General features: G+C 41.2%; 5 protein-coding genes and 1 long non-coding RNA gene across 7 annotated transcripts; 2 read left to right on the forward strand and 4 right to left on the reverse strand.

Annotated features, from left to right (window-relative positions):
- Positions 1-10,747: 10,747 nt before the first annotated feature.
- Positions 10,748-45,844, reverse strand: fam49al (family with sequence similarity 49 member A, like). Of its 2 annotated transcripts, none has more exons than XM_069680872.1 (12): positions 45,489-45,844; positions 29,480-31,094; positions 25,982-26,061; positions 22,485-22,606; positions 20,387-20,492; positions 17,017-17,153; positions 16,813-16,890; positions 16,441-16,557; positions 14,615-14,694; positions 14,071-14,197; positions 12,769-12,839; positions 10,748-12,671 (listed from the first exon to the last, which is right to left on the reverse strand). In XM_069680872.1, the coding sequence occupies exons 3-12, from the start codon at positions 26,052-26,054 to the stop codon at positions 12,608-12,610; spliced, it is 975 nt and encodes a 324-aa protein (XP_069536973.1). In that variant the 5' UTR covers positions 26,055-26,061; positions 29,480-31,094; positions 45,489-45,844; the 3' UTR covers positions 10,748-12,607. The 2 variants fall into 2 exon arrangements, with proteins under 2 accessions (XP_069536973.1, XP_069536974.1); XM_069680873.1 differs by lacking the exon at positions 25,982-26,061 and adding an exon at positions 27,097-27,176 and having other exon boundaries at positions 31,004-31,094; positions 45,489-45,843.
- Positions 34,333-69,455, forward strand: LOC138608315 (uncharacterized). The gene is made up of 3 exons (XR_011309430.1): positions 34,333-34,551; positions 49,745-49,879; positions 69,154-69,455. It is a non-coding gene; the product is annotated as an uncharacterized lncRNA (long non-coding RNA).
- txnl4a (thioredoxin-like 4A) lies at positions 61,910-63,761 on the reverse strand. Its single transcript, XM_069681677.1, has 4 exons — positions 63,651-63,761; positions 63,220-63,399; positions 62,521-62,624; positions 61,910-62,345 (listed from the first exon to the last, which is right to left on the reverse strand). The coding sequence occupies exons 2-4, from the start codon at positions 63,370-63,372 to the stop codon at positions 62,174-62,176; spliced, it is 429 nt and encodes a 142-aa protein (XP_069537778.1). The 5' UTR covers positions 63,373-63,399; positions 63,651-63,761; the 3' UTR covers positions 61,910-62,173.
- LOC138608314 (E3 ubiquitin-protein ligase ZNRF2-like) lies at positions 64,823-71,481 on the reverse strand. The gene is made up of 4 exons (XM_069680874.1): positions 70,751-71,481; positions 69,146-69,241; positions 67,172-67,277; positions 64,823-65,841 (listed from the first exon to the last, which is right to left on the reverse strand). Exons 1-4 carry the CDS (start codon positions 71,076-71,078, stop codon positions 65,784-65,786), a joined length of 588 nt encoding a protein of 195 aa, XP_069536975.1. The 5' UTR covers positions 71,079-71,481; the 3' UTR covers positions 64,823-65,783.
- Positions 71,482-72,281: 800 nt separating this feature from the next.
- Positions 72,282-81,607, reverse strand: mturn (maturin, neural progenitor differentiation regulator homolog (Xenopus)). The gene is made up of 3 exons (XM_069681425.1): positions 81,172-81,607; positions 76,372-76,494; positions 72,282-73,821 (listed from the first exon to the last, which is right to left on the reverse strand). Exons 1-3 carry the CDS (start codon positions 81,328-81,330, stop codon positions 73,714-73,716), a joined length of 390 nt encoding a protein of 129 aa, XP_069537526.1. The 5' UTR covers positions 81,331-81,607; the 3' UTR covers positions 72,282-73,713.
- Positions 81,608-83,161: 1,554 nt separating this feature from the next.
- On the forward strand, positions 83,162-97,562 carry sh3bp5a (SH3-domain binding protein 5a (BTK-associated)). Its single transcript, XM_069681424.1, has 9 exons — positions 83,162-83,457; positions 83,924-83,986; positions 86,652-86,780; positions 91,721-91,885; positions 91,970-92,100; positions 92,363-92,405; positions 93,290-93,506; positions 93,611-93,991; positions 95,779-97,562. The coding sequence occupies exons 1-9, from the start codon at positions 83,374-83,376 to the stop codon at positions 95,952-95,954; spliced, it is 1,389 nt and encodes a 462-aa protein (XP_069537525.1). The 5' UTR covers positions 83,162-83,373; the 3' UTR covers positions 95,955-97,562.
- Positions 97,563-103,486: the final 5,924 nt, after the last annotated feature.

Raw genomic sequence — 103,486 nt, forward strand, 5'->3', positions numbered from 1 at the left:
CAACACACACAAACCCAAACGATGCTGCCGCTATGGCTTCAAATAAAAGCTCTCTGCTTTCTTAAGTATTTTATTTGATGAATGCTGCTTCTTGAGCAGCCTTGGCGCTCTCCTGTATCTGTAATGTGTGTGTGTGTTTACATGTAAGCCGCATCAGTCAGTGTGCTGCATAATAATTCAACCAGTTTGAGCGCTCCGTTTCTGTCTCTCCCTCTCTCTGTCCTGTCCTGCCCTATAGCAGCGCAGTAGCTGTGAACATGCACAGAGCACACACTGTCCTATACATGAGGCCCTCTGTGGGGGAACTGCAGGCTTGCTTATGTAACTTGCGCTGCAGCCTATAGATGCATGTTGTCTGTGTCTGGCATGCCTGCAGTGGAATTAAGGCCACCGCACTGTTACTGCATGTACCGGATCCAGTGTTTGCTGAAAATCAATACACATGGCTAGACGTCAGTTTTTCTAAGAATCGTTTTAACATTGACTTGTGAGATATAACCTTGTCTGTATCATGATAAATACATGATATGATGATGTTTGTGTGATTAAGTGATGGAAGAATAAGTCAAACAGGATGTACTTCAATGTAGATAATCTATAAATTGTTTAAGACTGTGAAAAACAAACACAAAGTGATTGATGTTAGCCTAGCTTAACTTTGTGTTGAGTGCTAATTAGCAGCATGCTAGCAAGCTAACAGGCTTAACTTATATGTTTTACATGGAAAACATTATACTTAAACATCCATTCATCCATCCATTGTATATACCGCTTATCCTATACAGGGTTGCGGGGAGCGGCTGGAGCCTATCCCAGCTGTTATTGAACGAGAGGCGGGGTACACCCTGGACTGATCACCAGTCAATCACAGGGCTGACAGACAACTTTTCATGCTCACACTCGCACCTACGGCCAATTTAGAGTCGGAAATTAACCTGACGAGTATGTCTTAGGACCAGCATGCACAGGGAGAACATGCAAACTCCACACAGAAAGGCCCACTTCGTCCGAACCTCAGTTTCGTTCTCTTTCGCGGCACCTATGGTGATAAACGGTAATTGCAGGAGCACACTTTCCAGATATCCAAACAGTGTTTTTCATGCGTGACGTCCACGGTTGGCTCCGGTTGTAACTTATGATTTTCCTCACTGACTGTCGCTTTCCTTTTTAGACTGTTTGCCTTCATCGAGCCTCAAATTTCTTTTTATTTATTTTTGAAGTTGCATCTGTAGTCATCGATCTTTTCTTTGTTTGTTCAGCCATAGTAGATTACTGTTTACTTGCAACACTTGCAGAGACTGGAAAAGCAGCCGCTTAGCTCCGCCTACCCTCTCTGACAGACCAACCACTGCTGGGTGATGGAAAATGCGTCACTAACTGGGCACCGCTTGTTATTTTTTCCGCGAAAGACACCCAGTCCATAATACTGAAAATGCAAAGGCTTTCATCAGTGGGCCATAGGCTCAATCACCATTGTATCACCTCGTTGGGCGATAGATTGTGACTAAACATTTATTGAAATGAAAATCTTCGAGATTATTACTTTAATAAAACATATTTAGTTACAACCCTTGCATGATTATTGACATTCAGTGAGGTTGGCTTGTTCGCAACAGCTTAGCTTGACTGAAATCATGGAGAAAAGCCGGACTTTGTCCAAGTCCAGCAAAAACCACAACAAACACCTTGAATTAACTTCTTAGTTTCATCTGTACAAAATGACATTTAAAAATGAAGCTAGTTAAAAAATTTGCTAGCTGCCCTCCCTACGTTTTCACAGTATGTTAGGCTAATTAGCCTCATAACTGTGCAGTTCTGAGAGTGATGTTTATCTTTTCATCTCAGCAAGAAAGCAAAGTTTATCCCCAAAATTCTGAACTATTCCTTTAAGAAGATCCATTCAATACTGGTTGTCTGAAAAAAATGTGCATATGTAACATTTTTATCCAATGAAACTGAAATTATATATTTTTTTCCCTTGAATTTTCCCGGTTTGTCTTCTTATAATGCTAAACAGTCTGTTGTTAGGCCTCTCCCCCTCAGAGCTCTGCTGTAGTAGTGTGTCATCCAGTGACTGTGCGTCTAGGTAATTTGAAGTCCACTTAATCCTAATCTCTAATCCCATTTGACTAAACATTCTCTGCCATCTGGCTCTGGCGAGACAAGAAAACACACTCGCACGCACCTACACACAGGCAGACAGACATGCAAGCAGCTAATCAGATAGAGCAGCAGCTGTAGTCAAAGACACTGTTGACTTGACTACACAATTATTTATGAGAAATATTCTCTCTGCTGATGCTGAGTGTGAGCGTGTTTATAGATAATACAGAAGGCCACGTTTTCGGCAGTGGCAGCATAGACACCACACGGTGCTGTAATCTCAGAGTGGAGGTTTTAGGAATGTGAAGGACTCCGTTAAGAATGTAAAACTTTTTTTTGTTTCTGTAGACAAGACAGAAAAGCAGAGCAAAAGGTCAACTATCAGTCTGCCAGCTGTTGTGTGCATGAATTTATTTAAGCTTTATTTTGAGCACAGAGTATACAGAGTGTTCCTATTTGTTCCCTTTAACATTGTTTTCTCATTTACAGCCTTTTAAAAGATTATGTGTGTGTCCGTGCATGCAAGCTTCCTCTGTTCAGGGTCAGTGTTTTGCTGTCTGAGACGAGAACAAAGACAATTTAAAACTTAGGTGTTGCATAACCCAGTGTGAAACACAACACTGTCAGGTGTGACTCAATCAGATAGGAGAGCATTGTGTTTTTCCTGTGTGTGTGCACATGTGCAAGGTCTGCCTTTTTCGCATGTTTCATATTAGCAATATAATCAAAAACACACACCACAACCGCTTTATTTTCTGTTCTGGTTGTGTGTTTGTGTGTAATAGCTGTGTATTTGTACCTTTATTCATTATAGATTACACACACACACACGTGGACAGAGGTGCACAGTGAGGGATGAGTGTTTTAATCCAGGCCAGAAACAATGTTTTACAGTGTGTAAATGAGATCTGATGTATGCATCCAGAGCCAAGTGCAGACCATCATTTATTGATGTGTGTGTGTGTGCGCGTATGAGTGAGTGTGTGTGCCTATAGGGATGAGCGAGGTTCAGTGAGTTTATGCAGCTCCCTGTCTCTCTTTTTGTCACGCTGTCTGGCTCCTGTAGTGGCCGCCGTATACGACAGAAGAAGGACCAGAAGAGGAAAAGATGTGATTAGATGTGAAAAGCCTCTAAGGAAAGTGTCATAGGTGCAGTGTATGCATGGATTCATATAGTCTGTCTGTCTTTCTCTGTGTCTCTCCCTCTCTCCCTCTCTCTCTCTGCTGCATATTTCCTGCCTGGTTATGTAATGCGGGGGCCGCTCTGTACTTTTTTCCCCTTCTTCTTCTTCCCTCCCCAATCCAGTGCATGACATGCCTTCCTGTTTTTCCAGCAACCCAGTGAACTCTTTTCCCAGGGCAACACTTGGGAGGGCACACACACCCACAACACAAACACACACACGCACACACACACACAGAAACACGCACATAACACATACTGTTGACATGTATTGTAAGTATGTGCTTATTTTAGACAAAGCTGCTTACCCTTGATGCATTGTGTCTGGTGGGCTACATAAATGTCATTGTCTGACTCCTACGACACTTCTACTTAGTCATGTGTGGGTGTGTGTGTGTCTCTCTCACATCCGCCTTCATATCACAACAAACCTCCTCTTCCATCTTCCTGTCCATTTCATCTTTCATTTATCTGTCTGTCCAGTTGTTTTCACCTTTGCTCTCGGGCAGGAAATGGGAGTGCCAGCCTATAAAGGACCAACAATGCAGACCGACTGCCTGTTGTGTGTGTGTGCCTGTGCGCGTGCGCGTGTGTGTGCACAGGGAGCAATGTACTCTCTGCAGTGTACTGTACGTGAGACAAAGAGGGTGTGTGTGTGTGTGTGTGTCTGGGTTTCTCCATTGTCAGTGGCTTAAGCGCTGGAGCCGGCTTTTTCCCGCCAGTGCGGCGTTTTGTGGGCGGGGTTTTGGCAGCACTCAGCAGCAACAAAGAGCCAGAGCTTCCCGCCCGATATGCTAATAGGCTCAGAGTGGGCGGGGCAGGGAGCCTCCCCTACTGCAGTGTTAACGCTTTCACTGCTGGGGTGGAAGTCAACGAAGTGCAGGCAGCTGGTGTGTGCTCCTCTTTATTCTTCTGTCCTGGAAGACCTGGGTTTAGGGTCAAAGTATGATTTAGGTTGGGCTAAGATTAAAGAGGTAACATTTCACCAAATTTGACCGTAAAGTACACATTTTGTTCACATTTCGATCGTTTATTTTGTAAGTTATTATGCAAAATAATTATGTACTTCATCCATGGCTATATTAACCCTCTAGGGGCCCTATAGACCTTATCTAAAATGAGCAGATAGAACACTCTCTTTGCACTACTCACGGTGTTCCTATATTGGCATACATGGTCTCAGATTTGCTCTGTGGTAATTTGATTAGAATTTGATTTTCACCATGTAAGCACAATACAGGAATACATATTTTACCCCTGTTTTAGATAGGGTCTAATGTAAAAAAAAAAAAAAAAAAAAAAAAAAAGGCAGAACCCCTGATCAAACCCCGGTTCAAACCCTGGCTTGGGCAAAGTTGGCCTTTCTGTGCGGAGTTTGCATGTTCCCTCCGGGGTCTCCGGCTTCCTCCCACAGTCCAAGGACATGCTTGTAAGGTTAATTGGTGACTCTAAATTGCCCATAGGTGTGGGTGTGAATGCGAAAGGTTGTCTGTCTTTATGTGTCAGCCCTGTGATTGACTGGCGAACAGTCCAGGGTCTACCCCGCCTTTCGCCCAATGACGGCTGAGATAGGCTCCAGCCCCCCCCCCCCCCGCGACCCTGAACAGGATAAACGGTATAGATAACGGATGTATGGATGGAGTTATGGTTAAGATAACTAAGATAATTTTTTCCAGAGTTGTAGTTAACTCTTGGGGTTTTTAGGGGGTTCTGGACGAATCTCCATTTTGCCCTGTTGGTAGTCGAGTGACTGAAGAGGTGCACAGTCAAAAGTCAAAAGAAAGGCAACTTTAGAAAGCTACTGCCAGTAATGTCTTGTTTCCTTCTGCAAGATGTTTTTGAAACTGTCTACCTTCTCCATTTCCATAATGCTCCGCACTGTGGGACAATATCCTCAGCAACAGCATTCTTTAAAATTGCTCTCCTCTTGTCACTTTTCTGGAGTGAAGGCTCGCTTGTACTTCAGATTTTTGGCACACTTGCAGTTTAATTGAGACTGGTCTGCTGACCTGTTGAGAGACCCATTGTGATGAGAACAATGAGACCACATAATCATCCCATGGACGCATGTGACGTGAAGCAGCTCTAAAGCTATATTATAAGGCATCTTAAATTTAATCCATATGTAGCAAAAGACATTTGTTTGAGCTACTACTTTCTTTGTTTCAATAAATTTTGGAAGTGCGGCGAAAACTCCTACACAGAGAACAAGCCTGTGGCCGCTCACGTGAACTCGTTCTATATTTAAACTCCTTCAGCTTCATTGTGTTTTTAATACTTCACTAAAAAATCTAAAAGCTGCTGTCGGGGTTAAAGTTGGAGCTCTGCTAGCTTTTTACAGCTTTCGTAAAACAGATGTGTGCATGGCTCTCTCATGTTTTAAGCATGTCATGTAACACAGGGTAACATTAGCTAGCGTGTAGACCAATAGCAGCTGTTGTACACACACATGTGCTCACACACACATGGTCTTCACTCCATTTCAAACAAAGGGCCCTTTTACATGAAGAAGCTGTGTGCGTCAACATGCTAAGCAGCAGACATGACGGAGACTCAGGATGGCCTCTCACACCTCATACACTGTCTAATATTTCACACGTTCACCCACTTTACTATCAATATGTGTGTTTTTATATTACAAACATTATAACTGTAATTGATCTTACTTTTGCTGCAGTGTCATGTCAGTTCAGCCACGTGATGCACGACAAACATCTTAGCTATGCAGCAGCCTTCGACAGCAGACCCACAACATATGTGATAATTGATCCAAGGCAGTTATGTAATGCGCTTGAGTGATTCTGAAGCACAGTCATGCAGTTGGCTTCATGCTCTGAAAACCAGAAGTTGCATTCTCATGAGTGTATATTCATATTCATTTATATTTGAAGCTTCACCTTGTGCAGAGAATGAGGCTTTATAACTACACTATAGGAGAGGTAGTAAGTGGATCTTATAGATATTGCATTGTTGCCGTCTTGTGGAGATGGACATGTTGATCCTCCTGCACCTCAAAGACTGTCAAAGTAATAGAACCATGGTTTTTGGCATGCATCATATGTGTGTAGCCAACTGTAAAAAGGTGCCAAAATGTCGTAAATATGCACAGAATTCTTCATTTAAAATAATTAGACACCACTTGCTCTTCTTAAGCTACGCAAACACACACTCGGATGCATAAGGATGTGTTACATGCTGCTCAGAACAGCATATTTGTACAGAGCAGGTTGCGTGGAGCAGCAGTTGTAACCGTTACTAACGACACCCGGGCTGATTTACATTACAGGCTGGGGAGGGCAACGTTTGTCTTCTGATATGCATTAGTCAGAGCTGTTGTGTTCATCAGATAGGTGTGAGAGAGAGAGACAAAGAAGGAGAAAAAGAGACTGTTTATTGTTGTGTGTGCGTGGGGGGGAGTCAAAGTTCTTTGAAAGGCGGGAGGCGAAGCTAACAGAGGGAAACCACTGTTAAATGAATATCACACACAGCTTGGCTGATAAGGTGTTCCCTCCCCGGGGCAGTTAACGGTTAATAGACTGTCCGTTTGCTGCAGCCCGCGGCTTCGAGAGGGAAAGTTACAAAGCAGGAGGGGAGTTTGCTGAACATTTCAGGGGAAGTTTTTCATTATGTTCGACTGTTGGAGTGTAACTGATAAGAAAATTCCCCCACTCATGACACAACTTGATAAATAATCGTTCATGCTTTGTTCACTGCTGCTGTAGTGGTTCCACCTACATTACAATGGTCGACAATGCTGTTTAGAATTTGCGTATTTCACCTCCTCATTTCATTATGAAATATGTTGTAAATGACTTCTTTATTGAAAGGCCCAGCATGTCCCAGACTATTGAAAAGGTGTGAGCAAGGTGCAAACCTTTAAATAACTCCACTTGTCTGGCTTTTAATGAGTTTTAATGTCCCACGATGGAGGCTAAACCACCCTGACAAGAATGAAATCCAGAACACTTATATCATGTCGTTTTTGGCACAGAAGTGGAAATTTACAGTTAATTTACTGAAAGAGTGCGCTTCAGTTTGAGCGCATTTCACTTTCTGTCACTGTCTGATTAAACTTTCTGTCATTGTGTGCTTCAAATTGTCAGCTGCAAGCCAGTAAATAACCAACGTTTTTCAGGAGTAACGCAGTGTGGAATTTGAATGCGTGCCATTAGGGAAGTAAAGTGAGACATGGGTTCCTTATTTATTACATGACAGTTAGGGCACGTGGCCAGATCCAACGCTTGTGGTCCACACACACACACACACACACACACACACACACACACACACACACACACACTTTATTACTCCTTTAGATGCCATATTTGACTATCTTTCTATTTTACATCCAATTTCCCGAGTGTCCAAGGTCTCTCTCCATACAGCTGCTTCTCCCTCAGTGTTTAAGCTGCTGTTGCATTTTGCCCTATAAGATGGTACAGTATCTGCGTGCTGCTCCCTTTTCCATATATAACTTCTGACAGGCTCTCCTGTGTCCCCCTGCCCTACTTTACACCCTCCAGTACTCTCACTGTACAGTACAGCAGGACGGACCTTACAGCTGGCTCGACGTGGAGCTAATTCTTCAGTTATCTTTTAAAGCCTTTTAGCTGCCATGACTCACAGTGAACCCCAAAGATGATGCTTACATAGTGTTTTTAAGTTGTTTATTTCTCCAACATTACTGCAAATGGATGTATCACTCCAACAGATCACTTCTGGCATCACTTATTTGGTATTGCATTATAACGCCAAGTGTCAGAAGGTCCTCTAATCAGGGATGTTTATGTTTATATTTGATCCCATTAAAGCAGGTGACTCACTCTCTATTCATTCATCATAATAGGCTGGTTTTGCGGTCTTTCATAAATTGATCCTTTGATGCCCCCTTGTGGTAAGATGGGGAAGTGACTGAAGTACGTCCCAAGAGAACAGAACGCACTGTACCATCAGAGGCTTAAATAATAAGACTAAATACCACTTCACTCTTTGTGCACTCTGTGTGACATGTGAAGTGACGCCAACAGCTCTATGAGCCAAATCCTTCTATTTAAGATTACGTGACGATATTTCAAGATGTCAGGCTTTCAGGATAGAAACGAGAAATCAAGTTAAAAATGGTATTAGTCGGAGGTGCATCTTTTTTTCTTCAACAAGGTTTGATAAGCAGTTTAAAGGTTGCTGTCCTCCATATATTCTCTCTTTTTGAACACATTTAAGAGACCAGTTTCTACCTCAAATATGTAGCCACTAACCTTCATGTTGAGACTACATGTGGGATCTCCAGCCCCTGACTCACACTCTCATTTCTCACTTAACAATGAAATTATGTTTAATTCATTTTACAGTTATGAAGAACACAAGAAAGGTTCCCCACTATTCAAGTCTTTTTGCACAATACTGTGCTGCCAGGATTTCACTGAGACAGATTCAGATTGTTTTAAAAATTCCTCCTGTTCTCAACATGTATACTACTGCTGGATTACAAGCATGATATACTTCCAGTGTGTGTCTACTTCCTTGTTTTCTTTGTGCAGCTTATGATAACCCAGCACCTGCAAAACATGTGTGGCTGTTTGCAGTGTTGTGACCAAGTCGTCTTTGCTCAAGCCCCAAGTAAGTCTGAAGTCATTTGGTCAAAGTCCCAAGCAAGCCTCGAGTCATTTTTTCTTGGGCAATTCAAGTCGAGTCCTTAGTTGAGGCAAGGCAAGTCACTTTTTTCCACCCAAGATCCAGCACTCTTACCTGTAGTATCCGCTCTTTATAAAGAGAAAAGACAAGGTATTAGCAGCTCGTCTAATAATGATATTATTGGCCGATTTATATAACCTGTACTATATGACAATGAATTATATCTGTATTATCTTGGCACAGACGCAGCCATGATGATGGTCTGCTCTGAGACTGTATTGAGTAGTAACAAGTACGAGTGTTGCCATAGCGAGGAGTTTGACTGACAGCCAGTCATCCAATCATGACAATCACATACCAGGGAGCTTTTTGAGTCGTCCCATCATGACTCCCAGTTTGCGCTGCATACATACCTGATTGTTAGACAGAAACTTCACAACATTGAATAATATCATTTTATATTTAACAGCTAACATTGAAACTTCTGAACACACACAAGTCATACAAGTCATCATTTCTCAAGTCAATAGCAAGTCAACAAGTCGTTTATTTTTTGTCAAGTCAAGTCACATGTCATCAAACAGTGACTCCAAGTCCAAGTCACCAAGTCCCAAGTCCACATCTCTGGCTGTTTGTATGACTCCTGATGATATTCTCTTTACTCTTCCTATCAAGAGATCTCTCTCTAATGTGTTTCCAGTGGGAGTGATGAAGAGCAAAAGTCTTTTTGTACAAAAATGTATTTCAAATGAAATGAGGTTTCAACTGTCTTCTAAGTATATCATTTACTTTTTGTGTTTGTGTTTGTGTTTTAGAACAATAATCAATAGAAAATAATGGAGATATCCAAGTGATTGATATGCTCTTCTTAAGTCTTAAGTGTATCTACACAGTTTTGCACTCATTTTTTTGGACTATGCTCACATTAGATGTGCATTATCTCTTAATGCTCACTATGAACAAGAGGAACATGATGAAAAACATTTTCAGTGTTAATGTGAGCAACAAAGAATTGTTGTGAGATAGCCTTGAAACTTTGCTGGCATTGTGTATATACGTCTATATAACTGTTAGTTTGGTGATTATAGAGTTCAATATTGCGATATGAGGTGCAAAAAAATAAGAGTAATAAAAAAAGAGTGCATATTGGGGCGCTGGGTTAGCTCAGTTTATGGAGCAGGCGCCCCATGTACAGAGGCTGCAGTCCTCATCGCACTGATCGCAGGTTCAACCCCCCCATCTGCCAAGCATTAAGTGAGGGCATCACCCACTCTCTACTTTCCTGTCTATATTCGGCTGTCCTATAAATACAGGCTAACAACCTAAAAAAAAAGAGTGCATATTAGCTATAACCCCTGATTTCTATGTCCCTCCTGAAACCAAAATAAATCCAAAGAGAAGTTGTTGTTTTTTCAACACTAAATTAACACCATTTAATCTGAGAGGAGTTGATGGCTAGCTTGGGCTTGGAGTGAAAGCATGATCAATATACCCAGGGCTCCTTTCAATAGGTAAATTTTTTGCCTGCTTAGTGATAAAGCAGGGCTTGTTAACATAAAATATTTTTTCTTATTTAATGCAATAAATGTAGACCTTAAAGATGTGTATACTGCAAAAGTTGCGATAATGATGAAATTGTGATCTGTTGAAAGATGCCCATTAGCAGCTCAGACTAGCACGTAGTAGCGCTGTGTGACAGAACAGAAGAGCATCATTAAATATCATTGTGGGTTAAGATATCGACACAAAGTTTGAATCAGTGTTGCACTCACAGTAACCTTAATGCATAATGAGCCGCCGCTCTGCTCTACAGAGACACAACATCAGTGGTTGAATGTAATAAATGACAAGTTTATTGTTGCACAAAATGTACAAAATAACAAGCAAATGGACAGCCCCGACCCCTCCCTCTTTAGCGTCCCTCCCCGCCCTCTGGTTCATTCGCCATAATGAAGCTGAATTTCTGAAACCTATGACTACGGCAAGTCCGATGGTCCAAGCCAAACGCATGGTAATTCTGAGAGACAACACATACCCAATTTCAGCGTCACTGAACAATTAAAAATGAATAAAAACACCTTATTTACACATTTCTGTCAGAACTTTTACAACATGCCATCTATATATTTATACAGACTATGCTTGTGCACATACCCCTGTATAGAAAATATATTATAAGATCAAATTAAGTTAGACTAAGGGCTATAGACATCCAAAGTACAGCACTTCTTTTTAATCTCCTTTTTGAATCTTCTTTTATTTTTAAATCCCACTTATTCAGTTACTAAGCTCTTTAACAAGTAAAAGAAAGACCTCTAGTTGTATGTAGATGTGTTTTTCCTTGAGGACCCAAGCTGACCATGTAGATGCCTGCCGAGAAAAGCTTCACATATTTACACTGGAACACTCAGGTCTCTCCCTTAAATGCACGTGTGTAAATTTGACTTGTGTGAGTCATTAAATGTCCTTCGCTTTTCCTCACACTCATATGTACTTAAAATGATGATCAGCGATGTTAAACTAGAAGATTTATTTCCCTCAAACCCCCTCTTTTCTGTGACGATGATGTAATAAAAGCAAAAACCAATCAGCTTTGGCACTGGGTGAACGAGTAAGTGTGCTGTGGTTTCCTAGAAAGCCTTTCTTGGATCCGATTCGTCCCTGTTTGTGCACTGATAAAATCACACAGTAGCTGAAAGCTGTTTTCAGAATTTGAGATTGAACATATTAGTGCAAAAAAGGGATGATTTAACAATTGTCTGAAGATATCTAACAAGCTAGTACTGTGATATCTAAACCACATTAGCACCATGGAGGAAGAGATAGAGAGAGTGAGCGACATTGTTCAAGTAAAGCCAGACAACTCACGAGATGTTTTGTGCTGAAACATTTACAGCGTCGGGGCACACGATGGGGATGGAATCTTTTTGTGCCAAGGAAAAACTACAGATCCCATGGATGGATGGGAATTAGGGCTGAGAGTGATGAGCAATGAGGAAGAAATCAGGGCGAAAATGGAGGTATCCTAAAAAGATCACTCATGTCCTCGCCTCCTTTCCTTCAGCTGCACCGATGCAGAAGAGAAATTAAAACAGGCAGAAGCAAATCTCCGGAGTGGATCCATCACATTGCTTCATAATAAATCACCTGTAGGTGGAGATCAGTGCAGCTGAAGGAGACACGCTTAAACCCTTTTAAAGTGTGAGGGGGCAGCAGGAAGTCTCAGTCTGGGATCAGATTTGAGGGGAAAGGAGATGGCGTTGTTTCAAAGTGTGTGCAAAAATACTCGTCAGACTACTGCTGGAACATGAACCCTTTTTTTTGTACACTTTCAGTTTGCGTCGGTTCTGACCTTAAATTTTGCAATATAGCTTCCTCTTTAATCCTACGTATTTTTCATCTGCAGCTCGTGTTTCACTTGTTTTAATATATATCTATATTTTCTTTTCTGGCGTTTTTCTCTTTTCTTACTTTACAAAATGAGAGACAGAATGATGGACAGCTGACAATATATATAATTATTTTCCTCTTCTTATTCTCATCAGGTTTCTGTTCACCTGGAGATGAATTTCTTTGTTCGTTGTAAACAAACAGGTTTATCAGCCACTGGCGTTTGTTTCCTCCTCTATTTTCCTCCTCCTTCAAGTGCACTCCTTCTCTCCTCCCTCTCTCCTCCCTCTCTCCTCTTTTTCATTGCAGGAGGGCCCTGATTTGTTTGGAGGTGCTGTCATCGTTTAGATGCCGTGTCGTGTACCTGAAAAAGAGGGTGACAAAGAGAGATGTGTTGAAATCAGTATGTGCGTCACGCCTCTGTTTGTCTCTGAAACACACACATACACACACACACACACCTCAGTGCGTTCAGAAGTCCCTCCACACTGTTGGACGGCTGCTCTTTCAGCACCTTGATGCAGCCCTTCATCTGTGGGCACAAAGACAACACAGGGTGTTAGAGAAGGTCAGCAGCCTCAGACCCACCTGATCTCCTGCTGCAGCAGCAACACACACACTGAAAAACACACATTTACAAAAGCAACTGACTGTGATAGACCTATATAAATATGTTACACCTGTGGTTTCTAACTCATTTGGCTTATTATTGGATGTGAATTTCGAGCAAAAATCTTGGGTGAGCTCTCAAACCACGGAGTTAGACCATTGGCATTATTTTCTGCCACCTGTAGTCACTCGACAGTTCAGATCTTATTCAACCTTTCCCACGCAGAAAACATGTATTGATCCATCAGGTATCCTGCACTGACTGCATTATGGACATGACTGCCCATTAACCAGATTAAAAACTCAACGTAGTACCCGCTAGTTCGACTCCCGCCCTCGGCTCTTTGCCACATGTCACTCTCTTCTTCCTGTATTTCCTGTCTCTCTTCAGCTGTCCTATCTAATAACGGCAAAATGGCCAAACAATTATTAAAAGACTTGTGTACCACTATGTTATGTATTTAGGCATGTGTACTCTGCCTCCCACAAACTCGCAACACTGTTAAACCCTCCCTTTAAAGACCAGCTCTAGTCATGTTTTAAGACATAGAAAATGCTCCTCCTTCTCCATCATTAAAAATTCCCGCCCACTATGGAAATTTCCAACAGCTCCTTCGTCACGAAAACAAAACATGTCTCTGCCATTGTTTTGTGGCAACTTGTTGAAACTTAGCTAGCTTGAAATGTAGTAATTAGTAGAAGTAATATTAATGTTAGTAGTCAGTAGTGAGTTTGCAAAAATTACGACAACAGTTACAGCTGGCTTGCACACCGCCAAAGTGGTTGCCATAGGTTGCACATAATGATATGCATAGCGTCACCCCACCCATTAACGGGATTGGCTCCTAAGGTTTGTGACGTCTCAAACCTGCCAATCTGAAAACGTGTTGTTCAGCCTGTCCTTGGTACACTGCAGTTTAAAAGCAGACAGGCCCAGCCATGGAGATGACTGCTTATGTTGTCCCTGATATGTCTTGTAGTACATGAAAAACACCACATGGAGATGTTTACAAGGTTAAACACTTGATTTTCACTGGAGGGGATCTTTAAAATGTTGTTACATTGAGTACAAAAGTATACCAGCCCAAGACTTTGCTGCACGTCCTCAGGAGGCAGGACTCACAGAGATGTACAGATTATTTTAGTGTACTCACATCGATTTTGGAGGTCTTGGCAAAAGCCCCGACAGGGTGAACGTGGTCATAGAGGATGATGACTCCCACCATCACCCTCATGCAGAACAGCATGGTGTCTGTGTTGGTGAACCGACAGCGATACTCCCTGAGACACAGACAGTCATGGAGGGAAGGAGTTTCAACAAAAAGCATTCGAAAAATGTTATGTAATATCAGAGGACAGTAAGGGACATCGACAATGACTTTGCTGTTAAGCACTTTGGGTTTTGGCCTTTTATTAAGCTGCTGATGACTTTTCATTCACATAAAGACATCTATTAAACAAGTTTAAACTCTTTAAATTGAGCATGAAGGACTCTCTGGATGGTTCCCTCTATGAATTAGTCGTATTCAGTTTATTGAATTAGTGACTCAAACTTGAGAAGACCTCTTTTGTGCTCACTTTGAATGGGCCCGTTAATTAAAATCTAGGCTTTTGAACTTTGAAAGGAAGGACAAGGAGAGTAGAAGATGGATTTAGGAAGGGATGATAGAGAGAAGGGAAAGTGTGGGAAGCACTCACGGAGTCTCCAGCATTACGCGGCACACACAGGCCATGGTGCTCAGACAGTCTGTGGTGTCCTCGATGGGCAAGGTCTTATTCTGAAGGACACAGGAAAAGGCAAATGAGCACGGAAAATAACCCTCTCGGACTATAGATGACAGAATGTTTTAAATTGAAGTGAAAGTGATTGTGAAAAAGTTCCACCACAGGGTGGAGACAAAGCACACCCTCAGAGTTCAGTGAAAGTATGAGAACTGTACGCTACTTTGCTAAAGAGCAGTCATGACCAGCATGTCGTCTACATTTTGCATGAGTCTCCGAAGGATTCCTCAGACGCCTGGCTGTCTTGATGCACTGGTGTGTAAGGTTTAAAAATTACTGCTTCTTCCACTTTAAGATTGTGTTTTGACAGAGAAAGCAAGAAGAGGCGGGAAGTTTTCACGCAATGGTCCAGCGTGGGCACTTGAGGTGGAGCAGCGGTGAAGTCTACAAGAGCTTCAATTTACTAAACCCACAACTGACAAACAAGCCTGATATCAGTAACAGTTCAAAAACGGTTTTATTAATTTGCTTGTGATTTTCTTTAGCTTGAAGAGTACAAATTAATGTTTCTCACGTTATAATATAAACAGCGTGTTCTGTGATCTGTATCTTTTTAATAACAGACTGTTTGCACAAGTCTGCGTGTGGCTCTATTTGCACATGATGTCTAAACATTGACCAAGAATGGGTGAGGAGTTAATTAGAGTGTACTGTATATAGTTATTGTTGGGTTTTACTTAGTTAAAGTTTGTCTTTGCATTGTGCATATATTTCAGTAGCTGTCTATAAAGCACAATCTCTCCCAGGTTGTTTACCTTTATACAACAGTTAGTTCCAACCAAGTATTCTGATTGGATAAGAGGCCATGATTGCTGATAAAGAGTGAGTAAGTAAGCACATTTTATTTATATAGCACTTATCTCTGAGAGAAGTCACAAAGTGCTTCTTACGAATAAATATATACAAAAATAAGTACAGAGTACAATAAAAAAAAGAGTACAACATCACTGGGACTTTTCACTCTGTGTATCACTCAACCTCAGCCAGCTGTTGTGAATACTGTTAATTAACGCTACAGCAGACCGTGTATGTGTGCACTGATCAAGCTGGTACCTCTAAATCACACAGCAGACTTGTATTTTACTGGTTGATAGATTAAAACCTACAGATAAAAAAACAGCTGATCTGTGGTAACCTGTAGACACAGAGTGCAGGGTAATGTTTGGGTTGCTTAGCAACAAAAGTCCAGTTTCAGCTAAGTTGTGGAGCTAGTTGGGTAAGGGTTAGGGTTCAGTACAACATCACTCCCTCTCATGTGATATTGTTTAATTAGGCGGTGTTTGATTGTAACCACATGAATACATTTAATGAGGTACTTTAGTTAAGGACAAATCCAAAGAACTGAGCTTTATACTTTTACTCTACTACACTGAGAAGCAAATGTTGTACTTTTTCCTCACTTCATGTTTTTTGGCATCAAGTATACTTCATATATTAAAATAGCACTCCATTTTGCTGGAAATACGTACATCTTTTCAATTATGGGATGGTGTACTCCACATGCTGGTATTGCCATTTTACTTCAATAAATCATCTAAATTCTTTCTCCACCACTGACTTCAGTTCCCAAGTCATCTTCTTAGATGAAAAAGTAACTTAAAAGCTTCCTTGATTAATTTTTTGGATGCCTAAATCAAGAGTTAATTCTGGACTCCAGTTCAGTTCTGAAAGTGCACACTCTTAGTGTTCACCAAGTCTTGATATAGTAGACTTAAATATGGATCTGTTTGTTAGATATCTACCTCTGAAACAAACTTGGTAGTGGCGTTGCTCAGAGTCTTCAGCATTGGTGTCGCTTCAGCGTAGAACAGCGACATCCGATTGGCCATCTCATTGTTAACCTCGTTCTCTGCTTCCAGCTGTGAGTCGATACAAACCAGATATCACACAAGCATTAATCAGCACCCAGTCCAATAATCATGTCATTCAGTAATGATGAAGCCGATCCTGACTCTAATTTGTGTAACAAATAAATGATTGCCTGTTGTCTGTGTTAGGAGGAAACGAAGACCTCCATTTAAGCCATTATTAATTAAAGAGAGAAAGTAGAGCCCCCTGGGAGGAACATTTGATCATGTAAGCAGCACATACACATCACGTCTCAGAGGCCTCACCTGCTGGTTGTTCAGCCTGTTCCTGCTTATAGTCCTCCTGTAGTAGCTGAAGTCATTCTGAATGGCTGGATTTGTCATCTACGTGACAAGAGAAGAGGTGATTTAGGTTTTTCAAAAGGCAATTATTGTTAGATATAGATTTTTCAGTGCATTAAAGGTCAGTGTCTGAGGGCTGTAATGAAAGCAAGAATGAATTCTCTTCACCTTTAGTTCATCAAAGCTGAGCGTGAAATGAAGGATCTCAGCAAACTGTTTGGCCAGGGCCTGCTCTCTCTCCAGGTGCTGCATGGGAGCGTACGGCGGGCTGGTCAGAGCCTCCAGCAGACTGCGCAGGGCGTTCTCTGCAAACATACTTATATATTAGATATATACAGTATATAATTGCACAAGCTAGAATCTGCATGTCATACTGCTGAGTTTCCCTGCTGTATTTTTTTGTAGGTGACGTGAAGTTCATGTCGCCAGATTTGAAAACAAATGCAGCAGCAGCAGCAGGATTAAAATCTGGTTCAAACAGATAAAATCACTTAACTCCACTTCTGTCACTTCCTCACTTGATACCACAGAAAACCTGTGCACTTTAAGAAATGGACCTAGCACTTTTTAAGTACTTTATGATCCAGCCCCGGGCAGTTCAACAGACCTTTGGATCACCTCCCAGAGGAGAGGGTTCATGTCCTCACAGAGGGCCCTTCTGGCTGGGATTTCACATTTAATGTGACCATAAATGTACCATTACCGCCCTCAGGCTTTGGAGCTACACGTCTGTTAAACGTTAAATGTGGTGGCTCTTTTCCGTATGAATATTTTTAGCCGAGCTAGCAGCGCGGCTCCAGGGCTGGCAGTCATGATCTGTTAATCGATTAGTCAACCACTTTGGTCAAGACCGAAATATGTCAACAACTCAAACTTTATGGATTGGCATGAAATTTGGTAACATTCATGATCCCATCAGGACGAATTCTAATGACTTTGTTGATCTTAAAACACTCTACTCAACTTACAGTCTCATTAGGGTTGGGCTTGGAACTGACAGCGAAAAGGTCAAAATTGATGCAGCAAAACCAGAGATTTTATCTGTTTTTATTCCATGCATTCTTCTTGCCTACATCCCCCACAATGCAACTCGACAACCAACAGTTCTGTCAGAGATGTGGGTGCAAGCTGTGGTTAGATGCTAGTAGCAGCTAATATAGGCACAAGGAAATATGAGGAGCGGACTACAGAGACCTGGTAAGATTTCATTTTTTCCCCCAAATTTTTAGTGTTTGGCCTTAACTGATGGTGACTTAAGTGACATCACTTGAGGCAATTACAGCTCCCTCTGGAGCACCAAAAGGCTTTATGATCCTTTCTACTGATAGTACAGTAATACCAAGACCTGCAAACAGACTTTGATTTATAAAATCGCTAGGAGTTTATTTTTTATATTTACCTATCATCAGGTAAAAACTTCAATCTGTGCAATACTTACATAATGACTGAAAAATAACCTAGAAAACTAATGACATTCCCATCCACCTCAGCTGCACTGTGTTTGTGTTTAGTGCTAATTAGCAAGTGTAAGCAAGCTACGTATGCTGTGTAGTATGCTAATGTGAGACTCTGAACATGGTAAACATTGTAAACATGCTACATTACTTCTTGTATGCACGCTAACATTAGCATTATCATCAAAGCACTACTTGGCCTCACAGAGCCACTAGCATGGCTTTAGGCAATTAGTCTTATGTTATGTTCAGAAGACTTGTTAGAGAAGACTTGAATGAAAAAAGGTGATTTTATGAAGCTCTTTCAAAGTCTTTCTTTCTCTTTATGTGTAACTCTCTCTCTCTCTCTCTATCTCTCTCTATCTCTCATTATGAAGTGCAATACTCAGAATCACAGAGCCTGGAGCACGGCTGATGACTTTGAAGCCTTTATATGACACACTGATCTAGGCCTGGAAAGTAATTCTGACCTTTTCTAAGGTTCAGCAGATCAACAGCTCTCCTTATGCTCTCTATGACCACTGGCATTGACAGTAAATTCACCCCTACAAGACCCAATGAACATGTACTGTATGTGATACTCTATTAGAGATCTTACAGTCTGAGCCTCCTTTAGGAGTCTGTATCAGTGACCATACATTAGTCTCACGTCTGCTATTGAACCTAAGCCTTTTCAGCACTTTGCTGCCTCTCACTAATCAGACACCAGAGCTGGACCTCAGAGTCTATATGTAGTAATGCCTCAGAAGCAGTGTCCCTTGAGGCCTCATCCCTTCCTCTGCATTAAATATGCATAAGGGCCTTCTATAAATACAGCAGAGAAGTGTTTCATCTAAAGGGCCTGGCCAGAGCCCCGCTCTCCCTCCTGCTGTTAGCACAGAGCATCTTGAGCACTGATTCCCGAGGGTTTCTAGTGACAGATTGGATTGAGAGACACTGCAGCTGTTTGTTTACTGAACACGGGGCCTCTTAACCTCTTATTGCCCCGTTTGATCAAACACATTAATAAGAAAAGAGCTGGTACTAGGAGAAAAAAAACACAAGGGGCGGTGTAATTTGCACTCCCCTAGTCATTAAGATTTGATCACTTCTCTTCTTAACGAGGACGGGAAGGCAAAGTCTACCAGATATCTGTTGTACTCCTGGATACATTAGCGTTGATACATTATCATTAATTATTAGTCAGCCCTCTTTCTATGGTAAGCTGAGAACACGATGTCCATGATGATCGAAGTATTATTGGAAGGCAGAGCAGAGGCGGCAGCCAAACTCTATATCTCTGCTCATACTTCTCTCTCTCTCTCTCTCCTCTCTCTGTACTGGACGAGCATGTACCACTGTTTCCGTAGCAACGGCTGCCTGCCTGCTAGGTCAGGATGCTGCAGAGATGGCTGAGAGGACATCATAGTGTGTGTGTGTGTGTGTGTGTGTGTGTGTGTGTTGAAAAATTGTGCCGGACTGAAATTGCATGTAAAATCAGGCTGGTGGTACATGAAGTGGAGCTGTGAAGCAGCAGAGAACAAGATGAGCTTCTCCCCACTGAGAGTGATGATTACAGTCTCCCTTCAACGAGTCTGCCTCTTATTTAAAGCTCGATGAAAAATATATGTGACCAACTGTGTTGGGTTAAAATATCTGTCTTTACTGTTCATGTCGGGGTCACAATGCTTAAATGTTAACTGTCTGTCACATATAACACTCTTCACACCTCTTACATCCTGTTACTGTTGAATAGCTGTCAAAAAGCTTGTGTTTTCATGCCGGAGTATGTGAGACCAGTGTGGAGCACGTGAACACTTCAGTGCACTGCACTTTTTCTGTCACAAATAGAAAACAGAAACCAAAGACAGACATCCTCCTCTGTCTATGTGCACCATAAACCTCATCTAGTACCTTACTTCCTCTGATAGAAAACTTTCACCTACTAAGGTGAGTTGCTGTACGTTTGTTTACCATATTCAAGGCATAACTTCTTTGACAATTGGCTGACTGACAGCTCCTATTTGACCTCCAATGTTGCCACCAGAGTGTGTGTAACATCTCCTTATTTTACTCTGCAGGCTAAACGTAATAATCATGCTCACCCAGTCGGAGGGAAAACTCGTAGAAGCGCTTCAGTTTGGCCACCAGGGGGCAGACTGCGTTCCAGGCCTTCTCCTGCAGAGCGAGGTCGCCTGGGTTCTGGATGGCCTGTGGGCAGAGAACACAGGCAGAAGCACAGATGTTACTTTCTAAAAATGATTTTAAAACCTCATCGCCTCTTCTGTCCTCGCTTCCTTTAAGCAATGTTTCACTTTGGTATAACATTTTCACTTTATTTGATATTATTTTCATGATTATAGTGATTCCAGTTCAGCAATAAAGACTGTGTATCTAATGTCATTTACCAAAACCTCATTTACTTTTATTGACATGACCTTTAATATCCTCTTTAATACATATCGATGGGTTATCTTATTTGGTTATTGTAATACATGATTAGATAGTGTCAAAACAGTCAGCTCTAACAGGCATTTTCGTTTAAGGATAAAGTTTGTGTTATTATATATTTTTTTCTAGTAAATCCCATGAAAAGACTAAAGTTAACAATGCGTTAGGTTGTCTTTCAATACTTCCAAACTTCTGAGCCCCTACGCTCATCTGTGCCTATTTGAGATGTGATCAAATATATAGTTTCATTTTTTTAAAAGGGTATATTTGTAAAGCAGCTGGGCCCTGCAAGTTTAGCAAATATTACTTTACATCAACTGCCATGTTAATTGTACTGAAGGTACATATAAAGTCGCCCAGTGCTCTGGTGCGACTTATTTATATATCCTTAACAGTTTTTGTGGGTAACAATAACTTCTTTTTTGTGTGTTTTGCCTTTACTAGATAGGACAGCTATAGAGAGACAGGAAATGTCAGGAGTACAGAGTGGGGAATGACATGCACCAAATGGATCGGTAGATCGGAAGTCGAACCTGCGATCAGTGTGACTAGGACTGGCGCCTCTGTAAATGGGGCACCTGCTCTACCAGGTGAGCTAAACCATTACCCTGTAACAATAACTCAACTAACTTAATGCATGACTCATGTTGATTTAATGCACAAATTAATGCAGGATGTATCAATGAATTCATGTGGCTTACCGTTAACAAATTTTCAAGATTCTGTGATGTTAAGGAATGTTAATTCACAGTTACTTCACACATTAATTGAAAACACTTTTGTCCCCAATCCATGCTGTCTGTGAACAGACATTTGAACCTACAGAAACAGCTTCTTAAATAAACTAAATGTGACTGAAATCCAACTATTACGATGTATATCAAAAACTGTATGAAGTAACTGTAAAAGCTCATTCCTTAGCTGGCGATCTATAAAGGAATTCCTGATACTTCCTGCATAAACTCATGTACAGCATTATATCATTGTGGGTCATGCATTTGTTAAGTATTGCTCAAGTATATTAATCATACTCTTTAATGTTAATGCTTCTGACCAACAATGAAGCCTGATGTCACAGAATGTCACACATGCTATTTAATGGCTCTACAGGAAATGGTTGTTAGATCAAATCAATTTGGATTTAGGTTTTTTAATTTGATTTATTGACATTAGTAAAATATACAATATGTCCAGGCTTATCCTTTAATGCTCCTCTGATAATAAAATCCACATTCAAATGCTGGTGCCATAATCTGCCTCACAGCTCCACTGCAGGAAAGATTTAACACTGACTTAAAAAAGATCCTCTGCAGGTGTTTGTATTTAAAGAAAAAAGGAAGATCAAGCTTAAAGAAATATAAAGTGAAGTGTAAGAGTTAACATACAGCACCTCAAGGTTAGGAAGCAAGGAGAGGAAACAATTCAGCACTATTTGTTAACAGGAAGAGCAACGCCAACAGCTGAGCAATCAGCAGCAATCCTTCACACTGCAGAGGGAACTTTGCAGTCATGTGTCCCTGAGCTAAAGCTGCACCTGAACACACGCAAGACCAGCACACCAGCTTCTCTTTAACATAACATTGCCACCAAAAAGAACATACTGCATGAGATGTCTGCTTTCACACATTTCTGTCTCTACATTTACTGCTCACTTCATGTCAGAATTTCAACCTTGAATTCCACGTGAGTCCCATTTTTTTGTGGCTCAAATGTTCATCGATGTTAAACACTTATCGACTGCTTCGTGCTCACTTCTCGTATCTCCTGGCCCGCGCCGTTATAGGACTGCAGCTCTGCGAGGATCCCATGAGCCTCCTCCAGCACAGCGCTGACCTGGTTCCACACGGCTGTCTCTGCCTCCGTGGGCTGGGCATCTAGGAGGGAAGGAAGGAAAGAAATAGAGGGAAGGAGGGAAAGAGGAGGACAGGGAGAGAGAGAGAGAGGGGGGAGTGGGAAGTGAAAATGTGATGTAAGGTACGGGTAGTGATGAAAATATTGAGGGGAGGTGGACAAACAGAGGGAAGGAAAGATGGAGGAGAGGGTCAGGAAGATGGGAGGGAAGAGGAGAGAAGGAGGTTAGTGATGAAGGAAGAGCTGAAAATGTTAAATCCTAGCAGGCCAGATGAAAACCTGAGATAACTAAGGACTCTTCACGTAACTGCAGTGAAAACTACTGCAGCAATTCTCATCTAAGGTCAAAATCTGGCCAGTGAATGATCCAATTTACCCACCATAGCATTAAAACAAGAGACCTGCTGGCCACGCTCTGTCACACAGTGAGGTTTGTGTGGTCACCCAATAGAGACAGGAAGATGACACGTTAGTTTCACTTCAGGGAATTACTGGATGGGGATGTTTCAACTGATAGTTTAACATTTTGATGGTCCCTAGCTGCCATAAAAGCGCCTGGATTGCAACACTTGGACATTTCCAACTCCTGAGCTGTAATCATCTGAAGAACTGTTCATCCAGCGGAGATTTATACTGCCCTGGATAGGTGTAATTGTCCCATCAGATTGATGTAATAGTCGTATCCATCTTTTTCTCACTTTCTTTCCCCCCTCCGTGTCTATGAATGGATAGAGACATTATTTTTCGCCCCTGAGGTTTAATTGTGAGAAATGTTAAAACAAACAAGCAGCAGCAGGGAGGACAAACCTCTGGGCATGCTCGCTTTTTCTCTGTCTGCGTTTTTCACACATAAACACGGAGCAGCACACACATACTGTAAACTCAGTGTTTTTGCCGCAGGGCGCCTCCCAGTCACAGTTCTGCTTTGTTTGCCCATGTGGCGTGCTGCATGCATACAGCAGGGATTAAGTGTTTGAGGGACACTATTTAGAACAAGTTCTCTTGAGTCATTGTGTTTGGCTATCTGTTTTTAAAGCTACCCAGCTCGGTGTGACTCAGGTATAAAGTGAGGGGAGCAGTATGCCCAGCAAGCTTTTTACATGAAGTAGCACCGCTGATTATTTTTGCACCCTGAGGCATTACCTCCCTGCAGAGAAATAGTAATCATGGAATATTTGCTAACCTAGGTGCACTCTGGCTGCCATAATAAGCACAGCAAGCGTGGCTATTTTAGTGATGGCTTCTCGCTAATGAGCTCCTGCATTCCTCCATAACAAAAACATATTTCAGTACTAGTTAGCAATTTAATGGGCATTGCATATGCTCATGGCATTAAAGGAATTGTTTGCTTCCTTGCCAAACAACATGAGAAGATAGATACCATTTAATATTTATGCTAAATAGAAAGCCTTGAGCTGAGAGACAGTTAGCGTATCTTAGGTTAGCACAAGACTAGACGCAGGGGAAACCAGGTAGCAGGCTATATTTTCAAAGGTTCTTTCCTCTTACAGTGCCTGAATGGTTTTATGAAGGTTTAAGTACTGGATTTAAAAAAAAAATAAGAGCAGTGACATTGTGTTATCGATTAAAAAATCACATATAACACGTGTGGGAACTTTAGAGGTGCTTGAAGGTTGGTTTTGCGATCTTAGGACAGAGCCAAGCTGTTTCCAGTTTTTATGCTATGCTGGGCTAAGCTACCTGATTCCTGTCTGTTGCTTCAAAAGTCTTTAAAACCGTGAAAATAGAAAGAAAGTGAATAATGTCCCAAAAGTCCTTAAAGGAACCTGGGTTTCTTTCATTTAGCATATTTAGGGAACATTTTTAATTGTATTTTTGGGCACGATGACCAACCGATAATTCCAAGTGTGTGTTTAACTGTGAGATGGAAACCTCAAATTAGAAATCATCCACACTTTATTTGTCATCAGATTTGCTCCGTATCCTCCAAAGTCTTTAACACGGTATAATGATTAGCATTAAGCCATAAATCGCTTTATAAGAGCTCAGTATGGAGTTTAAACCAAACGTTGAGCCGTGTGACAGAGGTGACTGTGTCTCTGGGTTGAGAAGGAGAGCTCACAGATGGCACGGGGGGTGGGATGGGGGGGGGCACGTGTCTGAAGCTGTAATGCTCGAGTATTACTCATTCCACTTGCTTTTGAAGTAAAGTGAATCACAGGCATAATAAATGAAAGGTAAATTCAACTCGTTTGACAGCTGATGTCTCTTGCCAGCAGTGAGCTCTCCCACTTCATATATACAGAGACTAAAGGAGGAGGAGGAAGCAGCCGTTAAAGGGAAAGAGTGGATGAGGAAGGGCAGAAAATGTTGGGATACACTGCAAAATATCTCCATCTTAACAAATTATTTACTCCCATAATCAGCGTTAAATCTCGTATAGTGACCATTTTTGTTGCCAAAGATATTTTCTTTCAAGTTCAGGGTAGGCTATATGATAAAAAGTCTCAAGGAAAACCCTCTTATTGGTTTGGATTTTTAGCTAGCAGCATGGCTTTATGTTGCTAAAAAGCAAATGTTAGCAAGCATGCTAAGAACCTAAACTATAATGAGTAGCATGGTAAACATTGCTGTATATCTGCTACATCAGCATGCTAGCTTAATTGCTGTGCGCATGTTAGCATGTTGACCTTTAGCCTTTAGCCCTACAAAAACAGCCCCGAACGTGGCTTTAGACTTAACCATGCCGGCATGATGTTTTACTTGTTTTAAGAAACTACAGAAGATTTTGACACTGAGAATAAAAATAAATGACTTGTTAAGATGGACATTTCCCCATTGTAAGGTTTAGAAATACTGACTGGGAGAAAAGGGGGGACAGAGGTGGTTTATTTCCAGCCTCTTTCACAATCATTCTCTCTTTCTTTCACTTTCTTTTACACACATTATTTAGTGCAAACACACACACAAACACAGATAAGTCAGACACACAATAGGGGATGAGGAGATGAAGAGGTGGAGGGATGACGATAGACGTTTTGTTAGCCGTCATCATCCCTGAGCAACAGACTCCCACACAGGACTGGCATCCTCTGTTTACTTCTCCTCAGTTTTTGTAGCTCGGAAGCCGAGATCAAAGCATTATTGTTGTCATTTTGTTACCACGTCACCATGCTATTGTGCATCTGTCTGCCTCTAATAAGATGTGGTGTGTGTGAATAAGACCCTTTAGAAAGAAGCCAAATGACTTTCAAATGCCAGTCCCTGGAGCAGAAATCAAAAGATAAAGAGGAGGGCGAGGAGAGGAGCGGAGGAGGGGAAAAGGGCTAAATAAGGACGTAAAGATGGTCAGCTAAGATTGATGGAATGAGGAAAACAAAGCAAAGGCAACAAAGAGAAAGGGATAACTCAAAAAAATAAGAAGCGGATGGTCTCACGTTCAAAGTCAAGGAAAACTATTGGGCCATGCTCAAGTTCGGCGCAAGCCAGCACTTTCAGGAGGTTTCCCATGAGCCCCCTGGAACAGAAAGAGGGGAGAAGTCTGTGGGTGATGAGGGGATGGGTGTCGGGGTTGTGCGCTTGTACTTGTGTGTATGTGTGTGTGAGTTGCATGTGTGTGAAGGTGGAAGTGTGTCACGGCGGGGGGGGGGCTGGGTGAGAGGGGGTTGTAGGGATGGCATGGTGGAAGAATGTCCTGGGTGAAGCATGGCAACATGGACACAGAGCTTCTTTAATCCCACTCCTGTGCTGTTAGTGATAGTTTGATTCAAAAAGGAGAAGTAACTCATTATGTGTCACTTAATATCTATTCACAGAATTCCATGTAAGAATATTTAAATATAAGAATTTGTTCCTCAATTTCTGGCAAAAGTCTTAAAAAAATATAGGGGATTACATTTGTACCAAAAAGTACAGGGACAAATAGCAGAGGAAGCAAATACAGAAAATTACCAAATAAGCATTGTATTTGAATGCCTCATTTATGGTTTTATGTTAACCCTTTAATGACAACTCTGTGATAGTGGCACATTTAGTTATCGGTTGAGCACTATTGTACATATTTGTATATAATATGTAACATGTATAATAGTATTCAGAACAAAATTGAACACATTATCAAGAATATTAATAATAGATTGCATAGATTTTATAGAATATATCAGCTAAAACTGAAAAGTTATTTGAGGACTGTGTTGTATAAGATGTATCAGCACAAATGAACTCTGAAAATGTAGCTGGTTTTGATTCATACAGATGCTTGTTTGCCTGACTGTCATAACCTACGCACTATTTATTTATACCCACCCTGTTTATACCATCATTGAACAGAACAGCTTTTAGCATCAGAGAGCCCTGAGAGTGGGACTAGAGAGCGTCTGATAATGACAAACCACACCCACAACAACACTCCATCACACCACCAACAACTCAGCAGCTCAAATCCAAACATACAGTACCTCCCCCCTGACCCCACCCGGCGACCTTTGCTCCACACATGTGCACTCACATTTCAAGCACACAGACACGTGCACACACCCCGGCGCTCACTTACTTTCAAAGTCCAGGAAAAAATGTGGACAGTTCTCTAAATCCTTGCCAAGGACCTTAATGAGGTTCCCCATGGCTGGCGACCTGGACAGGAGGAAACGACAAAATACATACAGTACGCAGAACCTGGCAACCTGCATGAAAACACACAGCATGCACATGGAGAACACAGCAGGTTGAGAGCGTTTTATATTTTTTTACCCATCTGCACATTTCTAATTACCCGTGTTCTTCCTCTCCTCCTCCATCCTTCTGTCTAAGCAATACGTCCAAAGCAAAGTCCGACATCCCCCTCATAAATGACACTGATCACAGTTTGCATCCCGTACACTGCGCCTGCTGTATTCGATTAGACCGAGGCCTAAATCCAGTAGTGAATCATTTAGCTCACTCATTGGGAGTCACTATAGCTGAGCAGTGGTTATAATCCATTTACATTACTATAGTAACCTAATAAAAGGCTGCAATGCACAGGCTACTTTCTCCTAATGCCCTTCATGTACAGCAGTCCATGGATACTTTATGACAAGCTCTTTAGACTTCATACCCAAAGGCCAGATGCCAGCGCTTTATGAAGCCAATGATGCAGGCTTTATGAGATTATGCTGTAGGTCAGACAGCCACGTGTGTATGTTCATATGCAGCACCAGACTAAACAACATATGTCAGGTGTTTTAGAACATACTGTAAGACCATGATAGTGGTACCGCCTCTCTAACATTAATCGCTGTGGAGCCAAAACAAAACAGGGTTAAACCACACAACTGGGGTTTTATCCGATACCAAGGCTCCTTTCATTCTACTCTTCTCTAATGGCTGAATCAGAAGTATGTTAAAACGTATCAGGACAGCGTTAAGTGGTAAATTACTGGGATATTTTGCCAACACAGTGTGTGTGTGTGTGAGGGGAAGAAGGTTATCATTCATATATGAACACAACAGCAGCAGAGGAGTAAGGGCTGTGTGCATTAACAGGATCATATGCTGGGAATTACGTAACATGAGATGGATCTATTTATTGTCTGGCTCTTAATGATGCTATCCATACAGGACTCAGTAGTTTATTCTTAGTATTGACCCACGCTACAGCTAGCTTAAACTGACAGAACTTTGTTTAAATTTTGTACTCAGAAAGTTCACAAAGATACCAAATATGTTATGCATAAGAAAATCTAGATTTATTAAATTTAACTGATGGGTCTAAGGTTTGAATATTTCTCTCATTGTAGACACCGTATAGCTTCTATTAGAGCTGGAACAATCGCATTCAAAATATATAGATGTCACATTGTCAGAGAGCGTGAAATAAAAACCTTACAGCAACTTAAAGAGGAAATTTAAGGGATCATGGAGGGAGGGCATTGAGAGGCCACATGTGGACAGTGTATATGTAGCATAAAAAAGACACTTAAATACAAAAACCCAGTGGAATCATTCAAAAATGATTCTCAGCTGTGCAAGTATGAAAGCCTCTTCTCGATCATAGAGGGACTTTGGTAGCAGAATGTCTGCAGCTGCCAAGTTTCACTTCCTCTGCCGTACCCTCTGTGTTTATGTGCTATGTTAGCACGCAGCGGAGGCCGATCAGTTTCTCCCCTGCAAGACTAATTTATGGCCGGCATTAGCATGTTTATGAGATGCCACCGTGCTGCAAAAAAACAGGCCCGTTGTTTTTACTGTTACTCAGCAAGAACGGGTGTTGCAATGCAGCACTCAGGTACAAAAAGAGAGGGATGGAATTACACGATACAGCGATTTCTCTCCCTGATGAGTTCTTTTTCTACAGTATCGTATGTTTACTCTGCCTACAACATCTACAGGGAGGCTGAGGAAGAGAGCTTTTTGCTGAGTCACTGCTGGAACCTGTGAGCATCAGCCCAAACGTGTAAAACGCCTCCTGTCTCCTCTTGACTTTTAGACCACCTGCTCCAAGATAGCAGGACGCTATGAATAAATGAATAACAGATTCATAGCTTCAGCCTGACAAGGTGATTGCAAAGACGAAGTCAAGCTGAGTTTCAGATCGCAGCCTCGTATAAAGCAATGAAAGCTTTCTGACATGTAAAATAGGTGAGTGTGTGTGGGTGTGTTTGAGGTAGCCGCACGCCGGCCACAAACACACACACGATAACACACATACACGAGTCTGGAGCAGCATGTGGTCCATCCAGAGAGCAGCGCTCGGCTGATGGTTGCCAGGATACTGTTGGCCTGGTGATATCGTCTGCTCGTCTCAGCAGAAGATGTGGAAAAAAACGCAGCCACTTTGCTCACACACTGGGACAGTCGCTTACAACAGTGATCTGATGCATTAATCTTTAAATTCACCTTCACACCTTAGAACAATCTAGAAGTGAACCCACAGCTTCTCACACCTCTCGTCTTACCCTCTTTTCCTACGAGTATACGCCTCTTCCTTGTTCTGAAGCGTTTAGTTTCTCTGTCTTCCTCTTGTCTTCGTCCTCCCTGCTTTGTTAAATCGTTGCTGTGAGTAAATCCCAGGTTAGCACGGCTCAGGGCGATGGCTGCAGTTCCCCGCGGCACTGGTCTGTTTTTCTGATGTAAACTTCTGCTCTCGCTCTTTCTCCCTCTGCCTCTCTCTGCGTATCTCTGTCCACTTCACACTTCTCTTTTTCAGACATCTATTTAAAGGCCCTGTGGTTTTCTGTATTTGATCAGCGCTCTACATGCTACTCTTTGTTTTCTTTTAAGCGGTGTGTAGAAGAAGACACCCCTCTGCGTGAGGATGTTGGTATAAAGAACATAAGATATGTTGATGTTATTCACATTGCTGTCTTTTTCCTCTGGCACTGCCCTCCTTATGTGGGTCTTTATCTTTACAATAGGAAATTAGAAAAAAACTCTTTCTTTCTATTCGGTTCTGACGTCAGAATGGGTTCCTCAAAAAATATCCCCTCTGGCTCTCTTCTCTGCCTCACTTCTCTATTTCACCACTCTGCAGCACTCTCCCGGATCCTTCGGCCTTGTCTTGTCACAGCTCATCTCTGTCACGGTGCCATTCAGTCTCACTGGTGGCCCTTAGGTGAAAACAAATCTAAGTGGCAGAATGGGAATGGAGCAAACGCACGTTTACTTTTAAACTGCTGTACATAATGTACATTACAAAAAGCCATTGGATGTGTCATAGGCATACTGCTGAACATTAAGACATGGCATTCAGTGAATTAGGAAGTGTGTTTGGTGGCTACTGGTTTCAGTTTCCCTTACACGCAAACACACACACAATGTTTGCAGTCAGCCAGTGTGAAAGTGGAGCAAAGTGCTTCTCTTATGCAACTGTGCAGCACACAGCTCTCATCTGTAGTCCGGCAAGAGAAACCAAACCGAGGGGCTCCTTGACTCTTAATAAAGACACGACTCGGCTCCCACATGGCGTCTGAAAAGCAAACCTGGTCAAGACTGGAAGCCAAGCAGCAAAGCGAGGCCTCCCAGCTTCCTTTCAGCTCCCACTGAAAGATTCCTCCTGTTACAGCCCAGGAGCTTCATCTGTGTGGATTTAGTGAGCACAGAAACAGCTCTGCTCGACTCTGCCAAGTCTAACCTATTAACTCACCAATAATACCATCTGAACCCCCTTTCTCCATCTGTGTGTCTTTCTCTCTGCATCGTACTGCAATGATCTCTCTTTCTGTCGCACACTGGCTGACTGGGTATTCAGTGGCCTGTGAATCAAACCCATTCAGCAGCTGTACTGTATACAGCGGATGCAAATACTCTCCCAGCTATCATCCTTCCTCTCTGCCCATCAACGTTTCTTTTTACCCTGAACTGTCCGTCCGTTTCCCCCCTCTCCATCCCGCCCATATGGTGTTTCTCTGCCGTGTCCTTATTTTGAGCTTTTTTTTCTTGTTTTTCTCTACATTTTTCCACTCCTCATTTTTCATTCCTACCTTCGCTTGTGTTTATCCCTCTGTAACACTTCACTGCATCAACCAGGGCTTGTCAGCTCCACACAGTGGTTACAGCATCAGCACCCACCACCTGACAAGGAGAAAGACAGATAGACACGTAGAGAGGGAAATTAACATAAAATTCAACATCACATACCGTACAATGTCGGGAAAAGCAAGAATGTGTAAGACTTGTTTTTGGATTGAAGAAGCATGGAATAGTAAGGGCAAAGAAAACCATGAAACAGCCACAAAGGCTGAAATGATAAAAGAGGAAACATTTTGTGCTAGCTTGCCTTCACTAGCCTTGGTAAGGATATTTTAGCAAGCTAGCTTTGAAGGGAGACATTTTGATACATATTTTAACATTTTATCTATGTCAGGAAAAGCAAAAATGTCTCAGGCCCTTTTTTGGGCGGTTGAAACAAAAGAAGACTAAAAAATTAGGTGCTAGCTTGTGTTCACTAGCCTTGTAGGTCAGGATATTTTAGCTAGCTAGCTAGCATTTTTATACATATATTAACAGGCTAGTTTATCTACAATGTCAGGAAAAGCAAGACTGTCTAAGACTTATTTTGGGATTGAAGAAGCTTGGAGTAGCAAGGGCAAAGAAAACCATAAAATAGCCACAAAGGCTGAAACAATAATAGAGCAATCATTTTTGTGCTAGCTTGTCTTCACTAGCCTTGTAGGTCAGGATATTTTAGCTAGCTAGCTTTGCAGGGATGTCTTTATACACCTTAACATGCTACTTCATCTAAACATGTTATATGACTAAATCTTATACCTTCAATAACTTTTTCATTAATTGTATGCCCACTTTAGAACAGCAGAAACAAGCTTTGGCCACAACACTAGCAGATTATCCATAAAGTGGGCATGTTAGCTTACAGTTCCCTAGTCACACATGTAGCACATACAGAGCAACATTAGCAGCCATTGGAAGTTCTGTTCATGTCAAAGCATTTGCATTGAAAACTACACTATTAGAGAGTGGTAAGAATGAACAAAACAATAAAAATAAACCAAAACAACAGTTCAGTCTCTTTGGTGGCACGAAAACTGGGCTAAAACAAGCTAAAGAGCTCAGAAGCGCAAAGAGTCTGCTGAGTCAGGTGGTAATTTTCTGTGGGTTTGTTATAAGCTAACCCTTTCATGTTATTTAGTCTATGATTTGTTTCTGTCATAAGGAAAATGTATTGTAGACACTGTAAGACTCCCATGCTTTAAGCAATTATGTTTACAGCAGTTAAACTCAGTTTTAATCACATTAAGAATCAAAAGATGCATAGCTTTAATCCAAAATGATTAGTACTACTTTTCCTAAAGCTAATTCGGCTAATCTGTAAACCTGGAAGTTGCTATTTATTTTTTCCACATTTCAATATTGGACTAAGCTTAAAGTTTAAAGCTTATCTCATTTATTTGGCATCTATCACTACAGCTTTGTCGTACCCGCTGACTGGTGAAACTATTAACACAACTGCTGCCGCCCTTGCATCATCGACTCTTATCAGGAGAGAGTGCAGACAGAAGAGAGGCGGGGGCCTTTGAAGAATAGTTGCCAGGGAAACACAGCCTCTTATTCTCATGGCAACACACAGTTGGGTACTGTTCAGTGTTATCAATTAGGTGGATTGGATGAACAAATGGATGGATGGATGAAAAGACTGTACTCTCCTTAATCTCAGGAGTGGGTCGGACACCAAAGCATTGACGTTCCTACATGTGAGGGTTGTAAACTACACCGTCCACCTCTTAAATTACATGTCCTCTACCTTTCATTGGGGCTCTTATTTTGACTGTGTGTTCCCTTCAAGTAAATTGCCTAATGCTTATTGATCTCGCCTCTCAGCGAAAGGTCAGAGGTCAAGTATCGTACAGGAAGCTGAGGTCAAGAGAGGTGACGACTTGAACTAAGACACTGAGGTCAATGCGTTTGGACAAAGTTAAGGTAAATTACGCCTTTTAAATGATATACCCGAGTCTGCCTTTTCTTAGTAGGGCCTTCTAACCCCTGACCTTACCACCTGGCGAGAGACACTCACTAACTCTCTCACTTTCAAACCACAGGAAAGTAGTTGTTCAAGTAAAAGAGTATCAATAATGAAATAAGAGCTCACTAATGGATTTATCCGATCACAGTGAGAGCAGACACATAATTTTACTCCAGCTTTCAGACAGCGACTACACATTTTGATGTAGTGCTGTTTTTAATTCTGCTAATTGTTGAGTGCTTTGGTTTGCTGTTTTAGCTCTTTGCCACCTGTTTGTTTTCTCTGCTTCATCTGAACTAAACTCAAACCTCAATTTCCACCCCCGTACTCCTTAAATTAAGTTGATATATTAGAATACACTTCCATCTAAACAGAATGCTTATTAATATAGAAGAAATGGTCTTTTTGATGCTTATATGAAGGCATAAATTCAGTTAATGTGTGAATAAAGTGTTAATATTACATTTTTTGATTGAAGTATTTCAAGTCCAAACTAATCAATTGATTCCCGGAAGTCTTGTATTGCTTCTGCCACTTGCCATCATAAATCAGCGTCATCCTAATCAAATATCAGACTACTCTGCAGTCTCCAGAGGGCAGACATTGAAGGAGAGGTCTAGACATTTAGAGCGACAGTCTTTAAATAAAGTTGCTTTTTCCGCAACTTCAGCTCCAATAAGTCCCTCAGAGAGAGATGGTGAAAGAGTCGAAGGGTCTGAGAGGAAGGAGAGAAGAAAGCGAGAGATCACAAAGTCATTGTACGCAGACATCTGTGTCCAAAGTACTCAGCTCATTTTAGTTCTGCTCACTGAACAGGGCCTTCTCTAAAAAAAAACTCACTGGTGATTATTCTTTTTCTCCTCTCTCATTCTCTTTCAATGTGTCTCAACCTTTCGCCCACTCTCGACACACCCCTCTCTCCACCCCCTGTTCGCTCCATGCCCCTCTTTTATGCCGCCGCTCATTCACTCATCTTCTCACCGCACACCCTTTTGACCCCTTACTCTGTCCGCGTCTCTTTTATATCCTCCCTCTATCGTCTCCTCCTTTGTTCTCAGCTTTTTCTCCCTAAAGGTAGAGATAAGTGCAGGAGGCTGTGGTTAAATCACCAGCTCATATGTGTGAGTGGAGAGGGAGAACGGGAAAATGAAGAGGCAGAGTGAGCTAAACACCCACATAAACTCATGTAACTGTTGTGTTGTGAGCGTTTTAAGGCCGACATACAGTCCATTATATAATGTACATGCTTAGTATGCTGTGCATCGCTGGCAGGATGGGAGGAACATCATCTGCGATTGAGCATTTACCAGAGGTCAGCTTGTGGGAGGAGAGGGGAAGAGAGGAGAGAAGTGGGAAGGCTAGTAGAGGAAAGTAGAGGAAAGGAAAGAGACAAAGGATAAGAAGGAAGGAAGACGCTGAGAGAAGAGAGGAAAGAAGGGATACGAGAAGGAAAGGAAAGAAGAGGATCTGAAAGAAGGGATAAGAAAAGAAGAGAGGAAAAGAAAGACAAAAAGAGGCTATGGGAGGAGAGGAAAAGAGGGATACGAAAAGGTAAGAAGAAGCTATAAGAGGGTAGGAAGGAAAAGGACAAAAGAGTTAATGAAAGTAGGAGAAAGGAGGGATAAGAAAAGGAAAGAAAAGAAGAGTCTATGTAAGGAGAGGAAATGAGGGTGAGGACAAGGAAAGGAAAGAGGAGGCTATGGGAGGAGATGAAGGAGATATGCATTGACTAAGAGCTAGTTTCTGCCATATAATGGGAGGTGGCAGTGTCAGACCCAGCTAGACCACCGCTAAAGATTGACCAACGATGCAATGCTAGCCAATTTGCCTCAGGCCTACACACACACACACACACACACACACACACACACACACACACACACACACACTGACACACATTTACACACAATTGTAGATACTGCCGTCCTTCGCTGAGGTGATGAGGAAAGGAGAATAAAAGGGGAGAGTGGCTGAGCGTGAGAGTGAAGGATGGAGCGCCAGAGAGCAAAAGAGAGATGGAAATGGAAGGAGGAGGTTAGGATTCTTCAGCATCACCCCTCCCCCTTCACCCTCTCTCTCTCTCTCCCCAACACACACACACACACACATACACACACATGCACTGGCTGACTCTGAGTCCAGAGCAGCGCACAGCGCCTCATAAAAGGGCGATTGCAAATGAGCATTGAGAGTCTGTGCAGCGAGGCTGACAAAGAAAAAGGGGAGGATAGAGAGAGAGACATTGGAGAGAGAGAGAGAGAGAGCATGGCACGTTTAAGCTGTACTCAAATCTGTCTTCATTGTGTAACGTGCTTCAGTGTGATCATTTTTTGATTGAAATAAAGAACTGGGGCAGCAACTGAGGGATCTGAAGGCTTATATGCTCAGAGGTGGATAAAAATGAGCTCTGATGTCTCTATTGTGGAGATATTAGTCGGTTTATATGCATTAAGTGTATTTGCTCTTCTAACATATACAGTATCTTGTTTATCAAAGTGTCTAAGAGGAGACGTTCTTGGTAATATAACTCATATTCAGTGCTCTCTTTCTTGACTCCCCCACACAGATTAATATATGCCTTATATTTAATGTAGCCATTAATATTTGAGCACCAGATTTCGGCTCAGGGGCGTTTTGAATCTTGGAAAAGCAGAGTTGGAGAAAAATACAGCCTTGAATGCATTTTTAAGAGCTGCTTCCTCTCTGAGCTTCGGCTGTCGGAGGAGGGACGGGTGCAGCTCTTATCTTTATTTGTGATGTGGGATGCCAATTAGCTGCTATCAAAGCCAGCGCTATAGGCTGTTAGGGGTCTGCACACACTGGCATGGGGGCTCTTGTGTGTACGTGCATACATGTGTGTGTTACTGTTATTGCTGGGACTATTGTTGCGCACCCCCTTTCCTCGTCCTTCCCTGACCCCCTGCTATCTGTAAACAAAGACAGAAGAGATATACGTCTGTGCTGCAGACACTCATTGTCTCTGATGGACTGCTTACACACTCTTTAATATGGGTCAGCGCGGCGTGTGTATCAGCGTGTGTTTAAGGTAAATTCATTGGGATGAAAATTTAATTTAATAGAGTTGAATTTATTGTAATACAATTGAAATTGTGTGTGTGTGTGTGTGTGTGATGTGCAGATGCCTGTGTGTACATTATATTTGTGTCTGCATATTCACCAAAAATTTTATTGACTTGGTTTGCATTGTGCCGCTTTTTATTATTCAAAAGATGTGGGGTTTCTGTGTGTGTGTGTGTGTGTGTGTGTGTGTGTGTGTGTGTGTGTGTGTGTGTGTTTGTGTTTGTGTGTAAGTGTGTAAGAGTGTGTGAATGTTTTTGTGAGCGAGAGTTAAACAGAGAGCGAGTGACAAGGACTACTATAAAACAGAACATAAAAGCAGTTTGAACTCCCGGGCGTCTCACTGTCTTGTTATTCTCCTTCAACTCTCCTTCACTCCTTCACGTCATTCATTGTCCGTCTGTCTCCCTTTCTTTGTGTCTGTCTGCCTCCCTGTTCCTTTTTTATTGCTTGCATTTATCTCAGCTACTGATGTCGTCTTTAATACAATACTTCTTAGCAGGTTTTGAGACTGTAGTTCCAGCACAGTGGAAAAGTAAAGCAGAAGACAAAAATGCATACTGAAATGCTTGCTCTGCTGTTGCATGCTATTTTATCACAAGTCACAGAGGAAAAGAGCAAAGTAAGTATCCAGGTATTAAAAAAAGTTTCCTTAAAGAACCTTAAAGTAACCTTAAAATTCATAGCCTTTGAATTACTTTCCAGGTTTGGGTTAGGTTTGTTGTTTTGATCATAGCTGACTATCCCTTAGTGGAAATACAACCAATCAAATCACAGCTTTGTAGGTGGGATAAAGAATGTGTCATCTTCCTTAAGCACCAAAAAATTGGTGGCTCTAAAATTAAGTGGCAACATGCATTACTAAGGCCAACGCAGCTGTACACATTTGTAAGTTAAAGTAATAATTCTGAGGATTTTCATGTAAACAAATGTCTGTTTAGTCACTATCTATCGCCGAATGAGGTAATGCAATGGTGATTGAGCCTATGGCCCACTGATGACAGCCTTTGCATTTGCAGTATATAGTATTATTATGGACTGGGTGACCATCACCCAGCAGTGGTTGGTCTGCCAGAGAGGGTAGGCAGAGCTAAACAGCTGTTTTTCCGGTCTCTGCAAGTGTTACGGCCCCCATCCCTCAGTCTAAAAAAGGAAAGTGACCACCAGCGAGGAAAATCATGAGTTAAAACCGGAGCCAACCGTGAACGTCACACTGTCTGGATATCTGAGAAATGTGCTCCCGCAATTACCGCTTATTGCCCTAGGTGCCGCCAAAGAGAACGAAACTGAGATCAGCGAGATCATCCTATCCCTTATTGGTAAAACAACCAATGGAATCAGGGCTTTGTGGGTGGGATAAAGAATGAGTGGCATCACCTTCCCTTATTGCACAGAAGTGGTGACTGAAAAAGTAAGTGCAACGTGCATGACTAAGGCCGACTGAAACTATACAAATCTGATAGTTAACTTGAAGGATTTTCAGCTGTTAATTCTCATAGGTCTTTGGTGTGAAAAATATTAGCTTAACTGCAAGTAGCAACCAATATTGCAGCTTGCATGCTAACTATGTTAACCCTAACAGCTAATGTGAAAAAACCAAAGTATAAATACAAAGTCAAAACGGCTCTCAATGAAGTAGAGTCATTTTATTTTGTAGATAAGGGGGTATAACAGCATCCTGTGAAGTGTGGTGTGTATGTAGCACATACTGTCCACTACTACTATGTGGTGCAGAATTGGGACACAGCGTGTGTCTCATCCCTCCTGCAGCATATGACCAGAGAGAATGAATGAATGTGGTAACCTCTGACCTCAGCTTGACCTAGAATCTATTTTCAGCTCTGTGTGCTGAAGTCGCCCACCCTCTCCATACCAGGAAGAGCCAGCGTGTCCTTGACGGAAGCGATGCTCCATCACACTGTGCTGCAGTGTGTCTCACATGGCAAAGGATGCAGTGTTGCTCTACTCTCTGTCCCACTGGGAGGGGCAGAATAGCAGCAGCAGCTCTCAAATATAGGAAATTGGCTGCCATGTAAGGTATGGATTCGGGCTGACACGGAGAAAAAAGTAATTGATGGAACAGGATGAGAAGGAAGGAAAAAAAAAAAAGGTGGACTGGGACGTGTTGGTGGATCCCCGGTGTGAAAGTTTGACATCTTGGCTGGTTTTCTGGTTTATTTCTGTCCAGTGATCTATTTTTACCTCACACTCCCATCAGCTCTTTGCTGTTTGACGCAAAAAAAGATAGATACAGTAGATAAACCCTCACTAACTCAAGTTAACTAATTAGTGAGCATGTGTGTGTGTGCGTGTGTGTTCATGTGAAAAAATCTTAGTGTAAAGTCTCACAAGCCTGATCAAACATTGAACACAAGCGTGGTTGCCAGCATCCCGACGTGTCCATGACAGATCTGGCATACATGTTAACAATCACACACAGAGAGAGAGAGAGAAAACTAGAGCATCATACAAATTCCCTAGATCTATATATAAGAAGTAGACATAGCCACCCTGGGCAGCACCGTGGTGGTTCAATGGGTACTCCAGCTTCCTCCTAAAGCCGAAATTCATAAAGCTCAGGGAAATTGGCAACTCGAAAATGCCTGTATGTTTTAATGTGAGTGTGAATGGTGGCCTTTTCAGGATGTACACTGCTCCTTGCCTCATATCTGTATAATAGTGGAAGTAGCCACTTACCTAGTTTACTTGTGGACTACTTTTTGGAAGCCTCAAGTTTAAAATTTTGGCCTTCTTGTTATCGTTTTTTTGGAGCCAGAAGTGACCATATTTAGGCAAGAGTACAGCTACTAAAGTTCAGTGACCGCAATTAGCTGAGATGACACCATAGACTGTTCAAAACGCTGGATGACAGCTCCCTATAAGTGAAGCCAAAGCATATAGAGCGCCCCCTGCTGACTGGCTGCAATATAGGTCATAAAGCCAGCCTCCTCCATGTTAACAGATGGGACATGAGTCAAACTATAAAATCAAAATACTTGTCAAATACATTTTTCTCAAACATGGTTTCCATCATATAGTTATTATCATGCTGATTACATTATGCTGTCAAAAGGATGATTGACAGCTCTGTTTGACAAATACAGCTCCTGCAGCCAATCTGTTCTGTTTTACCAGAGTACAGGAGGAACAGTAAGAGGAAACGTAACTAAAACTACAGTCACTACATTCATTGAAGTTTCTATATCTGTGAATGTCTGCCAACACATGAACACATGAAGAAGGCGTGCGGGATGCCGCTCGATCTCTACTGCCCAACACTGGCTCCAGATGACATCATCATCGCAAGAAAGCAGCGCCTATCAGAGGGGCTATTTTGGCTTCAATTTCATACAATGAGAGCGGATGGAGATGCGTTGTCCATCTATATATACAGTCGTTGGGTGACACCTAGAACACAGCTAGACAGCCACCCCCTTAAATATCTACTTTCAGCCTTATTATAATTAAAACAGGTGCTTTCTCAATAAAATGAAACCCCTGTACATTTGCCAGAGGTTAAGCCAGCTGTCTTTTATGTCTGTATTTAAAAGAAACTGTCTCACTTTGGCTTTGAGGATGAGTAGTTTAATCGATATGTTTGGCAAATGTAAATCTTAGTGTTGGCTACTGTTGCTGGAGTTCAAACTTTGCTTTCAGAGTATTGTTTTTACCAGAGCTTGAGCCGCAGGCCTGTTGTGCCTGGTTACAGTTGCTAAACTATGAGTACAGAATCACTGTGCCAGCTGTGAACGGACAGCCAGCTGGAGAGAAGAGGCAGAGATATCAGAGAGTCAATGATCAGCAGCTCAAACACACTCCCCATCATGACTTGAACAAAAAATCCCCTTTTCATTCATCTCAGATAGGTAGAGTTTGCCTCTCATGTAAGTGTATTAATCGTGAGGCTCGAGAAATACCCTTAATATAAGCTGGGGCCTCTACTGAGATACCATGGCTAAGTAGATTTGCCTCTTCACTTTTTACACACTTTGCAGCAGTTTCACTTCCTGTTCTCATGCTTTGCTCTATTTAGCCTCCAATTGGCCTAAATCGCCTTCACCTACAAACTGTATTGGGCATATTGACCTCAAATATGACCAGAGGGCGGCATTTGGGCTGTTCATTGACATTAGTGGATAGCAATTGATCTGATCAACGGACAACAGGCCATATCGAGTAGGAAGTCCTCAGAGAGCAGATCTGAAGTAATCTGATCACATCCAGAGAGTCATCATTTACTCTTACATCGCTATAAAAAGACAGAGTTAGACAAGACGAGTCACGTCTGGTTAGGAGTTGACTCACAGAGGCAGGAGAGGATTCACTGTGGCCCATGTTCTTGTCTTGCTGGATGTTATATCACGCATTTCAGAGAGTTTCAGAAGGACACGCATAACAAGGATGTTAACAGATTTTAATAAGACTTTCCAGTGGTGCCATCCTACATTTAGAGTTAAGTAATGTGATCTACGAGTTATCAGATCCCGGCTCCCTTGTCATAGGAAATTAAATCTCACTTTCTCCACATCTATTTTCTCACTTATTCACTGCTTTATAGATTTTTTATAATAAAATAGTCCAACATGCATAACTTGTTGGGAAACTTTTTGATGAGTCTTAGTCATTTTAAAATAATTGAATGGAGAATCAGAGAGAAACTTGAAATTAGCCTTATTCCAGCTGGACTAGTACCTCTAAAAATTTGTAACTGTAGCACACTGTTTTATGTGATCTTAATCCAGTGCAGTTCTGTACACAGAGGTTATGTGACAATATTACTGTGGAAGGTTTGTTTTTCGTTGTTCTCTCTGTGCCTTTTTTCTGCCTCTGCTGGTCGGAAATTTCACAGGAAGGTTTTTACACCATTTGGGCGCAAACTCAGGAGACTCATCTCACTGCACAGCATGGAGACCACTTTACAAAAAGAACAAGCTCAAATCCATCAGAGGAGCAAAATCTCGATGGATGATTTAATGGATGATGGCAGCTGGCAGTGAGGAACATTTTTCTATCTTTCAACATGCTCAGAAATGATTATGTGGTAGCCTATTAACAGTAATGTACGAAGCAAATGAGTCCTTGACATCATATCTAGGGGATAATGTTGGTTAATTTTGGCAGAATATCGACAAATGCCTCGCACAAAACACAGACTTGCAGGAGGTTGTTATTCTACATTACATGAATATGAAGCTAGAGTCAGCAGGGTGCTAGCTTAGCATAAATACTTGATGTAGAAGGAAACAGTCAGTCTGACACTGTCCAAAAGAAACAGAGCTTACCTAGCAGCAACTCAAATCTCACTCATTAACACATTATATATATTTTATGTTTGTAAAAAGCTGCAACCAGCGGAAACTGCAGTAAGTTACTGTTACAGACAAATACCTAGTACACATTAGCATGCTCTAAAACCAAGTGTTGTTCTTACACTTGTTTTTGTAAAGATTAAACAATGGAGATATTACTTTTTAGTTATTAAGTATAAGAGGTTCTTGTAGCCTGAGCCAGGTTAGCTGTTGCCCCCCCTTTTTTAGAGGCTTTATGCTAAGCTAAACCAATTAGCTGCTAACTTCACGAGGTAAACAAGGGTTTACCTGGTGAAAGAGAGAATGCGCATTTCCTGTAATGCTGCATTATTTTGCATTGTTTAAATAAATTGATTTTAAAACTTTCTGCATCAGCAGCACCTCCAGTTTCTCTTTTGTCTTCCGCTCGCAGAGTATACTGACTATACTTCTGAGTGCTGTATCTGGACCCTCCCTCACCAACCTGCCCCTCTTTAACAGGATCATCTCTGATCTGAGGAGTAATCCCCGACTTCTGACAGTACTGGCTTAAAATCCATAAGATTACCAGGTGGAGGCCGGATCACAACTCAAATTCCAAACTTACAGCTACAGAACTCGTCTGATCCAACCTCTGAACTCCAGCGAAAACAAAAGGAACATCAAAAGCGTGAAGGCTCAAGTGACAGATGTTTGAATGACAGATGTGACTGCTTGGCAGATGGGTAGACCAGCCAACGAGATTAGGTGGTTTTACAATGTGGATTGTCGGGCATTTTTGAGGAAATCAGTCAGACAGACACATGGACAAACATATGGATGATGTTGTTTTTTAATTAAAGGATTCAACGCAACATGGATCCATCCACCTGTTTGTGGAGTCCTAATTCCTCACTGGAAGTGAAACTGATTAGCTTTATGAGCCATAATCCACCATTAAATCATTGTTGCTCTTTTAATGAGGGTATGTACAAGAATCAGGACATACTTTCTCTAAATGAAATCACACATAATGAGATTTTTAAGTAAAATATTTGTGTCTTGCGTCTCAGGATTTAATATGCTCTTTCCATTGCCTTATTTGTATCTATTCAGTGTCGAAATGTTTTCACACATCCCCTCCCAGGCGTGAACTGTGACATTTTACAGTAGCTGCACACATTTCCGTGTCATGTCACTCATCTGCCTTTTTCATACACTGTCAGTTTGGGTTGTGCTGCGACCTCGGCCATGTCTCGTTCAGTGGCGGCTGGAGATCATTATACATCATTACACCTGATGGGCTGTGCTGGCAGTGATTCCAAGGTGATAAATACTGAGAAAGCTGCAAACAAGACAAACATCACCCATCCTCACCTCCCTTTTCCCTTTTTTCCTCTTTTTTTTTCATTCTTTCTAACCTTACATGCCCCCATCCTGTATTCCCAGTCCCTTAACGTGCAGTACTGCAGCTCAGTGTCATCATGGGAAATGTTGTGTAGCTCTGAACTCAGGGTAATTGCAATGATAACACGAATGTTTAGCCCCTTTTACTGTATACATTATTGAGGAGAAAATACTGACTACATAATGGGATGTACAATAAGAGTAATATAAAGAGAGCTTCCTTTAACATGACACCCCCAACCCCCATTCCCGTCTTCCGCCCTGTCAAACCTGATAATCCTGACACATGCAAAGGCTTCCTAATAAGATGCTGCAGCTCATATGAACACAGGAAATAGGACACTATGACACACGGAGCATTAATCCTCTGCAAGACAGCAGGACGCAACGATTGTGCAGCGCTGGAAGACATGGCCACATGCTGCCAACACCATTTTGTATAGTGAGGCTTTTGACAGGATGAGGGTAAAGGAAGTGACAGGATGTACAGAGGTGATGGAGACTGTAGGGAGGAAATATACACAGAGGGGACAAATGAATGAGTTAATCGACAGAGAGAATGCACGAGGAGAGATACTGACGGACAGGAAAAAGAGAGGGAGGGAGGAGAAGGCGGGCACGAGACAAAGAGTGACAGCGAAGGAGCGAGCGGAGAGGAGGAAATGCAGACGGGCATGTTTCCATGGGCGCTCAGGAAAGATTTGGGGTGAGGGAATCTTGCATCATCGCAGCCGGCCAATGGGAAGGCTCGGTTAAAATGTTCAAAGGGAGTGTCCTAGCAACAGCGGAGTAAATACCACAGGAGCGACCATTCCATCATAGACTGAAAAAACACTCACACACACATAGACACACACACGCTGATTAACATACTTGTGTGCATAGGGCTAGCACATGTTAGCTGGTTCAGTGCACCTTGCTGTTTATTCATTCATGTAAATGGATTTTAATCTGCATATTTTGATTCATGACTGTACAGCTGAAAACCTGTGTATTAGTCAGTGTAAGTATAGGCATGGGAGTCATAAATTATAACCAGCATTAAACATACTGTTTGTTTTCTTTATAAATAGATACAAGTAGAAATTCTATCTGATCGGTATCACTTGAGATGATTGTGTACATATATGTAAAATATGTAGAGACATATTTACAGTTTTCAAGAAAGCGTACAATTTGGCAGTTTTTACTGTGTGTTGATACATGTAAATATGTGTATATATAACCTATATAAACCTGTATAGATATGTGCATATATACACTTACATGTTAATAAGTGCAAATGGATAGACATACCTGCATAATATGTGTGATTTATATTGGAGCAACATAAGATACTGACACTGCAACATGACCTCATTTAAACCAAATTATCTATTATTAAGTTACTGTGTTTGTGTGCGTGTGCGCGCGTGTCATAAAAGTCAACATGGCAGTACATCATCATTTAATCTACTCACGCGGATTATAAACAGAGTCAGTAGATTACAGAGGGATAGACAGGGAGCAGATCTTTCAATTACACACCTCTCCCGTCCGTTTCTCCCTCTCTCCACCCGCCCAAACACTCTCAAACACACACACACACACACACACTACTTCATCATGCTCTCTCTATCCACCTTCATATTTATCCATCACTCCATCCACAACATCCCTCTCTCACTCCTTCTCCTCCTGCCCACACAAAGACCTGCAGAGTCACACGGCAGCTCAGTGGGCAGCTTCACCATCTCTGCTCCCTCTCTCCATCTAACAACCTCGTCTACACCCTTTCTCTACAGCGGTATTTTTTGTGTCTCATTTGAAGGAACGAAACCCTCCTTAAAGAAGCCCTCATTCATTCTTCCCTCCATTCAGTTTTTTCCTCCTTCCCTCCTCCCTGTTTTCCACTCCAGTCGCATGCACCCACCCCTTCTGATCAGCATCAGTGCAATCAGGGGGCTTTTGTTTTTAGCAGAGACGTCTTAGCAGAGGCACACACACACACACCTCTAACACCTTCATCTCTGTTTAAAACGGAGCTCCTCAAACAATTCCCAATATAAAGCGTGTGTAATATGGAGCTGAAAAGGAGAGGAGGGGTTCTTGACATGCAATTTAGCCACATTGTTCACTGAACACTCCAGTGCATCAGTGTGATATATGATGCATGTGCTGTGATGGTTCTAGGTCACATATGTCCTGTGACCAAACCATCATCCATCACTAAAAAACATACACACACAGCAGACTCTGTATTCTCTGGATGCATTCCTGCTAATACACAGAGGAGGAATACATCTCTGCTGAGGTGTGTGTGTGTATGTGTGTGAGAGTGTGTCAGTGACCGTGCCGCTCTGGCTAAGCACTGCAGTGAAAGAGGACAAGCCCCAGTTGACCAGCCCCACGGGGTTTGATGTGGTCGGGCCAAATTCAATGCTCCCTCCCTGCCCCCGGGATCCTGACCCACGCTAGTCCTCCACATCCAGTCCCTCCACCCACAAGCACCCACGATCACTCTCCCACAGCCCCATCCTCTAAAAACAAGCTTCAGTGAGCCACTATCCTCAGTCTGGAGTCTAACCCACATCCATCCTCCCATCCTCAGCCTCCTCCTCCAGCTCGCAGCCTCTCCTTTAGGTGCAGGGTGGGACTGTAAGGCCCCTTCCCATCATCGCAGCTAAGCGGATGTAGCGATGCTGTGAGATAAAAAAAAAAAAAGACGTAGAGAAAGAAAGAAGAGGCTCAGCTTACCGGCTGGGCGTGCAGGAGGGGAGGATGATGCCTCTGACTCTGCTTCTTCTTCTTCTTCTTCTTCCCTTCTCTCTGGACCGAGGTGAAACACAGACGGATGCAGGGAACAAAAGAGATGGAGAAAAAAAGAGAACAAATACAGACACCAGGAGCCGGTGGCTAGTGGGAGAATGAAGCGAGAGGAAAGACGAGAGGATGCTTTAAAAAAGAGAGGGAGAAGTCCTTGTGCTGCTTTTCTATCTTCCTTGGAGAGACTCCTTTATCCTTGTGAGCCAGAGGGCTGTGGATTCACCTAAACACTGAGCACACGCACTGCCTCACGCCACGCAGCCCTCCCTCTCACTCTCTCTCACTCTCTCTCTCTTTCTGCACTAAAGACAGCAGCTGTCGGTCTATGAGAAATAGAACGCTGTGTCCCCCCTCCCTCTCGCCTTCTCCTCCTACCTCGCTCACAAAGACCCCCGCCACACACATACACACACACACACATCCAGCATGTCCTCACAACACCCTCCCCCCCCTTTGACTAACATCTCCCACTAGCCTTCTGGCAATGAGAGGAGGGGGCCCGACTCTGTGTGTGTGTGTGGTGCAGAGTTGTATTGTGTTTGACATTGTTTCAGCAGCAGAGTGACTTTTTCTGTCCACACGGTGTGAAAGTGAATCATGGTGAGTAAGGATGTGCAGCAGTGTATTTTTGCACACTGTGTGGGTGATTGCCGAGCATCACTTGCTACTGTGCTGCAGAGGGAAAGGAAACGCACATTATTTGTGGTTAAAGGCAGTGTGAGAGAGAGGCTGTTTATATTTACTGTAAGTCTGAACAGCACAGAGCAGATATGAGAATAAGCGAGCTGGCGTTTATAAAATAATCACTATAACAGGTTCAGTAACTACTAGTGTCCATGTCATTCAGTTAGAGGTATGGTGACACACTACCGTTTGGACTCTTACTTCAGGGTCGCAGCAATACGAGGGCATGGCTAAATGAGCCGTGTCTAACTTGTCACTGTGTGTACATTTGAGTGTGTGTGCGTGGGGGTACAGAGTGTCTATTGTCTGGTGGTCTTGTACTCAGACCAGTGCTTATGGCAGCCCACCCGGGGGAACTGGAACAGCATAAAAGAGCTAAAGACCAAATGCGGCCGTGCAATGTTCAACCACAGTTTGTTTGGCTGCCAAATTTAGGGCAGAATCAGGTTAGCAGGACCTGGTGCCCTTTTATAATCAGGTTACATGAGGCCAGCTTATGAACTCTTCCCACTGTGGCCGTTATGAATATTTCAACAGGTTGTTGGATCAAATGATCACAAGAAGACATGTGAAGATTAAACGCTTACAGATGCAACTAGACTCAAAATTGCTTCAGAAATAGCTTTGCCTCTTGTTCACTTCAATTGGAACACCAGTTTGAGCTTTTACACAGAGTTCATTCGTGCTTAACTGAGGTATGGAAAGTCCAAAGAAAGGTTTTCATGTTGGCCACTGCAATACAAATGTATCCAGCATGGAGGTGTGTCCATCATGGCTCTATTTGAGTACAAGTAAGAACAAATTGGCAGCAATGTAGCCTTGGTTGGTTATGTGGGAATATAAGTGGGTAAAACTGCTTAATCTGCTTAAAATGGTTTGCTATAGCATGGCAGCTAATTATACCACAAGCATAGCTGTTGTTACTGGTTAGCTAGAACTTCCAACCTCACTCATATAGTGCTAATATCATTAATAATCTCAAACTTTTTCATTTAAATAAATGTCTGTTAAGCCATTATCTATCACCAAATGAGGTAACACAATGGTGATTGAGCCAGTGGCCCACTGACGAAAGCCTTTGCATTTGCAGTATTACAGTGTCTGTGGCGACATTCGCAGAAAAAATCACAAGCTGTGCCCAGTTAGTGACACGCTTTCCATCACCCAGCAGTGGTTGGTCTGCCAGAGAGGGTAAGCAGAGCTAAGTGGCTGCACTTCCGGTTTCTGCAAGCATTGCGAGTACTAAACTAAACTAAACGTAACTTCAAAAATATGTGAAAATCAAAAAAAAAAGAAACAAATTCAATGCTCAGATGAAGGCAAACAGTCTAAAAACATAAGTGACCATCAGCGAGGAAAATCAAGAGTGAGAACCATGACAAAGGGAGCCAGCCATAGACATCTGGTTAAATTGGGAAGTGTGCTCCAAGGAGTGCCAATTAAGCTAGTGGGTGGTGCTCAAGAGAGCGAAATTGAATCATACACATTTTTTTCATAAAAAGGTAATATGGACTGTTCTCGCTTTGGATCCAGTGGCTGCAAAAAAGCATAATTAACTGTTGATAAGCGCATAGTTTATTGCTAATTACTGCATAATAAAGTATGTATTAATCTTAATAAAGCAAATGTAAAGCTTAGTAAAGACTCAACAATGGCATAATAGGCATAAAAGTGAGTAAGACACAATGAATGAGTTTGTAATGCTATTATAAGCAATTAAAAGAGGCATAAGGCAGGTAACGCTTGTAAGCTGTCTATAAATTGTTTTTGTGCTTATGCTTATGCTTTGTGCTTATAAATGTCTTATAATCTAATTATTTATGCTTATATAGTCTTACTAATGTATATCTAATGTTAATAAGCATCTTATATGGACTTATAAGGGTCTTATTACCTGTTAACTAATGTTTATTACAGGGACCATAATATCCAAAATGAACTTTTTCATTACTTATGTTCAGATGTAACTAAGCTTTACATATGCTGTTAATAGTCTGAAAAAAGCTGCACACAGGCTCTATGCTGTCTGCCATCTAAATAAAAACCAGAGGAAGAGTTTAATGTCTAACAATAAATACGGCTCTTCCTGTTTTTGTGGCGGCGTCTGAGAAGTGGATCTTCTGACTGCTACTTTCACATCGCCAGACATTTTCCGACATTGCTAAACAGACTTCAAACAGACGGCTTGTAATCACATGGTTTTGTTGTTCACCTCAGCTTCCCTGTGATAATACATTATTAACTTCGCAGATATGATCTAGCAGCATTGCACAGAGAAGTATGCAGAATTCATTAAATATGGTCTATGTTATAGTGAGAAAAGAACATATAGGTTCAGTACAGCTCAGCCACTGCACACATACACATTTAAGCATTTTGGTCTCCAGGCTCTCGTTCAATGAAAGTCTGAGTAGACTCTGTGTACCAGAATGCACCTGTGCCATGTGTAGTCCATAGCAGAGAAAGTGATTTAAGTGTTGCTGCAGTGGTCGACACCCTCCTGTTAGCTGACAACTGGACTCCCCAGAGATGAAGGAAAGGTAAATGATAATGAAGGCAAAGGAAGAATAGAAAGAAGTGAGCACTTCATTTTGTAGTGGAAGGAGAGAAGTGTATGAGATTTTTATTCAACACACGCTGGGACAAGAGTTTCTTTACACAGGGATATCTGATGAGGCAGGGGAAGAGAAGTCTATGAAGTCTCCTTTTAATGGTGCGTACCTCAGAGTGTCGTGAGGCAGTATTTCTTTACTGTATCTGGCTCCCCAAGTCTGTAATGAGCATCCCACCACAGAGAAAACCAATGTTTTAAAACAGACAGAAAATCTCAAATATCACCTGTTGAAAGCTACGTGTGCCCCCCACAATCTGTCTTGTCTTACGTCACTCGGGAAAGACTCTTGTCTAAATGAGTCAGTGGGAGAGTATTTGCACCCATCTGTTGGGTGAATAGGTGCTGCTGCAGGTCCTGAGGATATATCCTGAAATTTGAGTCTTTGGCAGCTCACTAATGGTAGCATCTGTTGTTTTTTGGTGCACAGCAGTTTCAACATGATGGCCTGAGCTGTCTGCAGGGCGTTTCACACATGAATATGTGACCAAACTGAGTCACCAATCCAACCTGTTTAGCCTTTCTAATTTCATTTTTTTTTAAATGACTACAACATACACTGACATCATGTTTTAACTCGGTGGCTCAGAATCTGAAAGGCTTTCAAGCAATCACAGCATCAGCACCCCTAATGACTCAAATATTCACGGGACCAGATGTTCTCTTTGAGTTTCGCCTGTTGTCTGAGAGTAAACACAAGCTTTGATGTGAGGCCTTGTATTGAACCCTCCTGACCAGCTGAACTCCGGCCAACAGATCAGATGTTCACATCTCACCACACCGTGAAACTCACACCAGTGTCTTTTTGTGATTCTGTGTGTATGTGTGTGTGTGTGTTTTTGTGTGTGTGTGTGTGTGTGTGTGTGTGTGTGTGTGTGTGTGTGTGCCACAGCAGATAATGCAGACCCCGACTGAGACACATGATCATCACCTGATCTGGATGCATTGTTCTGAAAGACAGCGGCTCTGCAGTGAAGGAGACCAAAATGAATAAATAACTGGTATCCAAGGATACTGAGGGAGGATGGTGAGTAAGTGAATTTGCATAAGCTGCTAGGGAAAGTTTGCCTCCAGTATAACACATTGTTTACACTCCTGTTGTACATAAATATGAATTAATGAATGCTAAGCCGCTCATTAACTTGTATAATTGCACTGAGGTCTGTGTTTCATGCTCTGTATCTGATAACTATGATTGCTCTAAGTTGTCCTTTAACATTATATCAGCTGTGAAATTGAAAGCGTTATTGATTTTAAAGCAAAAAGAGGACAAGCTCCCTTTTAAAGACCCAGGCTGTAATATGAGAAAGTGCAGGCGCAGTATGGAGGCCTTTTTTAACTAAAATATTAATACCTGAGCATTATTGCCAACCAGCATAAGGTGGAGCACCCTGGATTATTTATATAGTGTCTATTACTTTTTAGGTCAGTTGTCCCATCCAGCTTGCCATTGCATGAATGGCAAAGGCTGCCTGTGGTGTGTGAGCCTGTCCTCAGACGAGTTTAGTCTTCATGAAGTCATGCTTTATGAATTATGAGGAGAAGTAAAGTGCACCAGTAGCATTAAGTGGGAACTCAGTGAGAGAGCAGGTTGGGGTGAGGAAATCAAAGCTGAGGACACTTATTTTTATACAGAATGTCATATCTTAGAGCCAAAGTGAGTGCATGATGCAGAACATGGACGTCTGCTCTTTAATCAGTAAGATTTTGTTCTCGATAAAATCATTTGTTTTTCATATAAAACAGCTAATGGGTTGTTGGATCTCTATTTATAACATTAAAATTACAATATGTAACTTTTGCTGAATGATCACTGGTCACATATATAAATTGTGAGATAAATGCAAAACACATAATGTTGTAGAAGCATAAGGGAGAAAAATTATTAACAAGTCAGTTAAGTGATTCAGTAAAGCTGTTACACAGTTAATCCCTGCCTGTATGCTACTCACATTAGCCACAACAAGCTAATGGTCATACCAGACCAAGAAAGTTATTTTTAGGGGGAAATCTCAGTGTCGGATTTAGAAGTGATGCATGTTCTCTAAAAAGTTACATTGTCTCACATTCACTGATTTATTTATTTCTAATGTCTGTTACAACAAACAGAGGTCAGAGTCCATGCTGGTGACCTTTGACCATAGACTGTATAAAAAGATGGACGACATGACAGCTCCCTTAAAGTGAAGCCAAAACAATTCGAGCGCCCCCTGCTGACTGGCTGGAGTATAGGTCATAAAGCCTACCTCCTCCATGTTAACAGATGGGACATGAGTCAAACTATAAAATCAAAATACACATCAAACATGGTTTCTGTCATTATAGTTAGCTCTTATGATGCTGATTTACATCCAAGTGTTCATTTTTCTGACAAGTTTATTTTTAACTACTTATTTGATGCTGTAAAAACGATGATTGACAGCTCTGTTGACAAATACGGCTCCTGCAGCCGATCTGTTCCGGATCAGCAGAGTAGAGGAGGAACGGCGAGAGGAAATTAAAACAATCACTACAGTCATTGAAATTTACATATCTGTGAGCGTCTGCTTCAGACCAACACAATAAGCTGTTCTGCTGTTAAACACGCCGACGTGAGGGATCCTTGCTGTTTTTTCTGTAAGTTAAGTGTGTGTTTTGGTTAGTGGAAGTGGCTACGGCAGCTCCGATCTCTACTGCGTAACTCTGGCTCAGAACAACGTCACCAGCGCAAGATGGCAGCGCCCGTCACAGGGGTATTTTGGCTTCAATTTTGTATAATGAGAGCAGATAGAGACACGTTGTCCACCTTATACAGTCATTGCCTTTGACGCAGTCAAGCTTTCCAACCCAATGGACTTCCGCCCACATTGTTTATATGCTCCCATAAACCAAGATTTTCAAAAGAAGTCAAAAGATAGACTGTTACACTTACTCCACTAAAGGGGAATTCTGCTGATCTTAAACAGTATTGTCTGCAGGTCTTTGGGAGTATGAATGCATACTAAAAAGCAGTTGTATAAAAGCCTTTTGAGCCTCATTAAGTCTGTAAGTTTAAGAGCTATAAAGAAAAAGAAGTGAGCTCACCAAACCAGACAGGTTAACCAGCTGTATAGTTATTTGTGCCTCAAGTGATGTCATGTGAGTCAGAGTTGGTTTGCCCTGGAGACCATAATTTTGAAAAGAAAACAATCAGAGGAAGTGTGATTAAAAAGAAGTCAGCTTACCAGACAGAAGTATCCCACTCCTCATGCATAAGTCTAGAAATTCCCTGCTACATTAGCCGTCACTAGCTCTTACTTGAATTTTGGCCTTTGAGTTGCATTGTGGGCAATCTCGAATCCCAGAGGCTATATTTTCGTAAGACTATAGCCGATGGGATTCGAGATTGCCCACAATGCAACGGTGAACATGCTGGGCATGTAGCCGGCAGTTAGCGACTAACAACCTCCAGTCAAGACTTCCTTTTCCGCGTGCTGCATTGTTGCAAAAAGAACCAGTTTTTCTTGTGATTTACTTTAACAGGTCTTATCTTTGCCGAAATTTCAACATCATGATGCACACTTGTAAAAGAAGAAATTAAGCTTCGTCAGGTCTGTCCTCAAGAGGAGAAGAAAAGTTTTAAAATGCTCGTTTGTTGAACGGAGGTTAGAGCGTTCATTCTGATGCATTCAAGGAAGTCAGGAAATCTGAACGCTGAATGGCTTTCATGACACAGTGTCAAGGGAATTTTAGAACTAGAACGGATTGTTAGACGAACTTACATGCACATGTCTGTTTAAAGACATTAATAAGAAACTCATTGTCAGATAAAGCAGATGGGAGCGCCGCCTGCTTTGCTCTCAACACGGAATGTTTTTCATGCATACGCGCAGCCTGCAGGCCGCAGCCTGATTGGTCAATATTACTTGGACTACAAGCGTACAACAAACGGGAACAAGAAGACTTGCAGATTCTACATTTCGGTGTAGAATCTGTAAATAGAGATTACATTGTGGGTAATGTAGACAAAAAGATGATATCTCTGGTTCAGCTGCAACAATTTTGATCCGTTATTTACTCTCCTCTGAGAAACTGACAATGTTACAGGAGTGCAACGCTAAATCTGTGCAGTGCTCGTCTAAAGATAATCATGGACAACATGATCATCTAGAACAAGTCATTGTTTTGTATGAGTGGGTTCACCCAGTCAAAGGGCATCTCATTGCTCTCATCAAAAGAGAGAACATCTAAGGCCTGGACCAGTCACGTTGCACTACAGACGTCCGTACTGAAGCCCACACTCTCCCTCCATGACTCTCACCAGCTAAATGTTACTCTTCTATATTGATGAGCATGTGGGCAGCCGGTGAGCTGGCATCATGCAGACATACTCACAGCATTAGAAGTGAGAAAATCTGAGCTTGTAAAGAAATATTTTGACATGTAGAGTAACTTATACAGGGAAGTGCTCTGCGTCTTAGTAACATTACATCCACCTAACATACAACCATTTACATTCACATATACATCCACCTGCCTCCCTCTCCATCCCCTCTCCAGTCTCCAGCCTCTCCTCCCTCTCCCCTCCTCTTCCTCCCATGTGCCTATTTCTGTCATCTTATTGGAGTCATTGACAGAAGTGTGGTAGCTCAACACTCCCCCTCCCCACCCTTCCATTCCTCCTCCCATCTCACCCTCCCGTTACAACGGCTGTGGTCTCCCTGCCCCTGCAACACCCCCGCCGAGCTCTCGCGGTTAGTACAGTCTGCCTGTGCTCTCTCCTTATAAGGGCAAAACACATTGACAGAGGCAGAGAGAGGGGGCCGTACCAGCACAGGCGGGCAGGTAGGGGGACAGTGGCTCTAACAGGAGGAGAGAGGATGATGTAGAGGAAGAGGAGCAGAGATTAGGAAACGTGAACAAGGAGGAGGGATGAAGATGGCCGGGGAAAGAGGGTGATGGAGATTGTGTGATAAGGTGGAGGGTTCAACTGAAGCTTAGGGGATTTTGAAAGCAAACAGGGTTTTCAACTGAGGAGGCCAGGGGCACATACTCTGACATTTTTCAGTCTCATGCAAAAGATATTTCTGGGTCCTAGGTTTTCTCCATGAATTTCATTTCATCAAAGGGTACAACTTTAAGTCGCTTTCTAATACAGACCACAAATTTTAGTCCTTGTTAACCAGCCATTCATAAAATAAGCAATTACATGAATTAGTAAAGTGGGTAGGCTGTATCTTAATTCCTATCCTATTAATCATTGTAACAACACATTATGCACAAGAAGATTCGGGTCCAGCATTGCACTCAGCATTGTTATCACGTACAGTGGTGCAGTGGTTAGCACTTTCGCCTCACAGCTAGGAGGTTCCTGGTTCAAATTCCGGAGTTTGCATGTTCTCCCCCCGTGCATGCGTTGGTTTTCTCCGGGTACTTCAGCTTCATCTTGCAGTCCAAAGAGATGCTCGTCAAGTTAATTGCCGTGAAAGGTTGTCTGTCTGTATGTCAACTGACTGAAGACCTGTCCAAGGTGTAACCCCGCCTCTCGCCCAATGAGGGATAGGCTCCAGCCGCCTGCGACCCTGAAAAGCCCAATAAGTGGTTTAGATAATGGATGGCTGTGGCTCAGTGGTAGAGTGAGTCCTCTTTCAATCAGAAAGGCCCTCGCAGTCTACATGTCGAGGTATCCTTGGGCAAGACACTGAACCCCAAAATTGCTCCTGTAGGCAATGCCATCGGTGTGTGAATGTGTGTGAATGGTTAGTTAGATCCTGATTGGAGATTGGTACTTTGCATAGCAGCCTCTGACGTCAGTGTATGAATGTGTGTGTGAAAGGATGGATGTGACATGTAGTGTAAAAGGGCTTTGAGTGGTCAGAAGACTAGAAAAGTGCTATTTAAGTGCAGTCCATTTACCGTTTTCCTTTACTGCTACTCAGAACTACAGAAAAGCCTCCTCCCAGTGGAAGATATCATCATCCCAACAGATCCTGTCAGCAAACATATATCTTGATCAGGAAAAATATATCTGCTTGTTAGTAAGAAGCAGTGTTCAGAATCTGCACCTATAATAGCACTGTAGCAATAGTATTGGTGACAGTGTTATCAGTATTACTGTTATTTAATGTCATCCCAGTGAACATACGGCCTCATCATACTCACATAAATATATTCCAGCATGCTTTCATGGACTATGATACCATGTCATGTTACAATCAATTCAGGTTAAGTGCTGCTTCAGTCACCATCAATAAAGTATTGATCAGTTATACCAAATGTAATCTAACAAAACTCTGTATCTATTAAAGTCAGAAGGAACAAATAAAATACCTGGTCGATATACAATCTCTAATAAAAGGCCAATATTGACCTTACGAATATATAATGAATATTCATACAATAAATCCTTATGTCAAGTCTACTTAAAAGAGTTTTTAGAGTATTTAGCATTGAATTACTAAAACATAGCTGGACTATGATCAATCCCATGCATTCTTCTTCCTTGTCAAAACCTGGTGCCTACATTACCAAAAAGAAAACTTGACTACTCATAGTTTCATTGGAGACTAAATTGTGTTATGCTAGTAGCCGCTAATGTAGCCACTAGCTGTTAGTTTCAAGCAGAGATGAGGAGTTGTATACCAAGATCTGGTAAGCTCACTTCTAACTTACTAACTAGCCCCATACCGACGCTGACTCTAGTGACATCATCTGCGGCAATTTATCTGACTATGTGCAGCAGTTCCACCTGGAGCCACGAAAGATTATCATTTTTCACATTCGCAGTACTACTCCAGGCATTTAAACAGACTCCACTGTGTTTCATATAACATAAAAGATAAACCAGGCTTCATGTAGGAAAGAGTTGTTTTTGAAATATGCACGTTCATCTATATTTCCAATTTCCTATTTTTTGAAGTGTATTGTTTGACAGAGAATGAGAGGGAGAAAAAGGGAGTCTTGGGTTTTTTCAGTACAAGTGATTGGGAACAGATAAAAATAGAGTTTCCCCTCTAAGCCCGTGTGTTGTCTGTGTGAGTGTGTTCTGTGTGTTCAGCTGGAGCACTCTCAGCGTCACACCTCCTGTGCAGCAGCAGGCCTGATGGTCTGCCTGTGAGGACTGGGCAGGTGCTAATTGGGCCTAAAGCTTCTGAATGGAGGCTCCTGCCATGAATGGAGGAGAATGCGTAGATAAGGGGCCTCATGTGATCCATGTGTGTTTGCTCAGTGCGTGTACAGCACATCAGCGTCAGTAGCGCCACAGACTGCATAAACACACACACACACACACAGACACACTCTGTGTACTTGTATCTGTCCCAGATAAGTTAAATAGACCCCTCATTTTGTCACAGATGGAGCTATGACACCCCTTTGGAAAGCGATGCGGGAAGAAAGATGTAAATCCGTTTAGTCACAGGTCCCTAAGTGGAGTAAAAGGCAGACTCAGAGGGGGAGAGAAGGCATTAAACCCACATAACACCCGACTGCTAAGTGTGTCAGCATCTCCGAATAGAGGCAGGGAGGGGGTCGTTTAACAGCGTAGCGTTAGTGTGTGTTTGTTTCTGAATATTATCAGTAAGAAACATCTGCTCTCGTTAATCTTCACCAACCTGTAGGCAACACTCACTCTGAGTTATTCCCCCATAGGAGCAAAACTCAAACCCACCCTGAAGCCCACGCAGCTGAATAGTTCTTAGAAGAAAACAGATCAGATGAAAAAATAGATCTCGATTCAGAGTTTGGAGATAAGCCTTTTCTCCTCATCTCTCCTATCAGAATATAGAACAGTGAACCATCTCCTCCGATCTCTCCATCATGTCTCTCGATCGACATTCCCTTTGAAGGAATTAGGGAACGAAAAGTGTTGAGGGAGAGACGAGTCCTGATAGCTCTCCCTGGTGTGGCGGTTATGTAAAGAGGCTGTGATATAACCCGAGAGGAGCAATGGAGTTTATGGGACGAGAAAATTGAAGAACGTGCAAGAACAAGGTCACAGATTTTACACTGATGGAGATACAAAAGTATGTAAAAGGAGTTGTAGTTAATAACATTGTGCAATAAACCACCATGTAATTATTTCCCAAACCCGAGGAAAGCAGAAAAACACCATGCAAAATTATATTGAAATTTAAACAGCCCCATTGTTTCTAGTACAGTTTTATATTACAGACAATTACAGGGTTAATATTTAGTAAATAAGTGCCATTAATGAAATATTTATTGTGTCCTTAATCAAGACAAATAATGAAGTACAAAGAAAGAAGAAGTTTTAGAGAGATTTCAGCATAGAGGTCTCTGGTTCTGCAGTAAAATCTTGCTTCTTGTACATCAATGGCTGCATGAGGTTTACTTGCATTAGCTCACAAGCAAACATGCAACACATGTTGGCATTTTCTTAGTTTTGGGCATATTTTCATTCAAATACTGGAGAGAGAAAAAAAAACTTACTTGCACCTATTCCTACCCAGAATGCAACACTTTCCACCTTGAACATCAACTGTGACTGTCTTCAATCTTTACAACTAATGATATTTTGAATGGCATTATTATAACTGAGAAACAATGAGATGAGTTTCTGCAGCTAACATAGTATTACCTGTTCAACAAATGAACAAGGCCGCATGGGGATGCAGTGGTTAGCACCTTTGTCTCACAGCAAGAAGGTTCCTGGTTCGAACCCCGGTTCAGATGAAGTGGGCATTTCTGTGTGGAGTTTGCATGTTCTCCCTATGCATGCGTGGGTTCCCTCCAAGTACTCTGACGTCCTCCCAAAGACATACTCGTTAGGTTCATTTGTGACTCTAAATTGCCCGTAGGTGTGCGTGTGAAAGGTGGTCTGTCTATGTCTATGTTTAAACCTGTGATTGACTGTCCAGGATGTACGCTGCCTCTCGACCAATGACAACCCACGACCCTGAAAAAATCAGCGGCATAGATAATGGATGGATGGAAATGTGTGTAACATACATTATATTTCACATTAAGGTTAACTTTTTACTCTTCCTGTTTCAAGCTCCTTTTAATGGCAGGAATCCAAAAGAGCCCCAAAAAGTATTAAAATAAGATATTTAGAATTTCTGCTTGAAATGATAACAACATGTAGGCGTATGCAGTCTGTGACAATGATTCACTTGCACCTACTCATACCCATACTACTTTGTTTTTATGGGTTACATTCCAAACTACAACATAAAGATTTAATTTAGTGTCTGACTTTCTGAAGCCAGTGGCTCAAAATGAGAAGTGACGCACGGTTGGATGACGCACAGTGGCTACATGTTGCTGGGTAAAAGGAAAGGGTTAACACATTATTTTTGTATGTTTGTGCGTCTGCTCTGATGCCAGCAGGGAAAGCTGCGGGGGTGGGGGTGGGGTGTCCCAGAAATTGGCAATTGCCTCTCGCCCTGCCCCCACGTTGGGCACCCACATGGACAGTGGCAGACTAGTAGAGGAGGAAGGAAAGCCAGAGAAAGAAAGTGGAGGGAGGCCAGCACGTCTTCCCCCTGGCACCCAGATGATCCTCGCGGCCTGCAGGCTGCCCCCTCTTTGTGCGGATCTATTTAAACACTATCAGTATAAAACAGATCCTGGATTACCAGAGCTGGAGGGGTGAGTGAGCATATTCCCTATATAGTCCATAGGAAAAACAACTCCTCAGTCTCTCTTAACGCGCACACACTCACTCTGTACATCCCGCCACGTCTCCATATGCGTCTAGACTGGAGTTTCCCACTAACCCTTAGTTGTCCAGACGTCTCATTTCCCCCTGAGGCTGAGCTGATTGACAGTAATCGGGAACAACAATGCATGATAATGTGAATTAGAATGGACCAATGGAGGCGGCCTTTGGCCCCCGCACTCCATATGAGGGCAATGGCACAGCTATAGTGTACACGGGCCCTGCAGGGACAGGCCAGACAAAGACAAAAGCATGCCAGACTGTAGGTTAATGTAAATTGGAAGGACATGGGAGGCCTGGAGGGGCTGTATGTAGGTCTCAACATGGTATACGCACATAAAGATGAGGATATTAGTTCATTTTGAACTGTAAATACTCATGCCTGCCAGTGTACACATATTAGTGAGGTCATCCTGCAGCTCCAGCTTTAATATTGTTCTGCGTAAAATATGAATGGCACTCAACCTAAAAACACAGCATTTTCTGGTTCCTGAAAAGTTGATGTTTTAGAGATTATGTGGTTTCACTCAACAGCAAGCAAGTGTGGTAAGAGTGTCTGGTTTTGGCAGCAGCCATAGCAGTTATTGGCCTCCTCTCTCCTCCCTCAACTCCTTTCGATGGCCAGCTGTTGTTCAGCCATCCCCTTCTTCCCCTCCATCTTTTCTCCTGCCAGAGCTGTGGGGCAGAAACAACCAGACGGTGATGAGTTGGAAGCTGGGTGCAAGCTTTGGGGGCATTTCTAAACCTAAAATATATAGTACAGTGAATTGTATAGAAGGATAGTACACACACACATTGGCTCTGAGTTTTGAGGTCTTATCCCAAGTGTCTCCCAACTTGTCTCGCTCAGGAGGGGTGAGGAGGTCAGAATATTTACTCTGGAGAGGATCCCTCTCTGACTTTAGTCCAAACACACACAAAGAGAAACAGACAGAGAGAGAATTTGTCCCCTTTCACCTCATCGATCACTCAACAAATTGGACTGTGTGTGTGGAGTCTGGTTATAAGGAGCTGTTTGAGATGGAGCTGACAGATAACCAATATTAATGAGACTCATCCACTGATATTTCTCTCACTTTCTTCAACTCCTTCACCCTCTGTTTCCTTGCTTCTCTTTTCTGTACCATGTCCATTTCTCTCACTATTTCTATCATCATCTCATTGATGATTAACTGCTGTCAGGGTTCGGGCTTATGAGGAAATCTGTGTGGAAACTGAAGACCCATTGGTAGAAAAAGGCCTGTATTAATTACCTCGCTTTGTTATCTTACACATGACATGATTCTAACTGTGGAGTGTGTAGAAACTGTGGATAAAGAAAACCCCATGACTTAGAAACACATGATTGTTCATCCGGGCATTAGTAGTTTCTAAGATAGGATTAAAACTCAGTGATTCTGACGGGCACATTTTACTTACAGTCTTGAATTAATGAGGATAACAAATGTTAAATCATCTTGAAATCTCTTCAAAGGCATAAATTAAAACCCAGTCATCATCATGAATCCCCAAAATGTGCTATTGCAGTGAGATCCACAGAACCTCAAAGACAACAAACACATGAGGAAAAAAATCCCTGCTCATCACAAACACTTCACACCCCGACCAAAACTCGCATGCAAAAGTGCATGTATCCCCTCTGGAGGAGCTGCAGGGCATTGTGCGCCAAAACAAGCACACACACCAGAAGTGTTTCTTCCCGAAGGACATCACACTCATAAAAAGTTAACTCAGTCATGCCAGTGTCTCAAGCAATAACTTTATTTGTCTATAGAAAAGATGCAAGCTCAAAGGTCTTTTCTATATATGTGTGTGTATGTACTGTTTGTATGGATGGTGTAATAGCCGTACATACAGCCAACTCTATATTAATTTACTCTACAGCTCTAAACTCAACAATTATTATTCCAATGTTCTTTGCAATACGTTTCACCCTTTTTACTCAATGTTAACCTTTTGTTTTCATTACAACTAATCGCTTATTGTTCTACATTGCATTCATTAGCAGCTTATCTTTAGAGAGCCACATGGGAGATGATTCCCCATGGCATCTGGCAGGAGGTGGGGTACACCCTGGTGAGGTCAGTAGTCAATCACAATTTATACCAATGTGTAGTTTAGAGTTTCCATTGACTCGTCAATTACTGGAGAAGAGGAAAGGAGAGCAAGGCCCAGCTGATCGGTCACTTCAAACCTAGAACATACTTGCAGAGAGGGAACAGCCACTTCACCACCTTGCTGATCGTCTTTTAATCGGAAGATTGGTGGTTCAATCCCCAGCTCCCTCAGTCTACATGGGCAAGACACTGAACAAATAACCATAGCGTTTGAATGTGATGACTGATTGACAGTCGGCACTTTTGTAGCAGCCATCAGTGTAAAAGTGCTCCGAGTGGTCGCAAGACAAGAAAGTGCTATATAAGCACAGTCCATTTACCATTTATTTAATCCTTTTAAAAGAGTTTTTGGCCAATGCACTTGCCTCTATAATTCAAAATTAATTAATGATAATATTCTCATCTAATTTGCTGTATAATGTCAGCAGGAGGAGGGCTTTAGTGGGGATGCCTATTTACATTTCAAAGGGTTTGGGGAAATTCATATGTATGTTTACTTGAATATTTATTGTATTTGAAACTTGTATTTGGATTAATTGCATTTGTAGTGTTTTTCCTTCAAGTCATTTTTAGTGTTGCTGAGAAACAAATTCATTAAACTAATCAGTGGTAAATAAGTTTGACATCAGTGTTATCAGTAAAATGTGACACAGCCAAACAACTCTGGCTCCACCTGGTGGACATATTAGGGAAATGCACTCTGATTTAAGGCATTTACAGGTTTCAGTTGCCACACCAGTAAAAGTAAATATTTCAACTCCAGATTATTACCAGATCAACTGTAAATCATATCTATTTTAATTAAACTTTATATTTTTGTATGTAATTAAATCACTGAATGTACTTATTGTGTTAGGATTGGTGTTATCTAAGTGTAGTTATTTTCAGTCAGTAGAAAATTTTCTATTTTCCCAGCAGAAGCCTGGCAAACCCAACCCTGGCATCAAAGCTAACTTCTGGTTTCTGGTTACAAAATACAAAACAAATGCTCTCAAAGTTAAATCTACATATTTGACACTAAAGAAAAAAAAAAAAAAAAGTTTCACCTGCTTGTATGGAAAGTCCCAGCGTTCTGTGCGGGACAGCATCGTCTCAGGTGAAGTCGTTAATTAAATTATGGTATCTTATGATGGGGTTGGTCGTTATCATGTTGCCAATTTTGTCTTATCTTTATACCAAGAAAACAAATTGGTCTTCAGGGAAATACTCTCATACTAAATATATTTTTCCCCACTGTGTAAGTAACAAATTAAGAAGGCTTCGAACCACTGAAAGGACCTACTGCAAAAAAACGTATATGTAAATATGCACCCATGTTTATTACACTTAAACGTCAGGATTCAAGTTCTTTTAAAAGAAATCGAATAAAATGTCAATCTGCACACAGAATCACAAACGGCACCATGTAACACAATCATGACTAAAAAAAGAACATTGGCCTGTTTCACTGGACAATGCAAAAACAAAACTGTTGAAAAAAGATCTTCAGGACTTCTGTAACTTTTAGTCTCTGTCTTGTGTCACAAAATATGAGGAGAAAAACAGCTTGTGGAAAAAATAAAAATCAATATCTGTATTTTGTAGAATAATCCTTTGGAGACACCACCAGACCTCTTCCTTTTCTTGCTCCTCGGTACACTGTTTCAACAATGTCAATCATCTCCTGCTTGTCCTCCATTGTCCAGTTTATCTTGTTGTTGTTTCCAGTTCCCAAATCAATCATGATGTGCTTGTTCCTGAAATAACACCAACAATGTTAAGTTCTGAATTTGTGCAGTAGTTTCTCAACAATGATAGATAAGAAGGCTTAATGACATGGTCTTTATACGGCAGCCAAGTTTCACATGTTAAGAATCATCATCTAAGCCACATTTGCATTGATATTTTGAATCTACACATTGAATATCTTACCTGAAAAAGAACATGACGGTGCAGGGGTCGTACAACTCGTACATCTTGTTGAAGTCTGGCACTTCTGTGATGTCCACCAGGTAGATGACTGCAAAATTCTTTACCTGCCGAGATATAATTAGAATATTAGTTCAGTAGTGAACCACTATGAAGCAAAGTATTCAACATTACAGTTAGAACATCATTAGATGTAAAAGTCAGTTTCTTAAACAAAACAATTCTTGAGGACAATTTTTTTTTTACTAATTACACTACCTGCTTTGCCAGTTCACACTACCATGCATATAATACATTGTGTTCTTTAAATGAAGCTTAAAAGGGTTACTTGGTTACCTACATATAGAAACTAAATGTAAGCTATGAACTGGTACTAAACATGCTGTTCATGGGAACTGGGATAAACCTACGACAATATTTGATGGCATTTGAATGTTATAATCCCTTTAGCATAAGAAATCTGGTACACATTCTAAAACATCCCCCAAAAAAGTCTGTTAGCCTAGTTTCTCAGTCATCCAGGTCATGCCTTTTGAATCTAAAAGGCAACTTGAAGTTCAATTGACTTTTGTTTTGAATGCCAACAAACATTTGTCCCAGCAGACCAGTAGGAGATGCTCTTCTAAACGTGAAGACCGCAGCTAATAATGCTAAGAACACAACACACACTGTTTATTTAGCTGGATCAGGCAATAATATTACCTTCTCAGCGATGCTGTAGAGAACTTCGTCCATTTTCATACATGTCGGGTCCCAGTCGTGTCCAAAGCGGATAACGAGGACGCGGTCCTCCTCAGACAGAATGGCTTGATCGACCTGCCAGCCATTATGGAGATGTGGTAGCATGTACGACATCTTGACTATATGTGTCGATTTCCCAAGCTGAAAAACAAGACACTTTAGCTTTACAAAAACCTAGCCATAAGACTAACGTTTAGGCAACATCCGAATTTCTGGCCATCGTGTAAGTAGGAAAGGTACAGTGAGCGTAGGAAAGTTACCCTTCTGACTGTACCTAGCTTTTAGCTAAGTTAACGCTAGCCATGGAAAAGTATGGAGGGGGAAGTAATGAAAGGTAGGTTTCTTGTAGGTACAAGAAAGGAATTAAAACTATTTCGTGCGGAAATACTTACCTTAAATTATTTGCTCTACGTAGTACAACACGTAGCTTTTTAATTCTAATATAGAGCGGAATCCCGTTGACTGCTGTGGACCTTTGTGGACGAAAATGTAACGTTGTTGTGCAAGACGTTATAAAAAAGCGACCGTGTGGGCGCAAAGTGATTACGTCACTTGTATCGTGTATCAATATTTTTTTAATGCAATTGAAACATTTCCAAGTACAAAATTACAATAATTATCAAACATCTAAGTCACTGGACATTTTCAAAAATCAGTCATATGAAAGCCATACATATGATTAAATATTGATTTTGTTTTTATTTATTTGGCATTTATTAAATATTTAAAAAACTATTATTCCTCTTATTTGCTGTGTGCTTTTTCTTGTATGTTGTATTATTTATACAGCCTAAGGTTGTATTGTGTCCAGCATGTTGTGACTTAGTGTAGATTTTATTACTTACTTTAAAAAAGGCTTTTGATAGGCCTGTTTTACTCCCATGAAATATAACCTTTAAAGAATCTTCAACTGACAGAAAACAAACCAAAATTCCATAAGGTGCAGGTTTCATAAAACCAAGAGCTTAAATCTTACATAACATCTGTATGATGACAGACTTGTGGTTGCAAAGTTAATTTTTAAGTTTCCAACAGTATTTTTAGATGAAAGGCTAAATATTTGCCTCTTTAGTGCTTTTCAACTGAGACTCCATTGAGAAAGTATTTTAAAGACTTACCTAATGAAGAAATGCAGTTGTATTATGTCTGCAACACCTTAGGTACATTGAAACAAGACATTTCCCAAGACAGTTCATTTTGCAACAAATAGAAAAAACACTCCAACATTGTCCCTGCATGCCCACCCCCAGGGAGTCATTACTTTTCTTCACTGCCTTCCCTTCCCTTCCGCAGACAAAACCTCAGGAATTACCTGTCTTGTTTTTGAATCGCATAACACAAATTCTTGGGAATCTTTAAATCAGACTGCAGATTGTTAGTGCAATTAAAACACTCAGGGTTCAATTTTTTTTTTTAAATTCTACCTGCTGATAGAATAGACTAGTCTTTAAGATATAGCCATGCAGAGTTAGTACTGACAGCTGCAGGGAAACTTGGAATGGCTCATTAAATAAAATATTTTGTATATTTTAAAAACATGCTTTTAATTTCCTTTCTTCTTCCTTGTTCTATCTCCGCTCAGAAATAATGCATCCATAAGAAATAATTAAAATCTTGGTGTGTGTGTGTGACCATTTTCCATCCAACTTTTCATTCACTTTTACGTTAAAAATGTGATCTGTATGGATTAAAGAGACACAAAGACAAACATTTATTGTTGTGCAATTCATTACAGTACAAATAGAACGTACAATAAACAATAGTTCAAAGGTTATAGGAAATTTTTCCAGTCTATGACATAGCAGCATATTATGGCACTCCTTAATGAGAGCATGAATCATCATTAGATATGACTTAGAATAGTTTAATTCCACCACAAAACTACACAATCACATTACTGTGGTTCTGATGGCCAGTTGATTAACAACGTCAGACTATTTCACGTCATACTATTTGGACACATGATTGTTTAACATTGATAGCCAATTTCACAATAAATTTAAGATCTATTTCCTAACTCAACACTGTAATCATCCCTTAAAGCTGACAAAAGGCTGTTTTCATTCTGTTTGGCTGTTTTTTCACATTGCAGAACTTCAGCCTAAAGCCTTCTAATGAACTCTCTGAACAGTCTTACAACATAAATCTCTGCTGAAGAGATTTTACTCTTCCCTTCTGTAGGATATAGTCCTTGGCTATAAAACCACACCCTGTTCAGAAAAACAGTTCAGTTCAGGTCCCAGGGTTTATGAAGCCACTTAAGGCCAGCAGGTGGCATTAGGAACATTCACATATTTTCTGGAGATAAAATGACTCCGCCAGTGGTTCTTTGACAATCCCGTGAAGTCTAGAGGAACATATCCATTCAAATTCCATCAGGCAATACGATAAATCTTGTACGCGATAATGTCTTAAATTCCCTGAGGAGCGCTGATGCTCGGCTGGAACAGACAGTGTTGGGATGAGGTCAGGCACAGAGTCGACCACAGCGATGTACAGTAGACTGAAACTGTACCCTGCGGCTCTTAGTCAGCTGGATGCTCCGGACATGAGCGATTCACCTCAAACCACTCGTCTATGCACCTGAAACAGGAAGAGGAGGACAACAGATAAGTTTGTCTCCTGTGATCAAAGCACGCAGTTACATTAGCTGAATTTTTACTTATCACAATAAAAAAATCTTTACTTTTGAATAGAAAACATATAATTACCTTACTGACCAAATGTAGGCCTGTGCTTGGATAAATTATTTAGCACCTAGAACTGCTTGATGCAGATCTTGCTGCGAGTTAGATTCGGTTAGCTTAGCATAACATAGCACAAAGGCTTGAAAGTGGGAAAACTGCTAGACACAAACATAAAAAAAACCCACCACTTGTGCACTAGCTTAAACATAATAACTTGCTTTGTTAATTTTGTCACCTTTGGATGTAAATAGCTGTTTCGCCTTGTTTTCTGCCTTTATGCTAAGCTATGAGATGTTCCTCATGAGATTTTGCTAGTGGCTTCATATTTAGCACAAACACACATACAGAGTGGCGACAATCTTCTCATGTAACTCTCAGCAAGGAAGCGAAAACCTGTGTTTCCCAATATGCCAAATTATTCCTGTTGGGTTTATTTGGTATTTTATCCAAGTTGTTTTGGCCCTCAAGACACATGAAACACATTAGCATGTCTAGGGGTATTCTTTCAGTTATCATCTTAATCATTAGGTTTAAAACTGACAATAAAGAGTTGGTTTTAATTGCTTCGCCATCCAAATAAAGCAGTTTCTTATCACTGCTTGAGATGGCTTTCTGAACTTTCTTAAAGTTCTAGAAAAGGATTGGAGTTATTTAGCAGTCACATCTTTTGCTATGTGCACTCAGGCATTAGTAGTGAAAATCTAAAGGCGTCTGTAATACAGGAATAGTTTGACAGTTTGGGAAATATGCTTATTTGCTCTCTTTACAAGACTAACAGCCTTCTTATGCAAGTATGTTAAATCTGAAGCTACTGCTAGCAGCATGTTAGCTTAGTTTAGCATAAACCCTGGAAACAAGAAAACAACCAGCCTTTCTCTGTCCAAAGGTAGGCTAAACAATCCACCTACTAGCACCTTAAAAGCTCACTTATTAACATGTTGTATCTCATTTGTTTAATGCGTACAAAGGGTTACGTAGCATATTCTGTCTTGACTGTGAATATGGGGCACAGGTTAAGCATGCTAAGTTAACCAGCAGTTAGCAGTAGTTTTATATTTACTGTATAAAAATGAGAGCGGTTTCAATCTACTCTTGGCAAGAGCAAAGAAAAATATTTGCCAAAATTGTATTGTTTTAAACATTAATCAGACCTTGTAAATCCTTAAAAATTGCATTTTTATTAATTTCTCCAACTATTTCATAATGTGTTTTTGTGGGTAAGTTACCCTTTATGGTAGATACAGAGGCAGGGCAGCCTGGCAATGGTGTCTCCCTGCTCCAGCTCCTCTAAACAGATGGTACATTCCCCAGAGTCTCTGGACAGGATGTCCTCTGATAAAGACAAAATGGACATACACATAGTGAGAAAAGGGCTGCCTCATACATTACACAATGCATTAGTGCATCAGATGTTCAGTTCAGTCAATGAATCCTGCATAACCATCTGTTTAACCTTTGGTACCTGGATACTTGGAGTCATCTGTGCACAAGTGAGAACTGGTATTCTCTGCAGTAAGGGGAGGGGGTAAATATGCAGTCTTCAGAGGGAACAGCTCGTGTTTTCTCAAATGTAGTTTCACTTTATATTCACACTTTTCTTCATTAAATAGTGTGATGGTTTATTTTTAAAACTGGGAGAAAATTAAGTCTCTGCTCAGATGAACCAGAGATCAGATCATGATGAAGTTTTCTTTAGTGTCACATGTAAGCTTGCATATTTAGACATGACATAACCTATTGTCAATACCTGAGGCAAAAAACTGTAGCGTTTAACACAGTAAAAATATACTTTCACTACATGGGTCAGCTGATGAAAAAGCTTAAATGTCATAAGTTTCACACATCTGTATTACTGTGATAAGCTAAGACACAGATCACAGCCTATGAGCTGCACTGGTACCGTTTATTTATCAGTAGCATGCATGCTGCTACAGGTGAGTGCCAGCTGAAAACTGCGCCTGTGCAGGTCTCTGCACATTCAAAATAAGGAACAACCTACTCACGTTGCAGACCTGCAACACTGTCATGCCTGTGATGTCTCTACTTGCAGGAAGTGAGCGTAGTGAAAGCTGTATGGCTAAAAACAAAATGTGTTTCCCTTTCCTGTATGTGCACATGTAGGTGTGTGTGCAACACCGTATCAGTGGCTGTTTAAACATGCAGCTGCATTTGCTTTGACCTTTTCATGCTGCACTGTTTAACGTCTAGTTAGTACAGGTGCACTTGTGTGGATATTGAGTTTTTTGGGGGGAAAAGTATTAATCCATCCAAGAACATGTAAAATGTAAATAACAGCATTTTTTAACTGCATTTACAAACAGTGCTGATGTACTTGCACCTGCATCTCTGTACTTTTACTAAAGCAGATACTGTACTCTCTACTTTATCACACTTATTAGACAGCGATGGTAAAAAGTTAGCTTGTAGATTCAAGTTTTACTTGAAAAGCCTTTAATGATTTTATGAAATATAATAAACTTATTGATTTAACTGCACAAAAACATATAATGTGGTTAACAATAGGTCCAGTTCAACCTCCTAAAACATTAAAATGTAGCTGACAACAAAGTGTAACAAAATAAAATGTGTAAAAAAATATTTCAGTAGTACACAGCAAGGAGTTCGGGACCCTCCAAGCGATCCAAAAAATAAATATAAGGGAACACAAAATAAGGTTATTTCAGCTTTTATCTCAAGTTGCTGCTGGTTTCTTGTGAAATACTTGATGCTTTACATTTTCAAGCTCTAAAAAGTCTTTCAAATAAATGAATCTACAAAAGAAAAAAATGGCTCCTGGATCTTCTGAACAGCTTAAACTCGAGTCAACACTGAGGCTTCCCCTGTGATAAAGTTTGCAAGTAGACATGGATTTGACTCACTGTGTCACAAGACAAAAGCTGCAATATTTAATGATATTACCCATTTGTGCAGTATACTGGAGTATTTTTAGTTTGTGGAACTGAAATTTTTATTTCAGCACAGGATTTGAATCCTGGTATTTTATTAACTGGTTTCTGCCTTCTGCTGCAACAATATTACCAGTGTCACTGTTCAGTTTAAATGTTCTTTTGCGTGTTTACTGGGGGGGAATGTAAGTAAAATGAGGAATAACAGATGCACATGGTGTTTGCAGCCAAATACAAATTCCTATTCTTAAAACTCTCCCATGACCTCATGCACTCTCTCCCCTGTTATCTTACTGTTGTAGGTGAGACGCGTCTTGCTGAAACACATCAGCAGGTGCTTCTCTATTTCATCCGCTGCCATGAACTTGGAGCAAACAGGACAGTGGAAACCTGGGAGAAAAACACAAGAAGAAGAAAATGCTAACGTTTCTCTCAGAACTTTTTTATTGATATGTACACAAGAGAGGGCGTGGAACAGTTTGTATGAGCTGATTCTACACGGTCCTACGTGACCTAACACCCCCATGAGCTCTCTGTCTGCTGTAAACAATCTGTTACAATCTGCCAACCCAATCACATCTTAAACTGTCGTTGCTCAGTAAAAACTAAACACATCCTTAACATGTGATGTATTTATTGCATACTTAACTGCACTGCATGAATTAAACCCTGACCCTGCGCATCTTCTTAGCTGCACAAAGATTAATAGGCCATGTGCTGCTGGACCTGAGATAAGCTACCTTCCTGTTTTACATTATAACCCTTCGGTCAAGAAAAAGACCATAATGCACACTATTGCATCACATGCATGCAGCAATATCTGTGTGTGCGCTGTGAACCTCATGTTCGAGAAAATAGGGTACCAAACTATTTCAGGCCTACGGTGTCACAGTCACATGGATGTTGTGTGCAAAGGTTATTGATGACTGTAATAATGATGCGACTTCCCGATCAGGGAAATCACCTACGGACGAAATTAGGAGGGGAGACCAAATGAAGCCATATTTTTATTGACCATGTCATGAAAGAGGAAGAAATTGGAGCATGTGTCATTTACAGGAACTCCTACAGCAATAAGGATTCAGGAAACACTTCAGAATGTTAGCTTGTGTTTAGGAGCTCTGATTTTCAAGTGATTTCAACCTAAGGACTCTTTTATATTACTTTGAGTCATTGTTTGTTGTGATCTCGTCTTGAGACAACCCACCAGTTGCGAAGCAGCTACACTTGCAGATTCAGGAAGTTAGTGTGCATGTGTGTGTGTGTGTGGGGCAATGTGTAACCAGCAGGAAGCTCTTATCTGCTGACCTACATAATGCACTCTTCCCTCTCAGTGAAAAACAAGCCAGTTTTGTAAGACAGAGGGGAGGCAAAATAAGACCAACAGCAGTAATGTGGAGTACAGAAGAGCCACCTGTGGATTCAGAAAAAGTGCAGAAGTGCTGAACAAAGGGCTCAGTCATCACTCTGCTATTACCATATGTCAGGTATCACATCTCAAATGGAAAAATACTAAGCAACTCTGACAGCCACTGTAATGTATAGTTATAATAGCATCATAAACAAGCATCATCCTACATGAACTAACATGTTGGCTCTAAACCCATGAACACAGTATTAAGAACAGAAATATATTACTGTTGGGTAAGATAGTGACAATAAACAGTATACTTAAACTATTGCAAAATATACATCTAAATAGCATAATGCACCACAATGTCTCCACTTTGAGTAACAAGGACAGAGTGTACTTCAGGAACTAAAGGGAAATCGGTAGATTGAAAAGTGTCATAAATGTGTTGAGTAAGAACATATTATGCTCAATAACCGTCTTCTTTCCAGATGTTTTATGGAGTAACTGTTGTGAATTTATAATGGAGAATACATTTACAATCTTACCTCCCAGCAGACGAGGGGACAGGTGAGCAGGTAGGGAGCCTATAAGCAACCTGTGGCCTTCGGGAGGCAGCTGGCCCTCGTCGTCACCATCCGTGCCATCGAGGCTCTGATTGAGTACGTGTGACCCTGACCTGCCGCCGGCCGGTATGCTGAGCCCGGAGCTGGTTGGCCCACCCCCAGTGTACCGGATCCGAGGGCCATCTGGTCCATTTGTGTACCTAAACCCCGCAATCCTTTCACCTCCGCTGGAGTTTCCAGATGGGAGATCGGAGCTGGAGTAAGCCCGAGTCCTGCCATCAAATACTGGGCTGCTATGTTTGGCCCCCATGCTGTCTCAGGCTTACCGCCTCAGGGTTTTTTGTGCACTTTAAAGTTCTTAACCACGACACATGGTTACAACGACTTCTGAGGAAGTGCAAAAAACAAAGGAAACACGGCCAAACACGTGCACAACAATAAAGACGAGAGGATTCAACATTTCAAAGTTTCATGGTGCGCCCTGTGCGTAAAGTGCGCACTCACTGACGCATAACTTAATTTCCAAATGGTCGTGTTTTTTTTTTCTTGGCAGAGCCCTTCCCTTTTTTAAACAATGGAAAAATAAAAAGATAAAATCTCTTCAGTTATAAGTCTTCAGTTCCTTCTCTCCAGATGAGGACATTAGCGCAAGTGTTGACCCACAGCCCATCTGGTTCAAGTTTGTTTTTGTGCTCAACTGTGGCCGTCTGGAAAGAAAAATAAAATCAGGGATTGCCCTCCTCCCCCTGTGAGGCAACGCTGTAAAACTGCCCAAAGTTCCCCAGGATAAGATAAATACGCCTTCAAAATAAAACCGGTAAACGCTCACTCACTTCTAATGACTAATAAAAAGAAAGTCCGTGTCTGTAAAATAGCCATAAATTATGTTGCTGAAGAGGTGCAGTACAAGCTCTCTTTGTTTGCACCTGTTGCTCTCCCATCCAGCCTTCATAGGATTATTCTGCCATAGCACGTGACTGACTTTATCCAAATAAAATAGTTGAGGTATTGGAAAAATATAGGTATTTCTATTGTAATTTACTTTATAGCTTACTTCTACTTCATATTTTTAAGTTCACCTGAATTGTAATTCTATAAAACGCCTTTTGCTAGCACACATTCAGGAAATTCACAAGGACTTTAACCACTTTTGGAGATCTGTCTGTAAAAGGTCCACTCTAAACTTCAGGAGTTTAATGCTGTCGCCAAGTAAGTCTTTGAGTCAAAAAGAAAAAGCCAATATGAATACCTGATCTATAGACGGCTTTGTGCTTTTACTGTGAAGGCCAAATCAAAGCTTCCTGTCTTTAGTTCCCTCCCTATCTCAAGCTTGACGCAGCCCTGAGTGGGCGCGTCAGGTGGCGCGTGACGTCAACCCCAGTAACACCAGCGGGCTGTTGGCACAGCAGCAGGTCACCAGTCCACTCTGTGATATGAAAAGCCTCCATGTTTGGCGCACTGTGTTCCATTAACTCCATGTCTCTAACAAAAGAAGAATCACGCATGGGCGACACTCTGTTCACACGTTTATTGAACAATTTCACACACATTGGAGGACAAACAGAAGATACACTGCATGATAAACATTCAAATAGGCAATAAAAAGTAAAAACATTTACAAGCCAAAACAAAAGGGCTAAGGATGAACCTCTGAAACAGTCTTGCATGTGGATCGAGTGGGTGACAGCAGCGGGGGGGGGGGGGGCTAAAGCATAGCAGTGCACTGGATGTGACATACAACAACACACTGTGAGATTAGAGATTACAGGGCAGGCAGAGGGTGGCTGTCACGTATTTTCTCTTTCCTGCGATATCACTCAAGGTTTGGGTGTGCACTTATTAAATTCATGGCTAAGAGACCTTTAAAGAACCTATGAAATCATAACAACACACACAAAAGAGGTTTTAAACTAGCTTTAGGAAGTTTTCTCATCAGATTGTGCTGAAAAAGGAGGGCAAACTGTGAGCCACCGACAGCCAGGAAGGAAGACTACAGGGCAGAAGAACGAGGGTGTCATGTGACAATGAGACACCCAAAACAGGGCTTAAACTGCAGCATGGGCCTTTGTCGTGATGGTCATATGATAGTAACACTGATTTAAATGTGACTTTAAACTCTTTGAGGTGTACTGCCTTGGAAACATTAAGAGACACACCTCAAAAAAATGATCCATGCTACTGTAAAGCTGCAAACTTTAATTTCAAAGTAAAGCGCCAATGTGTAAAATACTTCAGACTGAAATCTATACAACTAATTTCACTGTGTTTATAATGGGTTTTTTTTAGAACCACCACTGCTTCCTCACTTCCCTCCTTCTTTCCCTCCATGAGGTGGAAAATGATACCGCTTTCCCTCCTTCCTTCCCTCCCTATTCATCTGCGTCACTCCCTTTGCCTCATGCAGCCACAAACTGTCAGTTTCACCCATACAACTTTCATTTAGCTCTCATGTATACTCCGTGTCAACAGGCAGGCAGAGAAAGTAGGTTATCTGTCACATTCATCTCCGAAGCCATGGGGGAAATGTGTGTATTGCGGTAACATCTGACTGTATTTCTGCATAACAAAGCCAGCTGAGGCCCACGTAATATTGCTGTGCTGTGGATCTTTAACTAACCAGATGGTGAATCATTATGATAGTTGCATGAAGGTGGCCACAGCTCACGTAGCCTCAGTGTGTGCGTGTGAGTACGTGTGTGTCTGTTTTGTTGGTTGGGGGGGTTAAAACAGTGCAACAGAGTGCACTCTTTGGGAAGCAAAGCCACTGAGACATTCAAGAACATGGTGGTGCATTTTTAGCAAGTTGGCTGTAAATATGTTTGTGTGTGTGTATGCATGTGTGTGTGTTTTAATAGGAGTGTGTTGTTAAGTGTTTGGACGAAAGAGAAGAGGCCCAGAGGCTCAGAGCAGCTCTGCCCCAGCTGCAGGCCTCGTCTCGGGACTCATCACTGCTGGCTGACCCCCATCTGCTGGTGGTCGGGCCCTGGTTCCCCCTCCATGTCAGCGTGGTAATGCTCGAAACTGTCGTCCTCTAGGTCTGGAAGACCCAGCAGCTGGTAGGGGCAGGAGGAGAAGGTTGTGTCAGAAGTTATCACATAGAAATATAATATGTGTTCATGTGTAAATAGCACAAACACAATTTCTTCCTGTCCTGTACGAAGGCAGTTTAATGAGGCCTTGTTTATCTGGAAACAGACATTCAGTAGCAGGCAGAACATTATCTAAGGCATTCCTAACGAGTCAGGTTAGTCTCTTCAGTTCAACATCAATTGTAATGTGTTTATTGAACTGCCTCTTTTTTTGTGCATTTCTTGTCTTATTATTTCTTGCAGCAAGGTGTACAGGCAATAAACTAAGAAACAATCCATCAAAATTCCCCATGAAAACACACCAAAGACCTAAAAAGAATCTCCTCAAATTTTGGAAATAGGCATACAACTCTAATGTACATACAGTAAATAAGCAGCTACAGTTAGCCGCCTGCTAATCTTAGTATAAAGACTGGAAACAGCCACCGTGACTCCCATCAACACGAACAAACTCTTAAACCTGCACCTTTTAACCTCACCTAATTAAAACCCTATATCTTGTTTGTTTAACTGACCATAAAACCAAGGTGAACAACCGACACATTGTGCTTTTATAAGAGGGAATAAGCCAGAACATTTATCTCGGCTGCGTGAAATTACTTCCTCATTGTCCCAGGCCCCAGGAAGCTTCTGCTCCAGAGATATAATACTTTATTGAATGAGCTTCATGTAGGAACATTTGGCCCCCTATGGCTCTATGTATCCCTTTATTTCCTGTGTTTATGCTCAGCTAAGCTAACATGTACCTTTAAAGGTCCTTCTATTAACAATTAAGCTTCAAATCCAAATATGTTTAATCCTGATAATCTTTTAAACAAGTAATATAAAATACATATTGCAATCCAGTCTTTCTGTATTAAAGTGATAATCTCGAAGATTTCAGTTTCGTTCTCTTTGGCGGCGATAAACGATAATTGCGGGAGCACACATCCCAGATATCCAGACAGTGTTGGATGTGTGACGTCCATGGTTGGCACCGGTTGTAACTCTTGATTTTCCTCGCAGACGGACGGTTTGCCTTCATCTGAGCGTCAAATTTGTTTCTTTTTCTTTGGATTTTATTTTTGAAGTTGTATCTGTAGTCGTTGATCTTTTCTTTGTTTGTTCAGCCATAGTAGATTACTGTTTACTTGCAACACTTGCAGAGACCGGAAAAGCAGCCGCTGAGCTCCGCCTACCCCAGGGGTCTCCAACAGGTAGCTTGCAAGCTACCGGTAGAATGCGGCCTGGATTTTAGTAGCTCGTCAAGAGGTTAACAGAGTCTGTGCAAAAAATTTTACGACAATAAATGCACCTTGAAAGTCTCTTCCCACTTAAATTCAATCAAATACACACAATACAAAATAATAGGATAGGCCTATTAGCTGTCAATAAAAAATGGTGATGCTCCTGGCAAGTTTTTCAACGTCTGAACCTAACCAATCAGAAGAATGATGCAGCAACCTCCATCGACAAGTCGGGTCAGTTATGATGGATGGTAGTTGAGCTAAATCGAGGAGTTCGGAACAATTAGCAAGCCTGCTTGGCCAGATTTATGACGGACAGTGAAGGTGGCCACGCCAAGAAAAAGCAGAAAACATACAATTTCCACGGGAGAGTGAAAGTTTTTATTCACAAATGTGAAGGACAAGTGTGTGTGCCTCATCTGTGGTACCAACGTTTCAGTCGACAAAAGAATCAACACGGGGCGCCACCAGCAATTACAGGGATGTAATGCAAGAAGTAACTCTTGGCCACTTTCATTTTTTCAAAGTAACTCTGAGATGAAAAAAGAGATGACCCCTGGCCTATCCTCTCTGGCAGACCAACTACTGCTGGGTGATCGAAAACGCGTCACTAACTGGGTGCCGCTTGTGATTTTTTCCGCGAAAGTTGCACCAGACACCTAGTGCGTATTACTGCAAATGCAAAGGCTTTCATCAATGGGCCATAGGCTCAATCACCATTGTGTTACCTCATTCGGCGACAGATAGAGACAGACATTTATTTACATGAAAATCTTCGAGATTATCACTTTGAATACCCACTTAAAATGCCAGGAACAATACTGTAATGACATCATTATTGATGGCTAAATCAATAGTGATCCACTACACCATATATTTTGATTCTAAAAAACATCTTTCAGTATTTGTTGTTCCTGTTATTCCTATTTATTGTATAGCTTTATGAAGGAAGTGTCAAACAGTGCAAAACCCGCTCTTCAAATTGTGTCATGAAAATAAAACTACCCTTACCTGCCATATAGACAAGAATAATTTATAAAATCATAACAGATCTTGAATCCTGTTTGCTGCGCCTCGTTTGAAATATTTGCCGATAATCAAAGCAACATTTAAAAAGTCACATTTCTGGGTGTAGTTCAGCACGTTTTGTCCGTGCCAAAGAGAACAGAATGTATCAGGGTTGTAACAGACCAAGACACAGCAAGCAGAGGTCACTGAGCTGTGGTTCATGCAGTGTGTGAAAAAGAAAAGTGTTACTCCTGAGAGCGTCACGCTTTTGTTTCCTTACAGGCCTGAAGGACGTGAAGACCTTCTCCAGCACCTCCAGCAGAGTCTTCTTCCCGCAGGAGGAAATGTAGTCCTGGGCCAGCTGCAGGAAGGGAAGGCAGTCCTCACTCTCGCTCCACACGTGCTGCAGACAGATACACAAAGAGCAGCAACTATTAATGCAAGTGGGCATCTAACAAAACATCAAGAAATCATGACTACATTATGACTGGGGGAAAACATCATGTGTGCAGTCATCATCAAAAATTGTGCAAGAAAGAAGAGTACTATACAGCTTTATTTCCCTGAGGGTGAGCTCATTCCTTCATGTAATTGTAGTGATGTAATATTGTCACATTTTGCCTCCTGTGCAATGTGTAGTGACATAAAACCTGCAGGAAATAAACTGTAAATAAATGAAGCTGGGTCAGGGTCAATGAAGCACAAAAAACAGAACAAAGCAAAGAAACCCGATAAAGAGGCACTTCTTCAAGGACATGCAGCAAACAAAGCAGAAGATAACACAGACAAAGGTTTATTCACAATGTCCTGATTATTTGCCAAAGAAAGTGTAGGAAAATAACTATTATAGCAAGCTTGCTGATGAAATGCTGCACAAGGAAGTTGCTGAATATATCTGAAACACAGTGTGTGAATCTACTAGTGGTGCATCATTTTGAGTTGTTTCTACAAACCTTACCATTGCCTACAATGTTTGACACAATTATGAATGAAATGAGCACTTAGGTCAGAAAGGTAAGCATGCTAATGGTCAATAAAACAGTGTTGCCTAAATTGTTATTACTGGATATAGATAAAAATCTACTTCCTCATTGGTGTAAGACGTTGGCTCACTCAAAGCTCTGAATTCTCAGATTAACAGTGCAGCTATTTCCTCTTTACTTACTGTAAGTGTTATTTAATTGGAGTCAGAAGGCTGTTATGTTACTGGTAATACATTAGAAAGTCATTAGAGTGTCTGACCAAGTGCACAGAAAGAAATGATGCATTTTTTATATTATATTTTATAGAATAGAAATGATGCCTCCAACTTTTTTAGGTATGTCAATCGCTTGTGAAAATTCTAAGGTACTTTTAACTGATTATATACACAGTTTAAGGAGCTTTTAGGGGTTAAAGGCCTTAACACTCAAAGCATACCTTAAGAACATAAAGATAGCAATTTTCTGCTACTTAACTCAGACAAAAGTGAACTTATTGTGCCCCAAACACCTGAGAGACACGTTATCTAATGTTATAGCTGCCCTCTTTGGCATCGTCCTGGCATCCAGCACCACAGTAAGGAATCTGGGAGTTCTATTTATACAGGATGTGTCCTTCAACTCCCACATAAAACAAATATCAAGGACAGCCTTTTTTTTCACCTACGCAACATTGCAAATACCAGGCACATCCTGCCTCAAAACGATGCAGAAAAATTGGTCCATGCATTCGGTACTTCTATGTTGGGTCATTGCAATTCCTTATTATCAGGCTGCTTTAATAAGTCTGTAAAGACTCTGCAGCTGGTCCAAAGTGCTGCAGCACGTGTACTGACAAGAACTAGGTAAAGAGATCATATCTCTATATTTGATTCTCTGCACTGGCTCCCTGTAAAATCTAGAATAGAGTTTAATATCCTTCTCACCTACGAAGCTCTTAATGGTAATGCCCTTTATAGAACATTGCACTCTCAGAATGCAGGCCTGCTTGTGGTACCTAAAGTCTTTAAGAGTAGTGTGGGAGGTAGAGCCTTCAATTATCAGCCTTGTCTCGCAGGTTCTTGTGGATCGTTCAATTAAGTTGTATCACATGAGGTGGAGTCATGTTGTAGCCTACTGAATATCACCGAGGCTACAGGCCGAGTGCTGCAGATAATCAACGCAGTGATGATAATGTACATCATGACCTCGAGTGTGACATTGCTTTTGTGCAACAGCTATACAAGTGACAAGTAGTAGTAAACAGTAATAATCAACAGATTGTTTTTACTTTACCAACTCAACTAGTTCCACATCTTAACTGAAACTGGACTGTTGTTGCCAAGCAATGCAAATATGCTCATGCACTCTGTGTCTACAGGTTACTACAGATCAGTTACTTTGTATATATGATGTACATTTATCTGTAGGTTTTAATTTATCATCAACCAGTGAAATTAGAGTCTGCTGTGTGGTTCAAAGGTGCCAGCTTGATCAATGTAGACATACAGGGTCTGCTGTAATGTTTATTAACAGTATTCAGACCACCTGGCTGAGGCGGAGTGATACACAGAGTGAAAAGTCACAGTGATGTTTTACTCTATATCAGCACTCATGGAATGTCTTGTCCAATCACACTTGGTCAGAACTAACTGTTGTATCAATATTATTATCAGTCATTCTTATATTATCGTTATTATAGTTATTACTAATATTAGTCATATTTATGCTATTATTATTGTTGGCATTGCTAATTTAAGTCTCTATTATATGATGTTAATCTTGTTGCTGTGTGTCGGTCTTGATTGATACTATTGATACTTGACCCCCCAAACCATGAAGAGCATTCTTAGATGTGTTAATTATAAGGGGTTTGTTTTTCAATAAGGGTAAAGGTTCAGAACTTTTTGCCCGATATTAAGATAATTTATGGATACATTCATGGTTTGTAATGAGGTGATCAATCAACCATTAAAAGCCCCAGTTTTATAATCATTTATGGGAGAATTAATGCAAATGTATGGCAGAAAAAATTAGAGATTTTGTTTTGTAGTCTGTGGTGAGAGTTTTCTGAATCACGAGACAGTCATGTGAATCAGCCCGGGGAGACATTTTTCACAGTGTTGTAGACAGACCTGATATTGAGCCCTCATGCTGTGACTGCTGAGAGATGCTTGTTCCAGCCTGACACTGATGGATGGACTCACATGAGGGTGTGCCTCCGCTACACCACCGAAACCTCATCTTTCAGCAGATCTCACAGAACAAATCCAGTGGCTCTTGTTTTTCAGCTGTTAAACATTGTGTCACATGACCTCCATGACTAAAAACTACTAAAACTCACCCTGAGGGGGAAATTACAGACGTGGAAACATTGATGTGCAACTCCACTGTTATTATGCTGGAACTCATCTCACAGCACCCTCTAGTGATAAGATGAGGCAATTATTCATTTTTGTGAGGGGAAAACAAGATAAAGTGAGAAAAGGCCGATCTGAGCGTGCATGTGTGAGAGAGTGAGGAGAGACGGCCTGCGAGACGCCCTGCTGATAGCAGTATTGATCACGCGAAAGTAACTAGATCTCAAGACTCCTGCAGAGAGATATTGTAGCTGATTTAAGAGTGCATAGCAGACAAAGAGTGTGTGTGTGCATGCATGAGTGTGAGTGTGAATGTGTGCGTGTGTGTGTGTGTCCATGAGTGTTAGGGCTGCAGCAGTTGACATGCATTAGATTCCACAGCAGGAGAGAAGCTGAGGGTTGTGTGGGAGATAAAGTGAAACAAAAGAAGGATCAAGAGACAACAAACACCATGATGTATTCATGCACCTACATCTTGTGTGTACGAGCGTGTTATGTAACTCCCTGCCATGTTTTTTCTCTTTCATGGTAATGTTAATGAGAAGATTTGATTATGCAGGAACTGGATTCATTTGTGTCTATTTTCCATCTGCAGCCATGGAAAAGCCCCTGCTTCTGCAGCCTCCCTCTGCAGTCTGTGGGACGGACCAGGCGAAGCATGCAAACACATAACACAGGCACGCTCGGTGTGACATAATGTGTTATTGACACTACAGACGCTCTGGCTCCTGGGTCATCTCCATCTGCTCCCCGCCCTGTTAGCCTCTGTCACTGAGCCGGAGGAGGGAGCAGGGCGGGTCTGGCCTCAGGAGATTTAGGGCCCACGACACCCCCCACCTCAATTGTATAGGATATACTGTAGATAGTGAGCTGTGCTGAGACATATGATCAGAGTTGTGCAGCAGCGCCAAACAGTACCCTCCATGTTGTTTCTGGAGTTGATTTGAACAATTTCCAGAGATTCTGTTTAACAATTACACAAATTACACATGTCCTTATACTAAGACGGACTCTGATTTTGCTATATATAACTGAGAGTGAATGAAAACATTTAACAGCATCAACTATTTAAATTAGCTGTGTTTCATTGGGATAACTCAGACTCCTTTATCAGAGAAAAAAAGGCTAAAGGCTAATAGTCAGTAAAATGTGAAAATGCATCCTTTGTTAATGAGGATATTTGTAGCATAATTGCATCAACCTATTGAATCAATCAAGTCAGTGGATAGCCTGTGGATAGAATTACCTGCACAATCTGCAAATCTGCAGAGTTTGGCTTTTTGGCAGCAAGCAACGGCATACATTGCTATATAAAAAAAGATGAAAAAAAAATGAAATCAGTATATTTCGTTCTTATATATCAAAAGAAAGAGCTATTACTTCATTTTATTATACTGCGTGCGTTTCAAATGCAATGTGATGGACTGTCGAGCTTTTATTTTGAAAGTTACAGGCCTCCTGTTATTCTAACCTCCCTAGCGTGGTGCTGTTGGGTTCAGAGGGTTATCGCAGTTGATTATGATGGAGGAAAAAACACCATCGACTGAGGGGTGGGGGGGTGCGGGGTGTGGACCCAAATTGAAATGACATCATCCTCCATTCTTCGCCCGAAGCCCCCCCACTCCTCCTCCCCTATGTCCATCAGCTGAATAACCGGGACCAACCGGGACAACCCCACCTCCTACCCAGCCTCGACACACCTACAAGAACACACACACGCACACACACACAGAGCTCGAGGCCCTGCAGAGGCTCACTTACGAAAGTGTCGGTGCCGCCAGGACACAGTACGTAGAAGGAGACGCCGGGCTCTGCGTAAAAGTCCAGCCGCCTCTCGTCGTCCTCCTCGGCGAAGATGAGGTCGAACGGGTTACCGGAACACCACTTCTCCGCCGCCTCCACCAGATGCTTGAACTCCATCCTGTGTGATCCGGTCTGCGGTGTCCCTGGCTCCGGAGCTTGATCTCGATCTCTTTGGCCGTCACGGCGATGATGCTCAAGACGCAAAAAACAGCTGATCGGACAGCAGCATCAGCAGCCTCCACTACCGCATCTCCTCTACAGCACCGTGTGCATGTCCCGGGAACACAGATAACACTGCTGGTGCATAGAGTGTACCGGGTCTGCTGCTCATCCGAGCTCAAAGCCCCATTCCTCTCTTCCTCCCCACGTTATGAAATCAAGCCGTCGGTCGCATACATGCATACGCAGGAGGACGCTGGAAAAAACGCGATGACGAACAGTGAAACCGGGCAGCCGTCCATATGTGAGGCGCTGTATAGGCCGACTCCCAAATGTAAAATACTGTATCATTGTGATATCATATAATGAAAATGAGAATATACTCAATCCTCATGGAAATTTTACATTATACAGAATGAACAAAGCTATAATATGCACATCATTGGATGATTGCACTGGCGCATAAATACAGCTTTTATTTGGTATATTTAGAAATAACAAAGGTCACCGATTAACTAGAAAATGACGCCTTAACAACATGATAGTCAAGAAATATGTGCAAATAAGTCATGGAAATGCAAATAGCAAAATAAAAGCATATTTTTTTAAGAATCATAAGCTTTTAGGGCAGTGTTATTTTTTCCTGCACAGAAGAATGAGTAGGCAAGAACTTCGTAATATAAAAATAAAGAAAAAATAGCAGGTCAATTTAATTATTATTTTTATTATTATTATTATTATTATTATTATTATTGTTTAGTCAGAAAAATTAACTATCACAGTTATTTTGAAAAACTTTCAGACTTCCTGTAGACGCCACATTGGGAAGCACTGGTCTGCATAAATACTTCAGTGTTTACAGGCATTCAGCCCTCTGACATTATTATGCCTCCAGACTGACCCTTCCCTCCCTGCTCCCTGGAGTCCTCGCCACCAGAGGGCGGATGAAACCAACTCACAGACTCAGACTGGAGCTGCGTCAAGTTGCCAAGATGCACCGTCTATAAAACCGGAAATAGAAATATTAAAAAGCTATAAAAGCGTGACAAAACAATATCATAGGCTATAAGCTAAGTAAAGTAGCCTACATTAAAGTCACAGACACGATATCTTAATATAAATATTTTTAAATTAAATAAAAAAATTAGGATACATTATGTAATTTAATTTTACTTTTAAAACAAATTATGGGTTGAGACCTTAACAAAAGGTTAAAACAATAAATGGTAAAACATTCTCTGTAGGTTTGTTGTTTGAAGTGAAATTATTACACTCCAAATGTACAGTAGGCTCTGTAACCAACGCCATGCGATGGAGTGCATGTGACTGTGAGATCGCCGTTTCGATTCCTGGATTGGCACAATACCGCTATTTAGGAGAGAGCGAGAGCAGTAGTCAAACTCATTCATTACCATCACTAAAGTGCCTTTGAGCAATGCACACCATAGACATCAGACTGAACAGCTTCTTGTGAATCTGTGTATCTGTGAGTGTGACAAGGGATACCTTGCAGAAGGGAGTCGTGTCTTGGCAATACTGGCCTAAATAAATTAAGGTTTTAAAACCTGAGGATCAGTTAAAATCAGCTTAATTCAATAGAAGTTAAACGGAAGAAAAAATGTAGGCCTATGCTACACTTATGCTATGTCATAGCCTGCCTAAAATTACTTTTATTTTGAAAGTCTGAACAGGAAGTAGGCCTATTGATTAGTATAGTTAACTTAATACTTTCTTTATACAGTTCGTCCTCGATCCCGGGGTTACGTCCCTCTACAGTGCGTGTCGGACCTCTGAGTGTCCAGACGCGCCCCTCTGCAGACAGCGCCTCTTCTGCTCCTTTAAACCCTTTTAAAACCTGAACAATGCAACGTGCTCAGTGTAAAGGTTAGTGAGGGCGGATTACTGCTGGACACCTCTGCTGTCCAGCACCCCGGGGTCACGCTTTGTTGCCAGTGAAGACCCTCATTTTATTTTGCCAAAAAAATCCCCAAAAACGTGAAAATGGATCCTTTACAAAATGTGCACAACTGTGAGGAAGATTCGCGGTGTGCTGAGGAGGAAGAGGAGGTGGATCCGAGAATCCAGGTGAGATTTTTTTTTTAATAGATCCACTTGTGGTCACCAGTGAAAGTGACATTGAGATAAAATGGGAAAACCAGAAAATGAACTGTGGGTTATAAAACAATGTTAACCTCACATTTAGTGGACTATATACAGCCAGTAAAAGTCTGTAAAATGTGAAATAATACAACTTTATTTTGTTACTATTACATTATAGCAATTGCAGTTCCAGTTCCAATAATTAACTGAATGTGGACACTTTGTTTGACATGCAAATTAATGTTCCATGGTGTTCTTAAATAGATTTAAGAGTTTCAGTCCCTTGAAAGCTTTCTCAGTGCACACACACACACACTGCATGCGCAGTAATTTGGTTAACAGAAGTCGCTCAGTTTGCCTCCAGATACAAAATCTGTTTTAACCCCCCTCTGTCCCCTTTTCTCTCTCTCTCTCTGTTCCTTTCCATGCATGCCATGTTTTGTGTAAACAGGGAGAGCTGGAGAAGTTAAACCAGTCTACAGATGACATTAACCGCTGGGAGAGTGAGCTGGAGGTAAGACAAAAACACACCAACCACCAACACTGTTATCGTCATTAGAGCCTCTCCCTGCTGGGGTAAACACTTCCAGCCACCGAGCTGTAAGAACACACATCTCGTGGAGACATTAAGTCTTACATTCAAACACAAATCTGACCTGCTACTCTTAAGGAGTGGCAAATCCTGCCAGTGCTGTGAGAAAATCAATCTTGTGTCCGATAGTTTTGTGGGTTTTAGGAACTTGCCTAGCAACGAGGCCATTGCAACAAAACAGCTTACATGGAATGTTTTGCAAAGATGGAAATTTTCTAAATGTGTGAGCTGCTTCTGAGGGAAAATGTGGAAAAACTGAGGCAGCAGCTGAAACTCCTGCTTATTAAGGTTATATAAAACTTGCTACAAGTGGCCCAACTCTAATCTGCAAATTAAATATAATATTTGATTGCCACATTTAGCGGTATCTAAATCCCAAGTGCTCTCCTCCTTTCCTCTGCAACTTCCTCAGCCTTCCTTAACACACCAAACAATTTAAAAGAGGAAAAAGGCTGTAAATGCAGCGAGGAACAACAAAAACATGGAGGGTAGGTTTTTTTTTACGGTACTGGCTTGGATTTAATATGTACCAGAAGAGTTACTGTTCAGCAAAAAGTAAAAACATTCCAGAGGCAGGCGACCGTTTTTCTTTTCCTGTAAGTAGGCCTCCTCTGTTTCTCTTTGGACCTTCGCTCACGTCCCAACACCACAAACCAGAGCTGGAATATTTTTAACTACAGACAGAAAAGCAGACACAGAATGCATGTCACAATGTTGGGTATTGCTTAATTCAGGTTTTCATGCTAAATACTGGATTCTTAGAGATCCTGGTTATATGTTTTTGTCTGTTATGAGGAAATAAGCCGCTGTTTGTTGTTTTTTGGAAAATATATGTTTTCCAGTGCCTTGGCAGCTATTTTAAGCAACAGTTGTGTCAAGATATAAAAATACACAGATATAACTAAAAAGAAGAAGAAGAAGATGAAGAAGGCGATGCATACTGAGGCAGAATCAAAGTAAGGGGGCTGAAGAATGTGAAGTGCCCCTGGCAGGCCACAGGCTGTTTTCCTGCAGAGCCTGGACTTGATTAAGGACGATGTGGGGAAGATTCAGAGGATTCAGGAAAAGCTCAGGCAATGAGGTTTAATCCAACGTAGCCAAGAGGCCTACTCTGTCAACAAAAAAAAGCAACATAAACCTCTCATGTGTCCTGGCTGATGTATGACTCTGTATGGTGGGCACAGATAGATCAACAGTTTGTGCCTGTAGTAAAGGCTGCATCGGTTGTATACAGTTTGTGTCAGCCTGCATGCTGTGTCACTATCTTTTGACAGGAACAGGAAGTCAAGAAACATAATGATGTCAGAGGAAGTATGGTTCCTGTAGCGCCCTCTCCGTTTTCCTTCTTTTACACGGTCTTGTATTCCTGTGTCAGTTTTAGGAAGAGGATGCAGGTGCTGCTGCCTGTCAAACTCATTCACACACACAATACACAATACACACAATACGCACAATAAAAAACTAATGGCGTACCTCAGTTACCTTGATATAGATAAAATGACGACAGACTTCACTTGTGAAAAAGAAGGCTAAAAAGGCTAATTAGGCTAATAATTGCACACACAGAAAATAAACCAGCGGGATTTTCACAACAACTCTCTTGGCAACTAACCAATCCTGCAGAAAAGATAAAAAATAGCTGATATACAGCTGCTGTGTGTGCATTTGCTTGTATTTGGAGTAATTGTTGAGTGATGACTTGAATTAGAAGAGTCACATTCGAGGCACAAGGCCAACTTGAATCCGGTCAGCAGGACAGCAGGAGCCACAAGGCGAGCCAACTTGTGACTAATGTTTAACACATTAAAAGCACAACACAGAGTTCTGTTGAATAAATTACTAGATTTTAGTCAATGATTTTGTTTTGGCCTTTTATACCTTAAGGACAGTGGATATTATTGGAAATGGGGAAGAGAGAATGGGGTATGACAAGTGGCAAGGGGCCAGCGGCATTGAGGACTATGGCCCCCAGTACATGGGTCAACGATTTAGCCGCTGAGCTAAACCAGCGCCAGTCAACACAGTCATTAATTTTTTAACATTTTAAAGAGTTTTACCTTTAAATGAATTGAAGTTTCTGGATTGATGTCTACAATTTGGTTATACTGTACTTCGATAGAACTGGGCTTTGAGCTGTATGCTAACATCAGCGTGCTACCATGCTCAGAATGACATTGCTAACATGGTAATGTTTTACAGGAAGTGTGGCATCTTTGAAGCTAACATATGCTACTTAGCACTCAACACAAAGTTAAACTAACGCTAATGGAAATGTTATTCACTCAGTAGAGGAAAAATCAACGCTTTAACTTGATGGCTGTCCGACATGAACAGTCAGGGGGTCACTGAAGTCTGAAAAATCTTCTGGGGAAAATGAATGTCAATACTAGATTCTCTTGAGTCTTGACCAAGACTGAGAAATACTGATTAACATGCTGCTAACTAAAAATGGCTGAAAACGCTTATATCTCCTTATTTTTCATAGCAATGTATACATTTTCCACCTTCACAATTCAGCTTTACTGTAGGTTATTGACATGTTTAATTGACATCATCTGTGCGTGTGTTTGTGTGCGTGTGTGTGTAGGACTGCCGCCAGCGGTTTCGGGCTGTGCTGGTGGAAGCAACAGTGAAGTTGGACGAGCAGGCGAAGAAGATCGGACGAGCTGTGGACGACTCCAAACCGTACTGGGAAGCCCGCAAAGTAGCAAGACAGGTACACACACACACACACACACACACATACGCACACACACGCACTCACAGAAGTAAGCTGGAGTGACTCTGAGGTCTGCAGAGTGATTGTGAGGGCATGCTCACTGAGGATTAGCCATGAGAAGTTTAAAGAGCTCAGCTTATATCTACTTAAAGGGAGCAGAGTCACATGATGTCTATTTTTAAACTCAGTCTAAGTTCTGTATGCTAAGCTAACGTCACACACACATTGACTCAGCGTGGGGAGGAGAAATTTGTGAAAGTTGCCCTGAAATTTACCATATTTTTGCATAATCTGACTTGCTTTCTTTGCTGCATCTCAGACGACTCTGTGCTTGCTGCATGGCTGTGGGTAGATACAAAGAAGGGGACTTCCACACTAAACTATACTGTTCCCTCTCCAGTGGGTCATGTCCTTTACCGTCTATTTGCGCCAGCTCGTTGACGCTTTGGTCTGATTGGATCGCAGCAGAAATTTTGAGTCCAGCACCCCCCTCCTCTCAGCCAATCGGGGAGAAGCTTATGAGTCATTTATCAGAAGGCTGACATTAGTGTGTCAGGGCTGAGCTGTCAGGCTGAAATAGATTGTGTATATGTGTGTGTCTTTGTGTGTGTCCCTGCTTATCTCTGTTGCAATATGACAAATTACCGTACCTGCTGGTGGCTTCTGCTTCTGACAGCAACACGTGAGAGCCGAGGATTACTTGGAGGTTTGAATTTTGATGGGACTTGCGTTCACATGAAAGGATCAGAAGACCTCCCTAGTTTTGTGTATGCACACGAGCATTTGTGTGTTTGTGTGTGTGTATATGATCAGGGGGTTTCAGTACAGCAAAGCCGATGAAGGCCTCGGGTTAAACTGGCTTATTGCCTAGTAATGATTTATGGATGAATATTTAATATTTAATACATGACCTACTTTAAAGGGATTCAAATGCTTAGCCTCAGTGACCCTACCAGAACAAACACACACACATACTATATCACGTCTACCCTCACCCTTAAACCAGTCTCATCCCCCAGCCCCCCATGTTTTCCCCCCTACATTCCAGCAGACTGGGTGGGGGTGTGAAGGAATTTGCCTGTACTGTCCTATCTTTTGTCCTTTTTACCCAGCATTCTCTTCTGCATGGCTGACTGTCTGTCTGTCTGTCTCCTTGTGCCCCTCTCAAATCCCCACACTCCTGTTTCAGTCACCTCTCTACCTCTTCACTCATCCCTCCAAACGTTAAATGTATGTAGACAAAGGCGTCAGACAGTATGACACTGTCTGACACACCAGCGTTTGGTAGGGTGATATGAGCAAGCATCATGCATATATGAGGTGACAGCCTGTCATTGTATTTCAGACCAAAATGATTGTATTGTTTGCCAAAGAGAGTCAGATATTGTGGTCTCCATGACATCATATAAATTAGCTTATAACAATGCTTGTGTACACTGTGACCAGTGCTCAGCAGGCTTTTGTGACCTAAAACTCTCTTACCGCTTTAATGCAAGTTAGTCACCAAGCGGCTAAAGATTTGTCATTTGTTGAAATGCTTTTTTGCAACAGCTTCATAATATAATCCCTGTTTTCAGTCAGCTCAGACACTGACACTGTGAATACACATTAACCCTGCATGAGAAGGGAAGTGTGCTGCTGCTCTGTCCAGGAAGTCCTGTGAAAGACGAGCATTTTTGTGTGACTTCTTAAATCTCCAACTTAAAAAAAACATTGATGGATACTGTTAGAGTGTCAGTTCTTTCTCGGTTCCTCGCACATGGTATCTCCTCATCAAATATCCATCATCCTCCTTCTGTTATCCTTGTCTCCGAGCCTGGGAAATGGGTCATGACGGGGGACAAAGCGGAGGGATTCATCTTCGCCAGTCAAACTGAGAGATTAAATGCAAAAACAACTGTTATCTTCCTTTCTCTACCTCTACACCTTCTCGGTGGGCCCTTCACAACCCTGGATATCATATCTAAACACAGCAACACTCAGATATCACAACAACTCTGACGCAATAGATTCCAGCTTTTGAGATTCTACAATTAGTGAGAGAAGATGCAGACCTGTGCTTGCTCATGTCACTGTTTGACCCTTTATCATAAACATGGCTAACAGTGGCAGGGGGTCGAGTTACAGGGGTTAATATATCATAAAGTCTGGAAAGGTCGTGAGAAAAACTGTGTAACAGCTGAGAGAACTACACTGACCTTTTGGGGAGACACTTATACTAAAGCTGTTAATGTTTAGGGTGTCGCTGGTAGTGACGAACCCACAGAGACTCAGAGTTTCACTCACTATTGGTGCATTTAAGCATGTAGAAACTCAATGATTTGGCTTGACGTCTCCCAACTCTACGGATGCAACAAGTATCTAATCACCTAAGCACCTAAGCACCTAGCTGGTGAACATGAGCAGAGCTAAGTGGGTAAAGAGTTCCCCAGGATTTGGTGGTGACCAAAACAGAGCGTCAGTGTCTTTCTTAGATAAAAAATAGGCAACTGTTTAACACATTTACTTTGATAATTTGCTATAGTATGTATTTATAATGTGAAATCTTGTGTTGAGAGCTTGTTGACTGGCCCCTATGTGGATAATATTTTATGAATGTATGCTAAGTTAACACTAAGCGTAAGTATTTGCATATGCTAATACAGCAGACTGACTGGCTGACTGTCTAACTTTATTGATGCCAAACTCTGAAACTTATGAGAAAGTTACATTGTGTCATATCGTGAAATCTCACATATAGCACGTAGTGAACATATGTATATAAATACTTATTATATATACTCAATTTGCTCCTGTTCTGATAAGGCATATTAGCAGATTAAGGTGGATGCAACAAAGTTACTAACTCTTTTTACAATTTAAAGTTATAATCTCGAAGTTCTCTGTTTCGTTCTATTTGGCGGCACCTTTTGGTGAGAAAAGGCAATTGCGCGTGCATATGTCCCAGATACGCAGACTGTGGTTGGCTCCCTTTGTTACGGTTTTAACTCTTGATTTTGCTTGCTGACGGTCGCTTTCCTTTTTAGACTGTTTGCCTTCATCTGAGCGTCGAATTTGTTTCTTTTTCTTTGGATTTTCTCTTATTTTTGAAGATATCTGTTATCATCGATCTTGTTTGTTCAGCCATAGTAGATTACTATTTACTTGCAACACTTGCAGAGACCAGAAAAGCTTAGCTCCGTCTACCCTCTCTGTCAGACGGACCACTGCTGGGTGATGGAAAACAAGTTGTTAACTGGGCGATGCTTGTGATTTTTTTTTCGCGAATGTTGCCACAGACACCCAGTCCATAATAATCCTATATACTGCAAATGCAAAGGCTTTCATCAGTTGGCCATAGGCTTTCAGCGATAGATAGTGACTTAACAGACATTTATTTAAATGAAAATCTCTGAGATTATTACCTTAAGTTGCAGCTTGGGTCAAGTTTTTTCATCTCAGTCATTTTTATTGACTTTTGGAGACTCAACAACAAAAAAGACATTTGGATTGCAGACAATTCATATTCAAACTGTGAAATGGTCTATAGTTATAACATGAATGGACGGCTTCATTTCATAGTTGAAAATGGCATTTTTCTGCAACAATGTTACAATAATCCATTCAAAATGCTCAGGGGTAGAAAAACAAACTAGTATAGGTTCTGTTCAGACAGACAATACAGTTAAAACAGACGGGGCGTACTTACAGACTGAAAGGGTATGTCAGCTTGTAAAATGTCAAAGGGTCACACAGCAGAGCACTTACAACAGCTGATTTCCCTTCAGTTGAAAGGGAAATGTGTCACATTGAACTGCTGCACTGAACAAAATGTACTCTAGCCCTATAAAGATTTTAAAGGACCAGAGGTAAAGTATCAGCAGGACGGCCTGTTCTTGCATAACTTCGGATGTCTCCGACACAAGTAACATAATCTGCCAGAGGACTTGGAGAGTAATTCTGCACAGATGTGTTGAAGTAACTTCTACAAATCATTTGACTTTCATAAAATGAACGCCAACATGGGAAGGAGGATGAGGATGCTGTTTTTCTCTTCATATATGTATGAAATATGTATATGTGTATGCATAAAAGCCAGAGCTCCTTTTGCTTTTACTTGGAACACATTTATATAAGAAACGCATGTTGTCAAGTTGAACATTTTCATGCAATGTCCCTCTTGTTAACATAAAAATTCTGATGGTCTGTTCAGCTCAGTTTAAAATGTCCCCATGATAAATGTCTCCATTAGATTTGAAATTGTCAAATTACCCATTTTAACCAGATTGTCTTTAGTTATTATATCTTATCCTTTTAAAAGAAATCTGATCTGAGTTACTGTAACTGCTCAGTCTTGGTTTTCAGCCACTTCACTGACCTTTAAGTCCCGCCAGTTGGAGTGGAGAGAGTGGGTCCAAATATGTCCAGCATGACGGGAATAATCCTCCTATTGACTGTGACTGTGGGAAGGAAGAGCCCACTGACAATGTGTCACATTTCCTTATTGACAAAGCTTCTGTTTGTCTGTTAGATCAAGGAACTGTTGTCTTTTTGTGCGTGTGTGTATGTGTGTGCAAGCAAAATCTCTGCGTCCCTCTGTGGCTGTCATGAGGAATCAACCATGGTTCGTGCAGAGGAAATGCAGCTTACAAATCGGCACTGAAACACAAGAACTACTGTTGCACCCATGCCATGTGAGATGCAAATGCTCGACCAACCCGCTGGTTGAACCAAAAATAGTGAAACTTTAAATGTAAATGGTTTGAAAGTGTGACAATGCTATGATGCCTTAGCTTTTTCACACTTTCAAGGCATCAAAATAGATTGAAAATTCTGTCATGAACCCCTGAGCTCCAAAGCAGAGATATTTTCCACCTGACAGTTCAAGTAACATTTTCTTGCAGGTAGCTTGCTTCCACATTTAAGGTCATTTAAACTCCCTTTCTCTTGAACTACAGGCCCAGGTTGAAGCACAGAAGGCCACCCAGGAGTTCCAGCGGGCGGTGGAGATCTTGCGGGCAGCCAAGGAGACCATCGCCCTGGCCGAGGAGAGGCTGCTGGAGGAGGATAGTCGCCAGTTTGACTCAGCCTGGCAGGAAATGCTCAATCATGCTACACAGAGGGTAAGCACATGATGCAAGACCACTGAAAAATACATAAGGATTCAATTTTTCTAAGGTTAAGAAAACCTTTCTTGATTGATTCAGGTGATGGAGGCCGAGCAGGCTAGAACACGCAGTGAAGCGGAGCACAGAAAAACAGCAGCAAACTACAACTCCTGTATCAGCCACATGAGGCAGCTGGAGAAGAAGCTAAAGCGCACGATCAACAAATCCAGGTCTGTGCCTTTGAATATTTCCTTTTCTTTTCCCCCTTCTTAGGCCTCGCTGTGAGTCAGTGTGAGAAAGAGGGGCTACATTTATGTCATCTGATGCAGTCCAGATGTTTCATGTGTGGGTTTTGCAATGTTGGGGTGTGCTCCCTTCGTAAGAGCCAAGGAATGTGACTGCTCACAGAGGAGTGTTATTCCTCCAGCCATTTCTCCAGTGACAAGTTTCTCCCTCCCTCTCTTAGTTTTTCTTCTTTTTCTCTCCCTGCAGGCCGTATTTTGAACTGAAAGCCAAGTATTATCTACAGCTTGAGGTATGTATGCTAGCAGGCTTTTAATCAATTGTCATTGGTTTGAGTTAAAGGCTTGAAAAAACAACAAGCTATTTCAGCTTGGATTTCAAGTCTCAGCATTTTGTATATTTGTAGACATGTCACATTTCCAACATGAAAATGAAAAAACAAATGAAAACAAAATGGAATTAAATCAATTTGGCGATGTCCAAAAATGCAAACAATTTTGTGGATGAGGATGCATTTCACAATGTTTTGGCTGACTCGTATATTCAGCTGTATTTGTTTGAGCCAGAAGAAAATGCAGCAGATTAAGGCAGAGGCTGAGGCTGCAGCTGCTGGCACGCAATGTATCCTGGTTCATGTAGGCTTTGCTCGCTTTGGGAGCCGGAGATTTTCTGAGATATCATCAATAATTGTAGCAAAAATTCCTTTAGATGTTCTTAGCCAGCCAGCCAGAAATATTTTACATTTAATCAAGTACAACTCAAGAGGAATTGTGGTATCGTTAGTGAACTCTTAGCTTTCTATCGAGCACCATCATACTTTGGTTTATAAAAAACTAAGTTTACCTGCAAAACTAATGACATAACCATCAGCTCTTTTTGTGTTACCCAGCAAATGCTAACAAGTTAAACTAACATGCTCTAGCCAATACCTTATAAGCATCTGCATGCTAGCATTGTATTGTGTGTCTGTTAGCTTACTAAGGTTATCATTAAGCTAAAAAAACACTTATAGTATATACAGTATAAGTGGTATACTATAGCATAGCCATAGTACAGCCTTACAGAGCTAGCATGGCTGTGGATTTGTGTTGTCTTATAAAAACACATTACTTATATTTCATAACTTATATAACTGATTTACAGTTTTATAAACAAACTGTGTCTGGATTTCTCTAGCAACTGAAACGTCTTGTGGATGAGCGTCAAGCCAAACTTGTGGTTGCTAAAGCAGAGTACCGCTCAGCACTACGAAACCTAGAGAGCATCTCCGAAGAGATCCATGCCCAGCGACGGTCCCTAGCCATGGGGACCAGGGAGCAGGGTGTTGGTGCGGAGGGAGACGGGGGCAATGAGGACATCGCTAACTTTAAGATGGAGTCAGACGGTTTGTCAAGTGAGTATAAATAAAGCAAACACATTTAAAGACCACCCACTTCATTCACATTATAAGTGTTTGTTGGTAAATCTGTGTGTCTGCATGTTTAATGTGTGTTTCAGTGGTGTCTGTATCAATCGATGAAGAGGGCAGTCACAGTAGCGGCTCAGAGGAAGAGACCGACTCTCACTCCACCTCCTCTCCCCGAGCCGTGCCCTCTTCACCTTCCTCTTCTTCCTCTCATCCTTCCACCTCGGTCTCCACCCCCCTGGACATGCCCTGCCCTTACCCCTCCTCCTCACTCTACACCCCCTGTTCCTACCTTTCCTCCCCTCCCTCCTCCTCCATCCTTTCCACCTCCTGTCCCGGGGGCCTGGAGTTAGTCGACCCCTGTAGCTCTCAGGACCCAGACTCAGCATTCGGCTCTGGGCACGCGTCACCTCTCCTGGGCCCTCGCAGCCAGTGCAGTGGAGCTTCCTCTCCAGACTGCGACCAGGAGAGAGGTGTGTGTTTCGTCAGTGTGTATTTGGGGGGTGATTTCTGATGTAGTTCTTTATTCTATACATTTACTTAATCTTAAGTATTTGTAGGGGGAATTAAAGGAAAGGCTGATCCACACAGGTTTTTGTTTTGTTTCTGTATATGGACTATTGTATCAGAGACGTCAACTTCACTGTGTAAACAAGGCTCCAGGAAGTCACTTTGTCTAGCTGCCAATGAATTAGTCATTTTGATTTTTTTTTCGTTTCTTTTCTTATACAAATAAAACTACACAGCTTCTAATTATAGGGCTTCAGAGGTGTTTTGAACTTCTGACAGATCGTGGCTAGCCTGTGCTAAGCTATGCTAACCAGGTAATGATTTGAAGTACTGTAGCAACCAACATTGATATCTATCAAGGGCGTAGTTTTTAAATTACTGAATTTAAATTTTTCCCAGGATTATTTAAAATATGATTCATGTCATTATATCTCCTAGTAGTGTCGGGGTAGTTTAGCTGACAGAGAGTGAGGACAGAATTATTTCTCTGCTTCATCTGCACTCTCCCTGCCTTATGAAGGAATTATGAATTCACAAACAAATTATTATTGTTTCATCATTGAATGAAACTGTATAAACTGTAAAAAATCTCTGTGTCTTTATCTCCACCTTAGTAATACAAGTTTTTTGTAGCAGTAAATTTTATCCTTGATTTTATTCACGCTTTCATGATGATGTGTTTTAATTTCACTGTAACCAAAGACATTCGGGCATCGATGTTAATTAATATTAGTATGTATAATATTCAAATGAACTGCACTCCCTCAGGGAGAGATCAAGAAAGAGAGAGAGAGAGAGTGCATGCATATGGACAGTGCGGTCATTTGAGCATTGAAGTTTTTTATTGAAGTGTATGAACTGAACTGTAGACTGCAGCTCTTGTTTGCAGTGACAGACTCATATGTACGACTACGACTCCTTCACAGGTTGAAAGTGCAACCGTAACGTGTATATCATATATTGTATCATATATTTATTATTGGACAAAATTATTGGTAGGGACAATTCAGCAATTTCTGTATATTGGTAGGGATGTTTCATCCCTACCCAATTCTACGACCTTGATATCTATATTCGTATCTCAGTCTGGAAAATAAAGTAGCAAGGCATGTTTTCCACACATGTATATTTGGAAAAAGTAATTGATCCAGCTGAACTTTTTTGGGGGGTCTTAATTGAAAATGATCAAAGTTCAAAAGTTGGAACTTTAATAGCAAGAACTATTAAGAACGTTTTAAGTAATATGCATATGTAATGTCTGAGGTTGTGAGACTTGAATCATAAATGTAGACAAATTGTACACATTTTAAGAGCTCAAAGCGGTAACATTTTAAGTTGGACTTATAGATTTTTGTTCGAGTTTGTCTAACACAACACTGTGTGGATTTTTAATGGCTTTTAAAATTAAATCAATCTTAGGCAAAAATCAATTATTGATATTTCACTTGGGAAGATCGAAAAGCCCCTGATTCTTTTAATAATAAAACAGTAAAGCTGTCAAGTGAAACCAAGAGTGTTTGTACAAAAATCATGAATTGCTAGTCTGCATTTGTGTTGAATTTTAACCATCCAATTCTTTGAGGGGCTTCCCATTATCTGCCTGAGTACATTTGCTGACTAGATAATTTTATATGGAAAGTGCTTTGCTTGAATAAAGTTTAGCTTCAGTCAGCAAAGATAATTATGTGTATCCTTGGTTTACTTTAACAGATTTGCTCACCATTTCTGTGTTTCTGCATGTTCACTGCAGGTGACCGAGCAGAGGGAGCGGAGGCGACGCTTGAAGCCGGTTTGAAAAAGCTAACATTGACTGTAGTACAAAAACGAGAAGGGGACTCTGAGGATGAACAAGACCCCCATTACGCTAACTCTGACATCTCCTCCTCCAGCTCCGCCACTCCCATCCTGCTACTTAACAGTGTCTAATGAGTATCTAACATATTTACCTGTGCAGCTTCAGGCCTCAAACTGAACTTTGGCAGAATGTTTGAAACAGGCCAGGATAAAGAGAGCAAGCTGCACACTCCAACCTGACATTATGCCCATTTTGTCTAAACATCAGATTGTGTCATATTAAAGGTGCTATACGTAGTATATTGGAACATCAGTACATAATCCTCAAAAAAATATGAACCTGTGTGGATGTATTGTGCACAAATATACACAGGAACAAAAGAATTGGTCTTTATTGGTATTAATAGTGCAGGTGTCATTCAAAAGACTACATTTCCCATTACCTCCCTTGCTTTTTGTTGCTTTTTGTAATTGAACTGACATTGAACTTGCTCTGTTTCTGGAAAAAAAGAAGAAAAAATAGGACTATTTTGTGCCATAAAGACATTTTGATCTTCAGCAGAATAGCAAATTGTCTTACCTCTGTCATAATACAGAGGCTGTCAATCATTTCAACAATGGTGTAACTAGTCTACAGCTTTATTGTGATGTGTCAAAGTAAATCATTTTGGTGGTAATTTGCTACTGGTGGCACCAATCAGAGATGTTTCGTATAAATGTGAATAGTGAGCCTGTTTTTTTGATCGCATCTACACATAAGGATCTAAGTGGGACAAAACAAGCTGTCAGATGTGGGATAATGTCTCATTCTGCCTTGATTATTGAGCTCCTCCTGTTACTCCTAACTTCCTGTGAATGAAATGTAGGGTGTGGAGGCTGTGGTTGTGGTTGTGGAGAAGTAGTTGTCAAGAAGGAAACTGGAGTGTAAGCTGCACTCTGAGCACTAAACTAAAGAAGAGACTGTCTTCAGATGGGACTGAACCTTCGAGACAAAAATGGTCTTCCATTTGTATTATGTATGTAAATGATTGAGTGAATGTATTCTTTACTTCCGCACACCGTCTGATGTGGTGACTGCGGTGATTGAGTGAATGCTTTTTTAAATGTGTGTCTTTGTGTTTTAGAGAAACTTAAATACTACCCTGTAGACAGATATTCTATATTTATACACCTGTATTCTTGTATATAAACAATGTGTTTTGGTTACTGTTGTTGTTGTGTAACACAAATAAGCAATAAACATGTGCTACACATAAGCAATCATTTTTATCCAGCCCCACTGTACATACATAACTGCGTACATAAGTCCATCCCATTCTTGTGAATGCTGCTTGATATCTATAAAAGGTCAAGGCCACTGTGAACTATTGTCCATCCCATACTCGACACCACAATATTCAATGAGGGGAGATCTTCAAATTTGAACAAATATCGATGTGGATTCAACGATGAACTGAACAAGATTTTGGTGGCTAAAGGTCAAGGTCTTTCAAAGAACATTTAGGCCACAACTCTGGAATTCATATTATAATTAAAACATAATTCCCTATACTGTCTAAAACAGGGGTCTCCAACCTTTTTTCATCTCAGAGCTACTTTGAAAAAATGAAAGTGGCCAAGTGCCACTTCCATTACATCGCTGTAATGCTGGTGGAGCCCCATGATGATTCTTTTGTTGACTGAAACGTTTGTACCACAGGTGCATACACTTGTCCTTCACATTTGTAAATAAAAACTTGCTTTCCCACTCCCTGTTGGAGATAGTCTGTTTTCTGCTTTTTCTTGGTGTGGCCACCTTCATTGTCCATCATAAATCTGACTAAACAGGCTTGCTAATGGCACCAAACTCCTCACTTTAGCTCACCTAGCCTACAGCATAACTGACCAGACCTGTCGATGGAAGTTGCTGCAACATTGCTGTCATTGGTTAGGTTCAGACGTTGACAAACTTGCCAGGAGCATCACCGTTTTTTATTGACAGCTGATAGGCCTATCCTATTATTTTGTATTGGAGGGAGATGGACATCTGTGTATTTGATTGGTGTGGGAAGTGGGAAGAGGCTTTCAAGGTGCATTTATTGCCGTCTGATTTTTTGTACAGACTGTGAACCTCTTGGCGAGCTGCTAAAATCCAGGCTACGCGAGCTACCTGTTGGAGATCCATGGTCTAAAATAATACGATGATGAAGCAATGGCATTCTTTACCCAAAAGGTCAAAGGTCAGTTTCACTGTAACATCCATAATGTCTTGGAAAAAACACTCTTCTGGCCATTTTCCCAACACATTCTTGTAAACATGACATCTCATGAAGGATTGGTGGGAATTTCTTCAAATTTGGCAGAAACTTGAACTGAAAGAATAAATTGATTCAATGTTGGTTGTTAAGGTCACTGCTACCTCATGTCCACCCAACTCTTTTGAACACAATATCCCAAAACAAATGAGGGAATATCTTCAGACCTGGCACAAATGTTCACTTGGATTCAAGGATGAACTGATTAGATTTGTTGGTCAAAGGTCAAGATCATGTCCCAGTAAATCTCGGCGCTGCCTGGAGGGACTTTTATTACATCCGTCCAAGAGAACAACGCCAACAATATTGTTTTTGTTTTCAAGGTAATGTATTCTTTTTCATATTTTCACTGTACAAATAAATCCCCGATCTCCGTTCAGGAAACAGTTACACTGTCATTCTGTTTGAGACATGTGTGGATGTAAACTGCAATTTAACTGCTTGGCAGAGACATGGAGTCGCTAGGCGGTAAGTTTAGTTATATCAATCTTCAACAAAGTCTATAAGCATTAGGTTGTAAATCTTAATATTGGTCATCATACAACAGTTAGTTCTGACCAAGTAATCTGTTTGTTTAAGAGGCATTCCATGAGTGGTGATCAACATCACTGGGACTTACACGCTGTGTATCACTCCGCCTCAGCCAGGTAATCTGAATACTGTTAATCAGCGTTACAGCAGACTGTGTATGTCTACATTAATCAAACTGGTACCTCTGAATCACACAGCAGACTCTTATTTCACTGGTTGATGATAAATTAAAACCTACAGATAAATGTACATCATACAAATTAGCTGATGTGGTAATCTGAAGACGCAGTGCAGGAGAATGTTTGGGTTGCTTGGCAACAAAAGTCCAGTTGCAGTTAAGTTGTTGAACTATTTGGGTTAGTGGAGCAAAAATTAATCTGTTGTTGATTACTTTTACCACTATTTGCCACTTGGGTAAATGTTGTATAAAAGCAATATTACACTCAAGGCTGCAATGTTGTACTGAATATCATCACGGCTGTGGTTATCTGCAGCACTCTGCCTTCGTGATGATATTCAGTACAACATCCAACACAGTCTTCTTGAAATTGTCAGAAATATACCTTTAAGCAGGAGAAGGTGGTATCAAAACTCTTACAAAAAGAGATATAACATTCTATGCATTTAAGTCATACATATATTCGCAGTCTGGGTGTTTGCAAAGGAATAAATCAGTTCAACACAATCTGGGTATGTGTGTCAAAACAACTACACTCTACCTCTGTTCCTCCATCTTTACTCAACCCCATGAACCACCAGCTGCCTGAACTGTGCCAACTACTTCAAATAAACTGATTCTAGATCTCAACAGGGCTGTACACATTGAATGATATATGAGATGATAGGAAATAATTCAGTCAAATATACTAAACGTGTGCTTTCACAGTAACATTCTAACCTGTATTTACACAATTATGTTCATATCACACAGTGTTATGTTTGTATTTGCCCGGTGTGTTGGGGGAACTCTAGCAGGGTAACAAAGTCATCATACTAGCAACTTCAGAGCTCACTCATCAACATGTTAAATCTTGTATGTTTAATCTGCACAAAAAATACTTCACAGGCAACAACAGAGTAAAATGCTAGACTATTTCTTGGCTGAAGTTCCTGTTCCTAGCAAAGAAATAGCCCTGAAAATAAGCTTTTCTCCCCCCTTATTACATTATTGACTTTATCTGAGTAAGACACTGTTAGCAGTGATATTACTCAACAGCTCTACAGATTTATAGTGATGTGTCAAAACCATTTTTTGCTGAAACAGTTTTGCTGAATAAGAACTATTGTAGCATAGTTATGGGAACTAGAAGCCTAAACCACTGAAATCACAACATCCTATGTGGGAGTGGGTGAGAGGTGGGGTAAAAGCCTGTGAATGTTTAGTCCCAATGTTTCCCCAACTGCTTAACAAGTTAAAAATTATAAGGCAGGAGGGATGCAGTTTCAGAGGTTGGAGAGGAATATTTTTTTCACTGCAAGCTTGTGTTAAATACATTTAAATGTGTGTAATACATTTACATGTTACTGTTCTTGAAATTATAGCCTTGGATATAAACTGATATTAACTATTTGCTGATTTATCTTATCAGTCAATATGACCGATGCTGTTAGTGACATTAAATAGCAATACATACTTATTATGTAAATACTATCAGTGTCATGTTCCAATATCTGTCAGGCTGTTATTAATACAGTATTATTGGATAATATAAAAAATAGATAAGATAAAGCATTTTACACAAAGTGACTTTCCTGCTGACTTTCACTTTCATTTAATACCCTGAGACTCTTACCTGACGTACATGATAGTTAATTCTACTCTGTAACTTTTCTTCCTGTCCCTTGTCTCCTCTGCCTGTCTGTACATGTTTCTGAAAACATGCCGCCTCTTAGTTGGTTGCATCCCGTGATTCGAACTCAGGCCTAACAGAGCAGGTTTGAAACAGTGAGTCACAGTGCTATGACAAAACTGTGTAAGACACTGACATCTAGTGCCAAGTTTAGGTTTTGTATGCACTCCAGTTTCCTCCTCAGGGACTTCAGACTATTTCCCTGAACCTGTTGGAACTAATCTTTCATGGTCTTACTTAACTAACAATGACAACTTAGCTAAATTGTCATAGTTGTATATGACATATCTTATGACTATATCTTAAGGAGGGAGCTCTCAAGCTTGGTAATAAATTTCAGGTTCTGTAAGAATTGACTTCTCTATCTCTAGCAATGCATATTGGTGCAGCTGGCTGATTTGTCTTTCCTCCACCGGTTGCTTCATCCAATCTGCAAACAATGGATTTGACATCCTGGACAACAAAGACTGTGGGCTATCACAGCGGAGCGCTCTCCATCCAGAGGCAGTTTCCAGACACTCTGTAAGCTCTACACAAGCCAATTAGCGTCTACCTTCATGTTGTGTCCATTGCATTGCATACAAACTCTCATACACTACAGCCAGGGTAGATCCATGACCAGGAACCTTAGTTATAGGACTGCAACAAAATTGTTTATTCAGTACCATTTCATAAGTCTGTGAATCAATTGGAAGAGACCTAATGTTAAAGCTCCCACCCATCTGCCACCCACATGCTGAGGTCCTCTACATAGTTTGTGTTTCCCTGGCTTGCTTACAGAACATCCCTTTTTAGGAGGGTTGTTTTATAGAACTCTTTCAATTTTAAAATTGGTGGGGAAACGTTTTTTGACCTGGCCCCACTCAGTCTTCATAAGTAGCTTCAGGCTAAAATGTAGAGCCCAAAACTTTGGCTTTATCTATGATTGCTCCATTATTGGAGCTTTTTGTATCTGCTGAAAGAGAGTCTCCACCCAAATCAACTGAGCTCATGCACCCTGTCAGTCAACATAATTCACTGTATTCTGTCTGTTTAAAATCACATGCATGTGTGTCCCTGATCGTGATGAACACCACTTTCAGACATTGCTATTGTTAACCAATGAGTTTAAGCCTTCAACTTAGGAGTATAAGCATTTTACATTTAACATCAATGGACCTCACTGACAAATCAAATATACAATCCTTTTGCAATTCAAGATATTTCACTCCAGTAACCCTTGTCTCACATCCATGCATTATCCTGCTGTTCCAAATATATCTAGCTCTCTTTGGCTGCTCCAAACTTGTTACAACTTTATTCCTTTTAGTCAAGGTAAGGCTTGGGCTTGATGTATCTAAACATAAGACTTTTATAACAGAATGATAAAATGCCTCATACAGACACCTTGTCACCTTTTCTAAGCTTCTTAACACATCTCAATCTTGAAAGGTTATCATCTGTATCAAATAAATGTAAAGTGGTTGGTAATGTTACAATTTCACTATTCATATATGTACACACACAACCAAACCCATACGATATATCAAAATCCAGCCTAATAAATACTATTCTCTGTGATAAATCTGATAAATCTACTTTGATGGTGCATTTGACTATAACCTATAACCTGCATTAGAGATGTAAGCATAAAGAAAGTAACCTGCCATACTACAAGACATAATTGATCAAGCTTTGGCTCCCATTGGCTTGTGATCAGACAAATTGTGAATCCCAGCAGTGCTGTACTATTTTTTACATTATTTATTTTCACAGTTTAAAGTTACAGGGAAAATGTACATTAATAGATATTTCTGTAAATGTGCAAGATTAGATGTTTCACTTATTTTTAACTGCAGTCCCTGGGCAGGTATAATGACGGCTCCAGAAGACACAAAAATACAGTAAAACAGGTACAGCTATACTGAAGGCCTAAATACAGCAGATCACTTTAACAAAAATAGGTCTGATCCTTAACACTCTTTCTGCAGCTCCTCGCATGATCAGAGTACATTTTTCTCAGTTGTTTAATCCATTTGGAACAATTACAGCCCTTTTTTAACTCACATGGTCAAAGGGCACAGTCCATGAACAGAATGTAAAAGCACTGCAGTGAAGGGAATTTTGCTGCCTCAGGGCAACTTTTTGATGACACAACGATTGCATTAAATCATAACCTTCAACCACAGGTCTAACTACAGGGTAATACTTCCACAAGCTTCAATACGCCCTCCTTTCATTTATCGCAAGTTAAGCTCTTCTTAATATTGATGCTAAAAATGATCTGGTGATTCTGTTTCTCTTAACCAGTTAGGCCTACCACTGAAAGTAGAATGCAGATCTCATATCTATCACCTATCTTGTTTCAATCTCGACATAAGGCTGGTGACAAAACTGATGTCAAAAGCATTTATACTTTTGACCATTTGTTACTTGTATCTTTCCTGTTCGGTGCAGATGACACCAATTTATATTGCAGCCTACTTCAACTTCAATAGGCCATTGAATGACTGCAATCCTGATTTGATTATCTCCATCCCTAACTACATAACCAGAGGAAAAACAGAAGGATGCCAAGGCTACTCATACTGAATTAAACATACATTTTATTGTAAAACAGCCTATATTCGGCAAATGGCTCATGAGAAGAGAGTGGGACTCCGAATAAATATCTGTCAGGATTACAATCAAAACAGCATCACATCATTAACACACAGATAGCTAAATTGAGAACAGTACTGTGTCCCTTTGCAATGCTAATTGCTTGATATGCGTCACTTGATAAAGTGACAAATTAAAAACAGGGTTTCCTACTCAACTCAGCATGGGCAATTGACCGACTTAACAAAGGACACCTGGCAAAGTACATGTAGTCTACCAGCAGTAGTCCAAATACAAACTATAGTATACTGTATATTATAATATCAAGAAACAAATGCTTATTTGGGAAAATGTATTAATGGCAAAAATAAACCAGCCAAATAGCAGTCGAAAGTGATTTTGGATCTTT

The sequence above is a fragment of the Semicossyphus pulcher genome, unplaced genomic scaffold (assembly GCF_022749685.1).
Source record: "Semicossyphus pulcher isolate SPU_LCO1_2020_fin unplaced genomic scaffold, fSemPul1.0.p SCAF_5, whole genome shotgun sequence".
NCBI classification, from domain to species: Eukaryota; Metazoa; Chordata; class Actinopteri; order Labriformes; family Labridae; genus Semicossyphus; species Semicossyphus pulcher.

Excerpts from the sequence above, each read along its gene's own strand:
- fam49al (XM_069680872.1), bottom strand. The coding sequence starts at position 26,054 with ATGGGAAACCTCCTGAAAGTGCTGGCTTGCGCCGAACTTGAGCATGGC. Across the intron at positions 17,154-20,386 it reads CGAGTTTTCCCTCCGACTGG|AGAACGCCCTGCGCAGTCTG; the intron begins GTGAGCATGATT and ends GTATGTTTGCAG. Across the intron at positions 16,891-17,016 it reads TCAGCTTTGATGAACTAAAG|ATGACAAATCCAGCCATTCA; the intron begins GTGAAGAGAATT and ends CTTGTCACGTAG.
- LOC138608314 (XM_069680874.1), bottom strand. The coding sequence starts at position 71,078 with ATGGGGGCCAAACATAGCAGCCCAGTATTTGATGGCAGGACTCGGGCT. Across the intron at positions 69,242-70,750 it reads GTCCCCTCGTCTGCTGGGAG|GTTTCCACTGTCCTGTTTGC; the intron begins GTAAGATTGTAA and ends TTTTTCTCCCAG. Across the intron at positions 67,278-69,145 it reads GACGCGTCTCACCTACAACA|AGGACATCCTGTCCAGAGAC; the intron begins GTAAGATAACAG and ends TGTCTTTATCAG.
- txnl4a (XM_069681677.1), bottom strand. The coding sequence starts at position 63,372 with ATGTCGTACATGCTACCACATCTCCATAATGGCTGGCAGGTCGATCAA. Across the intron at positions 62,625-63,219 it reads TCTACAGCATCGCTGAGAAG|GTAAAGAATTTTGCAGTCAT; the intron begins GTAATATTATTG and ends ATATCTCGGCAG. Across the intron at positions 62,346-62,520 it reads ACCGTCATGTTCTTTTTCAG|GAACAAGCACATCATGATTG; the intron begins GTAAGATATTCA and ends GTGTTATTTCAG.
- mturn (XM_069681425.1), bottom strand. The coding sequence starts at position 81,330 with ATGGAGTTCAAGCATCTGGTGGAGGCGGCGGAGAAGTGGTGTTCCGGT. Across the intron at positions 76,495-81,171 it reads CTGGCGGCACCGACACTTTC|CACGTGTGGAGCGAGAGTGA; the intron begins GTAAGTGAGCCT and ends ATCTGTCTGCAG. Across the intron at positions 73,822-76,371 it reads TCTTCACGTCCTTCAGGCCT|CTGCTGGGTCTTCCAGACCT; the intron begins GTAAGGAAACAA and ends TGCCCCTACCAG.
- sh3bp5a (XM_069681424.1), top strand. The coding sequence starts at position 83,374 with ATGGATCCTTTACAAAATGTGCACAACTGTGAGGAAGATTCGCGGTGT. Across the intron at positions 83,458-83,923 it reads AGGTGGATCCGAGAATCCAG|GGAGAGCTGGAGAAGTTAAA; the intron begins GTGAGATTTTTT and ends TTGTGTAAACAG. Across the intron at positions 92,101-92,362 it reads CGCACGATCAACAAATCCAG|GCCGTATTTTGAACTGAAAG; the intron begins GTCTGTGCCTTT and ends CTCTCCCTGCAG.